Below are 144179 nucleotides of genomic sequence, written 5' to 3' on the forward strand. Positions count from 1 at the left end.
CTCATACAATAGCTACAGTAAAATATAATTTCTTCTGTTGGTTTCTCAGTTTAGACTTAAGTTTTAATAAGGATTTGAGTGAACTCCTGACATTATAAGATAAGTTCGGAAACTGGAAAGTAGCTATAATGTTCAATGCACTTTGTCATCTTGAGGTTCTGACAAAGCAGTTCAACGTTCATCTAAAAGGGGGAGATGTAGTGGCCGGCTATGGCCAGGTGAGGGCGCACTGATATATGATGTTGGGATATACGTGGGAGAAGAAGTACTAATAAAGTTGTCGAGTTGCATCCTGATGGTTGTGTCCTTGAGTACCGAGTATATAGGCACAATACAATGATGACTATATGTTTAGCTGATGTCACAGAGAGGCACACAAAGTGGACAAGGTGACTGAGGTCATTTATTTTAGTGTAACAGTGAAGAAACATTTACATCCAGCCGGGGCGGGATCAGCGGCGGCTTTGCGCGATTAATTTTGAGCCTGGACGCGGAGACGTGTGGGTCTCTCCTCTCTGCCGCTACTGCTGCGCGACTCGCTCGGCTCCTGTGAGTCTTTGTGACGGCGGAGGGGGCGGGGCTCATGATGGAGGGGGCGGGCTCATGGCGGAGGGGGCGGGCTCATGGCGGAGGGGGCTCACGGCAGCACCCGCTGCTCGCTGAGGACAGAACGATGCGTGCGGCGCTTTCTCGTCAGTCTCCAAGACACCAGGAAGTCTCCAATTACACACAAAAAAGTGTCGCTTTTCACAAAAAAATAGTCGCTTTTCACAAAAAAAAGTCTCCAAGAGGGTTTGGAAAGTCGGCAACACTGCTCTCACCTCATTCGCAGCGCTAATCGCAGACACGCTCATGTCCCGCCCACCCCCATAGGTAGCTAGGATGATTGACAGTTGTTTTTTTTACAGCTACACAGGTCATGAGACCTTCACTGACCTCCTATACTCAGTAATTGCAACAACCTATTTTAACTAGAACTTCTTCCTGTAAACACAATAACACTTTAACATAACAGGTTAATATTACACGTCACTCAGTTTGTTACAATATGTAAGGTTCCAGCTCAACTGCTGGACCACAGTGACTGTGTATTAATGAATGTATTAATTGTGTACAATTAACCTGTTATGTCGTAGTAATAAATATAAAGTATTAAATATAAAAATTAAATTGCTCTTTTTCTCCCAATTTGAGGAATTTAGAAGACAGTAAAGGGTTTTGTCATATTTAACCATGATTGACTAATTGACTGTGAAGAAGTTTGAATTCCAAAACTACAAACAAAAAAAGATTTTATAAAACTGTATAGATGTATGTTTGATTTAAGGTCACATTTGAGCTATACTTGTATTCAACATAGGTGCAGAGGTTTTTTGAACTGTCACAAAATGGAGGACCTAAGTGACTACTTAAGGTCACGACATGTGCCTGAGGGAGACACAGCGAATGGAACAGGAGAAGGTAGCTAATATAAGAAATGCTTAATTTTGACTTTTTGGAAGACTTTTAGAAGATCTTTGTAAATATCTGATGCAGCTTATGCAGGTTGTTCACTGTTATAATTGAATGCACTTGGCCTAAACTAATAGTCCAAACTAATAATAAAGTATTCCTTCATTGTAGATTGATTCCAGTGTCATACATCTTATGACAGATGACCAGCTTAAAGAGTACCTGCCATCCTACGGTGATCGACTGGCTGTTTTTGGATACTGCAGGCGGAAGGAAAAAGAACCCAGCTGTCGCAAGTCAAAGCTCTTTGAGCGACTTAGAGGAAAGCTCTCAAGAAACCAAGACGATCATGTGACTCAGAGAAAGCATCAAGCACCTCCAAAGAATGCTCAGAAGGATCAGAGAAAAATTGAGATTGGATGGATGAATTTTAGAGAAGGGGAATTTGTTCAGGTACGCACCAAAAAGGGTGGGGGCACCAGAAAAGAGAGTGTGCCGAAGGGCAGTATAAAACAGAACTTGATTGAAAAGGCTGCCCTGTTGTTTTTCCCAGGTGGAACAAATGCAGAGGGCAGCCTCACCGATTTTGACATTGATGTAACTGACTTTCAGCAGCATTCATTAGATAGTAGTATCACAGTCGGCGAACTGTATGAAAAGACAAAGTTACCTCTTTTACGTTTCTACTTAACCAAGAAAAAAGACCTTGTCAGTGACATACATCTTGAGGAGGAGAATAGGGATGCTACTGCGCAAGAAGGTGAAAAGACACATGACAGACCTGCTTTCCATTCTCCAGATACTTCTGCAACAGATGCTGTGGAGATAGATACTTCAGATATCATTTATTTTGGAAGTAGCACAGTATTTGCAAATGCAAGCAGTGAGAGCGTTACCCATCTTTACACCACAGACGACCCACTGGATGCATATAGTTTGCTAGAACTTGACACATTACATCATGTAGATGCTTTAAAGGATAGTGGCATTGTAACTTTCCACACAGAAAGCATATCTGGGATGGAGAACTCTGGTCTCGATGATACGTTGCTCTCTCTCAGGAACCATCTTTTGCATCAGCCTTGCCTCCTTCCATGGATGTGTTGCGGGAACAGGCCAATCAGAGAGAAAGAGTGAAGAAAATTATTGTTCTTCATCGTGGACAGATGCTTAGAGAACTTATTCAAGTTTTTTCAGAGGAATGTATCATGGAGGATGATGTCTACTTTCAAATTATTCTTCCTGATGGAAAGTTTGAAAAGGCTGTGGATGATGGTAGTGTTTTGAGGGATGTACTGTCAGAATTCTGGAAAGACTTTTATGAGCAGTGCACTATGGGGAATGACTTCAAAGTGCCGTTCTTACGTCATGATTTTGGGAAGGAAGAATGAGAAAGCATAGGACGAATAATCAGATTAGGCTGGCAAAAAGAGAAGTACCTTCCTATCAAACTTGCTCCTGTACTTCTGGAGCAAACTGTTTTGGGCTTTGTTGAGAGCGATCTTGTGGACTGCTTTTTCAAGTATGTATCAGAGTCTGAGCAAGTGATCTTGGAATCCTGCCGTTCTGATTTCGAAAGTGTTGACCTTGAAGAATTGTTGGAAATAATGGATACTCACAGCTGCCGGAGGGTTCCAACAGCAGACAGTATTGAGCAAATCTTGAGAGAGCTTGCTCACCAGAAGCTGATTCAGGAACCGGCTTTTGTTATTGAACGGTGGAGGAACATGCTTGCACCTGTTAAATCAGAGCTGAAAGGGATTGCAGCAGCCTACGAAGAGCTACAACCAACAGCAAGAAAGATCATGAGATCGATCACTTACCCCAGTACCCAGAATGCCCAGGACAAACTAATAGTCAAGTATGTAAGTGCATTCCTTAGAGAATCAGACAACCACCACCTCTCCCTTTTCCTTAGATTTTGCACTGGATCAGACTTGTTCACGGGAAAGAACATCACTGTCAGCTTCACACAACTTCAGGGATTTCAAAGAAGACCGGTTGCTCACACGTGTGGCTGTTACTTGGAGTTGCCGGTCAGTTATGACAACTACCCGGATTTTCGACATGAAATTAACAAAGTTCTAGAAAGCAACGTGTGGGTAATGGACATTGCCTAAGCTAAAGATTTTAGCCAACAGGAACTGGACTGCCATCAGAGACTAATGTTCAAACTTTGTAGGTTTCCAGATGTTTGCCTTATGGACATGGACGTACTACAACTATCTTGTTTACCTGATTAAGTGTCTTTAACATGCGGTCCACATTTTTCAGTTGCTTTTAGCCCAATTTATGTTGTTAAACATTGTTTTCAGTTTAAGAAAATGTGAGAAAAGAGAATGCATCTTGCTGTGGAAAATATACTAAGACTGTTTACATATATATTTGTTTTTATTTGTAAAAACTGGTATTTCATTACCTGATGTTCAGATAACTGTTGTTGCTCCAAAAGCACTATATCTGTTTCACTAGTTTGAAAACATCTAAGCAATATTTTTGTAATTTTCTTAGTGAAGCTAACTTCAGAAGAAGTTATTTCAGCACTTTGGTTTTACAATACCTTCATTTATATGTAAATATTTATTGTTCATATAACAAAACAAATCCAAGTCACACAGTCCAATCTTGTGTACATTTTCATTTTCCTTTCATTTGACATTGCAAGCACACTGCAAGCACTGTTTTATATTCAAGTGCTTTTATTATTTACCAAAATATAGCTTGTCATTGGCAATCAGCCATAAACCTATTGATGGGTTACTTTATAGTCTTCTTACTGTTGCAAGTTAAGCAAAATGCAGTTAAAATGAAAATATATGCAGTTGTGTATACTGTGATTGTTTAAATATCTGAATAAATAATTCAGTTAATAAATGTGTGGACTTTGCATTTTACTCAGTTTTTAAAAATAGTCAATAACAATGTACTTTGTGTGTAAATATATTAGCTACAATTATATTTGCATCTATCACAGCTGTAACGGTAATTTTGACAGTTTTCATTTCTCTCCTGGAATAAAACGGTAAAATAAAAGAACATTTCGGAAATATGAAATGAGACACAGGCCCAGAAAAGTTAATGATCTAGATTTAGTTAATTGTTTATCAGATGTCTGAGTTTGATATACAGGTTCACTGTTTCAAACACATCATTTGTTAATTATAGATTATACTCTGACATTTACACTGTCTGTCTCAGCTTGGTTCACTGACAAATGCAAAAGCCTCTGCATTTCAGCCATATGTCCATTTTCTGTTCCTAAATCAAGTCTGAGTCTGGCAGGGCATCCCTCAGCATTGATCACAGCATCCATAAAGTAGCCAGCGATGATCTTTGGATCATTGTTTGTTTTGTAAGCTTCAAGCCATATCATCTTTCTGGAAAACCCATCAATGCATCCACTGATTGCAATTCCAAATGGCTTAAGCTTGTCGTAGCCATCAATGTGCCAGACATAATTTAGACCACAGCTGTGGTAAACACGTCTTCGCAGTCTGTTTCTTGACCTCAGATCATCACCTTCACCATCCAATAACTTTAGCAATATTCTAACTGTTTCTCTGTCAGTCACAATTCCATGTAACCAACACTTTTGGTGTATCCATCTGTAACCGTGACACTGACCAGATGTTTCCAGTTGCTGTTCAATGAAGTTGGCCACCTCAGCCACATCGGTTTTATTCTTTCTACGCCAGAGCTGCTTCTTTCTTAAAATCCTTTTTAGGGTGCGTTTGCTTAGTTTAATCTCATGTGAATTAGCAAGCATTTGAAGTATTTCATCTGTTGTAAAGCCACGTTTAAAGTAGTCTTCAATGTACTCACAATCCATTTCTATGTCAAACAGAGGGTAACCTATGCAAAAGAGCTGCTTCTAACTGTTCTGGTTTTTATCTCATAATAATGACTTTTTATCTCATTATTATGACTTTTTATCTCATAATAATTACTTTTTATCTCATTATTATGACTTTTTATCTCATAATAATAACTTTTTATCTCATTATTATGACTTTTATCTCATAATTATGACTTTTTATCTCATAATTTCGACTTTATTATCTCATAGTTATGAGATATATATATATTTTTTTATCTCTTTTTTTTTTTGTGTGTGGCGGAAACGGGCTTCCACATATATTCCTAGTACATACGCGTACCGAAAAACAACGTTGACTTTTTAGACGTGGAGGCTGGTTTGACAGCAGCCATATTTCCGGTACCGGTGCGGTACCCTGCTGCCAACGTCTCGTTGTGTGCGTGATGACGTCAGGTCACGTGAACTCTTTACACGTCACTTTCTCGTGTTTTTGCAGTTGGCTCTGTCAGCGGAGCAGCGCTTGAACCGGAGTAACACGAAAGCAAAAAAGGCACCATGATGACCGACCGGGTGAGTTGGTTTAAAATTAAATACATCACCCCAAAATTACTGAAGCCTAACGTGTACTCTAAGGAAAAAAAGGTTATTTTTAGACACGTGAAGTGAGTTTGTGTGGCAGAATCAGAACTTGGTAAACAACCCGGAAGTGGAATAGAAGTATCTTATGACCACGTCGTTGTTCTGGATTTAAACTAATATGTGTAACAGGCACCGAGCAGCTAGAGCCACTCCATTATATAATTGTCAATAGCGTTATAGACTTGGATATATATATTGAAAAAAAAGTGTTTCTAAGGGCTGTGTTAGCTCCGATTTAAAAGCCTGAATGAATGATGGCAATGAAGGAAGTGCAGCTAAATTAAAGGGGAAGAAGAAGAGCAGTAAGATAAATGAAAGTACTGTTAAACTCTTAGTTAACTTCTTAACATCAGTTAAGTAGCTGAAGTTCAAATAAAGGGTTGTTTTCATGACTACACCATGCATCTGTTTACACCTACATTACATTGCATTTAGCTGACTCTTTTATCCAAAGCGACGTACAATAAGTGCCTTCAACCATGAGTACAAGGTCAGAACAACAAGAATCAAGATCGTACAATTTCTTCAAAAAAGCCAAACTACAAAGTGCTATCAGTAAGTGCCATTTAAGTGCTACTAAAGTGCTACTACGGTGCCACTTTTTTATTCAAGGTATAATCGAAAAATATGTGTTTTTAGTTTGCAGAGGAAGATGTAGAGACTTTCTGCTGTCCTGATGTCAATGGGGAGCTCATTCCACCATTGAGGAGCCAAGACAGCAAACATTTAAACTTTGTTGAGTGTTGAGCTCGCAGTGACGGTGCTACAAGCCGATTGGCTGAAGCCGAGCGGAGTGAACAAGCTGGTGTGTGAGGTTTGACCATGTCCTGGATTTCAATTGCATCCGATCTGTTCGCAGCACGGTACGCAAGTACCAATGTTTTGAAGCGGATGCGGCGACCACCGGTAACCAGCGAAGGGCGCGGAGTAGTGTGGGTGAATTTCGGGAGGTTAAAGACGAGTCGAGCTGCTGCATTCTGGATGAGCTGCAGAGGTCAGATGGCACTAGCAGGTAGACCTGCCAGGAGGGAGTTACAGTAGTCAAGGTGTGAGATGATCAGAGCCTGGACGAGAACCTGTGGCGCCTTCTGAGTGAGAAGAGGACGTATTCTCCTGATGTTGTACAGCATGAACCTACAGGAACGCGTTGTTGCGGTAATGTTGGCAGTCAGGGAGAGTTGACTGTCGAGTGTCACACCGAGATTCCTGGCAGTCAACACAGAGTTGTTAAAGGTAATAGTGAGGTCGTTGGTGGGAGAGCCTTTTCCTGAAAGGAAAAGTAGTTCAGTCTTGTCAGGGTGGTCAGGTGGTGTGCGGAGATCCACTGAGAGATGTCAGTCAGACAGGCAGAGATTCGTGCTGCTACCTGTGTTTCCGATTGGGGAAACGAGAGGATCAGTTGGGTGTCATCTGCATAGCTATGGTAGGAAAAGCCATGCGAGTGAATGACCGAGCAGAGAGAGTTTGTGTACAGAGAGAAGAGGAGAGAACCCAGGACGGAGCCTTGAGGGACCCCAGTAGTGAGAGGACAAGGTTCAGACACAGATCCTCTCCAAGTTACCTGGTAAGTGCAGCCGTTGAGGTAGGATGAGAAGAGGGAGAGCGCAGTGCCTGAGATACCAAGGTCCTTGAGGGAGGAAATAAGGACCTGGTGGTTCACTGTGTCAAAGGCAGCAGAAAGGCCTAGAAGGATAAGGACAGAGGAGAGAGAGGCTGCTCTAGCAGTGTGAAGTTGCTCAGAGACAGCAAGGTGGGCAGTCTCTGACGACACGCAGTTGTCAGTTTATTAGGTACACCTGATTAAGTCCTACCTTTTTATGGAAGATATTATGTCTGTATTAAATCATTTTTTCCTTCAGATTCAAATATTACTCAAATATTTAATTCAATATCACAGAAGGCTAATAAAGGCAGTGAATGTGTGTGTAAAAGATGCTGGAGCCAATCAATTCTCATTATTGTTTGCTTTAATAAAAAGAGAAGATGATTAACCATTATTAAAATAGGTGCAACTGCAATATTTTTTTGGTAAATTGACTAATTTGTGAATTATTTCAGTTCAGTTTTTGTTTAAACTAGTTTAGAGAGTTTGACAGAAATATAATCCTCACTCAATGTCCACCAGACAAACCACAACTCATCTTCCTCAGGTAATATAGTCGAGGATTGATGGTAGTAAGTTTACTTTTACCATCAACACTTATTAAAAGGTGGCGAATTTTTCCTTCAACTCGATACAGAAAACTTCTATGGAGGCCCGTTGTATTGGACTGCATTAGTTGTGGCTCAGTAATAAACTGGTAACTTATTAAACAATTGTTAAGTTTCATCCTTTTGTGTGTATTCAAAGCAACCGTTTTCCTTCCAGCATACGTTATAATGAGAGCCGCGCTTGTCTTTTAGATCCTTGGACTTTTCTGTGCCTTATTCACATTTTACATTTGAGCTGATTACGTGGAAACAATGCAAGGAATGTCCTTCACACAAGCGGCGGTGCACAGGAAAGACTGAAAGGAACGATTCAAGGGTCACGTTAGCACCAGGGAGTTAAAACATCGGCTGAATATTCGCCGCCATCCAGATTTCTATATTTTGCCGTCAGGGTGTGTGTCCGCTTTTAAGCCTGACAGGGAAACTACATGTAGAACAAAATACCGACTGCCTTCTGTTATTGTCACCACCACTTAATTACAGATTATTCTGGTGAACATAGTCGAAGGCTCTTCAGCTTTACAAGATTATATTCACGTTGTTATCGCTTGGTAATTCATGTTATTTGTAACGAGAGAGCAGGTTGACACTAAACCGTTCTTTGTGGGGTTTCTATGCTCATTAATTCAAACTGGTTGAAGTTTTCTATCTCGCAGACTGGGACAGACTTTCTGGTGGTCTTGTCGTCTCTTAGTCTTGCCGGATCAGGAGACCACAAACACTGTATCTACTTTAGTTAAGCTACTTTTACTTGCTCGATAACTGTTGAGGCCAAGTAAAGGCTTAATCTGAACCTTTTAGTACAGTTTTGTTCTCGTTGGCGGCACCTCTGGCGATGAGCCGTAACTGCAGGCGTGTTTGTGAGTCTCACGTCCCTGAGATCCAGTCAGTTGGCAGCCGGCCGCTTGGCCTCTTGGTTTTTACAATTGACTAAATCTGGAGTAGCAGCTTTAAATAATCCCTCATCATTCTAATGCTGAATCTATCTATACTACTTCCTCGATCCCTTTTTTCAGATAATGCAAGCGGCTCGATGCCCAACAGACGAACTCTCGTTGACCAACTGTGCCGTCATCAATGAGAAGGAGCTGCAGTTTGAACAGTAAGTGGGAGGATCGGTAACAATCTGCGGGTCCTACTAGTTCTGTCCCACACACTTAATAATTCTGTCTCTCTGCTTGGCCCCCGTCTCTGGACAGACATGTGACTGTGCGAAATTTAGCCCACACGTACGTGTTCACCTTAAAGAAGCATCCCAGCGTTAACCCCGGGACCATTGCCTTCAGCCTGCCGCAGGTACGTTTCTGTTGTTTTTTTGTGTTTTTGTTTTTTTTTTTGTTTTTTTTTAAGAGCAAAAATGTCGACCGCAATGATTGCTTTGTCACCTGTGCATCGCTGCTTAACAGTTTCCTGCAAGTTTCATCCAGAGGGATTGATTTCGTCACCAGTCGCTAACCGTTGTTCCTCAGTGCTTGATGTTCCTTACTGGGTCTGTATTTTCTGTCAAACTACATTTCTTAACAAAGCCCCGGTGAACACACAACGTCGGCATCTGTTTTTTTCTTCCTGCAAACTTTGTACTGTTTAAAAAGAAAATGGCGGTATGCGAGTTGATGCTCACTCAAGTCAAGATGTCCTCTGAGGCTCTTGGCACCGACCTCTTTGTTTGTCTCAATTTGTCTGTTACTGCTTTTCCCTCTTCTTTTCCCCCCGCCTGCTCTTCCTCCGTCTTTACGGCAGCTGCCACGGCACACAGGTACTACCGTAACCTCCCCGAGACCCTCGTATTTCACCACAGGAATTCATTCAATTCAATATTCTCCATTGTCATGTTTGACACGTCAAAGACAAAAAGGAACGAGTCGACTGACCCCTTAAAGATGTTTGAAGCGCTGATGTTTATGTATTTTAGTGTTGTGAAATACGACCGCGCTGCAGAGGAACGTTACACTGATGTCTGTGAAGCGTAGTGTGTAGCTGTCTTTTGTTCCAATAACTTAGCTCTTCTGGATAATGTCCTTATTGATAGTGAATGTGTCCTAATACAAAAGGAAATGATGACGAGTAGGAACTAAATCAATCGCTGTTCTTTTGTTTTTCTTCGCAGAGAAAATGGGCCGGCCTCTCAATCGGCCAAGAGGTCAAAGGTAAGAACCCATGTGTGAAGGAAAAATAATTGCAAATTTTCCAGATTTTTTTTCTTCTTCTTATCCTCAACAAATCCCACCAAAAGAGCGAAACCAACAACGATTTGATCTGACTAAAACGTGTCGTCTGTGTCTCCAACACCTGATATGTCTTGTTCCCCTCACGTTAAACACACGAGTCGGCATAGACGTAGTCACTGTTGCACTGGGGGACGTTTTCCCTCCATCAACACTCACTGTAGTTTATTTCGACTCAATCCCTTAAACACCGTCCTTCTGAAAGTTGTGGATTCATCCACTCCTGAAAATAATCCCTGACAGAAGCACCGTTTCTTCCTGCTCGAGTAACGTCTGCAAAAATTAACTATAGTGACTATATAACATATATATATATTTTTTATATAAAATAAAACTGTATATGTGTGACTTATTTCTTTTCACAAGTTACAAATGGATTCAGAGTAAAATGTCAAACTGGGTGGAAACATTTTGAGAAAAACTGAGCCATGATAAATTCATCTTTTTAATTTTTCAAGCTTTAGAATGAAAACAACAATCCATCGTGACGCCGTCATCTTTCTTGACATGGACTTGAAAAAGAAAACAGCAAAGCTCCATTTTTATTTTGATTATCTCCTTCTGTTTTAGAGCAACAGAATATCTGAACACAAGTGTATTTCCACGTATCGGGCGGAGCGTTTTGAGCGGGGTAATAACTGTGATATGAATATTGCAGCTGTGTAATTTTCCTAATTGCATGGCAGCGGTGGAAATATCCGCCCAACCTCAAGGAGAGCCATTAAACAGTTTTATTTCCATAATGAGGTGTTAGCAGCACTTTGAAGACATGCAGGCAATTTTGAATAGAGTCCTGAAAAAAACCGATGCCAGATCCAGGAACCGCCTTTTGTGTTGCTGATTTAGTTTCTCACATAAGTCGCTGTTCGATGCCTTCTAACAAAAGACGTTAATTGATTTGGTCTCTTGGAAGCTCACTAACTGTGTGTGTGTGTGTGTGTGTGTGTGTGCGTGTGCGTGTGTGTGTGTGTGTGTGCGCGCGTGTGTGCGTGCGTGCGTGTGTGCGCGCGCTCAGAAGGGATGGGGTTGACGCTTATTCACCGGTTTCTCTACGTCTTTGACTTTTAACAAATGGCGCCATCTACTGGCCGAAACCTGAGCATTGCATTTGTTTGGATGGATTAAAATGTGAGGACGAGAATGTTGCAATGAAACGCAGCAATACAAGTGGTTTTACTGCTTTAATTTATCCTTCTATAAAGCGTGTGTCATAAAAAAAAATGGTTCAATTTTAACCTGCAAGGAGACGCAGTGGGATTTGGAAAAATCATTGCGTCCCTAGGCTCCTTCGGAGAGCCACCTCTGACCAACAACAATTCCTAATCTTGAGCGGAAAATGAGACTGAAGCAGTTGTTGGATCACTTGCTGAGAAGAGAAGTGAGGAGTCTGCAGTCAAAGACGATATAAAACAAGTCAATTAAATCGATTTTTTTTAAAACATGGTGGGATCGGCAAGATTAATATAATAATAATATGATCTAATATTAATCTAATACGAGTAATCTAACCAGCATCGACCTCACCATTTCTGACCACCTGGCTATCACCCTGGACCACTGCTCTGGTCAATCACTATAATGATGCACTCTCCTTCACTCACTCCGCCCCCTGGTACACTGACCAACTTCGCCACCTCAAAGTGCAGGGCCGTCAACTGGAGCGTCTTACAAAGAAAACTGGACTCACGGTTCACCTTGATGCCTTCAAACTCCACCAACAACAATATAAAGATGCCCTCAACGCCGCCCGCTCCTCTCACTACTCCTCCATCATCCAATCTGGCTCCAACAACCCTAAAACGCTTTTCTCCACCATCAACAAACTCCTCAAGCCCATAGACACTATCTCCTCCTTCTTCACCACCAGCAAATGCAACTCATTTCTATCCTTCTTTAATGAGAAAATCATTACAATTCACAACCAGCTGGCTGCCTCCTCCCCCTCTACTACCTCACCCCCCAGCCCTCAACATGACCCTCCCCTAGTTCCAAGCCACTCACTCTCATCCTTCAGTTCAATCACTGAAATGGACCTCTCCTCCATAGTCTCCAGCATGAAGACCTCCACCTGTACCCTCGACCCTCTCCCCTCTTCCTTAGTCAAGGCCTGCCTCCCCTCACTCTCCCTTCTCATCACAAACATCATCAGCTCCTCACTGTCCTCTGGTCTCATACCCTCCCCACTAAAGCTTGCTGCTGTCACCCCTGTGTTGAAAAAACCTGGTCTTGACCCTGACGTCCCCAATAACTACCGGCCCATCCCTAACCTCCCCTACCTGTCCAAAGTCCTTGAGAGAGCTGTTGCATCACAACTCAAGTCCCACCTCAATCTCAACAATCTCTACGAACCCTTCCAATCCGGCTTCCATTCAAAACACAGCACAGAAACCGCCCTACTGAAAATCACAAACGATATACTTCTCTCTGCGGACTCTGGCTTCCTCACCATCCTCATCCTTCTTGACCTCAGTGCCGCCTTCGACACTATCAACCACTCCATCCTCCTCTCACGTCTCCAGCACTCCCTTGGTATAACTGGCACTGCCCTCTCCTGGTTCACCTCGTATCTCTCAGACCGACATCAATTCATTGCCATAAATAACTGCAAATCCTCCACCTCCCCAGTGGCCCACGGTGTCCCCCAAGGTTCCGTGCTTGGTCCCCTTCTCTTCATCATTTACATCCTCCCCCTTGGACAAATCATTCGTCGTCATGGTCTTGATTTCCATTGCTACGCTGACGACACCCAACTCTATTTCTCCTCTAAGACCATCACCTCAGTCACCCACTCCACTCTCACCTCCTGTCTCACTGATATAAAATCCTGGATGCAGCAGAATTTTCTTAAACTCAATTGCAATAAATCTGAAATGCTTATCATCGGCCCTAACTCCCTCACCCGCTCAGCCCAGACCTTCTCTCTGAACATTGATGGCTCCATCGTCACCCCCTCCACCCAGGTCCGCAATCTCGGCATCATTCTCGACCCCACCCTCTCTTTCCTACCCCACGCCAACCACATCACCAAAACTGCCTTCTTTCACCTCAGGAACATTGCTCGCCTCCGGCCCTCCTTGTCCTCTGCCACCACTGAAATTCTCATCCATGCCCTCATAGCATCTAGACTTGATTATTGCAACAGCATCCTCTACGGCTCCCCCAACAAAATCATCAACAAACTTCAGTATGTTCAGAACTCTGCCGCTCGACTGCTCACCTCTACCCGCCGCTATGACCACATCACCCCGGTCCTACGCAACCTCCACTGGCTCCCGGTCAAATACAGGATTGACTTTAAAATCTTACTCACCACTTACAAAGCCCTAAACAATCTGGCCCCTCCCTACCTTTCAGACCTCCTCCCCCTTCACGCCTCTACCCGTTGCCTCAGGTCTGCCAATTTGAACACTCTGAAGACCATCAAGACCAAGCGTCGGACCTGGGGTGACAGGGCCTTTTCAGCTGCTGCACCTCCCCTCTGGAACGCCCTTCCCATCCACATTCGTCAAGCTCCCACCCTATCGTCATTTAAGCAAGCCCTCAAAACACACCTCTTCAAACTCGCCTTCACCTGCTAACCCCTGCTCCCTACCCTCCACCTGTTAACCCCTGCTCCCTACCCTCCACCTGTTAACCCCTGCTCCCTACCCTTCACCTGCTATCCCCTGCTCTCTACCCTTCACCTGCTAACCCCTGCTCCCTACCCTTCACCTGCTATCCCCTGCTCTCTACCCTTCACCTGCTAACCCCTGCTCCTTACCCTCCACCTGTTAACCCCTGCTCCCTACCCTCCACCTGTTAACCCCTGCTCTCTACCCTTCACCTGTTAACCCCTGCTCCCTACCCTCCACCTGTTAACCCCTGCTCTCTACCCTTCACCTGTTAACCCCTGCTCCCTACCCTTCACCTGCTAACCCCTGCTCCCTACCCTTCACCTGCTAACCCCTGCTCTCTACCCTTCACCTGCTAACCCCTGCTCCCTACCCTTCACCTGCTAACCCCTGCTCCCTACCCTTCACCTGCTAACCCCTGCTCCCTACCCTCCACTGCAGGACTAATTCTGTTGCAGCTTCTCCAGTTTTTTTCTTATTTTATTTTTTGGGATTGTTTGTTTTGTTTCTATATTTTTTTGTTTTGTCTCTGTCAAGCGTCTTTGAGCATCTGGAAAAGCGCTGTATAAATTAAATGTAGTATTATTATTATAAGATGTCCTTGAGCAAACGGTCATAAATGTGCGCTCCAAATATTCGGCTGAGTCCAGAATAATGCGAGACTGACCGCATGAATGCCTGCCAGAGATAATAATCCAGAGCATGTTGTCTAATCGCTAAACCTCACCACCTGTTGTTGTTGTTGTTTACCTCTCTACAGTAACAAACTACAAGTTCGACAAATCCAAACAGTGCATCAGCACCATGACGGTGGAGATCGACTTCCTGCAGAAGAAGATCGTGGACAGCAACCCGTACGACTCCGACAACATGGCCACCGAGTTCCTGCAGCACTTCAACCACCAGGCCTTCTGCGTCGGCCAGCAGGTGCTTCAAGGGGTTAAATCACGGGTTTACAGGAGTGAAAGCACTTTGCATTAATGTTTCTTCATTTATTCAGGAATTTATTGCAATGATGTTTTATGCGACTACAACTTCGTTCCATATGTTTGTTTTTTCTGTCCTCATCTCTATTTTTTGTTTTTGTAGTTTGGGTTTAGTTTCTGTGATAAGCTGTTCGGCTTGGTGGTAAAAGAAATCGAGACCATGGACCCGAGCATCCTGAAGGGAGAACAATCCTCTGGCAAGAAACCCAAGGTACTTTATTATTATTATTATTATTATTATTATTATTATTATACGCAGCATGAAAGTCATTGATTTATTATTTTAATTTAAGATTATTTTAATTTATTTTTACACATGGTAGATAACGAATAAATATATATTTATAATAATTTATAAAAATATGTATTAACTGTATGACAATAATTCTCCTTTTATTTGTGTGCACACACGCACACACACACACACACACACACACACACACACACACACACACACACACACACACACACACATCCTTTCACACATTTTCAATCAGTCATTTAAATTAAACAAAGTGAAACCATGCGGAAAAATCTCAAAAGAACCTTTCAAATAATCTGTAGTAATCTACATTAATTGGTGATATATATTCAATCCGGTTTTCCCCAAATACAACTAAATTTGTCAAATTATAACCTAGAATCGAAAGTCAACATTTCCATTCTAAATGTTTTACATCAAACCAGTAGTCTACCGTAGGTGCCTAAAAATTGACATTTTGGAGTTCATTGATTTTAATAAACGCTACATTTGTCACCTTGATGGTTTCTTTCCTCAGATTCAGATCGGTTTGTTGCTGCCAGACAGCCAGGTGATTTTTGAGAAGTCTGAGTCCTCGTCCATGACTCTGATTGGTGAGTGTCAACAACAACAACAACAACAACAACAACAACCCGTTTCACCAGTTGGATAGATACGACTTCTGGTCTATTTTCCACCTCATAGCCGGCGCAAACGTTAAATAAAGCCGACATAAAAGTGCTTTTCAAGCGATTGTCCACTCAATCCACCAGGTGGCACACTTCCCTCATTTTGCTCGGTACGCTCATGATGATATATTCCACTTCTATAATTATTGCCATCATTTATTTAACCAAGGGTTCTTACAGTCATGTAAAACCTGGAAAAGTCATGGAATTGTAAATTGGTTAAATGGTCAAAAAAAAAGCAACATGCATGTGAAACGTTCCACATGCAAAAGACAAAACGGTTGTCGCAAACGATGTCCCAAAATGGTGATTTGTCGCCTTTTAACGGACTCATACATTGATATTAACACTCACACTAACATTTGTCATAAAGTGAGAGAATAGTTAATTTGTCAAGTATTTAATTCAAACGGGAGACTGTACAGAGAATGTAGTTATTTTGTGTAGACTATTTATTTATTTATTGAATTACCAGAAAACATGCTACATTGTTATCAACATCGAGATAGAAGGTTTTGATCACATCGCCCGGCCCGACTGGTCCCATACGAGTAGATAGAGGTGCTTCTCCTGTGACTAAAGTCTGTTTTTGGGTCTGCAGGGAAAGCCAAAACCAGAGAGTCTCGCCAGTCCATCATCAGCCCAGACTGGAATTTCGAGCGGATGGGCATCGGCGGCCTCGACAAGGAGTTTTCTGACATCTTCCGCAGAGCCTTCGCCTCGCGAGTCTTCCCTTCAGACATTGTGGAGCAGATGGGTGAGTCGCTTCTTTCATTCACCTTCTCAGACCGTCAATCAACTGTCGATTTTAATAAGACGTTTTCATCAATTACCGCACTAAGGAGTCTTCGCTAAACCCCTCAAAGTCTGAAGGTTGATGGCTGGAATGACCAGAAAACCCCACACAGTAGCACTTTCTATGACACCCGTGTCTATAATGCATTATAAACACACTTACAGTTTTTTATAATCTACTCATAGCAATGTATAATTATAGTTATAAGCACTCGTAAATATTCATAATCTTTTATCACAGGAATCATAATAATTAATTAATAAATTACTCTTCAGTAGTAAATAAAACATTTAGAGTAACTTTCTCATTGACTTCTATACAACCAGAGGGGTCACCCCTGGTGGTCTGTAGAGAGAATGCAGCTTCAACACATGAAGCATAGACTTCACTATTCAGACCGTGTATTATAATTCCCGTAGTTATAATACATTATGAAAATATCATAATGTATTATAACTACGGGAATTATAATACACTGATACCAAAAAAGTGAGTGAGCAAAAGTATTATTATACTTTTATTATTGTTGTAAAGCACTATAAATATGGATTAGTACTTCTAAATATAATTATACGGTGCTATATGCAGATTATAACATATCATAAGTACGGTTATATAACATTATATACATGGGTGTCGTAGAAAGTGCTCCCAAAAAAAAAACCCACAATGATGTTTTAAGAAACAACGTCATGTGCATCTTTCAGCATTCATCTGGTGGAAGGGATTAGTAATGGCTGGCAAAAAAAAAATAATCACTGTTTTCAGTTATTATATTTAGCTTGTGTTCAACCCCTTAAATCAACAATTTGACAAACGAGTAATTCCTGTGAGGAACGAATCGTCGACTGAATCTGAGATCCGAGAGATCGGGTCTTTTGTGTCACACACACACACACACACACACACACACACACACACACACACACACACACACTAATCCGTGCCCCCGGATCTCGTAGGCTTGTGAAAACCTGTTGCAAAAACAAAAGCAAACCCTCTGAGCTTGTCAAACGCACGCGTCACCTCGCTGGGGTCCAGCGGCGTGCGAGCTGACCTTTTCTAGCCGGCTGTGTGTGTGCGGCAGTCAGCCTTTTCTGCCGCGGCCAGCTGGCTGCCGTAATGAGATGCCGGGCCGCGATAGAGCGTCCCACTAAAGGTAAAAGCTGTAATTGGCAGGCGTGGGGACCCGCTGGAGCAGGTGCTGACAGTCGTGAAGCAAAAAGTCTGATGGTTTCACCTCGACTCCCCTTTGCTCCCCGAGAGGTGAAGCGGCACAGACGGACACTTCAGTGCTTTCTCTCCCAAACAACCACATGATGTTGTTTTTTCTGCGGCCTGGAGAAGCCCCGCCCCCTCCCTTATCTCCCATCCGACCCCCACCTGTCATCCCTCGGCCGGCCCAAATGGCAGCTCAGATGGTTATCACGGGCCTCTCAATTAGTCTGGGCTAAATGTCATTAAGCAGGTGCAAAAGGTCATTAAAAGACCGGCAGAGTAAACTGAGGATCCACACTTGATCTTTACGGAGAAGGAATAAAACAAACTAGTGAATGTCCACGTTGTGCTGCTTTGTAATTAATTCATGGGTGGTAATAATACGTTTTTAATAAGTAAGTAAGAGTTTTAAAAAAAAAAGTCTGAAACTTTACAACGGGATTGAAATAAAGAGACCTATTTAAAAAGATGATTTTTGTTTGAGAAAATGTAAATGCATCATGTAAGAAATACAAGCGTTTTGTGAGCGATGACGCTACTCGTTTCCATCGAGGTCCCAAATGTTCCTTCAGTCCATCCAACCATAAATATGACTGTACAAATACATACAATAATATGTTAGTATTTTACTTGATTTCAATGTGTTAAAATATTTTTATAATGAAATTGATGGAATTGTTAAAAACAACATCATAGATTACATTATTTATATATATGTTATTATTATTTTATAAAGAAAACAACAACAACAACATATATTTATATAAACAATAGTTTTCAACATTATATATATATATATATGTGTGTGTGTGTGTGTGTATATATATATATATATATATATATATATATATATATATATATATATATATATTTGTATTTAACACAAGCGTGTTGAAAAATAGTTTTCAACATTCAAAAACCTTTTTTATATATATATATATAAAAAATAGTTTTTGCAAATGCAGAACTTTTTTTTGTTACTTTTAATTTTTCTTTTTATATATATATATTTGAAAAAACTTTTTGAATGTTTTATATATATATATAATCAATGTTATTATTATTTTATTAAATAATTAATAATTGTATTGTTATACATACATATGTATGTATAACAATACAATTATTAGTTAATCAAATGAAACGCTGAAGGAGAACTTATAAAGAACAGAATTTCATTTTTGAACGCGGTTGGAGTCACGGTAAAAACTGGAATTAAAAATAATAAATAGGTATAATTAAAGCTCAACTAAAGGAATGCAAATACAGAACTCTTTTTATTTATATAATGCTCATAATGTTTCTATATTGAACTCTTTGATTTAACAATAATTCCTACAGTTAAAACATATTTTTACTGCAGCCGATAGTAAACCATTAAGGAAAAGAGGAATAAAAGGCTAAATGTGATTCTTCTCTCGAGTGTATGCTCTTCATAACTAGCAGCCTCATCCGTCTCTCCCGGTTGTGTGTGTCTCCAGGCTGTAAGCACGTGAAGGGCATCCTGCTGTTCGGGCCCCCCGGCTGCGGTAAGACGCTGATGGCGCGGCAGATCGGCAAGATGCTGAACGCCCGCGAGCCCAAGATCGTCAACGGCCCCGAGATCCTCAACAAGTACGTCGGCGAGTCCGAGGCCAACATCAGGAAGCTGTTTGCGGACGCAGAGGACGAGCAGAAGAGGGTGAGGGGAGGAGGCAGCTGCTCACACTTTCACTTTCAATATCTCCCATTAAAGGTCCCGGTCAGGGGTCGTTCTTTCCGAATGTGCAGGAACCACCGGGCTGCGGGGGTCAAAAATACAAAAAAAGAACTTGCGTTTTTCTTCGTTTGACCACTTTTAAAGTAAAGTTGAGCTTCGCTGCTCATCTTTATGGAAGCCCGTTTCCAACACAAAAAAAAAGAAGCTATTATTTGTTGAGCTAAAACGTTAACAGTTACGCTTGTATGTCGTTTGCATGGTTAGACCGGCGAGGGGATGAAGAGACTTGTGAAGACAGCGCAGATAGCAGGAAGGAGAGAAGCCAGCGTCACTGAAGCGCATGCGCACTTACTATCTCATAATTTCGACTTTATTATCTCATAATTATTTTTTTTTTTTTGTGGTGTAAACGGGCTTCCATACTCCTAGAGAAGACCGAGGAAAGAGAGAGTTATTTTCTGTCGGTTACGTTCTTAAGTAATAAATAAATAACCATCGAACACTCGACACCTCTGCTTTTCATTCGCTACATCCAACTTGCATCGCAGCAGTAAATTCAGTCGCAGAAAGAAAAAACCTTTTAGTTATTTATTTTTCAACGTGTTCTTTAGATTAAACACTGAACTGCGTTTATTACCCTGCGACACATTTTAGCGTCCTAAAAATGACCAGGAGCTTCTCAGCTTGGTCTTAAGTGAGCGTTCAAGAGGTGCAGAACTCTAGAAGAAGCAACGAGCCCACATGTTGATGAATGAGTCTTCATTACGACCTCCAGATCACGATACCTGCGACGCGTCGTCCATCAGATGAAAAGTCTCGTGAAGCGAAGATAAGCAGTTCATCTGTCTGAACAGAAGGAAAACTAATTTCTCCAGGAGTGGAGAGATCTGCCCTTTAGCCAGATGTAGCTGTAATAACTCTGGTGAAGTTCTGGTGTGTGTGAGTGTAAGTGTGTGTAAGTGTAAGTGTGTGTTTGTGTGTAGAGGGTTGTGCATTGAAACCCAGCAGTGATGGTCTGTTTGGATGGGAGACACTAGCGTCGAGCCTCACTCTTCACCACCTAATGAGGGGCTGGGCTGTCTTTGACCCTCTACACACACACACACACACACACACACACACACACACACACACACACACACACACACACACACACACACACACAGTGCGTAATAAGGACAGCTCCACACCTGCTTTAAATGCTACGGCTGAGACTGACGGGTCTGCAGATGGAGGGATAACCCCCCACCCTGCCACTCGCTCTTCTCTTTCTCCGTCTCTCAGTCGAGGGTCAGTGTCGGTTTTCGGGTCAGAATGAAAGTCTTTGTCATCTTTATGTCTCTGGAGGAAAATATTGACGTGATTTTTGTTTATTAATTAGAGGAAACAATTCATTACTTTGGGTCCAAGCTAAATCATCGTAAAAGGAATGAATTGTTTGGAGAGACGGTTCACGGTTTCCTCTGTTTCTCTCTCGCATGTGATCAATAACCAAACCTCTAAAATACTGTCATAACATTTTTTTTATTCAAAAGCCTAAAATCTTTTGAATTTCAATGCATTTTGTGGGGTGATATTCATATGAATCAAAATCTGTGGTTGTAATTTAATAACTTGACAAGACCCTAATTAATTCAGTTCTAGCTGTTTTATTTATTTATTTGCAATTTCAATAATTTTATTTAAAGTTTTTACAAGTTACACATTATCTCACATTACTAGACAACAAAAAACAACAACAAATGAGTCAAATAAAAAAATACATAAGCGCATAACAACGAACAATCAGACAAGGACAGAAAAACACAGACATAAATCATCATCCTCCATATTGAACCTACTATAACAATTGTATTTATCTCATTCTTACCACCTTAGTTATTTTATTTGCACTTCTAAAAGCTTAGTTTAGGAATACGTACAAATATATCTGTTTTCTACGAATAGATAACAAATGCATTTTTATGTATATATTTTCTATTGTAAAATGTTTAATTTTATCTCTGGACTTTCTTACTGTTACGCAACAAAACACAAATTCCTTTTTACATGCAAAACTACAACTTTCTGTTTCTGAAAATGTAAAATACAATTTCTACAGAGACTAATTCATCACAATTTCAGACTAAACGACTGAGTCCTTTTTTAATTTGATGCCCAAATAACTTTGGGAAACACTGGAAGTGCACAAGAAATGCATGTCGATATTGTGATTTGAGTAAAAAAACATATTTCCTTTATGCCCCTCTGCACAGCTCGGCGCGAACAGCGGCCTTCACATCATCATATTTGACGAGATTGACGCGATCTGCAAGCAGCGCGGCAGCATGGCCGGCAGCACGGGCGTGCACGACACCGTGGTCAACCAGCTGCTGTCCAAGATCGACGGCGTGGAGCAGCTCAACAACATCCTGGTCATAGGTGCTCGCACAAACGCACACGAACGCACACAAGCGCCGCCGAACGTCTGTACACTCTCCGCTCACAACGTCTTCGTTTCCCCTCAGGTATGACCAACCGGCCGGACCTGATCGACGACGCCCTGCTGAGGCCGGGGAGACTGGAGGTGAAGATGGAGATCGGTGAGGATCAGGGGTTTCACTCTGACGGTGGACATTTCAAAAAAAGCAATTTAGTTCGCGGTGAGTTTGAGGTAACGCTTCGGGTTCCCTCTCCTGCCTCCAGGGTTGCCGGACGAAAGGGGCCGCGTCCAAATCCTCCACATACACACAGCCAAGATGCGCCAGTACGAGCTGCTGACCCCCGACGTGGACATCAAGGAGCTGGCGGTGGAGACGAAGAACTACAGCGGCGCCGAGCTGGAGGGCCTGGTCAGGGCCGCGCAGTCCACCGCCATGAACCGGCACATCAAGGTGCTTATCTGGTGGGAGAAGAGGAGTTCTTTAGTGTGCTTCAGGTCGGAAAATATCAGCAATGAGTCTTTAGCGGCGCCGGGTTCGAATCCGATCTGCGGCCCTTGGCTTTCCTGTCTTTCTCCAGCTGCACTAACCAAAGAATAATCTTTTAAAGATAAAATATATCATAAAATGCCAATATATTCAAATTGTACATATTTAGTCAGAACAGTCTAAAACGCAAAGATATTGAAACAACGAATATGAAACAGAAAAATACCCACCTTCACATTTGAGAAACCACATTATGACTACGAGTTGTGTTAAATGCATTTCAAAAAACACTTTGAGACTAGAGATTCAATTTTGTTTCTGGGTTTTAGGCAGGCAAGATAAGCCAGAAGTGTCTTAAAGCGGCATTCTCCTCTGGTTGTATAGAAGTCTATGTAAGTGACTCTACTTCTCTCTTGATTTATTCCCTCAGTAAACATTGTAAACATGAGTTTATGACTCAATCTCTAGTTTCAAGTCTTCTTCAATACAGCATGATGCTCATTTAGTAAATTGTGGTAAAATCTTCTTATCTATAACTTATATCAAAGGTGCAGGCCACATACCTGACACGTATGGCAAAGTTTTATTATTATTGCCAGTTCAAGTATCCACCAAGGTGAGGAATGATAGAAGAGCTCAGGTGTGTGAGTGTATTTATATATTTATATGTGTATTTATATGCCCTCACTGGAGTGTTTTATCAGGTGCATATGCTCAAATCTACACAGCTCAGTAGGACACACAGATAAGGTGAAGTTCTCATCTGTTAAGTGTTACACACACACACACACACACACACACCGGCAGCAGCAGATATTGGAGGGTGATGATAAACGACAGACAAGGGCCTTACACATGTCTGATGGCTGTGACGTTTCTGTTCACTCCTCTAAACACTTCTTCTTCCCTCCTCCTCCTCCTCCTCCTCCTCTTCGTCTGACCTTTCTGCTCTGAGGGAGAACATTGTCTGCTGACACATTGTGCAATCTAAATGTGCAATACTTCATGTAATGGGTTTCATTAACGGGCGGTGTGGGGGGCATGGAGTTCATCGGGGAACGAAAGCAGCTCGTCACCCGCTCGTCGCTCACCTGGTGTGTGTGTGTGTGTGTGTGTGTGTGTGTGTGTGTGTGTGTGTGTGTGTGTGTGTGTGTGTGTGTGTTTTTGTTTGTTTCAGGCCAGCAACACGGTGGAGGTAAACGTCGAGACGGCAGAGAAGCTGCAGGTCAGCAGACTGGACTTCATGAGCTCCCTGAACAACGACATCAAACCTGTGAGTGTCACTCTTTGTGTCTCCTTCTGTTTCTGTGTCAAATATGTTTTAATTTAAAATAAAGTGGAACACAGAACACGTGACATTGAAGCTAGGGGAATGAAATTCTCTTTAAGTCCCGACAGCAATAAAAACATTTTTTTATCACTTTGTGACCTTTTGTCTGTATATAAATAAACCGTATTATTATTATTATTATTATTATTATTATTATTATTATTATTATTATTATTATTATCTGAATCTGGTATTTGCGGCTGATTGCCTGGCCAATCATTTCATTTGCCCCAAGTGACCTGCGAATTTTGTAGCTGCTCATTGGAAAAGGTTGGCAACACTGTGCTAGGTTTTTATTACACTATTAATAAAAACCTAGTTTCCCAAGATCATCAGCCTCATCTTTACGTTTATTCACATTAAAAGACGGGGAAACAAATCCACACTCAAACAAAAACTCTCCAAACTAAGCTCCCTCTCCTCCCGTCCAGGCGTTCGGCACCAACCAGGAGGATTACGCCAGCTACATCATGAACGGCATCATCCGGTGGGGCGACCCGGTGTCGGCGGTGCTGGAGGACGGGGAGCTGCTGGTGCAGCAGACGAAGAACAGCGAGCGCACGCCGCTGGTGTCCGTGCTGCTGGAGGGTTCGTGCAAAACAGTCGCCATGTAAACGGTTAAAGGCACGATTTAAAAACGGCTCGTGGGTGATCGATCCTCTCCCTCAGGTCCACCCAACAGCGGGAAAACGGCGCTGGCCGCGAAGATCTCGGAAGACTCCCAGTTCCCGTTCATCAAGATCTGCTCCCCCGACAAGATGATCGGACACTCGGAGATCGCCAAATGCCAAGCAATCAAAAAGGTAACGCTCACTTCACGGTCTTAAAGGTAGAACGTTTTGAATTATACAACATTTTACTTGGAATTCATTGGGATTTAAGTTGGGATTCAGGCGGCTAGTTTTCGTTAGAGTATAATCAGCTTAAACTAAGAATCGTTACAAACCGTCGCCTACAAAGGGAGCAGGTCCTCCATGTTTTCTACAGCAGCCCAGAAGGGACAAACCAAACTCCGACTCTGGAGACGCCTTAGTAGTTAGCGGAAATGTATTCAGTCGGTTGCAATCTGCAACCTCACCACTAGAGGCCCCAACATGAGGCTCATGGGAATGTAAATCCTACACACTGGGGTCTCCGTTTCGGTCCCTTTAGCGGCACCTAAACGATAATTGCAGGTGTGTGTTTTTGGATCTTGCGTCCCAGAGATCGCTCGTGTTGTATTACCTGTAATTACTCAAGAAATATGGGAGACTTTTGTTTATTGAAAACCACAATAACACAATTATTTTGAGTGTTTTCAGGTCTTGCTTAATAAAGCTGTGTGCCTGTTTCTGCTGCTCTGACCCCGTTGTGTATTTCTATTCCCTGCGATAGATATTTGAAGACGCCTACAAGTCCCAGCTGAGCTGCATTGTCGTGGACGACATCGAGCGTTTGTTAGGTGAGCTTGACGGCAATAATAAGGCATCTTTACTTGGATGGGCATTACATTGAAGTCGCTAATAGAGAACAATCCCTCTCTCCAGACTACGTCCCCATTGGCCCTCGTTTCTCTAACCTGGTGTTGCAAGCTCTGCTGGTGCTGCTGAAGAAACCTCCTCCAAAGGTAACGAGCGCTTCGTCTTCGTCGAGGTATTTATTTGCAGAAAGCTCCGCGTGCGGCTGCTAGTCCCGTGGTGGCAGAAAGAGGGCAGCAGATCTCACGGATGCCAGCGAACAAGTCTGTGAGGAATTGTTGGAGGTCTCTGGCTGTGGCCGGCATGTGTGTGTGAGCGACTGTGTGTGTGTGTGAGTGTGAGTGTATGGTTATTAACGAGTGTTTTGGTCCTGGCCCCGTTGTGCTCGCAGTGAATGGTGGTGGTAGGGACCCATTTCTCATGGTTTTTTTTGGTTGTAGTGTGTGTCTGTTGTTGACGGGTTTGTGAATGAGAGCACAGCCCCGCTATATGGCTGCATGTGCATGAGAAGTGGTCGCGGGGCCTGGCGCTGAATGCCTGGCTGCAGCGCTCCTCCGGGGTTGCAAAGCGCTGGGCCCAGCGGGGCGCCTGGGGCCGGGGGAGGCCGGGGGGACCGGCAGGAGAAAGGGCTCTGTGAGAGAGCCAGGACCTGGCAGCGCCGCCGCCTGTGTGGCACCTCATCTGCATGCAGCGTCGCAACCCCCGACGCCATGGGGGGGCAAGCCGGCAGCCATAATCCCCCTGTCTGCTCGCCGCTCCTCCTGGTCCTCCTCCAACTTGTCGGCTTAGCGGAGCTACATTTCTTTCGCTTCTCGTCTTTCTCCTCATCTGTTGTCTTCTGTTGTTGCCGTGCTCTGTTCTGTTTGTCCCGTTAGTTTCTGTGCTCTCGCCGTGACTTAAAGCCCCCCGCGCACCGTCCAAAACCCCAAAGTCGCACAGTCGTGGGAGAAATGCGGCAAAGCGGGCGCGTCACGTCCCCACCGGCCGACGCGACAAAATCTTCTATCGGGCTATCGGTCATTCCATATCTCGAAAACAATATACATCACTATGTACCATGTTCTCTGCTCGTATGAAATCACCACATGGTTTTGTATCCTCGAGCGTCAATCAAATATCTGACAAAGAAGAGTTTTCTCCATTTAATTAAGAACTTTATTTCCAAATGATCAGTATGTGCTTGATTCATGATAAAAGACTCCATGATGAAAGAAAAAAACTCATGACGGCGTCATGAATTTAGGACCAAATTCTCACGGTGTGACGGCTGCAACTAATCGTAATGGAAGCTGAAATAATACGGGAAACATTTGGAGAACATTGGAAGCATTTTTGGAGTAAAGGAAGAAAGAAACAACACTATCGCTAAAGACTTGTAGTTTTTATTCAACCCATTTCAGACAGCAGGATGGGCGACTATCTGGCAGGATGGGCATCTATCTTGCAGGATGGGCATCTATCTTGCAGGTGCACAAAAGAGTCCACAATCCAAATGCTGATAAGAGGAAAGCAGCTAAAGAATATGAACAAATGAAGGGTTTAATATTTAAAAAAAGATGTAAAATCTGAGGTCACGTCTGCTTCTCTTTCAGGGCCGTAAGCTACTGATCATCGGCACCACAAGTCGTAAAGACGTCCTCCAGGAAATGGAGATGTTGGATGCTTTCAGCACCACCATCCACATTCCCAACATCTCAAGGGGAGAGCAGCTGGTTGAGGCCCTGGAGGTAACGGACACACACACACACACACACACACACACACACACACACACACACACACACACACACACACACACACACATATACACACACACACACACACACATACACACACACTTGACATTCACTCCGTCAGCCACGGTGTAGAACATGCCTTAATGTAATACTTCTATGTGGACACGCTGTCGGCTGATATCTCCCAGTGTGAATAATAATCTCTCTCCTGTCTCCGGCTTGCACCTGCAGCTGCTCGGCAGCTTCCAGGATGTGGAGCGGGCCGGCATCGCTAAAGCTGTGAAGGGCAAGAATCTGTGGATCGGCATCAAGAAGCTGCTCATGCTGATTGAAATGGCCGTGCAGGTGAGGAAGAGCCGCACTGTACTGACCACTTTGGCCCAGACTGAGATATTTAGGGTTTTTGGTGATACCCTCGCTTTTCTTCTCGCACCTCCTTGCCTCACAGATGTGCTAGCCTCTGCTTTCCAACATCAATAATCAATAATATGCACATCCGTACTGTAATGCTGGTGCAGCTCCATGTGCCGTGTCTTTTTACATTTTCTTTCTTTCATTCTGAAATGCAAATAGTTTTTGACCTCGAGCAGCCTCTCCCTCCTCTTCATCGACACATCTGGCCTTCATTCTCAATAGTCAACAACTGTCTCCGCCACACACACACAAGAAAACTGTCATCTATTAGCTGGAATGAAAAATAAATAAAAAGCCAGCGTGGCTTCCTGATGATTTGTGGAGCAGGAGGATCCAGCTCGTCCCCGGACCCACCGGTTCGGAGCAGGAGGCGTCCCAGAGTTCACGCTCACATGTTCTGAATCAGAGGGAAGCGACTCATACCAACAGTCACGTGACACCTACAGGTTTTTGGGGCACCTACAATTTAGAACAAAATCAATAAAGATCAGTCGTCCAACACGTACGGCAGGTAAAAAAAAAAAAAAAAAAACCTGCACATTAAACTGTCCAACTGTGGGGGGAAAAATATAGAAACTTAGACCACCAACTCGCTGCGGATTCTTGGCGTCCGTTCAACTCGTCAGTGGTATGAATGGAGATGAGTCGAGAAGGTAAAAAGGCCACGCACCTTTTTTAAAGTAGTCTTTCGGGGGTTTTGTGGTTTGGCCGAGGAGACGCTGTTGACATTTATGTAGTTATTTCTGTTTGCCGTGTACTTGTGAACTCTCAAAGCACTCGGCTTCTAATCAATGCATTAGTTATGTAGAAAGATCCAACTTTTTAAACTTGTTTACATCATGGGTTTAACTTTATTTCATTAAGCTATCTTCAAATTTAAGTGACTCAATTTACCCCCTATATAAATAAGTTTTATTCTTGATTAATAAGCTTGACTATGCATTTCATGATTGTTTACTCATGCTTAACTAAAGCTAAATAGCGTGTAGTTATTGTGCTACCAACGTGTTTTTAATTCATGTGATTATTTATTTCGGTTAAAACTCGGATTTCCTTTTTTTTGCTGTAGTTTTGCTGAACTCTGATTAAATTAATACTCGTTGGTATAACACAAGTGATTTGAATTGTAGTCAACAGGACAAAAAATATTTTTTACTGAATTCTTAAAGATTCCTTTTTGCTTGAAAGGGCGTTTGATTTGTTTGGATTCAACCAAACGCAAACAAAGCACGTCCCCTCAAACAATGAGCATCTTTCTCATCTCGGGATGAATTACATGGGCATGTTAGCTGTTAGCATGTAAGCATGGTCCTAATTGTACATTTGGGGCCATAGTCCGGTTTGGATAAAAAGGGACGGAGCTACACTGTGTGTGTGTGTGTGTGTGTGTGGGTGTGTGGGTGTGTATTGTTTCCAAAGCCAGTGCAGACACCTAAATCTGACAGTTGGCTGGCGTTAATTTCTCCCCCTGACTGTGTCTGTGGTATGTTAAAGATGCGTACCGCCTGTTTGTGGAGGCTGAATGCGGTGTAATTGCTGTGGCACACACACACACACACACACACACACACACACACACACACACACACTAGCCTGAAGAAGTATGAATCTGTGTTTGCCGAGACATGCTGCACACACTGACTGCTCTCATGTCTTTACTCTAGTAGCTACAGGCTATTCCAGACACATTGTAATTTATTGCATTGGTTGCCATTCATTTTACTTCCTCCCCTCTTCTGTAATCCGTGTGTGTGTGTGTGTGTGTGTGTGTGTGTGTGTGTGTGTGTGTGTGTGTGTATGTGTGTACTGAAGCGTGAACTCCAGGACCCGCCACTGCTTTCATGTTTCAACACCTTGCTTCTGAATTTTTGTTTCAAACGAGATGCTTAGACCGAAAGAAAAGAAGACCTGTCGGTGCATATAATGTAATCAAAGTACATTAACTAAGAAGTATTCTGTCTGTTTGTGTGTTATTTCCTTCAGATGGAACCGGGCTACAGAGTTAGCAAGTTCCTGAGTCTACTGAAGGAACAAGGAGCGTAAGTATTCCTTTCCTGCAGCGACACTGAACTCTCCAACCGCGGACTCGTCTCCTCACCTTCAAGTGTAGTTTACATTTTTATCGTTGCTTAATAATGTGATTAATAATAGATATTTTTGTCTTTTTCTTCCCTCTGCAGACTGGGTTCCGATAAGTTTCTCTAGACTCGGTGGAGCCACGTAGTGAAACAGACGGTAAGACCACTTCCTGTCCGGGGTTGAAGGACACTGAACTGTATATATGTGTTTATTATTATTATTATTATTATTATTATTATTATTATTATTATACACAAGTCGTGTGGAGCAGAGGTCCGACCAGAGAGGGCTGAAGGCCGACTGTGAGCCTCATTGAAATAGAAGTAGAGCCATCGTCTATCGAACAATTAACTCTGCTGTTACCGCTCACCTTGTGGGTTATTGTATTCAACATTAATTTAAACCAAACATTTTGCATCAATCTAACATTTTGTAATGCAGATTCCACTATTTTATGTTGTTGTCTTAGCATTTTCTGCTTCAAAGTAGTTGTATTTTTCTCCCACAAAATTTCTATCGCCACAATTTTGTTTGAGAGGAACAGTTTGACATTTTAGGAGAGTGTTGGAGCTTAGCCACAAGTTAGCTTAGCTATGCTTAGCCACAAGTTAGCTTAGCTATGCTTAGCCACAAGTTAGCTTATCCACAAGTTAGCATAGCTTTGCTTAGCCACAAGTTAGCTTAGCTATGCTTAGCCACAAGTTAGCTTAGCTATGCTTAGTCACAGGTTAGCTTAGCTATGCTTAGTCACAGTTAGCTTTGCTATGCTTAGCCACAAGTTAGCTTAGCTAAGTTTAGCCAGCACACTAACGGCTCAGTCTAAATGTTTTTTTTTCATGCGGTTAATTTACACGTCAACTGTTGTTTTTGTTGAGTACTTTCATACAGAACGCTAAAGATTACTCAGCGGAAAAAAATCTTGGGAACGAGGTTGATTTTTATTTCTTTTTTGGCTTTTTGCATCAAATATAAAAGGCGTTGTGCGGAATGGGCGTCATCAAAACGTACACTATATTATACAACAACACAAGACCAGATCCCCTCCCTCTGTTCTTCCCTTTCACAATAAAAAACGTTGTGCAACTGTTTACAAGACAAATTATTCAGTTTTTATTTTATAGGAAAACTTAATTAAATATCTTACACCAGTCTAGACAAGCGTTTACCTGAACCTTTTTACCGTCTGTAAATGAGAGCTGCTTCTCATTTGACTTATCTGGTTAAATGAAGGGAGAGTGAAAGTGAGCTCTGGGGCGTGAGGGGGTTTCACGAAACAGGATTAGAAAGTCCTTCAGATAACCGTGACACTTGTCCTACATCCGCATGTTGAGAATGGCAAAGTTCCAGAAGGCCGCCCTCCTCTTCTTCTTCTTCTTCTTCTTCTTTTTTTAAAGTTATCTGGCTAATCCTGCTCAGTGAGGGGCCGGGGTGACGACGAGCAACAAAAACAACAAAACTCTGAGCAACTTTTTCAGCTCTCAGCCGGAGCTTTTGCTTCTCCTCATCTTCTCATCTCCGCCCTTAAGCGCGCTATCGTCAGCGAGCGGCGCCTAAAAATAGGTCGACTACACAACACAGGTGCTCTCTTGTGGCGGCATGTCTCTCTCTCTCTCTCTCTCACTTTTATTTGTCTCTGATCACTCCTCAGTTGCGGAGGAACGGAAGCTGGAGAGAAGCTGGCAGGAGGAGGAGACGAGTTCCCATCCTCCCTCTGCATCCTCTCCCTCACCTCCCCGAAGCTCCGTGCACTGCAGCGTTTCTGCAGCAGCAACCAACCAGGCGAACCTCCTCCTCTTCCGCACTGTGTGAACATGTAACACACACACACACGAGCAGTGTTTGTGGTTTCTGTGTATATTGCATTTTGCAGAAGACTAGTGCTGTAATCTCCATGTGATGCCCCAAGCGTGTCTTTGGGATTTATAAATATATATATATTTATATATATATATATATATATATATATATATATATATATATATATATATATATACACTAATCAACACTTTTTGTTTATATAGCCCTTATTTGTACTGTGTAATCTGATCATTGCTCTGTCTCTTAACGATCTCCCTTTGTTCTTAACACAAATTATGTACTCGCTCATGTCTGACCTTTTTTTTTTTTTTTTTAAATGAATAAATTAATTCTATTACGACGACTAACAAGAACATCTTTATTGTGTGACATGAATGCGGTTATAACGGCTGCTTTAAAGAGGTGTTTCTCTTGCTAAAGTACAGAAGAATATGAGATGTGAACCTGAATCGACCACCAGGGTTTTCCTGGCATGTTGAACTCTTCAGGACGCGTCTTTTTAATAACGATCTTGTTTAATTATCTCATAACTTGACATCTCGTGACGGGGTGAACCGCATCTGCAGTATGTTGCGCAAGACAAAAGCAGCTCCTGCAGAACGTCGGTCTCGTATGTTTTTGATGTCACTTCATCTGGATCATCACATCATAATGCAAATTTACAGCCTGTTATTTAATAATAATCCATATTTTAATGGCATTTTTTTCTTAGACAAATACCACATAAGACCCAAACCAACAATGTGTTTATTCTGCGGCGTATTAATCCACATTCCAGCTGCAGGTGTGTGTGTGTGTGTGTGTGTGTGTGTGTGTGTGTGTGTGTGTGTGTGTGTGTGTGTGTGTGTGTGTGTGTGTGTGTGTGTGTGTGTGTGTGTGTGTGTGTGAGAAACTGAACAGTGTGTGTGTTCATGGTAATAAAAGAGCATTATTTGTAATAGTTTTTGGACAACAATGGAGCTCTAAAGAAAAAAAAAAGATACGTTGTTGGTCCTTTTGATTGGATTTGTTCACAACAATGTCCTTTTACTAATTTTAAAATGAATGTGCAGTATTTATGATGCAAGCCGCTCCTGAACACACAACCTTTGACTACGAAGCAGAAAGAAAAAGGCACGAGACAGTTTTGTTCTTCAAATATATAATCTTAGTTCAGTCATACAGATATATACATCGTATAATAAATAATATTTATAAAAACATAACATTTACGATTATAAAATAAAAAGGGAATTATTCACTTTAAAACATTTGTACAAAACTTTGGATATAGCGGGAGAAGTGGAGGCGGAGCTGAACACGGGAGGGGAGGGGCCTCTGGAGGATGATGCTAAATGCTAAGCTACGTCACAGAGAGAGAGGGAGGTGGAGAGACTACACACTACTGGGTGTTTTGTTGTTGAATGTAATTAATGGGAAGCAGGCGAGACTGTCAGAACATGTTGTGGAAACCTCTCAGTTTGATCCATCGTCGTGAACACAAACATTCGGTTTTTCCATTCACTTGTTTGACACACACACACACACACACACACACACACACACACACACACACACACACACACACACACACACACACACACACACACACGCTCCTGATGAAGTTTCCCAACTTTCTTCTGCTTCATGTTCTCAGAATCTACACAAACTGGAATTCTTTTTTCTTTCCACCCCCAAAAAAATAAATTAAAAAAAATCACATCCCTTTATCTCAATGATCGGAAAATAATTTCATTTTCTTTTAAAAGGAATAAAAGAAAAAACTGGGCAGACATCAAATTACAGTATTGTTCTTCCAATATCTCAAACCACGAGGCAGGAGTGTTTTTTTTGGGTGTACTGATAAAAAGTACAAGTTCATAAATCAGACTACTCAAAAAGAGAGAGAGCGAGCGAGAGAGAATCAGAAGCTACTCCGTTCTCCACATGTCGTCACACGTCCCCCTTTCTTTTTCGTTGTACAGTGATAACAGATTTGCTCAGACGAAAGCCTCTACGATGGACCTGATGAGTGCATGAAGTGTTAGATTAAAAAAAAAAGATCTCCCTATAATCACTTTGCTCATAAGACCAGGATTAACATTAAGCATGCTGAAGCTTTTTTCTTCTTTTGATGCATACAAATCCACAAACAGCCATGAAGGATTTCTCCGCTCACATAATTTGAGCAGTCGTTTTTTTTTCCACCACCGCTGCCTCATCCCGAATGAAGCGCCGGAACGAGGTCGCTGTCGTCCCGCATAAAATCAATGCTTCAAAGTTTCACCATCTGGAGTGGGGGACTGGTGCACGCACACACACACACACACACACACACACACAGGTGGAATGAGCATGCTTGTTCACACACATGCCGCATACCTTCAGTCTCCGCCCGATGGTGATATTTCAGAAATGCGGGGCTATAAAAATCGAGAGTGTAGAACATTCGTCTTCTCCGGTCGCCCGGTGCGGAGACGAAGGAGGGTTTCATCAGCTCAGTAGTTTACAGAAGTGTGTGTGTGTGTGTGTGTGTGTGTGTGTGTGTGTGTGTGTGTTCAGCTCAGTAGTTACAAGGTGATGGTTTCCTGGAGGCCGCCGCCGACGGCATGGAGGTTGGTTTAGTTTTTAAAAAGAAAAGAAAAAAAAGGGTAAAAACAGCCAAAGACGGGCCGGAGAAGTGAGGTGTTAGTTAGGAGATGCTTTTTTTTTGTCTTTCTTTCTTTCTTTTTTATATATATATATATATATATATATATATATATATATATATATATATATATATATATATTCAAAAGCAAAGAGAGTCTGAAAGTCTTTTTTTTTTTTTACTGCATTAATCTCAACTGGTATAAAAGTGTTGCTGTACATGCAACACACGCATTGTGCTGGCATGGAGGCGGAGTGGGGGGGAAATAAATAAAGACGAAGTGGAAGAGGGTCCAATGCTGCAGGGAGAGGAAGGAGGGGATGTAGCACAACTAGCTTCTTGGACTCGAGGTCAGATATTATGAAAAAGTGGTTTGGAAGACGGATTCTAGGTAAGAAACAAACAAAAAGAAAGTATCCATAGCTGATGTGCCATTAGTGTGTGTGTGTGTGTGTGTGTAGGGAAGCAGGGGAGTCGTGCAGGAGGTGGTGGAGTCAAAGGGCGGGGTGCAGCACTTGTAGTCCAGCATTCCAGCTATCTCTCTCTCTCTTTCTCTCGCTCGCTCACTTGCACGTGTGTACGTCGTAGACGCGCACGCACTCCTGGCAGCTGACGTAGCAGCACCAGTGGAAGATGCAGTGGCACTTCTCCTTGCGCTTCTCAGTCCGCGTGTTGTGTCCGCGGCCGCAGCACAGCAGGTCGCAGCCCTCAATGCCGTGCGACGACACGTTGCAGGCGCGGTCGCGCGTCCCGAAGGAGCCGGTCTCCGGGTTGGGCTCGCAGAAGTTGGGCGAGCCCTCGTAGTAGACCAGGTCGCGCTCGGTGGGGTGCTTGAAGAAGTTGTACTTGACGCGCAGGGTCTCCACCCAGCCGCGGGACTCGCGGTGCTTCTCCACCACCATCTCCGAGGCGCTGTCGTACTTGTCCTTCAGGTAGTCGCCCAGCATGCGGAAGTCCGGCTGCGCCCACCAGCAGGTCTTCACCTCGCAGCTCCCCGACAGGCCGTGGCACTTGCAGCGCAGGTGCATGTGGTCGAGGATGGTCTGAGGGAGGGAAACGCACGGAGACACTTATTATGGGATGCTTTAAAGACCAGTAACTGTTTGCTAATTGGAGTGCAATAAGGATTCAAGGGTGCGAGAAGAGGATGCAACATGAGGCCCAAACAAAACAAAAACAGTCGTAAATTCCTGCAGTGCTTCTTTTATTTGCATCATAATTAATGTAAACAGATGCAACAAAAACTATTCTGTGCAAATAATGACATTAAAACATCGTCCATCGACTTTGACCTGAGCTCTCCGGAGCCGGCTGCCGTCAGTGGGTGGCCCAAAAATAAAAGTGTGTGTGTATATATATATATATATATGTATATATATGTATATGTATATATATATATATATATATATATATATATATGTATATATATATATATATATATATATATATATATATATATTTTTATATACTTGATATTTTATTTAGGTATTTTTACAGTTTAACAAGAAATACTACCTTCAAAAGTAAGAAAGAATATAAGAAATGAACTTTCTTATATTCTTACTTACTTTACTTTCTGGCCAATAGGGCCGTAAAGAAAGAAAACAAAAATAAAAAATGTTTAAGCAGGTAAAAGAGTAAAAGTAAGAAAACAAAACAACTATGCAACACTTCAACAGCATCGTCAGTCAATTGTGTGAACTGTAAATTCAGTCCAACGTACAGATATATAACCAAAAATATATTCGAAGAGTTCTATTCACATGGTTTCTTTAACTATTTGGTGGTATTTCATGTCTTGTCACTAGATGATCAAACTCTGAACGTCAAACATCGTGATACATACTCAAAAGTTTTACAAATAGTCGTTGAAAAAGAGAGCTGTCTTTTGGACGTCTTCGTCCAGTTTAACGTGTGCCCGTTAACTTGTAGTTAACCTGTAGTTAAGTAATTAACTAGTAGTTAACTTGTAGTGACACCGGCAGAACATGTCGGTTATAAAACAGCCTTCAATCAGTTTAAATACCTACTCATGTGTTGTTTATAATTACCATCTACGCCAACAATTAACCACGAACAACCACGAGGTCGGCTGAAAAGCAGCAGTTAGCACGGCCACTTAAACCAAAACACACACACACACACACACATATATATATATGTGTGTAAGTGTATATGTATGTTATCTATTTGTGCCTGGCAAGGATCCAACATGGAAGCTTTTGTAACTCATTTTTCCTGATCCCTTAAAGCAACACTCCGCTCGAAATATAACTTTAGAGTTATGAAGAGTCCCTTTGAAGGAGCTCCATTAGTTTAGATTCACGACGAATAGATACAGAAACTTCTTCAATGCACAGACCGCAGCGGATCCATATGTTCACTGTGCCCCCAAACTTCTTTCCCGGAGCCAAGAAAGCCCCTAAACGCTCCTCTTGGCAGAGCTTCTGCAGCCGCGGGGCGGTGAGAAGTTTCTACGGACGTTCTGACATTAGTTTGCCGCGTCGCTAAGTTGCCAGTGGAATCCGTCTGACTACGAGCGCTGCAGAGCCGCCTCCCAAGGCCTGCAGGCGGTGGGAATCTGATACTTAAAGAAGAAGAAACAGGTAGATTTCAGGTGGAGTATTCCTCTTTAGAAAGCGTAATTAAGTCAAAAGTGCTGGCTCTCAATGTGATAACTGACTCGGTCACTGACGATCTGTCGGAATTTTTATGGTCAGAAATTCACAGGAAATTAAGTAATGACTTAACGAAAAGACACGCCAAGAAAAACAACACGCCGCCGGCTGCAATTCATCTAAGTGTCGTGCAGCTGTGAAGTACAGAGGCTCGCCGCCGCCTCCCTCTGAAGGTGAGTGTGCCGCCGCGGGGCTTATTTCACCTTTTGTGTTTTGATTTTGTAGCTTTTTTTTAATTCTGCAGCTAAATTTAGCTACAGAATTCCCCCAGCTGGTGGCGGAAGGCAGGTGGCTGTGGCTGAAGGAAGGGGATATATAGTGAAGGAGGGGTAGTGACATCACTTTGTGAGTTTGTCATGCCAACATCAAGTCCCAGAGGGCCCCGGGGGGATAAATAATGGAGCGTGAGAGGGCCAGGTGGAGAGGAGAGGACTCTCCGCTGCTCACTTAGCTCCTGTGGTCTCCCCGGCTGCTCCTGTGCCTCACATCAAAGCTCCCTCTTGTTGCCGTGTGGTCCCTCCATTTGCCCCTCAGCGAGCAGCCGGGGAGCCATTCCTCTCCTGAGCGGTGACAGCAGCCACTGATGTTTTAAGTCTGCGCTGATTCCCTTATTTGACTGTCAGGGGATTTTGTTTTTCTATCGGGATGCAAAAGGCATGAAAGGCGTGTTGCTTAAGATGAGTGATTAACCAGTCGTTCAAAGTCAAGTGCTCGTTTCTCAGGTGCAAACTCGGACAAGTCAAAGGCTGAACCCTTCCCTCCAGTAATCCCCGAATCAGAGACGAATCCTTTCTGCACGACAGACGGTGATCAAACTGAGCAAAGAGTCCTCTTCTCACTATCAACCCCCTGCTGGTCAGTTTAGTCTTGTGGTAATCAATATGTTCACTATCTCTGTGCTCAGTGAAAGTGAAGGGGGAATCTTAAAAAAGGAGCCAAAATGTGATATTCGGAACATAACAATAAAGCATCAAACACCTATTATCCCTGTGAAGATGCAGTAATGTCTACCAGAGCAGAGAATGAAGTCACTCTCTCCCCATGTGTGTGTGTGTGTGTGTGTGTGTGTGTGTGTGTGTGTTGTAATCCGAGACGCACATGCACGTGAGTCACAATGTGCGGGGCCCCACTGGCTCGCTAATCGCCGCTACCGCCGCCGCTCAGTAGATCGCTACACTGCCGCTTGTTCAAGTCCGGACAGACCTCTCTGATGACGTCAGGCGGGCCCTCAGGCACCTGCCGAGGAGAAGTATAACTTTGGCTGAAAGCCGTGCCGACACACACACACACACACACACACAGCGCGTGGCCCTCGATCAATCGATGGATATGCTATGAATTCAGAATTTATACAATGATATTTTGGAAGATTTCTTTCGTCAATTATTTTGTCATGCTTTTTCCAAGAAACCTCTCTCTCGTGAACTCAAGATGTATGCGTTTATGTCTCCAGAAGATCGGAGGCTGTGACACTCTCCTCGCACGCCTCTTAAATGTGTTTTTACCGAGCGTCCCGCCTCGTTGTTGTGCCGGTTCATCGCCGAGCGGGCGTCCGGCCGGTTCTCCCTGGCGTCGGCGAACTCCCGGGACACCAGCACCCCGAACTCGGCGTCCTCGCTGCAGCCGCCCCACTTCCAGCCCTCGCCGGGCGGGCCCTTGTGGTGGGAGTCGCAGCCGCACATGGTGGACGTGCCCTCGGCGCAGGAGCGCGTCACGGCGAACGCCACGCCGGCCGAGGCGATGGCGTGGACGAACGCCGACTCTCTGGTGGCTGAATGAGAGAGAAGAAGAAAGAGAGTCAATCTTTTCTGCTGACAGAAGTATTGAACATATCATCTTTGAGAAAAGAAAACTTTAAACCCTCTATTATTCATTTATTTGATACAATATGTAAACATGGCTCACAGTATTTTTTTAATAATTCTAATTCTGTGATCACATTTTTGTGCAATACTGTTAATATATGTTGTGCCTTATTTGTATTAGTTTTTTACCTTAAGTTTACTGTAATTCTGTGTGTCATGCTGCGTTCACACCAAAAGGGTTGAGAATTTTCTCAACGCTTTTTCGCCTGACTTTACTCGGTCGACTTATGTGCAGGGTTCATACACATTCTGACCAATGGATTTCCATGACTTTTCTGTGACTTTAAACCAAATTTCCATGACCAAACATTTTGTGAAATCTCAGTGTAAACATGAAAAAGTGAGAAAATTTAGTATTTAAACTAACAATGAGAATTCCAAAGCATACAGTAAACCTTAAATGACATAAATGAATAAGAGACAATAGTTTGATTAAAAGAATAAACATTTATATAGATGCCTGTATGTATGCCTGCTTATATTTTGAGTGTCTTTCTTTTAAAAGCATATTCATTATTTCAAGTGCAGCGTAAATGAACGTCATAAACACATGAATATAACACATGAACACATGACTTTTCCAAAACTTTAGGGATTTTCTTTTTTCAAGGACTTTTCCAGGCCTAGAAATAACCATTTAAAAACTCCATGACTTTTCCAGGTTTTCCACGAGCGTAAGAACCTTGTATGTGGTTCATTTGTTTTTTTGCTTCGGCTTATCACCGTGGCTTTACTCCGTGAAAAAAAACAACGAATTTTTCGCAACACTTTTTCGCCTCATTCGCGAATTTTTTGCAATTCGCATTCGGGTCTGTGCATTGACTTTACATGTCATTTACTCGCACGAATATTTCGCAACTCTTTTGGTGTGAACGCGGCAAAATAAGCTTTTTCGTTGCACAGAGTAGCTGTCTTTTATCTGTGCATATGACAATAAAAATATCTTGAATCTTTTAGCACGTGATCGCCGACATCGGGCCATTGTGATCGTTGTCAGAGCGGCCCAACGCTCAGTGGGATCTCAGTGACCTCCTGTCATCCCTGAGGTGTGCTGCTTTGCATCTGGATAGTGTTTCAGGAATGTTGTCGTGGCCCCGGGGCCTTCTGGTGAAACCGAGCAGTGTGTCGGCCTTTTTAACACCGAGGGGATGGAGTTACGCCTCTTTTTGAAGGCAACAGCTTATTATGTAACCAGATACCATTGTTTCACAATCGCAGCACACTTAACGTGGCTCACCTATTACACTCCGCTATAACATACAAAACAGACACACACACACACACACACACAGAGGTGGAGGGGGGGTCTGAGTTAAACAACTGCTTGATCTGAGTTTTTAAAGTTGCACGGACACGACCAGATGATTAAACCCGTATTTTGCAGACCGCTAAAGCCAGAAATTCCTCAAGCTTTTCCGCTGCCAGTGAGGCTTTCAAGACTCGATCAGAATCAAGTTTACGAGCCACAAACACAGTTTACTGATGTTTGGCTAGAGGCCGGTCACGTCTCCCCGCCCTGAGAGTGTCTGCGAACAAAGTTACAAAAGAAGAAATACCTCTTTTTATGAGCCTGTCGGGCGACTACGACGCCAAGAGGATCAATAGGTGTGCTGTATGCATGCTAATAATGCTAATAATGAAGTTGTTTGCTGTTGTGAAAGTGTAATGCAGATGTTGAAACGGCTATATTCAGTAATATTACAAAAATAACACGACAAACTGAACCCTATATGTTCACAATATATTTGATCTGTTAATTTTGTCTGTGTTTTCACTGTTTTTCCCAGTAAAAAAGATACAGTTTTGCTCTAAATCCCCAGCGCGTGATTGGGTGACGCTCCGTCCTCAGGTCGGGCATCCCCGCTCGCCCTGGCAGGCCTGGCCGGGCCCTCCACAACGGGGGCCTGTGAGCCCGCGGGCCCCTGGAGCTCTGGCTGTTAGCCACGGCTAGCGCTGCTCCTGCTACCTGCTGGGCCCATCAATCCGCCTTTGTGTCCCTTGTGTCACACTGTATTACCGGCACAAAGGGCCCAGCGACTCGCGCCCCCACAGCCCCGCTCTGCCCGGAGCTGGCATTCCCTAAACTCCCTAACCCCCCCATCATCCAGTCTCTCTCTCTCTCTCTTTCTCCAGCAACCCCTCCGCCAACACCCTGAGCTGAAACCTCAAAAACCACCACGGGACCTCAACCCCCCACTTCCTCCCGGCATCCACCACCACCAACAGCAGCGCCGCGGCGACCAACGCGCAGCTTAAGACCGTGTTTTTTTTGTAGGTAGCGCAATAATTACCTAGCAAATATGCAGTATTATGCTACAATGTGACATTTCGTAACTTTTTTGGTTGTTTTTAATTGTAGAAAAAGGTTGAAAAACACGGCCTTAAGCTGCGCGTTGGATTCTCATTGTTAGTTTAAATTTTCTCCATACACCGAGATTTCACAAAATGTTTGGTCATGAAAATTTGGTTTAAAGTCATGGAAATCCATTGGTCAAAATTGATTGTAGTTGAGAATCACTGGCTTAAGGTGCACGGTTCGGCCTGCTGGTTGGTAGCTCCCAACTTTTCCATTCACCCTACCCAAAAGTGAGACTCTCTTCCTTCCTTTTCCTTCCTTCGCTTCCCCATCCCCATCCCAACGCGCGCACCCGGGCTTCGGGTTGGGGAGAGATCCCCTTTCAGCCTGTTTTCATGACAGAGTCAAAAGGGCGTGTGAATGGGGCGTCCGTGGGAGCCGGACTCTGTGAGGCGCTGGTCTTCATGCACAGTAGGGGTTGAGCGGAGCCCCCCGGGTCCTTTTCTATTGCCTGTAATCTCATTTGGCCTCCCCTCTCCCTTTTTTATTTGACTGAGGAGCTTGGACTGCTCACACTGCCCCGGATTCCTTCCCCTCTTGACACACAGGGTGATTCATTTCCAATCAGCAGCCTCGCGCTCCACACATAAACGTCTACCTTTTTATAATTAGGGACTGCGAGGCCTTAAGCGGAACACCTGTGCTTATTGTACCGCCAGGTTTAGTGGGATTCTCTAAACAGGAGATATCGTACAATTAGTATTCTGCTCGTGAAGCGCCTGACGGATGTCTCCAGTACATCAGCTGTGCCTGTCAGGTTCTGTTGATGGATTTTCACCGCGTTGACCCTCTTTCATGTACGAGAGAGGTAAACACGGTCGGGGGGGAACTCCGAAGACGAACGCGATACTGGCGGCAAAGATGGATGGAAGTTGAATAATGTGTCAGTGCATGTACCTGCGCCCACTTCTCACTGCAGAAGCGGGAAAGGTGTATATTATTGTAATTGCCCTGGTTAAGCGTTTGTCAGCAAAAAAGCCCAGAGAACAGGCCGAGCCTCAGGGGGAGCGTTCTGCCGCAGCTTGCAATAGCCGCAGTTTTCATACAGTCGTGCAGGTTATTGAGCCTCGGATACACATCAAATAGGTCGGTAAAGAGGCGAGCACACGCCGTTTACCTTTATCCAGCACGGGGCCGAAGATGGCCAGGTTGTCCTTGATGGTGGTGCAGTTCCACCGCCGGCCCCTGAACTGGTGCTGGCACTCCTGGATCCCCAGCTTGACCCCCTCTGCGACGCTGGGCATGATCTCAATGTAGTTGCGGCAGAAGCGCAGCTGCTTGGGCACCAGGCCGGGGATGGAGCCGCACAGGATGGGTTGGGAGCCCAGAGACGAGTACTGCTGCCCGAGGGCCAGGGACCTGTGTGGGGAGAGGGCGCTGAGTCAGGCGATAAGGGACTCGAACACACGTCCCTGCATCTGTGTGCTAAGCACCGCGGCGGACTGGGAACAGGGTTCAGACACACTTTGGCCAATGGGTTCATACCAATTTAACTTAAGTACAAGCACCACAAGAACTGTCAAGTAGTGAAACCTGACAGATTAGTATTAATTTTATACGATAAGATCATCTTTATTTATCCTGAGGGATGTACACTCTTTGTCCAGATAGTTCTTAAATCATAACATTTTGCCAATTTTGGATGATTTAATGTCGTCACACAATACGTTGTAGTTTAACGTTGTGAATACAAACAAAAGACATTTGTTTGCAAAGGTTTAGAAAAAACAACATGGTTAATAAGTATAGAAAACACGTCACAAAACATCACTAACGGACCTTAAAAAAATAACTCAACGGCGCTCCACATAGACGCTGAACGGGCTGTTTATTTCGGGCAAAGTCTCCTGCTGCTGCCGGTGTTCAGACAACATTCAACAGTCGTGACATTTTGCCTCTTTTGTGAATGGAAACACAAACAAACAAACGTGTGCAAACCTCTCAACGCGAGGTATCGGGAAGCGTGTTTTGCGTGGGTATCAGACGGCGAGCGGCGTGAGAAAGCGTTGACAGCGAGGCCTCCCTGAAAGGCAACCGGCTTTTCCAGAGGAGATCGCTTCTCTATTCGTTAATCTCGGGTTTACCTGTAAGCGTATACACAGCTCAGTGACAGTGATTTACAGCGGAGTGTTTTATTGACTTATCCGTTTAATGGAGTTTATACTGAGAGCTGCTGTTTATTTTTGTTTCTCTTTCCCAGCAGGAGGGGAGGGGTTAAAGGCCCACTTCAGGGCAGGGATACAAGCTATTAGTTCTGGCTCTTCAAGTGTTTCCACTTGTTAGTATACACAGATCTGCTGATCTAACGATAACACACAAGAACCTGTCTGCTTGGGAAAAGCCCCTCTCTCTCCCTCTCCCTCTCTCTCCTACAATAAAACACCTGCCTCTGCAGCTCCATCGCTCTGCAGCTGATTTTGATAAAGAGTGACAGAGCTCCCAGCCGCACAAAAAAAACCAAAAAAACAAACAGCGTATCTGAAGATACGACCTTCACCAGGAAGCTCGTGCAGATGTGCCATTGCAGAGGATTAATCACCCCGACGAGACAGCCGAGATCAGCCAGAAACCATTACAGTTTCATTCGGGTAATTCATTTTAATTGCTTTGTATTTCTCTTGAAATAAAAAGTCTGAGAGAAAACATGTTTTTGCCGCGTCCGTGTTTGAACACGCTCCTCGTTGACGACAAGCTCGAACAAAACGTTTGTGCGTCTACTGGAGGATCTTGGACTCAGATGTCTTGTTTATTTAGATTTCGGGCCTACGAGCGCGTCAACTGGAGACGCGTCTATGTCGAGGCGGCGGCTGCCGCTGCTGCCGCGTTCTCAAGGGGTCGACCACTCCACAATGGACGTGTCGGGCCGCGTCTCCGTGGGACGGACAGCGCGGCGCCGGAGGCCCAAGACAGGATCACGGGGAACAATTGACGCCGATCGGATCGGAGCGCCACTCGGGATGACCTCGGGACCCCCGCGGGGAGCAACCCGATCGCGGCGGCCTCCGACTCTGACGGATGAGCTCCACCCCGACACAAAAGTCAAGCCATTGAAGTCACAGGAGAAGACAAAAAAACTATAACCCCCTAACCCCCCACCCTTTCATAGGTTCTCAACTCATGGGCGCTTTTGCTTTTTACAAATGGCTACGACCAAAACAAACAAAAAACTGCCCCCGCCTTTTCTCCCAAACATGTTTTTGATCTCAGGTGAGAGTAGTTCACATGCAGGTATCACGGCCAGTTGTTTTCTTTCTACAGCTGTAATGGAATTTTATTCTATTGTAGATTTAATTGTAAATATTCATCCTCCCATTTCTTTCACTCAGTTTATTGTTTAATGTTATGCACCACCCGCCATGACAAATTCCTTGTATGTGAAAACATACATGGCAATAAATGCTCCTGATTATGATCTCATAATCGGCGAAAAGCCACTTGTGCTGTTGGCTTCCTCGCCGAAAAACAGCCACACAACAAACTATTCTTGCGTTCCAGTGTGTGTGTGTGTGTGTGTGTGTGTGTGTGTGTGTGTGTGTGTGTGTGTGTGTGTGTGTGTGTGTGTGTGTGTGTGTGTGTGTGTGTGTGTGTGGAGGTCCGAGTTACGTAAACTATTCGAAGCGCTCAAACACCGCCGCGCATGAAGGGGAACAAGTCTCTCGTTTCAAAATTCGACTCAATAATCCAAAAATGCTGTTTTGCCCAGTTTGATGTTCCCATGCGGTAATCCGATAGCGCTCATCAATCTCATTCGTGTTCTTGTCTCGGGTTTACCGAAGCGGAGGCGGCCACGTTAGCTCATCCGCCGGGGTCCCGATCCCCGCCGACATCACCGAGTTGGAGCGTTGCTGACTTCACTCCGTCTGGTGACTAAGGGCCCTTAATTACACCGTCTGCTCGCGTGGTTTCTGCCCATTAATCTCTCAGCTGTGGGGAGGACCCGAGTGGGCGAGTTTGAACCCCTGATGTCACATGATCTGCAGCATCATCGGTCAGTTTAACTCAAAAAAGGATTGAGATATCCCTGTGTTTAAAATCGCTGTGCCAGCCTCTGCTCCCTTTCGGGCCCCATTCGGGACAGCTAAACCGCTCACCCACCGCTCCGACATACCGGCTTTGCCAGCACTTTTTTTTTTGATGGAATCAATTAGCTAACCGCATGCGACTTAGTGGTGGACATCGCATGTTTAGACTACAGGCCGGGGATCTACCAGCCTATTTGTCTTTGTTTGCAAAGGATGTGCCTCACTTGATCCATACGGACAGATGAGATGAAAGGGGATATCTTTTTTTGGCTAGGTGCTAATGAGAGTCTTAACCCTGAGGGGTTATGAGGCGTATCGTGCAAACACACACACACACACACACACACACACACACACACACACACACACACACACACACACACACACACACACACACACACACACACACACACACAGACGCATGCAAGCAGGCCACATGTGAGCCACGCTGATCCTGCCTGCTTCGCCTCACTTCTGGGAAGCACGAGCAACGTGTCTCAACCGAGCGAGGGAGCAGCAGACGCGGAGACCTCCGCAGAGGCAGAATGCCGGGGGAATCTGCTGCAGGGGATGAGACGAGCAGCAGAGCAGCAGCGGAGCGGCAGGGCTTGGCAGGTGCGTGCCCAGGCAAGTCCTTATGGGGCCTCTACTGGCCTGGGGGGGGGCGGGCGGGTGGGTGGGTGGATGGAGTGTTTGCGGCTCGGTTGGGGGTTTTTCTCCATTTTTCTAGACTGAGCTGATGTGAAAATATGACGGGCCGCTGGAAACCACAGAAACGGAGCAGAGGAAACAAAAGGGATGCCACCACACACCTCGCTGAAACTCACACAATCAAGACTGTAACGCTGTCAACACACAAAACAAACTTCTGACTCAACCACTCCCAGTGCAATAAAATCACCTCTACAATCTGCAGCAGCGTCGGAGAAGTGAGGCGGCAGCATCCTGCAGTGTTTTTAATTTTTTTGGCCCGTGAGAAAGGAATCTTGTCCTGTCAGAAACGTGTTGCAGCTGTTATTGTGGGAGGTCTGACTGCATTACAGGGGTCGCTGTGTAGCGCATGTCTGTGCACAGATGGGCTTTTTTTTCTTTGTGTGACAGCCTCCTATGTCCAGAGGCACAAAATGTACCAGGTGACCCTCTGAACCTGTTGAGCAGAACATGACACCTGAACTGACTCCCTTTGGCCCGACACGGCCCACAGAAACAGTTTGAAGTTCAGGACCAGGGTACAAATATCCAGGAGGATGCCGGGTGCCTCATTTATCAAAGTCATTGCGATCAGATTCTACGATCATGTAATCCACAATATACCTCGTCAGAGTTGCTGTCCATTAAGTAAGGAGAATAAAGTTCTTTTATTCTATTATCCCTATTTTATTATTCTGTTTTGAGTCCCGGGCTTTACTTTGGTGTCATACATTTTGAGTACTGTACATTGCACAAGCATAACACACACTCGAACATCTTGACGGTCAAAACAGGTTATCACTTTATTTAATAAATTAATGCATTTTATCGTCATAAAAGTTGAGATGTTGCACATCTCATATTGTGTTTTTTTAAGTCACACTGCTAAGCCTTTACTCTCCTCCAAAATTATACATTTATATTGCTAGGAACAATTATCTATCATGTTAATGCTATTTACTATAATTTAATATTGTCATATAATACAATAATTATTAACCTTTCGCTTCAATTGGACAAAAAGAAAGAGGTCAGACGTCACTTCCGGTTTCCATCTTTGGTCGTTTTGTGGATAACCGGTTCTCTTATAGATTTTAATTTTAATTAGATAACGTCATAAGAGTCTTTGAGGAATCTGCACACGTCTTCAAAACACTGGTAAGAGTTCCTGAAACGTTTTTTTTTATCAACATATGACTTCAATCTTTTGTATGTAGCCTCAAGAAAGACGGAAAAAGAGTTAACGTTAGCTAGCATTAAACGTTAGCTGTGTGTTTTTAAATATCACGTTTTATCTTAAAAGATAATTAATGCGACATGACAGTCCGATTGAATAATGTCTAACATACCTTTTAATCATCCCGCATTCTTCATGTCGTGAAGTACTTTTTTATCGCAAGTAAAAACTTTGTTTTATATTATTGTCTTAACTCCTCTATGCGCTCGCGCACCCGGGTTACTAACGTAAGGTGACAGTAAATGTTACGTAAGTTACGTATATTACGCAAGTTACGTTAAATTCGATTCAGCTCTTTTGCTTAAGTACAAGTATGTCAGCAAGAAGTTGAAATATTTAATTACAAGTCATGCATTTAAGATTTTAAAGTACTTAACATAATGTACTTATTGTACTTCACTAGTATACATACCCATAGAGGCAGAATTGGTGATTGTTATTAAAAATAGATGAACATATATGCAGCATTTTCATGTTAAAGCTGGGTGCGGTGAAGCTAATAACGTACTGTTGGATAATGTAATTAAGATAAAATACACATTGTATAAGCTTTTGCATGCCATTGATGCCTGTGTTTTATGTTTTATTTATTTTTAAATCTCTTGTTTTAAATTAGAATGTCCTGTCTTAATGTTCTTGTACATGTTTTTACCTGTTACTGCTGTACTGACTGATGAGTCGCCAACTTAATTTCGTTGTATGTTTTTACAATAGCAATAAATATATTACCTTACTTTTGTGTGTTAAATCTTAACTTGCAAAGTAAATATAGCTGTTAAATAAATGTAGTGGAATGAAAAGACCAATATATCCTATGGCAGTAGAAGGAAAAGAAAATATTGTAAAGTATGATTATCTTCTAACTGGACTCAAGTAGAGTCCGCTCGTCTGTTTCCAGTACTGGTTTCAGCTGGTAAAGAACATTTGAAGCACATTTTCAGACTCATGTTGTTTTGACTGAAGCTTTTAGTGGCTCGTAGCTCAGAACAAATTGGATCGTTGAAGTGGCGACCAAAGTATGAGGAAGAGCGCGGGATCAGAGAGCCTGTCACAATCCATCCCTCCATGCATTATTCCTCAGGCGCTGTTGGAGGACTCATGGAAACCTGCATGCGTGTGTGAAGGCAGAGCGAACCGCACGGCTGTGTTGCTACTTGTACGTTCCAACCAGGTCATCACTTAGCGGCATACTGGCAAGAGGCGGGATGCCTTTGTTTGCGTTGCTCATTCTGGGCAAAAAAAATGTTAATTGCTAATACCGACATGCTAAAATACTGACGACACGTAATTATATAATTGAATGGAACACTCTCCAGGCTGTTACTCTCAGGTCAAGAGCAGACTTGGATCTGATGATGTATTCAATACGACTTTGTGTGCAAACATTTTGTTCAACTCTGATGCTGCAATGAATGAATCATCAACTTTTACATCTCTCTTTTATACAAAACATTTAGCTGAGTTCTTGAACTTTATTATATGTTATGTTGTATTTATTTGACAGCTCAATAGATTCAATATGGATTTTGAATTGATTCAGTCTTATGTTGTAGAAACTAGGAATTCTGTGTCTTTTCTTTGAGGTTTAGGTGCTATATTAATTAATGCGAAGGTCAAATTCAGAAACTGTGCTCGTCCCCGGCTGCAGGGATGCCATGAAGGCGGCGTTGCGTAAGAATCGGACCAATCAGAGCAGACTGGGAGACTTTTGGGAGGTGGTGGGGAAGGCTTCAAGTGCCTAAGATGGAGCGAGTCTGAATCCAGGTATATTCGTCCAGACGCAATGAGAAAAACAAAGAGTTTTCTGTCTTTAAATCGTGTCAACGTGTTGTCGTATAAACCCAATGTCTCCGTTTCAGTAACGCTATCGCATTCCGATGTATGTTTGCCGTCATCGCCGACGTGCGCCAGTCGCTCTCGGCGCCGTCTGAACAAGTTAACTTATTCCATTAAAGAGAAATTAATAAAGTTCTCGTATGCCGAGTTTGTGCCTGAAGCGCTGCGTCCTGAGTGCATTCTGTCACATCGTCTGTGAGTTGAAAAAAGAAAGAAAGAAGAAGAGCCAAACAGACTGCGAGAATATTGTTTGCATTAAACTCCAATCTACCTCTAATTTACCTCCATATATATGTTGACGCCGCAGCGCAACTTGTCAGATTTGCGAGGAGGCCCCTGGCAGAGAACATTGCCGTCAGAATCTAATTTATGAATCCCACAGCAGAGTCCGCGGGGAGACAAAGAGACACTCGGAAGAGAGTAAGTGGGCCAAGGAAAGTTGCCGGCTTCGCCCGAGGATGGGACTTTTCCTGGTGGAGGCTGGAATGCAAAAAGCTCCCTTCTGCGTTGTGTTGTCTTCCATTTTTTTTTGCTTTGGCACACTTTTGATTTGTAGTCCGACAGCTCCTGGCTGATCAGATAAAAAGATGACAGGACCCCCGGAAAAAATGTTCCAACCTGTTTCTTTCTTTCTTTCTTTCTACCTCCCCCTTCTCTCTCTCTCTGCAGACTGCTGCACACAGAGTGGAGTTGGGACAAGGAGCCCCTGCAGTCACAAGTATGCAGACGGAGAAGAAACTGAACAGGGTGTAAACTTGTGAACCTGCGCGTCAGAATAAAAAACAACCGAGAGCAGCAGAAGCTGACAAATGCACGGACTGAGAGCTCTAAGGTGGACACAACAGAGGCTGATCCGCTAGTCTTTGAAGGGACAGAGCCTGTTTGACTGTTTGAATGAAAGTCTTTGGGTGTGTGTGTGTGTGTGTGTGTGTGTGTGTGAACCACAACTCAAACAGTGCATTGTTCCCTGTCACCGCTCATCAGGGTTCAGCTTGTTGGCACTGCTGCTCAGATTGTCGGCGGTTAGTGCGTCGTATGCAAATCATAACTCTCTTGAATCTCCCGTTGTATGTCTGGAATGTCTCGGTGGCAATTTTTTTTATTAAACACGGTAGTTAAAACACCTAATTGACGTTGACGTTTGCGTGGTTGGGTAATTTGGAGAGGGGGAAGAGAGAAAGAAGCTGTGGTGCGATTGTCGGGGGTTGAACTCGGTCTGCAGATACGATTCACTCGTCCCGTCTTAAAGAAAACAAGTGTCATCAGGTTATTGTCTCCTTTTCCCCTCTGGGTCAACTGGCATCAACACTTTTTTGCTGAAATATACCGAACTTTAAAGGTGGCATCGAACATTTGGGCAGGTTTGCAATCTGGCTAATGTATTATTTGACCTGATTATTTATGATTTAGACAAAAAAAAAAAAAAAAAAAAAAAATATATATATATATATATATATATATATATATATATATATATATATATATATATATATATATTTTATTTAGGGAACTTTCTTGTACGGCTGCTAGTATCAATTTGGTATCAGTACCTCACTAGTATTGAAAAAGAAAAAGATATGTACCCCTATTGGGTTGCACAATTAAACAATCTTCCCACAATCAAATTAACATGTTTGTCTGTGATATTTATGTCGCGATTAGTAAACTCTGCAGCGTATCAAATCAAGCGCTTCCTAAACGAACAGCCAGCCACCAGGGGGCGATCAAGATTTTTTTGCGCGCAACTTTTCTTAATGTCGCGGCTGGAGTCCAGTGTGGAGGAGTATTAATATACTGTATGTTACTTGTTGCACCAAAAAAACAACTTTAAAAGTCTTATTTTATTTTGATTAGCAGGAAAGTAGCGGGGGGTGAAAGCTGTGTTCTGTTTATTTAAAGAGCAATAATCAATATGTTGTCTTCCAAAATCAATGCAAAGATTTGGTCAACAATCATGCAATCATTGTTATGTATGGAGAGGAAGTTTTGAATGACACCTTTCTCCCCAAAAAAAATATTTTTTCCCGTCCTCGCTGCCTCCTGATTGGCTGCCTGGTCGACCCGGTCAGTGACCCCGGGGGCTTTTGGCTGAAAACCGGCCGTACAGGTGCGAGCAACACCGACCCCCGCGTATCAGAGACTGGAACAAGCCATGCAGGTGAGATCCAGCCATGCAGGTGAGATCCAGCCAGGTGTGTGTGTGTGTGTGTGTGTGTGTGTGTGTGTGCGTGTGCGTGTGCGTGTGTGTCTTCACACGTGTCCCCCAGCGATCTCTTTGCCCTCGGGGGGCCGTTGCCGTTTTCCCTTTGAGGAACTGCCCCGGCCTGTGTTTTAGTGCAGCTAATAGCTGTGCACCGGGGGGACTTTGTCATTTCCTACAAGAGCTCACTGTCCTTTGATAGCGTTTGAAGATTAGAAACTCGCTCTCGCCGCTTTGAAATACCGCTCTTCTCCTTTGAACCCCTCCGCCTGTAGCGGTAACGACTGCAGCGCCGTGCGTTTGTCCTGTGAGTCAGCGCACGAGCTCATCGGCATTTTTTGGGGGCATTTAAAATCAGATCTGCATATTAAAATGCATCCGAGTCACGAGACAGTTCACGGAGAAGCGTTACGTTACGTAATCACACGTGTTTAAGAAAAAAGAAGAGTTTACTCCCTCCGTGTCACTTTCTGTGGAGACACTTCTCTTTTGGCTCGAGCCCCAAAAATTGGCCCCTCTACGGCGGCCCTCGGCCATTCATAACCCTAAAGTTTCATGTGAATGACATTCTTCTTCTGCTCTTTTCTCCACCTTGCTGAGAATAATAGCCGAACATCCTTGATCTTTTCACACAAGGCGGGCGGACGGAGGATTTTCCCCACAGTAAGAATCATTTAAGTGATCCCTTTTGCCAACGGTCGGGGTTTTTGGGGTTGGAGATTGAATTGGAGATTGGAGGGGAGGGGGTCACAGTCAGATAATGACATTCCTGAGACCCAGAGATGGACTAGAGCCCCATTTAAGCTGCTCAGGTTGAACTGGGAAAGTATGTGTGGAGACTGGGCAGTTTGGGGAAACCTAGACGGCTTCCAGAGGTGCACTGCTGATTTTTATTGGTTCCCAAAAAACCCCACAAGTAGTCCTTCAAAACGGCAGAACACAATATTAGTCAGGAAGCCGTATTTAGGGATTAAGCATGCGCCAAATTTGAATTAAAGGACGTTGAATGTGAACGACTGAACATTCAATGAGTATTTATATGTATAATACCTCTACAAGTGTTACTCTGCTCGGTTAAATGAAGTTTTTTTGTTCCTTATAACCCAAATCTGCGTTTGCTTTTGTCTCACCTGAGCGGAAGTGAACTAATTCAACGAAAGATTGATCGATCAGGACTGCATCGATCACTTTGCCGTGCAACAGCGTCCTTTCCTTCTCCGTCTCGGTTCCCTCTTTCACATCCACAGCAGTTAAGTAATCTCAAGCATTAAAAACATCTGAGCGGAAAAGTTAAGTCAATATGAGAATTCCTCCTTTTGAAATTGTGTACAGCGTCTCTGCCTCCTTGTGCAGACGTAACAGAGGAGCAGGAGAATAACACTTATTGAATTTGAGCCGTCTCGTGGCCGTGCGGCGTGATATGCCAGCGTTAAACCGCTAATCGCCGCCGGCGCTCGATGGCTCGCGTTGGAGCGAATTCATCGTCGCTAATTCCTCGCTGAAAGCGACTGTCATCATTCACTTACGGCCGCCCGCTGTTTACAGAGCAAAGCAAACAACCGCTCCGAATACCACGACCTCCGTGTCTGATAAGGTCGTGATGTCATCGCCCCGCGGCGTCAGGTTCTTGGCTATTCTTCGATTATTTAAACGCAGGTTACGCGGTGAAAAGGCACGGCAATAAGTCCAACAACAGATATTTTTTCATGCTCGCCGTTGGCAGATAATTGGACGGAGGCACCGTGGGACCCGCGGCGTCGCAGCGAAAGCCTTAAGCCGTCACAAATTCTTTCAAACTTTGTTTTTGCCCATGTTGTGCAAAATTGCTGTTTCCCCGCCTGACATTCTTGCATTTCCACCCACCCCCCCAAAAAACAAAACAAAAGGGCAATTCAGCGCTCCGTCTTCTCTCTCCAAACCCACCTCATTACTTTGCTATGTCTCTCCGCTTGCACCTCATCTTCGTCCGCGCACATGTGCATATCGCCGGAGTTATTTATGCCCCGTTTAGTTTTTCAACACCCCGTCTTGTAAAAGCGGGGCTGCCAGGCACAAAGCGGTCGAGAGCGGCTCTTCCCCTGCAGCCCGTCCCACCTTTTGGCTGCAGGATTTATGGCCGAAGTCAGAAGACGAGAGGAGCCCCCCACACCCCCCTAGGGGGCCCTCGCTGAAACTCTGCACCCTCCTTGTTTTGACGCAGCACCTCATTTTGTCTGCCTTTTTTTTTTTTTTTGGGACGTGTTCGACACCCCGGGGTGACGCCACTGACAGCGCGGTGGTTTGACACCCATTCCTCAGCACCTGCCCCGAGTCACCTGGAGACACGGCTCCGCTTTTCATCTCCCCCCAAATGCGCTACCCGAAAATCAAAGGTCGGTGCGCATTGTTGGGGTTCGAACATTATACCGGTGTCATGTAAGCTCCTTGAACAGAACAGCTGCAGGTAATACACACACACACACACACACACACACACACACACACACACACACACACACACACACACACACACACACACACACAGAGAGAGAATCCCAGGCTCTTTTGTCGCCCTTGTCTGATGGGTCTGGCTGAAGCCAGCAGTGGGTGTAAAGTCCTCTCTGCCATTAACACTTCAGCCCTGTGGCCCGGGCGCTTGGCAGCTGGCTGCTCGGTAAACGAAACCAGAAGATGCTCGTGGTTTGGACAGCGCCACGGTGGGACCACATGCTAGTCGGGCTACTAAAAGTGCAGTAGCTCTGACAAGTATTGTGTCGCGAGCCAAAAGAGCTTTGTCATACGCCTACGCGAAAAAAAAGAAGAAGAATATCTCCAAAATAGAAGCTTTATGTTACAAAAGGAGACCAGGAGCTATGAGGTCAGCTGCATGTAGCTGAATTTGTAATGAGATAAACCTCTAAATTTCAGTTGCCGGTGCCAAAAGCGATCTGGGATAATTTAACAAAGAATAAAAAAGAACCCTGCAGGGTTTGAACATATTGTCTCCTGACAAATCCGTAGAGGAAGGGGGGGATTGTGGTAGGATTGACAAAGCAAAATGATATGCTTAACTCTTTAAGAAAAGAGAAAAAAAACTGATTATTTTAATAGCAGCTGATACCCTGTGGCACACCGCAAATTTGCAATACAAAAAATTATAGTTGTGCACAAGTTTGTCGGTGGGAAAGCATGTCATACATCTACCCCCCAAAAAAAGAAATAAAAAGCCCAAAACAATTTGGATTCAGATTCACAGGCATGTTTTTTTTGGGAGCCGGCGGCGGGGCCTCGAATGTAGAAGCGGTGACGCACAATAGCAAACAAAATGACGCTGATCTGTATAAGTCATGATGGTTGCCTCCCTGAGGCACCCCTAAAATTACATGGTCGCACTTCAAGAAAGAAACTGATTACGGTGTCGAAGCAGGAGCTTCTTTTAAGGCTTTGTTGAGTTCTGCTGAGCTGCATCGGCGGTGTCATCGTCCATTTTTTTTTAAGCGATATACCCGCGACTTCCCCCCCAAATAATGACCGATCTCACTCACCTACACTGTTGTGACGCGCCGCTGTCTGACGAGTCGTATCAACATGGAAACCCTTTATTTTTAAATAAAAAAAAAGGGAAATAAACCATATTTTTTACTCATTCTGTGGTTTCCCAAACTGAAACCTCTTCGCATCACAACATGCGCCGGCCGATATGATAAATGGACCCGAGAGTGTGTGAGGAGGGGAAAAGAGCGCCGAGCCTTTTCCGTTACGCTAGTATTTGAGGTTAAGATTCTTTGGACTGGGCCGGAGAACATTTTTTCCACGCAGTCAACTGAAAGTGCAGAACTCTGCCCTCTCAGAAATGATAATTTGACCCAATAAATAAATTAAAAAAAACTCTCTCTCCCTCTCTGTACAGGGTCTGATGCTGAAACTGTGGATTTGTACTCACCACCAGATGGGATAGCCTCCAAGCACCCGCGAGCTGGACAGCCACACACACATCCAATATCCAATCAGATACAAATCCATGAGGTAAGCCTTGTGGTGTGAGTGTGAGTGTGAGTGTGTGAGTGTGAGTGTGTGAGTGTGAGTGTGTGAGTGTGTGAGTGTGAGTGTGAGTGTGTGTGTGTGTGTGTGTGTGTGTGAGGAGGTGAGGGAAAAAAAAAAAAACACGGATCAATACATATAACTTCCAAGCAGGCAGTGAAGAAGAGTTTCCAAGAAGAGACGCTTCAGGGCAGCTTGATTGTTGAATGAGGGGGGGAGATTAAGACGATATTGAGAGAAGAGGAGAAGAAAAAAAAAAGATTCTTCCTCCTGTTTTCCCCCCTTCTTTGAGTCGGGCCAGGAAAAGTGTGTCTGTCTCCTAGTAGTTAAGAGAATAAGTGTCTCTCGCACACATGCACACACGCTCCTACCCGTCCTCTCCTTCCCTCCCTCTCTCTGAGGTTCTTCCCTAAGGTAGATATCTTTTTCTCTCTCTCTCTCTCTCTCTCTCTCTCTCTCTCTCTCTCGCTCTCTCTCTCTCTCTACTTTTTTCTCCCTCAGGATGCCTCATCCACAGGCCCAATATTAAAGGGGGGGATGCAAGGAGGAGGAGGAGGAGGAGGAGGATGGGTGAGGTTTTGGAGATGTCAGCTGGCAAGCCAATCACAGAAGATGGCCTTAGGTTACGAAGAAAAAAATATATATATTATTCGTTCCCATCTGTCAATCACACGCCACCCCCTGGTAATGTGGAAAAGAAAGGAAAGAGTGAAAAGAGGGGAGGGAGGGAAATGAGAGAGGGAGGTATGGGGAGGGACACGCGAAGAAAAGGTAGAGTTGTTACTCAACTTGTTTCATGTGTGATCATTGAAGAAGAAGAAGAAGAAGAAGAAGGGGGAAAAAAAGGAAAAGTCCCGGGTTTAGGGAGGAAGGGATGAAAGCCGGCTTCAGAAGACTCGGGGAGGGGGGGTGTTTGGCTGACGTACATGTAGACACATTGATTTTTTAGGGGTTGTGCCCTGACTAATTGATCCGGATATACGTGATTACTGCACACACACACGTGTAGATACAGTGAATTTTCTAAATTGTCGTTCCCGCCCACCCCAACAGGGGAAGCGGGACATAAAAGGCGACACAATAAAGCCATAAAGCGCGGCAGCGGCGGCCGGGCACGCAGGCTTGTGTCGCCTCGGCGGCCCAGAGGCGACACATTTTTACACTATTGTCATTCTGATGGGGGGAGACGGAGAGCGAGAGAGAGAGAGAGAGAGAGAGGAGGAGGAGGAGGAGGAGGAGGAGGAGGAGGGTGGGACACTTGTGATGGACTTAGCCTGAAGTAAGCAGCGCGTTTGATTCTCACACACTCGGGGAAACTGATCAGGACGAATGCAAACGAGATACCCGGCCGGAGATCAAACAGATGCCGCCGGTTGTGATAGCCATCTTGTTTTCTAGGTTTGTTATCAGGCGCTCGGGGGGAAAAAAGCGGCCGCCGGTGGGACCAGTGCAGCAGACGCTTCTGAAACCAGTGAAGGGCTTCGAACTTCACAGAACTAGAAAAACGATGCTCTGAAGTTGTAGATTGTTGTCTCGTTTGTGATGTTAAATGAGCACAAATGTGTGTTTTTTATACATTATTCTTCCGTAAACGAGGGTTGAAGGCCTTTTTTATTTATTTAACATTTTCATTTTCTAAATTTGACTCCTCACTGAACACATTGGAAACATATTTAAAGCCGATGATGGACGACCTGATATATTCAGAGTGTGCTGCCATGTGGAAGACGGCCTTTAGGAGATCTGTTTCCAAGTGAGAACGCTCATAACAAGTTTTACTGATTTCATCCTGATTTGATATTGTAGCAACAAAAAAACTAAAGAAAACAGAATGGAAATGACTTTCGGGACCGAAACACAATTACAGACACTTGATGTTTGTTTAAGTCGTAGATTAGAGTCAAATAACTTTCACAAAGTTTCTCATCAAGTCAAATAGCACAAAAAACTATTTTGATGATGCTTATATTATTGATGCTTTTATTATAATTCTGTTTCCTGACTTTAAAGGCAGCCTTACAGTAAAATGATAAAATGTAGTTCACATTACTGATGAAAAACAATCAACTATAATACCGATATTAAGGTGTTAAAATGAAAATAAAATTACGTTTCTTTCTTTTTTCATTTTCCCACATCTTTTAGAGCTAACTGCCGCTCTTAATTGTGTGTGTGTGTGTGTGTGTGTGTGTGTGTGTGTGTGTGTGTGTGTGTGTGTGTGTGTGTGTGTGTGTGTGTGTGTGTGTGTGTGTGTGTGTGTGTGTGAGGGGTCTGGAAGGTCGCTCAGCAGGGGCTGGGAGCGGCTCTCTGCAGAGGAGACCCCGTTGCCCACTGCGGGGCGAGAGTGCGGCGACCACAGTCTGGAGGTCACTCGCGGAGCGCCCGCCCCTTCTGTGTTTTATTCCTCCTCCACAAAGAAGATGGGGAAACAGGCAACGACTGAGCGACACTCGACCTACCGCCCTGTTTGAGAGGAAGGAGAAAGAGGAGCGGGGGGGAGGGGTTCCTCCGAGCCCGTAAATGTGACAATAATTGATGGATATCTTTGTGAAATGTTACTCGCGCCCTCCCGCCGGTCGTGGTGGGGAGTCTTCTTCATTATACCAAACAAAAACAAAGATGGCTTTTCAGCAGCCTGGAGTCGAGTGTGTCGGGAGCGCGGGTCTGTTTTCCATCACCGACATTGCCGTGCGTCGCCAGAAATGTGCCGAGCTCGGCGACACGACGGTGGTCTTTAATTCACGAGTGCAGGCGAAAAGGAATCGGTCCTTGAAAACCACGTCTTCCCAGGTCGAGGCCGCAAGTGTGACACGAAAAAGGCGACGGCGATTTATTCTAATTTAAATTTTTTAAGGTTGAGAACTTTGGAGGCCGATCTTGAAACGAGTCGACGACGACACTTGTGGTGCAAAAAGGCAGGCCTCGGCACAGGGGAGGGAGTGTGTGTGTGTGTGTGTGTGTGGGGGGGGGTCCACACACACACACACACACACACACACACACACACACGCACACACAATCACACAGGGGTCCCCTACCGGGCCGGTTTCTACGGTGACCTGAGAAAGGCCGTAACCAGGTCCGGCTCCTTCTCAGGCCTAATCAGAGCATTACCACAAAGGAAGGACATGTGTTCGCACCCCCTCCCCTCCCCTCCTCCACCTCTCAACCCTCCCCACTCAATCCGACCAGCATGGCTGGACACAGGCAGCCAATAAAACCAGGATTAGGAGGGTATCTACACACACTGGGCTGTAGCGAAAAAAGTTCCTGAACACGCCCAATCCCGCCCGCCCTGCTTCTTTTCATCCCTCTCATGTCTCTCATTCCTTCCACCTTTCACTTCATTTCACTTGCTCCCGTGTTTATATCCTTCCCTTTGCCTCCTCCTTTCTTTTCAGAAGCCCTCGCACCGTAAGCTCTTCAGACAAAGGAGCGTCCAGGAATTACTCATTTTGCCGGAGCAGTTCAGGCAAATTCCCAGTGGCTCTGTGCCCGCCTGCCTCCTTTTTTATGCTTTTGGATCCTGTGATTTATTCTTTATTTTGCTTGTTATGATCACGTTAAATACATGTCCTCCATCACAATGACAAAGCTGTGCATGCGTCTGGCTGAATTTATCTGAATTCACGCTCCTCGCCAAAGTGCGAAAGAGCAGATTTGGGAAGTTTGGGAGTCCCGAGAGGCCCGCCGCCTCACCTCGCTAATGCGTCCTGGAAATGGGAGAGTGTCGGGGATAATATCACCGCCTTTGTCAGGACTTTTTAAGACGGGGGACAAAGACGACAAGGGCTCTTCTCTCACCCCCCACCCCCAAATAAACCTTTTTTTTTTTTTTTCATTAGAGCGGCAAACACTTCATCCCTCGGCTGTGTGAGGGAAGCTGTGTGAGCCGCTCGGCGAGGTCCCACAGGGGAGAGAGCCTAAAAACCCCTCGGCGGCCTTCAGCCGGACACTGAGGCGGCCTAATTAAAGGGCACTTAAGCCCCACAATGTGCGGCGGCGCAGGTTGGAGTCGGTGGGTGAAGGAGGGGGGGGGACAGAATTCATGGCACTCGTAAACAAGGGAAGTCCAGGACAGAGGAGGGCTATGCGCCGGAGACTTTGTTCACACAAGATGAAGAGTCAACAGCCTCCCCGTCCCTCAGCCCTCCTTAGCCATCCCCCCTAATAACCAGCTTCTTCAGAGGAGCTGCGAACACAATGCCGGCCCACTCCCCTCCTCTTGCTCTCAATCACTGTTGGGACAATGAGGGGAACCCCCCCCCCCCCAAAACCCAAAACCACCACCACCGTCCTCCTGCCCCTCCCCGTCCCCCAAACAGACACTTCTTTTATTGAAATTCTTTGGTGTTCTAATCCTCAGCTTCCTCCGGGGGCAATAATGGACTCCCTGCGTCAGCCTTTTCCAGCGGGGCTGTGATCCAAGTCTGCCTGGGTCACAAGTCCACCGCGCGGCCCCGGCTCGCATCCCGCTCCTCCACGGGCCCCTCAAGACCCACAAGACCCTCAAGACCCAACGCCGGGCTCATTAATAAGTATTTCTGTATTAGCGAGTAATATTCTCTCGAGCGGTGTTTCCCAAACTTATTTTCTGGGGACCCTCTTTTTAAAAATGATTATCCTAAAAGATGTTTGGAAAAGATATGTGTCTCTAGACTGATCAATAACAGGGGAAATCAGATGCCTTTCCCTTTTTAGATTTACACATATATACTCAATAATATTCATAAGCTTAGTTGAATTTGAACAGATCCCCTCTTTGGCTTCACTGCATGTGAATTCATCGATTGTGCTGGAATTTACAGTAAATTACAGCAGTTAATGTGAGTGAAAAGTACAATAAATGCTAAATATGATATGATTGCGACTGGAGTCGGATGTCGCTTCGTCTAATCCTTTTTAAGGTCTTATTGACCTGAATGGGATGGACAAAATAATAGAAATACCTCTCAGACGGTGTTTAGTAACGGCACCACAAACTGCAGCCTCCAAAAGGATCGTGAAGTTCTGCACATTTGAACTTGTAAGATGAGATAAATGTTAAATATGTTGTCATTGAGCTGGTTGTGCACACATCAGGACAGAAGCATTCACTTTGGTTGGTGAATTATCGTTATTCTTTATATGAAAAGACACGCGTCACTTCATAAACATCGACTTCACAGTAAGCAACGTAGATGCTTACTAATGTACAAGTAGAAACACAGATAGGATGAGCATCGCTGGAATATTTGACCTTTTAATCCGGACTAGACTTCATGCTGCTCGACTGCTGTTACAGTTCAAAGTGTGGAGGCACTGCCCCCTGCTGGTCAGAAGCTGGAGAGCAGGTCCATGTCTGAAATGCCTCGTAAGCAATGTGGCGTGACGACTCGAGCCGCAACTCACAAGATGTTTGTTTAATGTTCTCCATCAGTCAACAGAATGTCATCGCTTGAGACAAACGTCCGTCATAATTTAGCAGAATCCAAAAGGTTGAAGCTGTCCGCACACGTAGATCAATGCAGAGTGCACTTCATTTGATTTGATCTCTTTGACGCTTAGTTGAGATCAAGCCAGAAGAAAAAGCAAGAAAATCTTAAAAAAGGAGCAGATTGTGAAGCTTCTACGTCTATAAAACAGTGAATGTTGTGCGCTCTGCATTACTATTGTGTAATATTGTTAAATTAAAGTAACTTTCCACACACACACACACATCGCTGAAATCTTAAAACATTAAATTCTGCAGCCGAGAGCGTCACTCTATATTTTGCTTTCTCGACTACAACAAAGAATTAACAGCTGACAATGTTCCTCCAAATATTAACTATCAAGACGTCTGTCATTATGACTGATCCAGGCTGCATGTGCCCAAAAGTAAATATGTATCATTTCTGTCCATCACTTATAAAGACAACGCAAATTTAAATCTCTACTAAACCGTGAGCTACAACCAAAAACACTTAAATCACTTCAACTGGTGCAAGATAAATACATTTTATTCTGTCTGTATATATATTATTGCTATTGTCGATTCTTTACTGTTTTTATGACTCTTTTGTCTGCTGCTGTAATCCTGCAATTTCCCCACTGCGGGACTAATAAAGGAATATCTTATTTTAAGACATTTAATGCTGGTTATAAAGAAGCATTCAGTAAAATAAGGTCACAACCAGAAACATGCAAGTTCATCAATTAAAACTAAACGTATAGATTAAGCATCTCCAACATAAATGCATGTTCTTTACAGCATTAAAGTTGTAATTAATAATAATTAAATACGGGTTTGTGAATGATAAGAAACGCCTTTGTGTAAATTCTTTATACGTCACTAGCAAAGAATGTTTTTTCTTCTTCTTTCTTTGCCAGAACAGAGTTCAACATGAAATGCACCCGTCACTAAAAGCTTTCTTCACTGGCAGTGAGTCCCATCATCCGAATCACGTTACGTCTGAAAGGCCGAGCCGGTCGACAGAGGAGCGAATCTGAACATCTATTAAATAAATATGTGGCGGGGAGAAAACGGATACCACGAAGAGACTTTAAGGGTTTTATTTGATCATCGTCCACGGAAGCCAAACGTGTTCCTGCTCGGTGAGTGTGAATTAAAGAATTAAAGCATAAAAGAAACGCTGTTAAGTAATTAAGCAACTGATATAAAACAAACAATTCAGACTGCTTATTTTTTCAATTGTCTGTTTTTCAATTTTTCAACTACGACTTGTTGCCGCTTGTTTTACTTGATTTGAATTAAGTGTTTTTTTGGATGCTTTGCAGCCCATTGGTGTTTAGACATTCCATCACACAACAACAGCGGTAGACACACCTGGTATCTTTCTAGATACGTGTGAAGACGGTATTTGTCCTAAAAAAAAGATAACTGTCCCTTTTTTTTTTTTACCTTGCATTATGACGTCTTGTTGATGTGACATCTGGAGGCGTCAGAGTTTTATCAATGTCACGTACTCGGCCATTGTTCCAGTGCTAGGGATGATGATCTCACAGCTCTGTCATCCATAGCTGGCGTATGAACAGAGCTCTAGGTTTACACGGCTGACAGAGCTGTTAGCGCCCGAGGCCACGAGCGCACAGTACCGGCCGAACCTGCTTCATGCCACTCACCACAGGGGCACCCTTAGAAACAGTGGGTGTCGTGTAACATCACATGCCAGTAGAGCACAGTTGACCCCATTGGCCTCGGGCTACCGAGCGCCTAAATTAGGATTAGGGCTCGAGAACGTGACACTGTTGATCTTTGATTTTGGAGCCATGAGGGCTCCTCTTTACTTGGGTACGCTGGTACTTCAGGGACGTCGGAGCCAACGGCTGTTTTAGGAAACATAAATTACTATATAAATATATGCTTTTGTTGATGACCAAATACTTACAAACCTATTGGCTTTGCATACCTATAAGCTTCAGCTGTACTTTGTGTTAAATGCTGAACTTCACTGTGTTAGCATTGTGTTCACGTGAACATTTAGATATAACATTTAATGTACAGCTTCAGAGCTGCTAGCATGGCAGTGTGCTCTTTGGCTTGCCCTTTTCATATAATACATCGCAAGAATGCACAAGGTAAATTGCTTGCACTGCATAATATTGTATATGTTTGCTGTAAAAGTAAGAGAAAACTCATTGGATCATAATCATAGAACTTCTAAATATATTTGTTTTAAGCTTCTTTCGCTTTATATATAAATATATTTATATATATATTATTTATTGTATATATATTGTGTATATATATATATACTTACTAAATATATTTATATATATTATTTATATGTATTATTTATAAATATATATATATATATATATATATTTGATCTATATTTGATATATTTATATTTGATATATATATATATTTATATTTGATATATTTACTTATATATATATATATATATATATATATATATATACTTTCCTTCATTCTTAAAAAAGAATATATTATATTATTTGATATATATTTTATATTATTTGATATATTTCTATATACTTTCCTTCATTCTTTAAAAAAATCATATAGATAAGAAAACCAAAATAATTAAAAACAAAGTAAAAATGTTTTTCTTATCTTTGAAAAAGATATTTAATGTCACAGATTCTTTATAATGTTAAAGATTTAATTGAATTTTGCCGTTAACAAAGTGTCAATCAAGTCCGTTTCCTCTGACCCCGCCTCCGCTGTGACGTCGGCATAGCGTAGGGGTGGGGGTGAGGGGGGGCTCCACGCGCGCTTCACGTTCTTTAAAAACGCACTAAACTCCGATTGGCCATCCGCGGCCACGTGATACGCTGCAACCAATCACGGGGCCGGATGTGAAGCGTCCACTCTCTCTGCGTGCTGGGGCCGTGAAAACGAGCAGCGGTGACGTGACACCGCGAGCTGAGCTGTGTTGTCACCAGCTGTTGTCTGGAAGACAAGGGGGGAAAAGTGGATGTGTCGACACGAGCGCGCACACACACACACATACACATACACATATATAGCAGCACGGTACCGGAAGCCTGATGGAAACACCGGAGCCTCGAGTCCCCCGGTTCTCCCGGTGCTCGTCCCGGTCACACAGCTGAAGGCATCGGGGAGACTCGCGCTGTGATAACGGACCAGGTCCGAGTTGAAGCCATCTTTTTCCTCTGCTTGTGAGTATAAAGATTTATTTCCTCACTTATAATGAACACACACACGTGTATATGCGCGTGTACATATGTATATATAATGATGTGTTGCAGTGCCTCCAGCAGTGCTAGGTAGTCCACTTGTAGCTCTTTGTAGCCACGTTACGGATTAGTTACATTTTAGGCAACTTAAAAGACAGTGGAACGAGCAGCGCTACATTGTTTACTCTTGTCACAACACTTGTTGTTGTTGAGCAGGCAGATACTGACTAATATGCAGTTATTCTTTATTTTGTTTAATTGCGAACTAGTATCTTAATTTAGCCTTAGTTGGCTGGCAGCTTCCCGTGAAATTCCTCATCGATTTGTATTAATTATAACTTCATTCAGCTGCTTTGGGTTTGAATTAAAAGCGCATATGACCAATGTTATTACAAGTAATCATGTTAAAGAAGTTGTATTGATAACACAATTGAAGTTTGGTACAGTCGTGTACTGTTATTTATGTGTCAAAATAAAATTTGATATCATATAAGACAATCTCAATCGATCAAGGGTCATTTTTACTGAAATATTATACTACTTTTATTTATGTATATAATATAAGCTATTGTTACACAATGAATAGATTACTTTAACTGTACGACTTGAGTTAGGTTATATACTTTAGGATATACTTTATTCATCCCCAAGGGGATTTGGTTGTGGCAGCAGCAAGCAGAGTTACATAGAAGACATTTAAGAACATAAAATGTGCGTAGATATATAGTATATACAGTGACTAACTAAACAATAAGTATGTATAATTAAAAGCACACTCCAGGTAGTTGCCATGTCTCTTAATACTCACATAGTTTTCTTTCTGTTTATCTTACAGCGGATGTTTAGGTTCAAACCGCCGTCATGAACGTGGGCACGGCGCACAGCGAGGTGAACCCCAACACGCGGGTGATGAACAGCCGGGGCATGTGGCTGTCCTACATCCTGGGCATCGGCCTCCTGCACGTCATCCTGCTCAGCGTGCCCTTCGCCAGCGTCTCCGCGGTCTGGACCCTCACCAACCTCATTCACAACCTGGTCAGTGTGTGTGTGTGTGTGTGTGTGTGTGTGGGGGGGGGGGAGGGTTTGTGCAGTCAACATGAGTCAGAGGGTAACAAATGTCTGCGCTGAGGTTTAAGAAGAAAAGGAAGTGAACGTGCTGCATCACCGCTCTTAGTCATTTAATTTTAAGGGCCGAGGTGTGACTCAGTCCGGATCAGCTCAGACTGTCTGTGTGGCCCTGAAGCGTCGAGTATTAAAGGGTAACTCTGGTGTTTTTTAAATGGGTTCCGTATGGAGCAAGAACGTCATCGCTCGGGGCAATTATTCACTGTCAATGTACCTCCACTAAAAGCCGCTGACAAGGCTCAGATTGTTATTATAAGTGTCTGATAATATCACGGAATATATAACCAGAGTATAACCAGAGTATTTTAGACGATGCCAAGCGACACAACAAACTCTTACAACCGCCGTTGTCTTCCCATAAAAAGCCACATGACACGATAAGAAACGGACCGGCTCGGGCTGAAGGTTTTCATTTCTCTGTCTGCTTCTTTCCAGACACTTAGAATAACAATCTGAGGCTGTCGGAGTCCAAAGCCAGCCTGTTTAGCGGCCGTTGGCTGCAGCTTTCTCACTCAATACTCAACCAAATTTAGACACAATAACACAGGGTACAGTTGGGGTTAGGCATCTTTAAGTTACATTCAGTAAAGATTGGGTTCATGGCTGACAGAAAGGTGAATGTCGATTGCGGCTCTGTGACAGGATTCCTGACACGTTTACATTTCGGCCTCTTTATCTAATATATTGAATTGTCCATTGACTTCTGTGTCAGTTAGCAGAAATGCAGTTTTTAAGTTTTCTTGACTTTCTTGACCTGCTGTTTCTGGGTCTCTAAATCAAGAATACACTCGATGAATCCGTCACCAGGCCGACATCACGTGTTCCAACATGTTCTCTCCTTTCTGTCTCTCGCTGCAGTGCATGTACCTCCTCCTCCACGCGGTCAAGGGGACGCCCTTCGAGACCCCGGACCAGGGCAAGGCCCGCCTCATGACGTACTGGGAGCAGATGGACTACGGCGTGCAGTTCACCGCGTCGCGCAAGTTCCTCACCATCACGCCGATCGTCCTGTAAGTAGCCCCTCCCCTCCCCTCCCATCCCAACGCTCCGCCCTCCGGCGGGTGACGGGTGGAAGGAACAGATGTTTGTAAAGGACGGATGTAAATGTGAATATTTGAGTGTGGGGGTCTCTATCTGCCTTCTTCAGGGTGCTGCCTCTTCTGATTTTGTTTTTACCTTTTAGCTCAGAAAAAGTGGCACAAAGTTGTACCTTTTTTACTTTGAGGTACTTTACACTTTTAATTCCAAAATGTCCTCCTCTTGCATCTCTATTTTGGAGCGTTGATTGATCAGCAGTAGGGATCGCTAATCGGTCGCTAATCGGCGGCCCCCGGACCTCTGATCTACAACCGATTGATAATTGAGAATAATTCAATTTTTACGCAGTGCTTCCACTTTAACCGGCGCAGCTTTTCCAGCCTTTAGGCTCTCGTTCGGCCATCTATAATATGTGTATTATTCAAAGAAGTACGTTGGTCAAAACTTATTTGTCGTTCTCCAAAAAGAGGAATGTGGTGGACGAGACCAGAGCCTTTAACTAAGAATAGACATGTGTTCAAGACCAGAGCGTCTCACACGTTCAGAGACCGTGGGGATTTTTAAAAGCAGCGATGTGAAGCGCCGCTACGAGACAAAGCACAACTCCTCTAACCGGACGTACCCACTCGCATCCGAAAAGAAGTCGCACAAAATAAAAAAAAGAGATGAATATGATCAGAATCCAAACATAACATCTGTCCAACAACGATGTAAAGAGACAATAGAGCATTTTTCAAAGTTTAAGTACTTTATGTTTTAAAGGCTTTCTGTTATGTATTTAATTTGTTTTAATCCAGCCCTTATTCTAAAATGATTTATTATTCGATGTGTGTGTACATATTATTTAAAATTCATCCAGTTCAATTTGAAGGCTGACAATAAAATATTGTCCAATTGAACTTTCTTTAATTGATTTGTCGGTTGTTGACGACATAAAAACGTTTAAACAACTTCAATACATATGAAACTAAATCATAGATATTATTGTGATGTTCTGGACCTTTTAAGTTTTTATCTTACTGGCCTTCGCTGAATTTTATCTGAATATCACCGACTCATAGCCAAGCTCACAAGTTATTAAAGGTACATTGTGTAAAGCCTCCTCACCTGTTTAAAGTAATAAGAGGTGCATTTTTTACCTGAAACTGGGTTCATACAATCTAATTTAATCTAACTAACAGCAGGGCAATAACACGCCAAATTTGATCCACTGCTCTCCTGTTGTCTTGTGGCCCTCCGGGGGGTGACGGGTGGAGGGAACAGATGTTTGTAAAGGACGGATGTAAATGTGAATACACGCTGGGAATCAACTGGGCCTCCAGTTCACGTTAGCATCCGTCTGTTTGTTGTGACACTATTTTTTTTTAATCCTTTAATCCCGTAGACAAACTATGAAATCGTTCTGCAGCTGCAGCGACTCAGAGCTCTGCAGGTGCCGGTGGGCTAGCTGGCTAGCATGTTAATTTCAGTTCACATCTCTGCAACACAATACATCGTTCATCTTTTGACTATTTTTAAACAAAACGCACCGGCCACATCTTACTCATGGAACCCATTGTTTAAAGCACAGCCCGCTTTTCTGCTTCCGTCTCCTTTTCTGTCCGTCTCAAACAGCAGAGCTCAGTTTCCAGGAAGCACTCTGGCTCCCCGGGGTGGATTCGCCAGCTCAGCATGAACACTGTAGTGATAGCAGCTTTTTGCAAGTGCACACTCAAAGTCCTTTTAGGTTTACAATCCGGAGCCGGCAACAGGAGCACCGCTGGTCACTCTCTAGGCTCCAGATGGAAAAGCTGCACATCTGTGGAAGTCTTATTCTGAGCTCACAAAAGTCCCTGCTGTTGCATCAATATATATATATATATATATATATATATATATATATATATATATATATATATATCAGATCGGCGTAGCTCCTTATTGACTCTCGTGTTTCACACAGTCAGGGTTCACTCTCACTTCACAGCCTTTCTGAATGCTTCCCTGGTCTGAGCGGCGGATTTTGTTCCCATGAACTTGTCTCGCAATCCCCGTTGTTCAGCATGTTGAAACAGCCGAGTTATGAGTGAGGAAACATCTTCCTGTGATCCTCAGAGGACACCGAGTGAAAGATCACCGAAGATCACACAAACTAAAAGAGGAACAAAGATTAATATTATTCTGGAGACTGTAGAACAGGATGGAAGAAATGGCGCAACCGTCTGGTGTATGGAAACCGTATGAACCGCATGCACGTGGCAATTTTAACCAAACCACTCCGTCTCTTTCTGGATCTTTTCAATGTTAATAACCACGTACAATAAAAAGGAACCTGTGGCTGCAGCTCTCTGGCTGCTTTCATCTTTTGGTAGTTATTCTTTTGGCGAGTGCCGGCCACTGGAAACGAGGAAATCCGTGACAGGATTTTGACAACAGCCTCGGACTGTTCCCATCTAGGGGGAGATACTCAGATTCTAGTGAGGATGTCCTCTGGTCATGTTCTCTGATGGAGGCAGACCACGAGAAATAGTGACGGCGTGTTTATTAGTGTCGGAAATGCTTTTGAAATCCTAAACTCGTATTGATATCAACACTGGCAGGCAGCGACTGTGGGACAGTTAGACTCAAGTCTAACTTAAGTCGCTCATTATAAACTTGTCATTAGCTGGAGAGCCAATGTACTGATACACTAGCTGTGGTTGAATAATACGTTTTACATTATTAGTGCAGATGTAATAACATTAGCCTATATCCATTTTAAAGGCAAAATACTTTTAAAGGAAAGTTTTCATTGCATTGCAGTATCCTGTTTTAAAGTGATCACATACCAGCTAACTAATGCTATATGATAATGCTGTGTGCTCATAGATAGAGTGATGATGCAATCAGTACTTTTACACTAAAAAAGCGCTTTCATTTGAATCAGTTAATTCAATATATTCTTGACCTCGTTCTGTTCCTCCGGCTTGAGGGGACATGAATAAAGATAATCTGTTACTCCCTCCTCCTCCTCCAGGTACATACTCACCAGCTTCTACACCAAGTACGATCGGGCCCATTTCCTGGTCAACACGGTGTCCTTGCTCACGGTCCTCATCCCCAAGCTGCCCCAGCTGCACGGTGTGAGGATCTTTGGGATTAACAAGTACTGACGAGGCGGAAGAGGACACCTCCTCCTCCTCCTCGCTCCCCCGTGGACCCGCTGAGTGCACGCAGAGTATCAGGCCTCCGGTTTTTGGCCGAGGATCTGTAGGCTCTCTGGCTCCGGACTCTGCTGAGCGGCACTCTAAACGAAGCCCACCGGGTGGTACCGAGCCTCGAGGAACGGAGACGCAATACGGAGGGAAGGTGTGCTCGTTTGTGGCCGCTCTCCTTTTCTCAGAGACTATTATTATTATTATTATTATTATGATGTCCATTTCTGCAGAAAGTGTCAGAAATGACACGTTCCTGATGTGTCGGAGGGGCGAGGACAATGTGGTCGCACGCGTCACGCGCCATTTTGCACCCCGGCTGTAATCAAAAAGTTATTTTGTGTGTAATGATACACTCGCTGTATTTATTCAGCTGCACTTCCTCTTTCTGGTGCCCGGAGGAGAGAAACAATACTTTCATGACATGGTGAAGGCCGACCTGCGAAGCGCTGCAGAGGCGAGGCACGCAGAAGCCACAGGGCTCTATATTTAGGCGCTCTGCTCTGGGGGGAAGGCCCAGATTGCGAAGTACAGCAACTCTTTATTTTCGTCTGACCGTTTCCATATTTGGACTCCTGTTGTGCTGGTTTATGTCACAGGAAGCCGGCTGAGGAAAGAATGCGCAAGAGCTCTCGACTGATTCAACAAAAGGTCCTGTGGTACTAAGTTAAGAGAGGTTTCTCAACCATGTTATGTCTGCATCTCAGCTTGGAACCTGCAGGGAAATTGCACGCCGAGTTACCAGTTTATTAGGTACGCCTGGTGTAATCTGATCCGAAGTCGTAGCCCCTGGAGTGAATCCTGAAACACTAAAAAAGGTGTTTTTTCGAATGTTTTTTTTCCACACTCACTTACTTCAATGAATTTTACAGAATATTAGAGACGCCTCGAAGTGAACGCCCAGATTTTTTTTCTCAAGAGGATCAAGTTCTCCCTATTCAGCTGGTCAAAAGAAGCTGCAGCTGTACTGAAGCATGTGCTAAAGGGATTCCGAGTTATGTCACAAAGATGCATGTCCAAAAGGTAATATGTCACTGTGCGTATAAAAAAAATAATTTCTTTTTATTGCAAGTCTAATGCATGTGTATGATTTTTATTTTATTTTTTGCAGTGTCCATTTCACCAGTTTACAATGGCAGTACGTCATTTTCACGTTCATAAAGGTATTTGGGACGTCTGCTAGAACATGTTTACATGCTTTGATGTTCAGAAAACACTTTCTTTTTCTCACACGGTCTCTCTGAATATACCCTGTATCCATCCTCCGTTTTAGCGCCTGTCTCTTTAAGAGAAAGAGCTGCTCTGATTGGCTAGCAAGAAATATGGTGCATCTTTTTAGGTTCAGTGTTGTCAAAATGGAAGATGGGTTTTTAAAGAGACATGCAGAGATTGAATATGTTCTTTCCTTAATTGAAATTTTTTTTTTTCTTTTAAATATATCTAAACAGTGTTGGTCACACATCTTACAGCAGTAGTATTGGTAGTTGCCATAGTAGCATATATATTAATATTACTGACTGGTAGAAATAGTAGAAGTGACTATCAGTTTAATCTTTTAAGGGAGACAAAAGGACATTTTTTTATTATTTTGATTTTGTTTCATATTATCTTTTTAATTATTGCTGAACCCCAAAAAGTTGTATTATTTGATTTTTTTTTTCTCCACAGATTGATGTATTTAATTTGCATAATTTGACCAAAAGACAAAAAAAAACATGTACCAAAGAATTATGGTTTTGTAAATACGAGTTTCACGTATTCATCATGAAGAGATATCGTCTCCATAAAGGGCTTTATGTAATATTTCACAGCACAAAGTGATCATTTTTTTTTTTTTTTTTTTACTGGACCGTTTACTTTTTATGAAAGAAGGTTGAACTGAATGTTGATTAAAAAAAAGTAAAACAGTGGCTTCTGTTTGTCGATGGTGTGCTCGTGTGCTTTTTCAAAGGAGTTGTCAACATGTGATCTTCTGTCAGAGTGCTTCAACCAAAATACAGTATTTTTCAAGTATCGGCTCAAAATCCTTTATTTCTGCTTTTGTATTGTTTTATTTTTTTTTAACCTCTTAACATTCCTGTAAAATTTGACGAAAAACGCCTATCCAGGTATACCCAAAGTAAATTGGAAGCTGTACTTGAACTATTTGGAGTAAATGCATGGTCTTGGTCTCTTTTGAAAGGTAACACTCTGAAGCTTTTTTCCCTCAATAGTCAGAATCACTTTAAGTGCTGCTGACACTGAGTTATATGAGTTTGAACACACTAAAGTATAAGGTTTTTATTTCCGCCTGAACATTTCTTTGTCAATAGATGCCTGTAGATAAATGGGACTTATGGACTGGAAAACACAATGGGACCATAGCCTGAAGCCTTTTCTAGTCGAAGTAAAAAGCAGATAACAATATCACAGAAAATGAATATTTTTTTCTTCTTGAGATTGAAAATATTCCTGAGATATATATATATATATATGTATATATATATATATATAATTAAAAAGGCTTATAGTCTTGCAAACTTATAGAGGTACTACCAGTATTGCTGACACAGAGAAAATGAAGTATAAATGCATTTTTATGCTAATTCAATGACATACTGAGGATCTATGAGCAGAAGTCTGTTCTGGTGAAGCTGAAGCCTGTTGGGATCATCTCCACCCCCTCTTGTTTAGACTCGTTTTTTAGGAAATTTCATTGGCTGTACGAAACGCCTGTCATCTGAGCTGTACGACGTGACAGGCTTGAGCCACGTAAGAAAATAGAGGCTGAGCCTGAACTTCAACGTAGCTTCTGGTTGGGTAATGTAGCCTGTCAGTCAGGACATGAAGCTCCTATTTGTTCAAGTGGGGATCCAATACAAAGCTTAGATTTTGGTGGTCATTTTGATACAGAGTTTGTGCTCCCACGCAAACATGACTTTCTGCTAAAAGCAAAACTGCTTTCGTTCATATCTTCCAGCTGATATGATATTATGCAACGCCAGTTGGTGGATATTTATGGATGTAATCACGTGTTTTGGACTAAATCTTTTATGGGATTTATTTTTATTGGACCTTTACGACGTAACAACGCCGTTTTTGTTGGAATGTTATGGATTTATGGAGCAATATGAGGCGTCATCGGTGAGTTGCCTGGATTTTGATATCGTTTGTTTGTTTGTTGTTGTCTGACAAAAGTCTCGTTTGTAGCTGCTGTGGTGGTCTGATCTTGAAATGGGTTACATAGCTGGAATCACAAGAATCGTAGGTTTCCAGAAACATATGGCGCTCGTACCGGGGGTACAGTGTACACTAGAATCTACAGTAAAATGTTAACACAACGTACACTATATGTACAGTAAAACGTTAACAGGTTAATAAACACATGGCGAAATGCCTGTACCTTCGTGGAAATGTTTACGTTACATCGTTAACAGGTTGCGCATGAGCGCTTTGCCGATTGCATCTCCCAAAAAAAAATACAGATCTAAGCTCAACGTTAAGCATTTCAGTATGAATTCAGCATTGACCATTTTGTTACAATTTAGCTGAGGCGTGAACATGTTTCCTCCTCCAAAGTGGGGCGTGACAGAACAAGTTTGAGAACCACTGTCTTATACCATACAGTGCAGATAACAGGAAGGGGGTTAAACAAATTATTATCACCGCTACATTTTCATTTTGTTTTCTTTCACTGGCAGCAATTGGCTTCCATACTTTTTAAACCTGTAGGGTCCTCCTGCCCTTTTTTGTGGCTTTAATTATCAACTAGTCGGGAATATAGATATTAAGATCACATAGATGTTATTAATCTAAACTTCTCATCTTTTAAATTAGACTTGAAGTGTCATAAGAGTCCAGTTCAAGGGTGAAAACATATTTTTTTAACGACACATCTCAGGAAAGTCCACCAGAAAACCAGACTAATAAAAACAACCCGATGGTCCTGAACCCTCCAGCTTGAGCGCTCGGCTTCAAATCTAAAACTTAAGCCTCTCTTTATGCCGACGTTGCAAGCTGATACAGGCTCGCTCCGTCACACAACACCGGAGGCTTGTTAAACATTGATTAAGTGAAAGTAATGACGAGGTATTAGAGTGAATATCACGTCGGATTAACTGCTGGGGAAAGCAGAAGATCTCTCATGTAAAGAACAACAGCTGTCGTCTTTTCATTCTATGATTATGTTCATTTATAATTCGAGTTATTGAAACTTTTAAAGGTCGTTCTAGTTGGTTCTTGTTTAATTTTCCGGGTGAACAAGGCTGAAAGCATATAATTGCAATGTATATGAGACCAGGCAGATAAATAGAGCTCATCAATGCTCAATCTAGTGGAGGAAATGTCATTATTTTGTCTTCCACACTGCAGTCAGTGCTTCTTTAAAGATCTTATTGATACTGTAATGTCGGCCATGTTCATCCAGGAATGATGAATTCTTCAGTATTACAAGTGCAATAATGCAAAAAGGCCTTTTGCACTCAACATGAAAAGAACCGTGCACCTTTTAATCCTCATGATGAGGTAATTTGCATCGTTGCTGTTGGACGAGACAATTATTTATTATAAACTTTCAAGAAAGGAAAAACAAGTATCTAGGTTGTTTTTTGTGGTCGTTCTGGGGTGTTTCTTTGTGTGCCACATTTAAAAAAATCAGACCACAGTACAGTAAACATGTCACATTGGAGATTAAATGTATTTTAACTTCCACAAAAACATTGCTTTCCCCTGAAGCACGCTCATCTCTCAGAATGTCCATTTATACACTGAGCCTTCAGCGGCATGTTTGAGTTAATTATCTCTTTATTGAAGTACAATTTATAATTTAAATGATTTTAAGCCTGATTACTCTTCCCCTGCAGATGAGCGTGTACAGTCTTACATTTTCATATTCTTTATTTCTATATACATACATCATATGAGCTTCAGGAGACCGATCGCTTCGGGCCGATGTGGGTTTGTGAAAGAGAGTTCATGATCCAATTAAGTGAATTATATCCCACAATAACAGACGTGGAGAGTAAACGGCTGCATGCGGAATGGTAACTGCTATAAAAAGATTTAAAAAAAAGTGAAATATGAAGGATTAGGAGCTGATTCACTACTTTAGTAGTTTGTTTTTTAACACAGTAGTACTTCAAAAACAAACCAGCCCTCTCCAGCAGAGGGCAGCAGATGGCTGCCGTCGACCTTAATGTGAAGTGACATTCAGCCCCTATAAATAGGAGCGCCTCCAAGGAGAGATTATTTGTCTTTCATCTCTCTTGTCTTTTTGTCCGGAGGGTTTCTCTGCTCATTCACTCATTTACAGTCTCCTGCACATCACTGGAATAGTCCTCACTTTGACAAGAAACACACACACACACGATGAAACAATATTTATACACAAATATGATTGTGTAAAACTGAAAATGTGTTATAGTGTTCTGCTCCCCCGTGAAAAAAAGATATATACATGTTGACTTGTAACAGTTACTGGTAAAACACATCCACAGTGTGTTTTATGCAGGAAGAAGGCTGTATCTTTAATAAAAAATTTAAAAAAAACATTTCACTACTCATCACATTATTTATATATTTATATCTTATTTACTGTACAGTCTCTCTCCCTCCATTCACACTCTTGGCTCCGCCCCCGACATCCACATCAGTAAAATGCATGATTCATAATAATCTCATGAATAATAGTAACTGTCTGCATGAAATACTTGCTCATAATACTTTTTGTTAATAATGAAGTAATATGGACTTCTACTTGCAATTGAGTATTTTTAAGGAGTAGTACTTTTATACAAGAAAACAAACTAAACTTGTTTTTTTCTTTTGAAGGTAAATAAATACATTTATAAAATTAATTTTGACTTCTCTAGGGGTTTGAATGACCTTCACACGTATAGCAGAGTACTTCTTACATTGTTGTGTATTAGTACTTTTACTGAAGTACATGATCTTGCTCGGGTCATACAGCTGTGTGTATGTGATTGTTTACACGTTAAATGAAGTCAGAGGGAATCTAATATCATGAAGAATCATGAATATCTCATTCAATGTTTTTCTTTTTTTTTATCCTGACTCATCCTGTAACTAAACGTTCGTGTACAGCCGCATGTCTGCTGGAGTCACATGACCGCCACACACCCGACATCTTCATTCAATATGGATCCCCTCTCTCTCTTCTGCTGTGCATGGGGCGAGATAAAAACACACAACACATCATAGATTCCCTCTCGGTTCCTCCCGCTGTGACATTGACACGAAAGGACCAGATAACGAGTGTTTCATGTGGGAGGAAAGAAGGGAAGCGTTACAGTACGGTGCAGCTTCACTGTAAATAGAACCAAACCAGAGCCGGATCAATGAGCCATGAGCTCTGGGTGCCTCCCACCCCGTGGGGCCCTCTGAGGACTGTTTTTTAAGGTCATGGCTCTGCCAAACGCGGGGAATCCTCCGTGCCGAAGTGTCGTTAGAAGTAGAAATAGATGCACGAAGCAGACGGCGTTGATTATATTTGTCTCTAAGAAACAGAATCAGGCCTTTTATTCTATTTGGGAAATAACTTCATGGAGTTTCCTTATTGACATGGAGCAACCTGTCAATCACCTTGTAGCCCCGTCCCTAAAACGTCCCCTGCTTTATGGTCTGTTTGACTCTAAATGACCATAATTTACTAAGTGAACATCATGCTGTATTGAAGAAGGCTTGAAACTAGAGATTGAGACATAAACTCATGTTTACAATGTTTACTGAGGGAATAAATCAAGAGAAGTAGAGTCATTTATTTAGACTTCTATACAACCAGAGGAGTCGCCCCCTGGTGGTTAGGAGAGAGAATGAAGCTTTAACACATGAAGCATATACTTCTATACAACCAGAGGAGTCCCCCCCTGGTGGTCAGGAGAAAGAATGCAAGTTTTAAGACTCTTCAACTTCTGTGACACTTTATCAGAAAGAAAGAAAAAGAGAAAGAAAGGAAAAACCACCGCAACATTTTAAACAAACAAAAAGGCCTCCTCGTTTACTGGCAACGGGAACTGACGGTAAAAACCTGCGTTTACGTGCTAATTCTTGTTGAAGAAGAGTCAAAATATTATTTGATTTTGATTTAAATGCCTCCAAGTCTGATTGGTGGACGAATAATGTGACAACATTTTACCAAAGAAGCCCCGCCCACTTAAAACCATTGAGAGGAGCACATAAGCAAGAAAATAAAACCATGTCTCACGTGAAACAACCAAAACGCTTCAATCTTTGGCAGAAAACCTTTGACCGCCGCTCTCACAGTGAGACTTGGATTAGATAAACTGCTTTTCAGGGCCTCTGAGGGCCTTTTTGTGGCCCCCAAATCGCGTTTGTTACTCGACACTAAAGGAGTTACTTGTGTTACCCGCTTTCATAAACTAGAAACAAACAATTGAAAATGAGAAACTGTGTCACTTGAGCACCGCAGCTTCCCAGAGTGAACTCTCTGCAGGGGGGCGGAGCCAGGAGTCAACTCCCACCGCCTCACTGAGACCCATCACGTCGAGGCCTCATGAATATTCATTCGCTGCTCTTGTTTCACATTATTAACGGAGTCGTTCCACCTCGATGATAAGATTCATGATCGACGTCCGGAGTTTGAATCCGGCGGCGGTGTGATATCTTTTCACCGGACATTAAATTCAGTGGACGCTCCAGAAATGCAGTCATAAATAAAACACATCACGGCTAAAGAGACGGGCCTAATTAGCTTTCACTCTGCAGCTATTTAGCAGCGCATTGCCGGGTATTAAGCCATGACTAAATCTGAACACTCCTAATTAATTACCTAGGGCTTACTGAGCATTTAGTGCTGGCTTTGTGCTATTTTTTTGTTTTGTTTTATTCCCCTCCTCTTCAAGGACAGCCAGCTCTATTGTTTCCCAACACTGTTCGTCTGTGTGTGTGTGTGTGTGTGTGTGTGTGTGTGTGTGTGTGTGTGTGTGTGTGTGTGTGTGTGTGTGTGTGTGAGGAAGAAGAGGGAGGAAGAAGATGCTGAGAAGCAGAAGCAGTGGTCTGTAGTTTGAAGACTGATTCTGTTCTTTTATTTTATTTTTATGCAATATATTTAAAATTTCACTGTTTTTAGAGTCAAATAGACAGATAGATAGATAGATAGATAGATAGATAGATAGATAGATAGATAGATAGATAAGACAATTTTCACCACAGCAGCATTTATTTACACAAAAACATTTAATGATATTAAATTAACTAAACAATAGTGAAAAGATCTGACCAAACAAACACCAGTGTAATGGTGTTATAGTTCCAGTTGTTAAAGGTCAAATAGAATTGCTGTGTCTTTGATGTGTAGTTGAATGCTTCTTTGAGTCGGGTGACTCTGGGATCTGGATGAATGACATCATCGTCTTCTGGCTCCTGCAGGATCATTTCATCTGCTCCACAAACACAATTACTCTCCAGAGGAAGGCTCAGGCTGTGGAGACGTCTGGAGGTGTTGGGAAGACTCACGGCACACGGCCGTACATACGTCTCTCTGACTGACGCGCTGGTATCCGTCTGACCTTTTAGTCTCTTTTTAATCTCTGTAAGTGTTCCGGGTGGAGAACAACACATCCATCAGGTCTGAGCACGGAGGGATGCAATCTTGCAGTCTTTCACTCGCTGGTGAAACAAGAACTACTGCCGTGTAGAAACACTCAGTTACAGGTAAACGCCCTGCAGTCAACATGCTGCTGAATTAAAAGTACAAAAGGATTTTGCTTCATAGTATATTTGAAGTACTTTTTTTGCATTTTGGAACAATGTACACTGGATTATATTTATCAATGCTTTGCAGCTGGTAAAGATGGAGCTATTTAATATATGAATGTATATACTGCTGGGTAGCTTGTGAATTTCACCCAGGGGGAATTGTCTCATTGATATAATAATATCATTATTTAATTATGTTGTCAAATACATTTTTAAAAAGTACATTATTTCCCTCTGAGTTGTAGGGGAGTTGACGTATAATCTAGCCGCACATTTAAATACTCAAATACAAGTTTCTATAAATAACTGAGTTCTTTCCTCCACTGCTCCTCTACGTAAATGTGATCTATGCTCAAAGGAGAGCAGGAAGATAAAAAAACACCACTTTGTACACTAAATAGTTATTAATGATACACTTCTTCTTTTTTTTTTTTTTTTTTACCCATGTGTCCAAAGACAAGACAAGATGAGATGAGATGAGATGAGATGAGACAAGAGGAGACAAGATGAGACGAGATGAGATGAGGCAAGATGAGATGAGACAAGATGAGACAAGATGAGACAAGATGAGACGAGATGAGATGAGATGAGGCAAGATGAGATAAGATGAGTTGAGATGAGATGTGATAAGATGAGATGAGATGAGATTAGATAAGACAAGATGAGATGAGATGAGACAAGATGAGACAAGATGAGACGAGATGAGACAAGATGAGACGAGATGAGATGAGATAAGATGAGATGTGATGAGATGAGACAAGATGAGATAAGATGAGATGAGATGTGATAAGATGAGACAAGATGAGATAAGATGAGATGAGATGAGACAAGATGAGACAAGATGAGACAAGATGAGACGAGATGAGATGAGACAAGATGAGACAAGATGAGATGAGATGAGACAAGATGAGACAAGATGAGACAAGATGAGACGAGATGAGATGAGACAAGATGAGATAAGATGAGATGAGATGTGATAAGATGAGATGAGACAAGATGAGATAAGATGAGTTGAGATGAGATGAGATAAGATAAGATGAGATAAGATAAGATGAGATAAGATGAGATAAGATCAGATCAGATGAGATAAGATCAGATGAGATCAGATGAGATAAGATGAGATGAGATAAGATGAGATAAGATCAGATCAGATGAGATAAGATAAGATGAGATAAGATAAGATGAGATAAGATGAGATAAGATCAGATCAGATGAGATAAGATCAGATGAGATAAGATGAGATAAGATAAGATGAGATAAGATGAGATAAGATCAGATCAGATGAGATAAGATAAGATGAGATAAGATGGCCTCAGTTGTTCTGCAAGATGCCGTCTTTGCACCGGTTCAAGATAACGTGTGACTCATCTTCTCTCTCTCTCTCTCTCTCCCTCTCTCTCCCCCTCTCTCACCCCTCCCTCCCTCTCTGTCTCCTCTGTCTCCCTCTCTCTCCCCTCCCTCCCTCTCTGTCTCCTCTCTCCCCGTCTCCCCCTCTCCCTCTCTCTCCCTCTCTCCCCTTCTCTCTCTTTCTCCCTCTCTCCCTTTCTCTCTCTCCCTCCCTCTCCTGTATAAAAACAGGCGAGGTTGGCAGCCCTGAATGTAAATCATTGAACTTAAATCCCTCTATAACATTATATGTATATGTATATATATATTGCTGTTGCAAAGTTAATCTCGCTTTGCATCGAGTGACAAAAGTTCAGAGCTTCCCTGGTGAAGAACATCCTCTCCAACGGGGTGAATATGTTGGATATTAATAATTGAATCCATACTGTACTGTCTGTCCTTTTTCAATCAAGCCGCTCAACCGTTGGAGACCTTCAACGTCAAATTGAATGCGTCTTACCAGAGTCTCATTGACAGCTGCTGCCTGAGGCCATGAGTCCTGGAAATGATTAGAGGAGATGCTTCTACTTTGAACTTTGGACAATTGTTGCATTCAAACTTTAAAAAAGAGGCTTTTATTGAATACGATCATGAGAACAAGTGATATCTCTTCTTCTGAGTAAGATAACACAAAGTATTGTATTTATTTCTGACTGCAGCCTTCTGTGAAAACCATACAATCAGGTGTATTCTCTCGAGAAAAGGCCCTCTGAGCGGTTTATTTTGCTGAAGGAACCCGGAGAAGTGGTGAAAAAATCTGGCGATCCATTTTGACGTCCTCTCTCTCTCTCTCTCTCTCTCTCTCTCTCTCTCTCTCTCTCTCTCTCTCTCTCTCTCTCTGTGTTCATGGATTAAAAACAGTTGTACAAAAAGTGTTTTTCTTCTTCTTTGAAAACAGGTGAAAAAATAAATCAAAATGTTTGTTGTTGTAATTCTTATTTCGGCCACAAGAGGCCTTTAGCGTTAGCCAATCACTTGAAGGGCCATCGCCATTAAAGGCTTCATAAATACTAAGACACCGATTCCACGTCTGTCACGCAACTTTTTAATGCAAGATGCAATGAGCAGTTGGATGTCACTGCTTTTAATGATGCTTAATTGGCTTCCTGGTGGAGGCATGTGGTTTTTATTCAGAGCTCACTGTGTTGAACAGATGTTACATCGTGAACCGCTGCCACACAATCTCCACAGTCTCAGTGGGACTGAAACTACAGTGGGAATTAAGGAATAGTCCTTTTTGTTATTGATTAATGGAAAATAATATATCAAGTAAAAACCGGTAGCACCTTAAAATAACTCACACTATTTAACATTAGTAAAGCATGAATAAACACTTCATTTATAAAGCATAGATCGTCCTCACTTTAGATGTCACAGAACATACTTAACTAATACTTAACTAACGAGTAGTAACTACCTGAATTAATCATGTTAATTAAAACATGTTTATAAAGTGCATATCTAAATCATTATATGTATAAATAAATGCATGAATAAATGACTATTTCATGATTTAAATATTTGTTTTAATAATTTACTAACACTTTATAAATGATGATTAGTCAGTCTATAAGTTAATATTTCATTTACAAATAGGTAATCCATCATTTATAAAGTATGAAAACCCAATCATGAAACGCATAATAGTCAAGCTTATTAATCAAGAATGAAACATGTATAACAGTGTTTATGAATTGCATACTAATGAGTGTTCATGTTGGAACAATGCTTTATAAATGATGAATGAAGTTGTTATTCATGCTTTCCTAATGCTAAATAGCGTGTAGTTATTATCAGAGGTGTCAAAAGTATTCACATTCATTTCTCAAGTAGAAGTATAGATACTAGGGTTTAAAAATACTTCTGTAAAAGTTGAAGTATCAACTCAAGCTTTTTACTTAAGTAAAAGTGTAAAAGTACTGGTTTAAAAACTACTTAAAAGTATAAAAGTAAGAGTAATGTAAGGGGAATGTTTTTTTTCCATTAAGGACAAACTTGTATGCCGCCTCTCAGGGGTCTATAGTGCACTACCCCACCTCCCCCAAAACAATCATTTTTATAAAGGCCATAATGACTATAATGTTTTAAAATGTTATGTTGAAAAATGTGGGATGCACTAGGCTACCCGTTTCAGCTGCATATATGCCCATTTAAAATGATCACATTTTATTACAATGCAAATACATTACCATATGTGTACTACTGAGCATTAACATGCGTTTCATGGAGCGGAAGACATGATAACTAGTTGCCTATAAGTATTGTAATAGTGCAAAATAGGCGGCGGCGGCGACTCCGACACAAACACTTAAAGCTGTGGTTCTCAAACTTTTTCTGTAAATAACATAATTGTGTGACTCATCTGTGCTTTTATAAATAACAGAATAAAGAAAATTGCAATCACTTTCAAGTAAATCAGATTGCCCCATCAGACAATGTTTTGTGTAAGTTCTATCTGTGCAAAAAATAACTCATATTTAGTGGAAAACAATAAGCTTTTAATTTTTTTTGCCAAACAAAACAGAATGAGTGCAGATATGTGAGCCATCACGTTGTATCAGTATTAGTGGCTGCAGTGAGCTGCTTTCCTCGACACATATGTTATAAACGGGGTTGTAGATTTGATACGGCCTCTCTCAATTCATGCTGCTGTGTGCTCAGCGCTCACCTGTGTGCGCGCACCTATCTGTGGGCAACGGGGCGGAGAGGTTTTTTGTGTGTGTTTTTGAACGATGACAAGCCGGAGTGAAAACAAACCAAAATGAAATAGTAACGAGGCTATTTTTAAAATGTAGGGAGTAGAAAGTACAGATATTTGCGTGAAAATGTAAGAAGTAGAAGTAAAAAGTCGTCTGAAAAATAAATACTCCAGGAAAGTATAGATACCCAACATTTCTACTTAAGTAAGGTAACGAAGTATTTGTACTTCGTTACTTGACACCTCTGGTTATTATAAAGTGCTAAAAACCTTTTGATCCTGTGTGCATATCATTAAACTCTGTTAAGTAAGACCCCAAAATAGTTGCAATACTATTAAATGTGTTCACTGCAACATCAATCTGGTATTCAGTTACTGGAAAGCAGCCAGGGATGTTTTTTTGTTTTTTTTATGACTAGCATCCATTAACAGCAATGCATTTTAATGTTTTATACAGCAGATGGCCAACAGGAACATTTCAAAGCACTGGGTTGAGATTGTGCTCAGCAACAAGAACCAGAATATATGTCACATGCTGAAGTGAGATTAGATCGTCTCACACCTGGATCTAGTTTATAATAACAACATGCTGCATCCACAGATCTTCATGAAATGTACTTTATATGGCCTGCAGCATAAGTTATGTGTGCACGGCAGAAGTATATATATATATATATTTAGAACAATGCTAACAATACCTTATGTGGACTGTTTGCGCTCCAGCGCTCGCTAGATTTCAGGCTTTTCTCCGGCTGATGAGAATGTTTGGAGAGAAACTGACTGGGAGCCGGACAGCGATATGTAAAGACACTCTATCAGTTGTTGTTGTTGTTGGTAATATGGCGGTGATTTGAATGCTTATTTATTCATGCATTTACATTTGTGGACAGATGAATGGAAGCTGCTTTGGACCAGCAATGTGGATCAAAGTCAGTTCAGTAGGGAATGTTTTGTTAAATTATAACATTCATCTTTTCTAATAATGCGGGAAGTTTAATTCATTACTGTGACGGTTTTATTTGTTTTGTTGGGGATGTGAGATTTAATGGCTTTATTACAGCACCAGTTTAGAGATGATATATATATATATATATATATATATATATATATATATATATATATATATATATATATATATATATATATATATATATAGATATAGAGAGAGAGAGGGAGAGATGAGAGAGAGAAAGAGAGAGAAGAGACATAAGAGAGAGAGAGAAGAGAGCTGGTTCATTGTTGTCTTCTCTCTCCTTCATATAGGGCTCGCTGTCATTAAGAGCGTAATCACTGAACCTCATTAAGAAGCCATTAGCAACAACATGACCTCAGATCTCGTCGTTCTTTCCTTCCTCATCGAGTCTCCATCTCTCAGATCACTCAGCTCCAGTGTTGGTGTTATGAGCACACAGTTATGTTATGATTCAATACCTGTAATCTGCTCATCAGTGCCGTGTGTGTGTGTGTGTGTGTGTGTGTGTCAGTCAGTGCAGCCATGTTCTCATTCACCGTTCGTACTAATAATGCACCTTAATTCATAAATAGCCTGAGTCATTGTGAGCGTATATCGTGATATCTATCTATCTATCTATCTATCTATCTATCTATCTATCTATCTATCTATCTATCTATCTATCTATCTATCTATCTATCAACTACACACTGGCCCTTTAACTAACGCCACGTACAAGTCGAGTGACAAATGTGATTATTTTCACCCAAACACGATCTTTCCCTAAACACAAGTAACTTGTGATTGACCTCTAATTTAACGTTTCCTCTCAGGGAGCTCCTCCCCTTTACTTTATGGATTATCAGACCCCACAAGTCATTATTTTAATAATTCATAGGCGACGGCATGTAAATGATGATCTCTGCAAGTCACCCTGATGATGAATAATGTAGACGGGACTGCAGCAGGATTCCAGGACAGCGGACACAGCTCTTTACTCTGACTTCATGCATCGTCACGCTCCTCTTCCTCTTTGTCTCAGATCTTATTTGCTCTCCGTCTCGATATCATCCATTTCAACTTTTCCCTACATCTCAGTCGTCCTCTTCTTCTAGCTTCTTCTTCCTCCTCTCCCCTGACCCCTCCCCACGTCCCTCTTTCTTCCACTGTGAAAGCATTAAGAAATTATTCACAGTGATTTTTTTTTTTCTGAGTGCTTGTGCTGATTCGAGAGGAGCAGCCGGGTCAGTCTGCAGTGAGTACCTCTCCCATTACCTCCTCCAGCACATACGTCCATGGAGGAACGATTACCTGCAGCTCACGGCCTGGAGAAAACGCCTGGCATCAAACTTTAAATCCTGCGCTGTACAGTTCAGTTGTTGGTTTTCATAACTCCCACTCCTTTATGACGAAGGTGCAATGAGATGAAGTAACTGTTAAATAAAGTCCAAGTTTATTGTCATATATATACATATATATATGTGGAAAAATAGACATAGTGGCTTTCTGACCTGCCAATTGCAGAATCAATAACTATAATTTGGCATTCAAATAGTTTGAATATCACAACATGCTCTCAGAGCTCTACTGAGACATATCTATATATTAGATATATATCTCTATATATGTATATATATATATATATATATATATATATATATATATATATATATATATATATATCTGTTTATATAATAGAGATATATCAACACCATCTCCCCTCCACCTCCTGCTTGACCTCCTTGTCCGTCCCTGTCTCTCTCTCGCTCTCTCTCTCTCTCTCTCTCTCTTTGTTGTGTGTCTTTATTATGTCACTCCATCTCCCTTTCATTCCCCATAAAGCCTGCTTCATAACTCATGTGACGTATGAATAAAATAACTCAACCGCCTCTCTCCGTCTTCCCGCCCCGCTCCGCGGATTCTGAGCCAACTGGCGGGTTTTAGTCTCAGATCAAAGAAATCTGTCAAAGACACACAAATTGGGACGAAAAGTCTTGTAATCCGCACTTCAGGGGGGTCACAAAATACATCTGAGGGGGTCACACGATGATTAACATGATAGGATACATTTATCCTGCACGAAATTAGATTTATTTGTTCAGCTCTTCCTCTCATGTTTGTTTATGTTCATGTTTTCTCACATCCCTCCATGACCTTTGATTCCTCCTATCAAGGATTTCCGATAGTTGTGCGTGCACAAAATCCTGAGCACTAAATAATAATAGCAGCGCTAGCTACCGTTAGCATTTAACAGCCTGGCTAAGTAACACAGCTAACAGCCAACAGCTAACAGCCAACAGCCAACATCTAACGCTGACGCTAACGGAGGTCGCATAGAGTTGTATTGAGATGTGTTCAAGCGTTATAATCAGTAAAATCAGTTATGGGTGATGTTGTTGAAGGAGATGTTTTTAGAGCAATATGAAATAGATATTAAAGAGGGAATTATGACCTGTTTAACTTTCAAACGCAAAACAAACACCAAAGTAATAGGGTATAAAAACTATTACATTTTTTAAATATGTTTAATAAAACAAAAATTCCGATACCATACTTAATGAAATATAAATTCATAGTTTCTTAGTTAAAACAAATGCAAATTGTGTTTTTTAAATCAAAGAATTAGTACATGACAGTTTTAAAACCGTTATGCTACAAACACATTTTGTCTGGTACCAACACAGCATTGAGCTACAACACCTGGGTTTAATAATAATGATTCATAAATAAGATAGTTCATAACGGTCATTTTCCAGTTAGTTAAAGCCCATATTATTATGTAGGTTTTACTTTAATAACTCGACGAGAATATTGCTGATTTGTTCCAAAGATTAACCAATGTTGCATTTGTGTACTAAGGGAGAAACAAATATATATATTACTCCTCTCCATGATTGATTGGGCTGATCTTATCTGCATCTTTTCAATATATTGAGGGAAGATATCATCAGTAGAGACAGAGCAGGCGTTTTCTTTTTTCCCTCTTTGGTTTCTTTTAATATATTACTTCAGCAGAATGGAATATTGCCGGGACTATTAAAGTTAATAAACTGTACGAGGCTATCCAAAAGCAGATGATCTATAGTTGTGGGCAGAGTGTGTGTGGAAACAAATTGCTGGCGCTGCTAGTGCTGCTGGTGCCTCAAAGGGGCCATACGTTGGATTATGAATGTATGTGCATAACCATAACTGCAACACTTAACCATAACCGCAGCACTCGCACCATCCCCTATGGGAAGGTAGATGGAGGAGAGAGGCTGAGGGGGAAATGTATGTATTATGGCATTGAGGCGTGCTGATTAGCTGACAACGAGAGGATGAGGGGCCCGTCCATCTGCACCCAGCAGACGGGCCCATTAGGGAATCGGGCCTCCGTCACATTTCTGGGATCCTGTGCTGAGCAGATCAATGAGACGAGATGGACTCGCCGGCCACTTGTGTCTGAGTGGGATGCTCTCCGTGTCCGTCCTGCAGCGAGCCCTGCCTCAGCACTTTGAGGGGCGAGGAGGAGGAGGAGGAGGAGGAGGGTGAGAGCCCTGGCGATGAGTCACTTCCACAAGTTGTTTATCGACCGGCCCGCAGGGGGGAGGGCATCATATATATCTCGGTGCTCGTTAAGTGCTCCGTCTGCCCGTCTGCTCGGCGTTTCTTGCATGCAATGATGATCTTTGAGATCTTTACGAGTAGTCCATGCACCGCTGTCGGCCTGTAGCTCATGTAGCCTGTAGCTCATGTAGCTCATGTAGCTCATATAGCCTGTAGTTCATGTAACTCATGTAGCCTATAGTTCATGTAGCTCATGTAGCCTGTAGCTCATGTAGCCTGTAGCTCATGTAGCTCATGTAGCTCATGTAGCCTGTAGTTCATGTAGGCTGTAGTTCATGTAGCTCATGTAGCCTGTAGCTCATGTAGCCTGTAGCTCATGTAGCTCATGTAGCCTGTAGTTCATGTAACTCATGTAGCCTATAGTTCATGTAGCTCATGTAGCCTGTAGTTCATGTAACTCATGTAGCCTGTAGTTCATGTAGCTCATGTAGCCTGTATTTCATGTAGCTCATGTAGCCTGTAGCTCATGTAGCTCATGTAGCCTGTAGTTCATGTAGCTCGTGTAGCCTGTAGCTCATGTAGCCTGTAGCTCATGTAGCTCATGTAGCCTGTAGTTCATGTAGCTCATGTAGCCTGTAGCTCATGTAGCTGTTGCTTGTGTAGCTCACGTAGCCTGTAGCTCATGTAGCCTGTAGCTCATGTAGCTCATGTAGTTCATGTAGCTGTTGCTCATGTAGCCTGTAGCCCATGTAGCTGTTGCTCGTGTAGCTCATGTAGCCTGTAGCTCATGTAGCTCATGTAGCTCATGGAGTTCATGTAGCTGTTGCTCATGTAGCCTGTAGCTCATATAGCCTTTAGCTCATGTAGCTCATGCAGCTCATGTAGCCTGTAGCTCATGTAGCTCATCGGGAGAGTGGTCGTTCTGAACCCACAAGGTAGCCGCTTCGATCCCTGGTCTCCCCACAGTTTACATGTCAAAGTGCCCTTGAGCAAGACGCCTCACGCCAGCACACTGTTCATTAATACTAAGGATGGGTTAAATGCATAGACCAATTTCCCCAAGAGGATTAAATAATACTTTTGTTCTTCATCGTGGTGTCAAAAAGAAAGAAGTGAAGCATATACTGTACATGACGAGGGTTCAGAGGTCATAGTGCGGGTCAATTGGGGCAGGTTCATAATTTGTTCTATTCAAAATTATTTTTTCTTCGTTGGAGATGACAGCTTCCTCCTGACAGATGCGGGAAAGTGAATTAGTTTCAAGCAGCGCAGAGAGAGAGATTGATTTTGTTCCAATAAATATGTGTGTGTGTGCAGAAGTGTGTGTGTGCTTCTTGCCTCTTAACATTCCACACGAACAGCCGCCCACTGCACCGCTATCGCAATCTGCTCAGTCTCACTTTGTGCCATTTGCACATTTCCTCGAGAGATTAGCCGTTTGTTTGAAAGGCAAATCTCTGGAGGAGAATGAGAGGGAACGTGTGCAAAAAAAATTTAAAAGCTTGTCTTTATGAGACAAACAACACCAAAGAAAATCCTAATAAACACATGTTTTGTAAAGTAGAAAAGGTCTCACGTTATGTGTAAACACAAGCAGCCGTACAGTAACTTTGCCTCAATAAAAATGGTCTAAAATGGGCTTTCGAGCATTTATCTCCGTTCCGCATGTGACTCCTGGAGCGGACAGAGTTCAAAGGTCGTAGTGAGGCTGGCAGGAAGTGGGTGATGCTCAGTCATCTGCACCAGGGTAGAGCGTCTCAACACGTGGCTTCTTTTTTTAACGCTTTGCTTCCTGCTCATCTTTTTTTTTTTTTTTTTATTTCCCTGAGAGACTTCTACAATGTGTCGAGGTGACAGGCGATTGTAACCGAGCTTCGGCGCTGCATGTGTCCTGCAGCTTATAGCGACGCCGGGATCCCCGTCGGCAGAACGCAGGCATATAGATGTTGGTATTTTTCTTCACATTAATACAGCAAAGATTGACGTAGCTTTGGAGCTCACTCTTAGATGTAAGCATCAGCTTTTGGTAGCAGAAAAATTAAAACATGGCTGCCTTATATTTTGACTTATCAACATGCTAGACAGCAACATTTAAATAACAATAATGCAACAAATATTGAATAATAATTTATTTCGGGGTGCATCGTTTCACTGTTTGCTGTGTCTATTTTTCATATGTTGAAAGTGGTTAAAAGAATTTCTCCAAACGGTTGGCAACTGTTCCTGGCGAACTGTTTATTGTACCAGATTTGACGGGTTATAGTATAAATAGAAAACCGCATATTTAAGTCCATTATTATTCATTTTCTTAATGGTTTTCTATCATTTTGTAGCCTCACAGTGGTGTTCTTTGTGTTTTAAAAGCCGGACATTAACATTGGGTTTTTCTGTGTTCCGGTTTCATTCTGAAGTCCTGTCTCGTGTGTCCTGTTCCCCTGCACTTTCTGTCTGTTGATTGTCTGCTGATTGTTTCCTCCTGTGTCTAATCACCCACACCTTCCCCGTGTACTTAAATCCTGTGTTTCTTCTGTTCCCTTGGCTGATCGTACTGTGTGTTCCTCCGTGTTCCTCCTTTCAGTTAGATTATAGAGGTTTTTTTAAGCCTTGTTTTGTGTTTTGTTTAGAATAATTATTTTTTTTTTCACTGCATCTCTGCATTTGGGTCCTCTCTCCGAGCCTCGGCGCGACAACATCAGCATCATGGTCGCCCTCAAAGGGCCGGTTTAACGTACAGTGGCAGGTCGTGGATTTTCTACCTGCGCGTTCAGTGGATCAGCTGTTCGGTGCGCTTGCCCCCTGTGAGATAAAAATTCAAATTTCTCTGTTACTATGACATAAATCCATTTAATTTAGGGTTAAGAAACCCACATTCCTCTATCAAAGATCATACTTAAAACGGATGAAAAAAACAAAAACAAGCTTTTTTGTCACAGTTGAGAAGGACATAACATGCATGTGGTCTGGTGCAGTGGTTCAACTGGTCTGGCTGCAGGACCCTCCATCACCCCTGAATGACAAGCCTAGATCCAAAGCGAGGAACATTTTCAACTTCTCAATTTGATTTAATAAAAATATGGTACAGTTTGAACCTGAGATAGTATCACAGTATGCCAAACACAGAAATATTCCCTTTTACACTCAATTAAAAAACAAAAAGTACATCTTAAGTACACAAGGTAATACAACACACATAATAATTGTATAACTTCAGCCTTTTTTAACATAACATAAATAAATGAAAAGGTTGGGAATGAAGCGAACTATCATAAATAGTAAAGTGTGTTGTGAACGCAGCATTGAGGAGGGTGTGAATATTCAATTCAAGTTATTTTATATAGCCCAAAATCACAAATAAAAATTTGCAATCTGTAACATAACATCCTATCCCGGGGCCTCACATCAGATCAGGAAAAACTCCCCAAATAAAGATAGTAAAAACCCTTTCACAGGGAAAACAGGAAGAACCCTTCAGGAGAGCAACAGAGGAGGATCCCTCACCCCGGATGGACAGAAGAATATACTGTATGTCATGTGACTAGAATGAACAACGTAACATAGTTACAGTACATTCAATGAATATGACAGGAAATAAATAAACAGCACTCTGCTGCATTAAATATTCCCTTCAAAATAAAAGCACACGATTTATTTTTTTTGCCCATGCAAAGGCCCGTGACCGCGAACGACTGAAAACGGCTACGCGAACGACTGAAAACGGCTCCGCGATTTCATGGCTTTCAAGCCGTCGCGGGCCACATAAAATGACGTGGCGGGCCGGGTTCGGCCCGCGGGTTGAGTTTGACACCAGTGGTCTAAAGTAAGTGTTTCTGTGCCCCTTTCCACAGCACTACATTCCTTCTCCTCCGTGTGTCAGCTCCGTAACCTACATAACTGCATCTGGGCAACGGCTGAGTGGGCTTTGCCATTTGAAAAACCCTCCTGAAAAACACGCGGATGGAGTCGACCTTTAATGAAAAGTGCCAACATGTCTGCCTAGACTTCACTGTGAGACGCCTGCGCTCGGAGCTTAAACACTCCGGTTTGATTCAGAGCCAGTTTCTCAGTCATTAATGTGCATCTGAGGAGAAATGGAGTGTTAAGAACTGATTTATTGCAGTGTAGGCTGGCAAGAAGGTGCTACTTTGCCAAGTGTTATTATCTGTACGCGGTATCAAGTGTTTTATTGGCCGTGTAGGTCGAGACGGGACGGTCTGAATCCTCTTCTGGCTCCATTTAGGGGAAGACTTTGAAATGCGGCGTTATGTGTTCTATTTAGGAGTCTGATTCCACTCAGCGCTCTGATGACGTCAGCAAAGCCGTCCCCGGCTCAGCTTTCTGTGATTCATTACAGTTTAATTAAGCACGAACGCAAGTTCTGAACTAGAACTGTGGCGGAATTAAATTAATTTCAACACAAAAGCCGCAGCACAAGGGGAATAAATAAATAAATAAACACAAACAAATAAGGCCATGAGACAAACACGCCTTGGAGATAAAGAGGGAGAAGTGTGTGTGTGTGTGTGTGTGTGTGTGTGTGTGTGTGTGTGTGTGTGTGTGTGTGTGTGTGTGAAACAGAGAGAGAAGAGAAATCCTGATTGCATGTGACCTGTTTATGTATCGTGGAGACAAATTCAGCAGTGAATTGTGTCTCTTCTTTGTTGTTGTGTACGTTATCCGCCTAGAAAAAAAGTGCTGAAGTGAGGAGTGTATTTAGTGATTAGTTAATTGACAGAAACGTGATCTAGTATAAAACAAAAAGGCTAAATATTTCCATGTTTCTAGCTCCCTTAACGTCTTTTCATATCACTGTCAATAAAATATCTCTCAGTTTTGGACTGTTGCTCAGATAGAACAAGTAATTTAAAAAAAATGCTATTTTGTGTATTTATTAAAGGGCAACTCCACCCATTCTTCACATAAAGGTCAGATATGTCACGTAGGATGCTTACGATAATGTGAAAACACTTGTATGGAGGACGTTGGTCAATCAGAGACAACCAGTTATTTATATTAATATGAAGTGAAAGTAGGATCCAGTGTTTCTTGAGCTTAACTTTTACTAGATTCTCGGCCTCTGCTGCTTCGGTTTTGACCACTTATTGTCGACTCTCTCGCTGGGCTCCGACTGTATGTAAGTGCCGAGTCTCTCGAGTACCATTTTAATCAAAAGATAGCAGGAAGCTAATCGAAAAATAATGAAAATAATCATTAGTAGCATTCCGACGAGAGCTCCTTTTCTTCTCGCTCTCCTTTCAGCACTTTCCCTCCCTTCCCCCGTCCTTCACCATCTATTCCTCCTCTCAGACCCCTTATGTTATTATTTTTTTCACGCCCCTGTCGTCTCCATCTTTCATATTAAAGGGCTTTAACCCAGAGCGCTGACACTAACGCAGAGCGAGCCTGGCAGCCCGCATGTACTGGGAACCTTTAAGCGTGCTGCCGGCTCCGTCCGCCTCTATGTGTGTGCGTTGTGTGCGCTGTGTGTGCGTTGTGAACGTCCGACCTCGTGTTAATGAAAGTGTGATTCAGTAGGAATGTTTGTGTAAGTCCATGTCCGGCAGGCAGTGTGTCTGGTTGAGATAAATGTCTGGTCGAGGGGCGTGTGTGTTGGACTTTCTGTGTGCGTGTGTGTGTGTGTGTGTGTTTGTGTGTGAGAGAGAGTTATCAGTGAATGCTTGAAGCTGAAGCGTACACACAGTTTCATACAGACTGTCACACTTACATCAGGCTGAATAAATACATGCTTCTAGTGCTTATTATCACTAGAGAAAGCTAAGCCCCTCCCCCTTTTGGTAGACCACCATCGGACCTTATTTCCAGAAAACCATGAACCAGTATCTGTAGTGGTGCGACGGTTCATAAAACTCAAAATAAATATTGTCTTTCATTGACGAACCTACATATATTGTTTCTTGAAAATCCGAAGGGGTGGGACTTCACCTCTCTATTAGCGGATAATCATTGGAACCAATTTATTTTTTAACATTCTTTCTTTACTTCTTATGCAGATTACCATCTAATTGAAATGTATTTAGTACATGAATACAAATGAATGAAACCAGACTTCAACCTGCATTCTCTCTAATGGCCATCAGGGGGCGACTCCTCTGGTTTAGAAATACGTTCTGTACATCATCTGATCTCCTACTTATTTCATGGGTATAATTGAGTTGCGTATGATGATTACAGAAAAGTGAATAGAGATCCAGTCGTCCATTTTGTTCACTGGGAAAAGTCAACAAATATAGACCAAAAGATGCAAAACACTTCATGGGGAGCGACCGGCAGCAGCAGACATGTGTCATGTGACACTGCTGTTGATGTGAGCCGCCGACTTCCTCCTTTCTGGCTCATCCACTAATTAATATACAGCCCCTGTGAGGACTTCTGCCTCTCACTTAAAATTCTTTACGCGCTTTGAGACTTTCTGCTTTGTTTTCCACGGAACCAGAGCAACAGCTGCGCTTAGCTCAGTTTAACTTAGCTTAGCCCATGCTAGGCAGCCAATTAGCCTGTTTTCACTGCCAAGGAATACCCCATTAATGGAAAACGAAAGTTTCCAGGAGTGCAAAATATTTGTTTGAAGCGAGCTACAGTTCCCTTATTCTATAAATAATACATATGTATGATGATATTTAATATAATATAGAAATATTTGAAGCTTCGACATGGGTCTGTCATACTTTCCTCAAACTTGCAGTCATTATACTGTACGGTTTCTATTATTAAAGAGAGGAGGAACAAAATCATTCATCTTCTATTGAAATGAAAACTGTGACAAAATGTGCAATAATCACATCAAATAAATTACAGCGTATGCATATATGTAGATCTATAAACACATGAATAAGGCAAGAGATCCGTAAGTAGGGGGGCGGGAAGAGGGGAAGGATCACTCGTTTCAATATTATTATTAACTTTAAATGTGTAAAAAATCAATGAATCATTTTCAGTTAGACTTTAAGTCATGACGGACAAGCAGCCGCACTGCAGGAGCTTTTTAATGTAGCTTTTAATCGATTAAAAAAAGTAGCAAAATGTTTGTCCCCTAGCAGCTTGTTTACAACCAATCTGCTGTTTATATTAATGAGGTAATTGATTAAAAGGCTGACGCATGTATTCATAATATTATGATTGCTAATGAGAATTTATGAGGCTGAATTGAATGCCAGATTTCACACTCAAAGGCATTTATTGTCATTGAAGGAGCTGCAGAGTCTATTTTGATTAATATTATCGTTGAAAGCTCAATCTCGGAAGAAGTATTCAATATCACTTGTGTATTTGTATGTCCTAAATAATAGATATAGATTAAAGTGAAGCTCGTACATGAACCCTGTTGGTTTATGGAAGACTATCTTCCACAGAAAATGAATTCTGCTCCAGTAGTAAACTGTGCAGGAGATTTCAGGATGACCAAATAAATCACATAACATAAGTTACGTGTGCAATTAAACAAAAATGATACAAAAACACACATCCTGTCAGGGAGAAATGTGTTCGAGGAAAAAGGGCGAGAGCCTTTATTCCTAAGAATGGGAAGAGCTTTTCATAATAAGAACCCAGAGGGTTTACATCAAGTCCAGAGAAGAAAGTAGTCGTTGAGAGTTTAAAAAAGAGAAGTTTCAGCGAGAGCCAGCTGCCTCTTCGTATGGATTCAGAGCGCAGCTCTTTGATGGGGTTTGCATTTTTTAAGAAGCTCTCAATCAGAGGGGCTTCTGAATCCATCCCAAGGTTTTCCTTTTTGCTGCTGTATAAAATATTAGCCCAGGAGAGCCCAGTTTCGCCAGAAAAATGTCCTTTAAAGTTAAAGAGGCAGAGGGCGGGCGGGCGGGCGGGCACTGAGCTGTGGATGAATATATACATGGACACACACACATACACACGCACACACACACGCACACACACACACACACATGCACACACGTGCTCCCTCTCTGTTACGTAGATTGCATTTCTCATTCCCTTTCTGCGGCTGTCCTCGTGTGTCTCCTCCAGCTGTTACTTTGATATTAGCTTCATGAAATCCGTGTGAACACCACGGACGCAAGTAATCTGCCGCCGCCACCGAGAGGCCTCCGCTCTGAGAGTCTCTCTCATTCTCTTCTCATCTTCTCGCGTCCTCCTCCATCTTTAATCCTCCCACCCTTGACAGAATACAAGAACTTTCAGTCATCACTCTTTTCTTTTTTTTGTTCTTTTTTTTCATGTCTTAGGTTGGGTGAAAAGGATGTAATGTTTTTTTTCCATCATTTTATTGCGGACATCTGACTGCGGAGCTTTGATGTTTTTTTCTTCATTCTTTTCTTCCAGGTGTTCTGATAGGCAGCTTCAATGTTTTGTCCTCTGCTTGCTCCTTTAGCACCGAGGCTTGTTGGGGATTTAAAAAAAAAACTCCAGCGCCGTAATAAGAAGCCCATCAGCCAGCGTGGATCCTAAACTGACCTTGAGCCAATCAGCATAAAAGAAAAAAATGTCATATTAACTTTTTCATAATATTAACTCTCATTTTAAATCAAATCAGCCTGAAGGCATCCGTTCCCAACTCGGATTGAATGCCCTCTGGTTCCTTTTAATCTCCTGCATGTAACATTTTCAATCAATTAATAATTAGATGTGCTCTGAAAATTTGTGTCAGTTGGACCTGAGGTTCTGAACCCCGATACTCAATAAATGTGCCTGTAGCCGTACTGAAAGGTGCTCATCTCGTTTACTTCTTCTTTGATCGGATATTTCTAGATGTATTTCCTTTTCCTCTTTGTCGGACTGTAATTAAATCAAGCAATTATCATTTCGTTGTGACTTCGCCGTTGCAGCATTCGCATCAACGCTATAGTGCAGAAAAAATGTAAAACATTGCACTGGCAGAGGGTGACTCTGAGAGTATGATAATTAGTGATGCACTTCTGTTAGCTGCACCAAAGGTTGTATTTTCAGAGCAATGAACCTTCAGAACAATTGCCGTTGTTTTTGTTTGGGGGGTAGCGGTTATATTTATTGGACAAATGTTTTTTTGGTTCAATGGGATCTTTTTTGGCCTTGGTTTCAGAATAATTGTCCGTCAGACTAATGGCACCCAATACATACAAAGCCCTAATAACAGTGAGATTATGCATATGTGTATACGGCTGCACAGCTTTAATGCGTTCCCTTTTTATTGTCCAGTGACGGAAAGCAGTGAACATTTGCCAAAGCTATTCAAATTGACCATTTTAATAATTTCAGTAATTGACATCGATACAACAGCTGCATGCTAACAGCTGCATGCTAACAGCTGCATGCTAACATCTACATGTTAACAGCCGCATGCTAACAGCTGCATGCTAGCAGCCACCTGCTAACAGCCGCATGCTAACAGCCGCATGCTAACAGCCGCATGCTAACAGCCACCTGCTAACAGCTACATGCTAACAGCCGCATACTAACAACCACATGCAAACAGCCGCATGCTAACAGTTGCATGCTAACAGCCGCATGCTAACAGCCGCATGCTAACAGCCGCATGCTAACACATGCACAATCACCAAAATTGAACACGCTCAAAAAGAGATTGATCCCTGGAGCTAACGGCGCTAACGTGGCTACCAATACACGGTTGCTTCGGACCCCATTACGCCATTGACCACCAGCTGGGAGTCCGTTCTGCCCGGCTGGAGGAGAGACGATGAGGCTCACGCAGCCTCCGCTCGATAAGCCGAGGCAAACAGAGCATGTTGACTCGAGTCGGTGGGGACTACAGATCATTGTTATTGATCGGGTCTTGGTCTGCTTGTGGTGTCTAATTGATTTCATTTAACTTGAAGAAATGATTTATGCCGCCGGTGGAACGGCACAGCCCTCGTTTTTGGGTGATTTAGATGAACCGGGCTGCACGTCAAAGTATCTCCGGGTTCCGCTTTTGCGAATTTCAATCCGCCGCCGATGTGACTGAGATGAAAGTGAAGTGATTTAAAACCCTGAGACACAGCGTGACTAGACATTTCATTTGAGGCTCTGCGGAGACCTCAGCAGACGCGTTCACGATCCCCGCACACGTAATAGTCGCATTCACAGGCGATACATCTAAAATGTCATTAATCCAAAGAGATGAGTCACATTTGTTCCTCGTGAATGTATTGAATGAGTCCATGTGATTATCCGGCTGTCAAGGATGATCACCGGGCATCATCATTAATTTGAGGCTTTATCATCTGTATGGGAATTTATATTTAATGTTTTCGAAGATCTGTTCTTGCAAGAAACTATAGTTCCCATTTTCTTTATTTGAAGGCATTTATTCCTGCAGCAGAGCGCTGTCAGGAAGACACACGAGAGCCCTGACTCTAACTAATGGAGTCTACGACGGTGGATTAGCGTATTCCTCTGTTTAAAATCCCGTCGTTTGTCTCTTTCAGACGTAGTATTTCTGTGAGAGGACTAATGTTGATTGCAGGAACACGTCTGTAGGCTTTGCTTCATTTATTTAAAGTCACAGTGAGGAACTCAATTCAACACTGATGCCTTTATGAGCTTTAGTAAAGAGATTGGCTATTTCTATAAACTAGAGATGGGGACTCTCACACAGTTACTTGAGGCTCAACTGGATCGATAAAGGAGTGATGATACAGGATAGGTTTTAAATTCCTTTAGATATAACGCTCATTATGACCATAAGAGACTTGAGATTTGAGCCCAACTTGTGACCAAAAGACTTGAGACTTGACTTAGCTATAGCAGAGTTGTGCAATGTTTATTTTAATGTCCTTTAATGACCATATGTTGGATAATATAACCGGTACTACAGGATTTGCTGGACAGGTTTCTTTGCAAAGGCACTTTGAGAAGTTAAATCTTTCACATGTACATATGTTTTACACAAGCTTTAAACAGAGTAATATGGATACGTCTGTTACTGTCAGTGGTCTTTGTTGTGTTCATGGTGTTGAGAGGACTCTTTGAGTATTAGAAAATGCAAACAAAGTCATGGGATTAGGTTTAAGTTATGATGAAGTGCTCACTTTGACTAAATATGACATAAAAAAACCCTGCTCTTGAAAAGTTGCAGACTAGTTGCAGGACGTGTTTCATTGCACTCAGCATCCCATGTACCGTTTGCATAATTAGAGCTACTCTGATAATGTATTGCAGAAAGGGGAAGTGAGAATAACACAAAGAGCAACAAGACGGCCTCTTAGCGCTCTCAACTCTCAACTCCACGAGAATGCTGACGAGCATCATAACGATGAGCGTTTAAAGACCATCTAAAGACCGACCGGTGCATCTGTCTCTCCTGAGCTGCTGGTAATGGTGAGAACAACACGAGGCGCGCGAGTCAACATCGCTGGTATTTCTTCTTTGAAGCAGCGTGAGCTTTTCCTCCGGCTGCTTTCATTCCTTCACGCCCACGTGCTCCTCGCTGTGCATCCATCTCCACTCCGTATGTTCTCCCGTGAACTAACAGACAGCATTTGATGTGAACATTTCCTGTTATGTATGAAGACTCGTGTCGGAAGCGTGGCTCGGATTAAAAGAGTGTGTTGGGATGGAGGTGGGCATGTGAGCCCTGAAGGCCGCACCGTTCTGTTGGAGGAGGTCTGAGTCAGAAAAGGCACATTTTTTGTCAACTGCGTGTAAACCCATATCTGGAAATGTCTTCCAGGAAATTGCACTTAAACAGAAGACGGAGCGGTAAACACCACGCCGGGCAAGTTCCCAGGAAACACATCAGTATAGTGTGAAGTTATCTGTTTCCATTGGCTGGATTAATCGACTGATGGATGCTTATCGCAAATATATATCGAATCAAGAAGAAACTGCAGTAGAGAAAAGCCTAATTTATGTTTGAGTTAGATCAGAAACAGTGACACCATTGCATAATGTTTATTCTTCAACTAAAAATGTAATGTTTTAGTCATGATACCAGTAATAGATGGCCTTAAACCAGTATTATACTGACTTAAACTAGTATTATACTGACTTAAACCAGTATTATACTGACTTAAACTAGTATTAAACTGACTTAAACCAGTATTATACTGACTTAAACCAGTATTATACTGACTTAAACCAGTATTATACTGACTTAAACCAGTATTATTCTGACTTAAACTAGTATTATACTGACTTAAACCAGTATTATTCTGACTTAAACTAGTATTATACTGACTTAAACCAGTATTAAACTGACTTAAACCAGTATTAAACTAAGATTGCCTAAACCAGTATTAAACTGACTTAAATCAGTATTAAATTGACTCAAACCAGTATTAGTCTTAAATCTAAAGGGCAAGATGGCATCCTCAAATATCTTTTTGTTATCCAAAACTCAAAGATATTCAGTTTACTGTCATAGATGAGCAAAGAAACTATTTACATTATTTACTATTTAATTAGGTGGAAGGAAGGAAGGAAAAGTACATCGATGGCTCGATATTATGAGTCAGTGAAGAATGTTGGCACTCCAGGAGGTACGTGAGATATCAAAAAATCATATGTCAAGTGTAAATTCATAAAGTGAGTATTCTATATTCTATAATAAATCAGACACTGATGGCACAGCGCTGTGTGTTGCATCTTTGTTTCAACCAGGAATGCTTTGCGCTGGTTAGGCTGAAATAATATTTCCCAGTGGGTTAAACATCACTGGAAAAAGATTGAGAACCACTGGTCTAGATTATGGTGCACGGAGAAATGATCCTGCGCCGGCCTGAAGATGTCCCCTCACGGAGAGAAGCTCGTTCTGGAGCTCCGGCACCATCTGCAGAATCACGATTTAAATCAGATGCTCGTCTACACCTGGACCGCCGGCTGAATCCACATGAAGAGACGGTAGAATAAGACAACCAGCAGCAGCCGAGGGTCAATTACCAGACACTTAACCCTCCGTGAACGACTCATCAGTCTGCGAGATGGAGGACTGGAAAGGACGATTCAGGTTAATTGAGTGCAGGCAAACCCTGTTGTGGTAATGAGCCTCTTGACTGACAGCGGCCACATCTGAAGCGCTCACGGAGACGCCGTCGTGGCCTCATGTGTCCCGTAAACAGAGCTGACCTTCTCTCGCCGCCATGATGCAAAGGCCCGCCACACTGTGAAGGACGCCGGAGCCACGGACCCTGAAAGACGGAGCTTAACGTCCTCATCCCGTATTCACGCTGCGGGGCGATTCAGCCACGTTCTGATCTGCTTCCTCCCGTTTACCCTTCGAGGTTCAGTTGTCGTCCCGTCCTCCGTTAATCAGCTCTCCACCGCAAAAAGGAATTAACGTCGCAAATTGTTTCCGACACTTTAATCAGCTCGCTTACCGGCGAGTGTAATCAATCAGCTTAAAGATGTATCAGTTATTTTGATTAAGAATGGTTGAGAGACATTGTTAAAATATATTTTTACGCAGTTATTTTATTGTATTTAAATAATAATTTAAATACAGAATAATTGTATTTTTCATTGTATGTTTCTGTAACACCGCAGATACGCTAAATGTTTCTGAACCGTTTTTTACATCAACCTTACATCAAAAACGCACAATGACACTCGGATTATTAGGTTTCGGCAACAAAACTACCGGGTTAAAATTTTTTTTTAAACATGGTGGTTTGTGTTAAAATAATAACGTAACAACGTAACTCGTCTGCACGAATCACTGTCTGACTTACTTAATGCTACCCAACTGGGTTAAAGTCAACAGACACAGACAGTGGTATCCAGGGTTAAAGTCCTGTATTTGTTGGCAGAAACAGTTGTTTTTTTTTACTACTTTTACTGTTATCATCGCTTCGAAATCAGCTTTTATTTTTCTTTCTACATTTTCATAATTTTCGATTGTCTCGCATGCATCGGTCTCCGGTTGTTGAATCGTTTTCGTCGTTGCTGTTGTTTTTCAGTCATCTGTGAAGCACTTTGACCTGCAGTAAACTATGTTTGATTCATTTAATCAAGTCTTTTCAAGGCTTGAATTTGGTTCTCCTGGAATACTGAGTTCTAGACATAAATGCTATTCACAAACTTAGAGAAGATATACAACTCATATATGCAGCAGTAGATCTATTACAACACTTTTTTTCAATGAATAGTGGCAATGTAGAGATGAAAATTCTGTTTTAGAATTCAATAGATGTATACAGGTTTTACTGGTTAAAAGAAGAAGAAGAAGAAGAAGAAGAAGAAGAAGACACTGAACGAGTTGAAGCTTCGGGGTCTGTCTGGAACGGGTTTACCTCGTCGTTTTTAATTTTACTCAAATCTGTGTTAGTCTTTTAATTCTGCATGTTGAAACTCTGTGTTGCTGCTATTCTTTGTCAGTTCTCCCTCGTGACAAAGGCGGGACTAGATGTAGGATAAACAAACAAAAAAGATAAATTCTGTATAATAAAATTAAAAAAAATGGAATTCAGGTTTTCAACCTTAGAGTTACTGCTAATCCAAGATAGCTAATGTTCTGCTTTACATGAAGTAACTGGTGAATCGTGAGGTGTTTTTTATTTTAAAGCTGCCACAGGAAATTGTACAGTGTATTTACCACTTAGTGGTGACTTAGTGGTTAGTGGTCACATGACAGAACAAAAAAGACATATGGGAATCTTTTAAAAAAAAATATTACAGGGAGGAATGTGACAAGAAGAAACGACCGCAGAGGATGAAAAACAGACAAACAGGCGCCGACTGCGTTTCACAAGCTGTGACACATCACCAAGGTGAACCACGGCTTCAACTACTGGTCTGCAGGCACAGCGGGGGTCTGCACGGGTCTGCAGGCACAGCGGGGGTCTGCATGCACGTCTTTGCATGGGCAAATATTGCAAGATTTGTTTTTTTGCATTTCCTTGTTCCAAAAGTCAAAACTTGTTCTTTCTTATTAAATTTCTTAAAGTTGATATGTTCTGCTCTGCTATTGTATGTATTGGTTATTTTCCATACTTAATATTTGTATGTCTCCTATGTAACTTTGATTGCACCTACTGCATAGAACAATATACAGATATATACGTTTTTTACTTTTATTTAGCGAGGATATTCACAAGAGGGGTCCTGGCTAAGATGATGACATAACAAGTCTACGTTAGCGCCGCATAAAACACAAACAACAGACTTGGAAAAACAAAACATGCAAAAAAGTTAAAATTGACGTAAAAACATAAAAAAGAAGAATGAACATTAAAGTTACAACAAACTTAAAACAAACCATCAAATTGCATCAACTAAAATGGGTTAATAATCCTGTTTTTGAAATATTGCATGCTCACAAAGTAATCTATTTTAAAATGTCTCTCACACCGAGATGAGATTGCACACTGACTTTACTACTCAGACAGATAAGGAGCAGTTGATGGGATATGGCCTTCATAAAGAAAAAGTGCCTGTGTTTAAATCTGCAGCTGTATGAAGTAACCAATCAAATGTTCTCATGTAAACTGCAGTGATGTGAATTAACGCAGCATTTTATACTGGATGTAGCCTTTTTTTTAAAGCAGTTGAACTCACATATATAAAATACCACCATAATGAATTGGCGACTTGAATTGTTTCCTTGCAGGAAAAGAAAAACAGCTTTTGTTTGAGTTATTTTTTATTTACTTTTCGATAAAACACTCATATGATGTTTAAAAGACGGATAAGCATCACATCATTCTTTTCATAAAAAACAGTATAGGCAATGTACCGCATTTCTACAAAAGAAACTTCTCAACACTGAAGATGAAGCGGTTTCTAAACATAGATCCTAATGATACACATTGTGTTTTCAGTCTCTCGGCACCTCGTAAAACCCCTGCTTCCTGTGTGGGATTCATGATTAAAGTGTTTTGTGTGTCGGGCTTGTCGACTTTGCATTTTTCCATCAATCCGTCACTCCGTCTCTGATTAATCAATTCAAACAGAGCGGTTTGATGTGCTCCTAAAGTGATTTCTCTTCTTCATATCAGAGGAGTCGCTTTGCAGCAGCTCTCGAGCCTCGTCCCGCGTGTCAACTCCCCTCAAACAGTGAGCGAAAATCAGCAGCATCTGAAATAGCTGGAAAAATGAAGCGGCCGTCAATCAGAAGGTCCTCTTAAAGGACGGCTCAGAAAAAAAAAGATACCGGAGACAGGAAGATACCGGAGAAGGGAGAATGTTTTTTAAGTTCACATTAAGTCAAGGAAAGTCGACCGAGTCTTCTACGGCTAAAGCTCCGTCTCCAGGAGACGGCTATCCGTCATCAAATAAGTCATTAAATACCAAATCCTGCATGTGGAGGCTTTAAGAGCAGATGGAAATCAAGTTTTCATCCTGAGGGTTTTCAATCTCCCCTGAATGTTAGAAATAGATGGGGAGGGAGTGATAGGGACAAAAGTGTATATAACTATGATGTCTTGCTTTTCGTCGTCTAGTAGAAATCTGTTGACATCACGCAGACATGCAGACTGTGTCTCTAATCGATTAATAACCAACAAAAAAGATTATAATGAAAACAGCACTGTAACCATTGAATGTCTGATCCGATTCGACACCAGCTCCACAGGTGACGGACACACATTAAAAGTTGGTCTTTTCAAATCAAAGTGCAAATGTGCAAATGCAATCTGAGAGCCGAGTCCACAACTAAAGATAAAAACAGCAAAAAGCACCATGTCTTCAAACTTCAGTGTAAAACCGTAAAAATAGTTGTTTGCTGCTATATTAATGATCTGAATCTGGTATATTGCATCTTTAAGTGAGTTATTTGGAAGAGAAAAACCAACAGTAAATGTAATGTAAGACAAACCTTTTATAAATAAAGTGGATGCTTGCAGCACTACAAGGACAGCGAGAGTAAATAAAGTAAAATAAATACATAAGAGGAGGTATATAAAGGACTAAACTAAAATAGGAATGGAATAAAAAGAAAAGAGCGTATGGAGACAAACATGCAAGGTGCAAAGTGTTGGTGGAGGTTAATATCAGCAGATTCAGCCTCATTGACCAAACATCTCATGTCAGACTACCTCCTTTAAATTTAAATTCAGAAACACCCAAATTGTAATAAACTATAATGATCTTTTGCGTTTAAGGCCTTAACCCTTCTCTGGTTGTATAGAAGTATATGATTCATGTGTTAAAGCTGCATTATCTCTACTGACCACCAGGGGGCGACTCCTCCGGTTGTATAGAAGTATATATAAATGACTATACTTCTTCAAAACAGCATGCTGTTCATTTAGTCAGACTTTAGGGAGGGGCTACAAGGTGATTGACAGGTCGCTACCGCTACCAGAGACGTATACAGCGTCTCTCACTCCTCCTCAGTCCTGATGTGGTCACTTCTGTTCATTGTTTGGACAAAAAAACAAGATGGCGACGACCAAAAGGCTGAACTCAACAACAACCGATGGGCAATGCCACGAAACATGTCTCCTGAGAGTGGATGACTTTCTGCCTCACAGCCTGTTCAGTGGTCCCACATGAGGCAGTGGGTCACATTTCTGGTCTGGAGAGGATTATTCTCTCGTGTTTAACAATCTAAGACCGCGCTCTTCAAAAAAGATGCTAATGTGCACATCTGTAAATGTTATTGAATGGTAATTCGGTGAAACTTACAATAAACAAGTAGAGCTTTGAATTAACTGTCACCCAAATCCTCTGTTGGACGTAACTCCTCTGTCTCTGTGAGAAAGTACAGACGGAGCAGAACGGTGACACGACTCCTTGGGTTTTGGAGTCATCGTTGTTGTTTACAAAAATATGAGCTTCTTTATCTCCGCGGTTCTTTTGCGGGATGTGATTTGTCTGTTTGCAATTTCAGAGGAGTCGGAGGGGAAAGATGTATATATATATATATATATATATATATATATATATATATATATATATATATATATATATATATATATATATATATTTGTTTATGTTGTGTTGAATGTATACATTAAAAAAGACATCCAGAAGCTTGGGTCTGTAGATGCCATGACAAGTATTATTATTGATGTTAAAAATGTCAGATCCTAGCAAACTTTCTGCGTCATAATAAATAACTTTCATACACTTTAATGAATAATGCTGCTAAACCAACTTGAAGAGAAATACAGATATTGAACTCCTCCTGGCTATAGTTGGATTTTTTTTCTTCTTTTTATGGTTTTATGGTTAATTTTAGTAGTAATGTAGTTAACGTTCGGTAAAGATCGCCATCTTGGTTAAATATTGAAAAACAGTTACCTAAAGGAAGATGTTTCCTTTTTAAAATATTTAACCAAAACCTTAATCGTTCCCAAACTTTAAGTATTTGATCAACTAAACTCTAACATGGGTAACAGGATGCAGAGCTCAGGTAGTCCTGTGCTTCCTGTTTTAATGATCAACTTTAGCCTTTTCATCTAATACTTAAGGTTCAGGGCAAATTAAATGAAGGTACTTAGTGTAGATCATTATTCTCTCCGGGGACGTCCAGGAGAACCCCCCCAAAAAGAAGAAAAAGTCCAAATTGTTTTACTTTTGGACAGTGAGGGTTTGTTATATTGTTGAAGTGTTTTTTGTTCTGTATGATGATCGAGGGAGATTCCCATTTATGATGAATACTAATAATTTGCCCTCATTCCACACTTTGTCTCTATCCGGCCTTGTAACATCATTTTTGTCGTCCTTTTATTGGACAACACACAACACATGTCGATACATATGGAAATATTGCTTGTTCACAAACCAAAAACCTCATAAATACAGTGAAGAGACCAGCGGTGAGCAACAAAACATGGCCGCTCAATTTAATCCAAGCAACTGTCATGTCAACCCTGTCTCCTAAAAATTACGTTCTGATATAAAAATACTAACTGATATGAATGTGTTCAGAACATTTCTGACCACATCCAAACATCTTTACTGTACTGGTCTTACATGAATGTTGTAATATGTCAAACACAACGTACTGTCACTGGCCGGCTGTCACCGGCCTCACCCCGCCCCTCTTTTCTTTTTTCTCCGGAGAGTCAAAAAATTAAAATATGCTTAAATAAAGCAAGAAAACAAAAACACAAACACACGATTATAAACGTATTTGCAATACATCAAACACAAACATAAAAACAATAAAACAAAAATACGTGTATAATCAACATACGTGTTTAATCAACGTAAGTGTAATACGTCAAACACAAACACAATCAGGGAGGAGATACGTTTCTGATCAAACATAATTGGGAATGCGTATTAGTTCTGGGGGAACGTAATTTTTAGGAGACAGGGTTGGTCATGTTTCCCCCTCAAAATGTCTTTGAAAGCAAATCATCGCATTTGAGTGCTGTGAAAATATTCAACATCTGTATTAGAAATGGCACTAAACTGTACATCTAGACTTAATCTGATTAATAACCCTTCAACTGCATTAGATTAATTTCTTTATATGTAAACATCCACCACAAACCGTCTCACAACCTCCCGTATTATAAAGAGCTAAATGGTGGACTTTAACATACCTGTGTGTGCGAGCCGACCTGAAAACATTCCCCGCCTGTGATCTCCCCGTACGCCGTATATATTCTAAATTGGGAGCAGGCCGGCAGCAGAGACGTGACCCTGTATACCTCCTACTCCCCCTCCTCATTACCGCCTGACGAGAGCAGAAACATCCCTTCAGGGCTCCGGCAGTGTGCACTAATAGCTGCTGTCTGGTGACGGAGAGGTCTGCTGGAGACGCCGAGCTCTCACCACTCAGTCATTCAGCCAGAACAGATTGACCCCAGTAGCACCGGCACCTCCTGACAGCACAAGTGGTTGTGGTGCAGGAGGAAAAATAAATAAAACATGTATAAATAATCATTAAAGTATAAGAAGACATGGATGTTATAGCAGATAGCTTGCATGTTTGCTTCCTTTATTCCCCTTGAGGAATTAAAGGCATGTTCAGGATTTCTGTGTGTGTGTGTGTGTGTGTGTGTGTGTGTGTGTGTGTGTGTGTGTGTGTGTGTGTGTGTGTGTGTGTGTGTGTGGATTCTCTATTTCGACGCTATGTAAAGGCTGTGCAGATCCACATTGGTGTGTTTTGAGTTATTCTGGCTAATTGGCTCATGTTACAGTAGGCGGAGAATTTGGTGCCTTAATTAAACTTTATACACTCTGAAAAACAACAGGGGGGAGCTGCCCATCATGCTTGTGCATGCACGCTATCATTAAGATGTTTTACTGCAATGTAGAAATATAAATAGATACAGCAATTAAATATTGTCACCAGGTGGCAACCTCTATTTCTGAAGAGTGAAGCCAATGTTTCAGCTTGTTAAAGCTCCATTTTCTCAAATAGTCACCAGGGGGTGACTCCTCTGGTTGTATAGAAGTCTATATAAACGACTCTCCTTCTCTCTTGATTTATTCCCTCAGTAAACATTGTAAACATGAGTTTATCTCTCAATCGCTAGTTTCAAGTCTTCTTCAATACAGCATGATGTTCACAATGTTAAAGCAGGGTATGCTTTAGGGCGGGGCTACCTGGTGATTGACAGGTACAGCATCTCTACGTCACTACTATATGGTCTGTCTATTGGTTGCAAAAAATGCCAGTTTTTTACCATGTAAAGTGCCGTTGAGTACCTTTTTAAAGCGCTATACAAATACAATATCATATCATATCACAGTGAAAAAGAGGCTCATAAGGAACCAATCCAAACGCTGACATTATTCTATGACCATAACGTTGTGCAATCAAAGCTTACTTCATAATGATAAGTTAAAGTGAAAAACTTGTCTATTGACACAATAATAAACAATGCATATGTTTCGATAGCGGTCATACTTATGTTGCGGAGTAAAAAGTATCGTATTCCTTTTTGTATTTTAGTGGAGCAGAAGTAGAAAACAGAGCTAATACATCAAAGTTGTATATAAGTACAGTGCTGAGAAGAGTAAATCAGGCTTTACAAAGGTTTGATTTACAGCCGGACGGTGCAGCTGTCTAATAAACTGGTGCCGCAGAGCATCGTTAACTTTGTCTCTGCTGTTCTTGAGCAGTTAATCACGATGCAGCAGCTACTGTGTAAATATATATAAATATAAGAGGAGCTGCAACAGACAGAGTTATGATTTAACTCCGAGACAGCAACAGAGTCTGGGTGAGATCAGGGATTAATGAATACAGATTACACTGGTTAGAGATGGCTTGTTAAATGAATCGAGGATGTGTAATAATTAGTGGATTGCTCAACGCTAATAAAATGAGTCTGTTTTCTTAGTTTTTTTCTCATTCCCGTCATTTGTTATCATGTTTATTCAGCCATATAACGTGCTGATAGCAAAGCAGGGAACAGTTGCCAAGTTCCCACAATGCAATGTGCCATCTGGGTGACAGGTTTCCCTGCATTTGTTGACACGGCGAATAAATGCTGCTTGTTTCCAGGTAATCGCTTCCTGATATTTACATTGCTTCGAGCAGAAGGCATTACAGGAGCTCTTCCTTGTAATGGGGACGTCAAGGTCACGTGAATTCTTTTTGTTGTTGGACATAAACAGGCGGCCGTGTCTCCATCGTGAGTCCATCGTGATTGCAAACCTGTTTGATTTCCTCATCGGGCAAAGACAGAGGAAATAAAAGATAAGAAATAAAGACAAATACGATGCATTTATTAGGTTGCATGACTAAACAGATATTCGATATAAATGACATATTAGCAGTCATTCAAAGCCCCTAGTACAGTGGTTCTCAAACTGTGGGGCGTGCCACTCTAGTGGGGCGCAAAGGTATTACAGGTAGGGGGGAAATGCAGATTTTCTTTTTTTTACAATCCTTTAATTGCAGTAAAAGTCGGGTTACAAGCGCTACTGCGTTCGGTGGGTGTCCACACTGCGATAGCTGTAGCCAGCTACCGCTGCTGCTAGTTCCCCGCTAACTTCCGCTAGCTCTCCGCTAGCTCTCCGCTAGCTCTCGCTAGTTCCTCGACAACCACTGAAGGTAGCGGGACCAGCCCCGGGCAGAGGGGACGCGGGCAGTAGCAGCAGCAGCAGCGCTAGCTAGCAGCAGCAGTGGGGGAGCTAGCATCAGCGCTAGCTTGCTACAGCGGGGACAACCACCAAAGGTAGTACCCGGCTTTTACGGTATTATCTTAAAAAGATGTTCAGTGCAAAACAGGTTAATTGCAGCCACAATAAGCATTTATTTTGCCCAATATTTTTTTTTAGTTTTTGTTTGCATTGTTCTAACAAAGTGATTGCACATTTTATTTGTTTTTGTCTGATGGAGCGATCCGGTTTACTTAAAAGTACATTTCTATTATTTGAAAAAGCATGGATGGAGAATAACAAGAAGTTACCACTGCCCTAGTAATACATTTAGTCTATGTTTCCTTTATTTTCCATCTTGCCGTGGATGTTTTTCACTTGGGCCCAGAATCAGATCGTTTAGTGTATTTATTTACAAGTGAGTGACGACCAACATGAAAGCAAACACCCAGGAAATAGGATGACGTGGTCATGTGATATTTCCATTGATCGTTCCCCCACGCTGCAGTGGATTATGGGATGCTGAGGGGCTGCAAAAGGACACACCAGCTCTGCCGTCCTCCTCAAAAGTTTCCTTCAGATGCATTGAGAGGAGCTTTCTGAAATGAGGAGCGTTCGTTTGAATGTATTCAGTGTTTCACGAGGATCCTGAACAAGCTGACTTTTCTGTGAAAACAATAAAAAATAAAAACTCATCTGCACAGTCAGCTGCTGTGAATGCTAATTGGAATGTACAGCGCAGTCCTGTACATTGTGTTCATTGTCTCCTAACAAATACGCCCACACTCAAACCTCCTGGTGCACAACCCAATTTACAGGAAAGAAAACACACACACACATGCACACACACACATGCACACACACGCACACACACGCACACACACGCACACACACGCACAACACAGCTGAGCTCATTTAGGGAGCTGCTGAGAAGAAGAGCAGCCATTACTGCAGAGCTTGCTTCCAACATCCAGGAGCACGGTTCATCTTCATGACATGCACATGGAAGCAGAAGAAAATCTCCTTTGAATTAATTTGAGACTTGAAACTGCTGGGATTTGGGAAGACCAACACAGTTTTTTTAATGGCATGTTGCCTTTATTTGATAGTGACAGTAGAGATACAGACAGGAAGTGGATTGCAGTTGGATAATAACCACAAGACCACTCCGAAGCCAACCAGACATTTAAAACATTAGTCACTGGTAATATTACCCCCCTCTCCGTTATACTGAGCAGCCATGATGGTTTACAGACAAACTTCCTGGTCAAAATGGGACACACTGTACACGGTGGAAACAAGTGATGAGGAGAAGTTAAATTAAGGCCAAAGGTATGAAAGATAAGACCCAAGCCGTGGTAAACCATGTTTTTTTCAGTTACAGTTCTTTTTATGCGTCACAGTTTGTAATACTGGTACTATAATACAACACAGAGAATTCTAGAGAATTAAACCCATTAACCTTCTCTGCATGTGGCGGAAAAATGCACTTTTACAAAGTCTATTTTCCGGGAACAATTCAAATATCGATTTCAATAATAATGTGAAGGTTTTTGATTTTCAAAGCTGCCTTTTCTTCCTGCCAGCTTGATCTTTTTTCTCCGGCGGGCCCAGTGGTGTTCAGCACAGGTGATTGAAGCTGCCAAGTTACCGACAATACACCTTACAATTACCTGAATGACAGACTTATGATTACATCCAAGTTCTGCAGTGTTTTTCTAAAATACAGTAACTTGAATAAAAACGTGACTTAGTCAGTGTGTGTTTGTATTAGATTGCAGCCTTTAAAAAAAAAAAGTTAATTGATGATTGATGAATCATTTTGTCTGTCGCCATCTTGGATTACGGCCGTCGCCATCTTGGCTTTTTGCAACCAGCGAACGGAAATTACCTTATTTGTAATGTGGAGGAGCGACGTAGAGACGCCGTATACGTCTCTGGTAACGACCTGTCGACCCTGCTTTATGGTCTGTTTGACTTTAAATGACCATAATTTACTAAATGAACATCATGCTGTATTGAAGAAGACTTGAAACTAGAGATTGAGACATAAACTCATGTTTACAATGTTTACTGAGGGAATACATCAAGAGAGAAGTAGAGTCATTTATATAGACTTCTATACAACCAGAGGAGTCACCCCTTGGTGGTCAGGAGAGAGAATGCAGCTTTAACACATGAAGCATAGATTTCTATACAACCAGAGGAGTCGCCCCCTGGTGGTCAGGAGAGAATGCAGCTTTAACACATGAAGCATAGACTTCTATACAACCAGAGGAGTCTCCCCCACATGGCCAGTACAGAGAATGCAGGTCTAAAACACTACCGCATTGGCTTCACTCTTTAGACACTTTTTGTACACACTGTATAGTGTATTGAGAAGGGACCCCTGTTAATTGTTACACCGCCGAACGGCATTCTGGGTACGGCTCGCTCTCTGTTGCTCTCAATGATATTTTCTGTCAACCTAGAGCCGGTTGCTGCGTCGGAATACATTACAATAATACTCAGTAATCTTGTTTTTATAATCGCTGGAAGCCAACATGGTAGTTTGACCGTCTCTCCTCCAAGAACTTCCCCTTCTTTAATATCCCTCTTTTGTTGCTTTTTGTGCTGTTTGGATTTCCATGTCTGGAATCTGAGCCATTATCTGTGTGACCTTTAAACGCTGAATTCAGACTGAGTAGGCGGACATAAATGATGCACTACATAAGTATACATCAGCCGTCTAATCGATGCCCACTTAGAATGCTGCACACCGTGTTCGGTCGGTGGCTCTGGCTGTAAAACTGTTGAGGGATTTCCCTCACGTTAATGTGATATTAGATATTCATGAGAAACAGATGCATCTGATGCCACATTAAAATGGATGTCTACACGCCGGAAACTATAGGGAACAGACACTATAGCGGGTCCTGGGGGTTCCCGAATGGATGTGATCAGTGCCTGATGGTAATTCAACACACCTCATAGGCAAACAGCCTTATTTGTGCTCCAATAGGTTAAACGATTGTCACGAATTCTCCATAAACGCTTCAGTGAGTTGAGGACGAGATTCTTTTTCAAATGGAGCATTGACACCTTTCACAATACATTACCTCTGCTCCCTAACACAGGCATGATGCATCGTATTGGCAGCCATGATCCGCCGTCCGTTCCTGTAATTTGTCCAAATTTTTGTCTTCGCTTGACAATAATGTGGATGGATGTTTAATATTTAATTTGCAGGGGAAGAGGGAGTAATGTAGCCGTCGGCCCCCAGAGCCAAACCTCTTTCCTCTTTCCTGTGCTTGCTGCTGACTTGGCAGGATGTCTTCAGCCACTTAGCCACTCAATTACCACTAAACAGCTATCACGGCCCGTTTTCTTTCAAGGGATGCACACAAACACAGCGGTCAAGTTCACATGCGTACATGTCGTGCATTAGAAACGGGGCAGATGGGAAGATAGGAACACATTGGTGCACAGCTCCTCTTCATTTATTTCTCTAATGAGACACCTTTGGTGATGAACAGTTTAATCGGGTTTACATTCAATTTTCAGACAACTTTTAAGCGACCTTTTTGGAATGTGGCAAAAAAAAATAAAAAATGATGCTTGGAGCAGATAAACTGGGCGACAGCGTAGTTTGGTCCGACGTTGCACGGCTGCAATCAGCAGAGGAAAGGAAGTAGAGGGTACTAACTGGAAGCAAAAGAAGTTATAAAACATAAAACAAAATGTTTTAATACTTTCATGCTGTGCGGAGACGAATACCAGCGTTTTCTTTTTGGAGCAATTGAGAACGTTTTACGCCGTTTTGTTATGCAATATTTAAATAATGTGCATTTCTATAGACCTGAATGCAAACACGGCTAAGGCTGTAATCCTTTTGACCCCACAGCCTCTCCTTGGCAATAGAGCAATAAAGTGGGAGAAGGGTCACTGGCGATCGGACGGGCGATAAACTCTGAGTGCCGAAGGTGAGCGACCGCTTCAGGTGCAACTCACCCCTGCATCGTGGTACAGTGTATGCTTCCCTTCAGTAATTACACACTGCACGCGTCACACGGACGGCACAGCTGATGTGCGTTGACGCTGAAGTGCAGGACAATGGCATAAACCCTGACTGGGGCTCCTGATAGTTGTTTGTATCCAACCAGACTGACAGGTAAAAGCATGATTCCTCAGATTTACGGTTGAAAGACTTTTTCCCGGCTTCCCTCTGATCCCTTCCTCACAGCCTTTGCATGCGCAGGTGACCCCGGCATCTGACAAGGGTCACTGTGTGATATCAGGCAATACAAAAAAAATCTTCTGTTTGAAGCTGCAGATCAGCGAGGCTTTTATTTTCTCACGTTGCCCTTCCTGGAATCATCCGCAGAGCCCCATAGTGCCAACAAAACCAATAAAAAAGTCAGCTGGAAATATCAGTGTGGGCTTTGGAGAGGAGAGATATTGAAGAGAATAACACCGCTTTTAATGAATTGTCAGATTTATTCCGCTGTAGCAGCGGTGTCGAGGCTCTGGAGCAAAATGTCTTTGATTTTTTTTTTTGACCAGCTGGCGTTTCCTATCACTGTGTCTGGTTTGGGCCTTGCTGGTATTTGGTGTGTGAGGGGCTTTATCTCAGGGCAGTAGCAGTGAGCATGCATACAAATGTCCGTTTTCTTAACGACACACACACACACACACACACACACACACACACACACAGCACATGTAGTCTCACCGTTCATTTGAAAACTGTCAACCAGGACGCTGCAGCAAATAATTTGAGGAATATTTCTTGTCTCTAAACAGTTAAATAATGTGTTTCTGTGTTTACTGAGGGGCAGCACGGGAGGGTTGCAGCAGTATAATTATAGTAGTAGTGTGTTCTGTCTCCTGCGTGTATTTTAAAATGTCCTGTTGAGAACAAAACAAAACAAAAAAACAGGAGAACATGAACGCCTGAACCAAATTGTATGACGATCCATCCAATAGTTGTGGAAACATTTGACTCAAAACCACAGAATTGGTCCTCTGGGCATCATGACTGGGAATTCATTTCATATTTGTTCATGTGTGAGGAGGGAATGGAAATTAGTACAGATAACCACAGATGGATTTATTACGGTGTCTGAAATTTAAAGAGCATTGATGTACAAGTGTACGTCATGACATCACTGCTGGGCCACGGCCACGCCCACATGTGATTTAGGGCAACGCTCTCTATGTCATTTTGAGGGACAGGGTTGTAAAAAGACGGCCTTCAAATTCTTGCATCATTCTTTCAAAAAAGTTCCCGTCAATGACTTGGTTAAGGCCGCCTTGATCGTAGGCGAAGCGTTTAACCGGAGAGGTCGTGAAGTGTTTGCTTTGTATTGACCTCTATTGTTTTATCGAGGGAGAGAGAGACAGTTAGCGATGTTCAACCTTGTTCTGTCTCTCTCGGAAGGCTAAAAGTTCGGACAGGGACAACACTTCAGTGTCAACGGCTAAATTAAAAGACGAAGACAAAAGAGCAGCAATGCACCGGCGGTTCTTTCCCTCATGGATATGTGTTGTTCCTCTCTGTTGTTGGTTCACAGCCGGTCCCGTTTAATGTGATGGGATTACATGGTTAGGAGGTTTTGATCAGTTTAAAGCACTTACGTTGTCAAAGGAATTTAAAAGTTTAAAAGACCGACTGAAAAATCTCCCCTATTGTTTTTTCTTCTTCATAACAGCAGGTCTTCACAGATGTTTTTTGTCTTTTCTTATTGAGTCAAATTAGGCAATAACATTCTTTCTTCCTTACGTTTAAAGCAAAGTCTTCCACTTGAAGGGATAATGAACAAACAAAGTCCCGAGTGTTTTCTCCTTGAACAATACTCCAGGATTTCACATTCAGCAGCAGAGAAAGCTGTATTTTACACCTCAGTGTTTTCCAGACGTGGACACAGACACGGATATGGACATGGATTCAGATATGGACATGGATTCACATATGGACATGGATTCAGATATGGACATGGATTCACATATGGACATGGACAGGGACATGGACACGTATATGGACATGGATATGGACACGGATATGGACATAGACAGATAGACAGACGTGGGCACGGGCACGGATATGGACATGGACATGGATTCAGACATGGACATGGACACAGACATGGACACGGACATGTATATTTGACACAGACAGGGACATGGACACGTATGGACATGGACACGGACATGTATATGGACACAGACACGTATATGGACATATATATGGACACCTATACGGACACATATATGGAAACATATATGGATGCGGACATGTATATGGACACCTATATGGACACGGACACGTATAAGGACAAGGACACAGACACCTATATGGACACATATGGAGACGGACACAACTCAGGTCTTTAACAGATCAAATCAGATGAGCTCACTTTCATGTGTCGTCTTTTAAAAAAAGCAAAATCTTGCGGTGCAAAGATCTTGCGTCTGAAATCTAATCTGCAGTAAACATCTCCCTTTTCCTCTTCCCTCATCAGCTCCTTTCTGTTTGACCTTCTCTCTCTCTCCTCCAGTTGATTTACACTCGGACATTAGTCAGCCACAGGGACGCTCCCGGTCCCTCCTCTCTTCACCGGCTGGACCGGCTCCAGATCAACGGGCCGCATGCTGCCAGCCTTTTAAAAGGTCTGCATTCCTGGAGGAACTGGTGAGGGAGAAATGGATAGATGTGAGGGAAGTGGATTTACAGTATGTGTGAGCGGAAAAAACTCTTTTTTTCTTCTTCTTCTTCTTCTCCTTCTTCTTCTTTTTTTCCCTTTTTGGCAGACCGACATTTAATTGGTGTGATTGGAGACAGATGCAGCAGCAAGGGTTGGGGAAGATGCCAAGAATGGGAGCTTTAGACAGTGTGATGGAGCTCAAAGTGTGCCAAGAGCATATGCAGCGTACTGTATAATATATATATTCATCTAACAGACACAGAGTGGAAAGAATCTTACCTGAGGTAATATATACAATGGAATTTTTGAGACGTCAGTTTTCCAGTCTTCGCAATCCCTTTTAATATCTCCAGTGCTGCTAAGTTATTGTGGTCAGTGCACAAATTAATGGACTTGACGGCTTTATTGGATTTACGTGATTTTCTTGCATGGAGTGCCATGATTCTTTTAGGCATTTAGAAGAAAAAAAGATACTTAGAGTATAAATGTACAGAAAGTCACACTATATCTTATATATGTCAATATTATGAAATGTAGTAATACTTTATCGTCAGACAAAACATTTATTATTTCTCATGCTAGAAAGAAGATACAGGCCGAGGCCACACTTCTCTTTCCTGAGCGCCTTTCGTCATCCGATCACGGCGGGATGCATTAAGCTGTCAAGTCCATATGCTCTGAGATTGGATTTTGTTTTGGGAGATCGGCAGAGACCCCGTGTCGAGGTGGCCTGGTTCCAGTTAACTCTGGGGCTCGGGGAGGTGTGGCCGGCATAGCGGGCGTAACCCAGACAATTCATCAAACGGACACCTGCATCGTCTCCCTGATGGAAAAAAAAACAAGATTTCCCGCTGTCGCTGCTTAAAAAAAAAGCTTTTCAAATACATAAAGAACAAGTTACTTTTATCGTGAACAATGTATCGGGAAACGTTTTTCCATCGTCGATTTTGGCAGTTTTGGTTAGCAAGCGTATAAATAAACTGCAATGCATAGTGCACTTTAAACGCTAAGCAATACTTTATTTTACAATACTGTCATCACATTTTTGTGCAATACTATTACTATATTTTGTGCCTTATTTTGATTTATCTTTTACCCTTTTTATTTTAATTTCTGTGTGTTAGGATGACCCAGCAAAATAAGCTTTTCATTGTACAGAGTGACTGTCTGCTATCTGTGCATATGACATTACAAATATCTTGAAATTTGAATCTTGAGTAGAATGGAGGCATTTTATTGCGAAGCATTTAGAGGAAATAAAATGTGTTCAGACGCAGTTTTATAGCCGCGACTACGACCACGACGTCCGATCGATATCGGATCAGGAAGGCCGCACATCAGCAAACCGCTGAGATCCAATCTGAGGCATTCGATCACAAAAAATTGCATCGAAGAGACGACTGTAGCTGTGAAAAATAAGCACAATTTAGTCTGAAGTGATACCTTTTATATCAAGGGCTCTGAATGGAAAATGCTATTCTTGGAGGGAGGAAAAAAGGTTTCCAGATAAAGGAAAGGTGAGAGAGAGCAGAGATGGAAGAGAGGGAGTAAGCCGGTTTAGAAGAAGAAGAAGAAGAAGAAGAAGAAGAAGAAGAAGAAGAAGAAGAAGAAGAAGAAGAAGAAGAAGAAGGGGAAATGCTCGAGTGAGCAAAAGGCTGTTAGACTGAGTCTCTCGCTGTGCACACGCGTGACCCGTTAACACACGGGGCCTCGATCTGCTCCGCGCTGCTGACCCTTAAGTCCTGGGGGAGGATCCCACCGTGGGTTCTTCCTCAGAGGACGGTTCAATGTCACCAAACAGGAACATGTCAGTGAAGACTATATATGCTGCCCAAAGTGGGGCCCGCGGGCCAAAAGCTGGCCCACCAAAAGGTTTGAATTGGCCCGCCAGATGTTTCTAGCAAGAAAAAAGGAATTACAACAACAACAAAATGCAGGGTATGAATCGTTGTTTATGCCGTTCTATATCCATGAGTTTAAAATGCTCTTTGAATATGTAGGATTACTAATTGTTCGAGGGAGGTAACGGAGGCAGAGACGGTGGTACGAGGACGAAATGCATTCACTTCAGTTTGAGCATCCCAGCTTTATCCTGTATAATATATATATATATATATATATATATATATATATATATATATATATATATATATATATATATACATCGCAAACTGGGATTTAATCAGCGCAACAGCAACCCTGGGGTTCCTTTTAATAATCAATGTGCAAGAATCGTGTGCAAATATGGAATCAATCAGCACGTTGTCCTCATGCACATTCATAAACAAACAAACCGGCGTGTGTTTTGCACGGTGGTTTCGGCGTTTCTTGCGTTTGTCGCTCTCCCTACTACTGTATGTTTATATATTTTTGCGCCCGTATTGTTCATTACTCAATGCATTTGAAGATAATAAATTAAATCTCAGTGGGACTGCGCTGAGAGCAAAACAAGGGGAATGCTTCCCGACTACAAAGGCGTTTGCTTTGGCAACAGCGCGCATGAGAAATGGGAGCTGGCTTTCTTCCTGCTCGCATACTTCCCCTCCCCCGCCTCTCGCTTGCATGTGTCTTGTTTTCTCAGGCTGGTGTGGAAGAAGACACATCTGTGGAGAAGCCAGTGCACCTCGCCATGGAGCGGCATGAGGCTCCGGGTCCCGGGTGAGCTTTCAGCTCAAAGGGTTCAGGACTGAATCTCGTGAGGAAGACGGGTCGAAGGAGACGAAGAGCGGACGAGTGGGTTCGGGGTGTGTTGTGGGTTTTGAAGCGGGATCACAGCCTTCTGTTGCATCACATCTCCTCTCCCCCTCCAGGGGCTTATATTTGAAGGTTATTTCAACTTTGTTTCGACGTGAAACCTGTTGGAAGAAAAAAGGTGAAAGCGACATGTGAGAGGAGCTCCCTGCTAGAATACAACCACAGAGATTGAAGTATTATACACGATAAAGTACGCGTCTCAGAGCAAGAACAATATTTGAGAGAGTAAAATGCAAAGTAAAAGTACAAAGTAAGTGTTTCCACTTGTTCCACCTTCGATCAAGCAACACGCATGTTTTACTTTGATTAATAATAAAAGTGTTTTTATTGTGTATTAAAAGCTGCCAAGAGCTAGTCTTAGGAAGTCTGATATCTATTTCATATTGTATGTATATATAAATATATAGATATATATGTCACCATTATGGTCAATATATCATGACACACCATTGACCATAATGGTGACATAAAAAGAAATAAATACAAACTTAGTTTGTTGTCTCACTAAAGCACAGTTAAAGATGAATTTGACTGATTATATATTGTAATTACTACATACATTTAGTATAATATTCACTGATCCACTAATTGCGTGATTCATCTTCACCTGCAGGACAATCTAAGTCCCAAAAAGAATGGCGGGCCGCAGTGTGCACACAGGTTTTTTTTGTATTATTATCATTTTGCAGTTGCTCCACTGCCTATCGTCGGCTGTCAACACTGACAGATGATTTACTCTTCGGACCGAACGAGGAATAATGCTTCAGGCAGCAGAAAAACACTTTTCAATCACGGCCACTCCGGCACCCCATCTTCTCCCTCGGCCTCTTTCATGTCCGACTCGCAGGTCCTCAGCAATCACCAAGCCGGCAGATCTTCCATTAACCTCCACACAAAGGCCCGATGAGGCCTTCAATTGGTTGAGAGCTCGGGCTTTTCTCTGAATGAGGTGACTGTGTCTTCACGTTTTTTGGGTGGAGAGTTAAAAAAAACGTGCAAAGTGGTGTTTGGAGCTCACAGCTAATGTTGCGGCCGTTGTTCATCGGCACTCTGGCGGTAACGAGTGCATTTCACCTGCACCCACACACTCCCACAAAGTACAGGAAATGTTTATCCGAATCACCCTCGTGTGGAAGGAGGAGACGCGTTTGTGTCCTTGAGTGTTGCTGTTCACACCGTGTGGCGGTGGATGATTATCCACCATCACTAAGAGCTTCTGTACTATCCCACTCTTCTGGGATTTTCATTTTTTTATTCCAGTATTGTTTGCTTTTAAAGTTCCTTCTGAACTTCTGCATATCACATATGCATGTTATATATTATTTGATAATGCATAATAGGAAAAAAAACTATGTCAGACGTACATATCAGGACGTTTAATGTAAATAATCATCATTATTATTATTATTATTATTTCCATAAAAGTCTTGATAGTTTTTTTTTATGGAAACTTGGAATTAACGCTTTTTTCCGATTGTATTATTGAGTAATTTGTTTTTATTTCATCCCAAGCAGCTGTCTCAACAGCAGTCATGCAGTCAAATTAAATGAAGTTCTGTTAGAAAACATCTGGATCCACTTTGTGTCTTCTGTTAAGTGAAACTGTTACTCACAACAATATTTCCCCTGTGTATCATTTCTACTTGTGTTTATTGCTACAACATGATGGGACAACAGTTATACTTTGAGGTTCTTGAACTGCAGTGTCCTTCATGTCACAGGGAACTGTTTCCCCACACGGGACTATAATCTGTACTTTGAGTATTTTAATGTAGTTTGGACTTCAGAATATGAATACTGTGCGTTTTCTACCTCTGTATACCACAGTATATCGATAAGTTCATGTTAAAAGATGCTAATATACACTATATATATATATGTGTGTGTGTAGATGTGTATATACCGTATATGTGTGTGTGTATATATAGATACATGTGTGTGTATATGTGTATATACTGTATGTGTGTGTGTATATATAGATATTTGTGTGCATATATATATATATGTGAATATAGATATATGTATATATACATATATATATATATTTATAAAAACGTTATAGTTGTGATATTCTGACTTTTTTTGCTCAAAATATTTAATCTTTAGATTTTTCCAGTTGTCCAACCCCGTTGGGTTCCACCAGCATATTAACGAGCTGAGCCATCATTATAACCAGAACTTCAAACTCGTCATCCTCAAAAAATCTTCAAGAACTTTGCATAATGAGAATATTTTTTATATATTTTTTAAACCTGTCATGAAGACAAACTTCTTAAGGATTCCCCGCTAGAGCCCATTAGCCTGCAGTGCATAAACACGAGCACCAGGGCGGCTTAGTGGGCCGAGGCGGGAGGATTCTTCTGACTCATATCGCGGCCGCTGTGAACACAGAGGCGCTAAGTCCTTTTTGGAGGACGCGTACTCATTTTGTTCTCCTTCCGCATGAATACTGAGCAGGACTTATCGGGCTCCTCGCCGCGGTAAATCCTCTGCACCTGCAGCGCCAGCCTCAAAGACTCTGATGGAGCGGCGCTTTGATGTGCCATCGAACCAGCGACCTTGTTTCTACTTCTGCCGCTGTAAATATAATGAGCGACTTACAGTTAGCGTGTGTGTGAGGGGGCACTCTCAGCTTTGTGTACTGTTTGTACCGTGAATATGAAAACAGTAAACACTCCACCACAGAGAGCTGTCTCTGTGAACATTATGTGTGTGTGTGTGTGCGTGTGTGTGTGTGTGTGTGTGTGTGGACAGAGACATCACAAACAAGTGTGCCGGGATGTTTAAGGTCAGCGTCAAAGCAAAAAACAAAATATACGTTCCTTGTAGTAACTTTAATCGTTATATATAATATACAAATGTACCTTTTATTCTGCTTCCAAAGAGGAGCATGACCAAATTAATTGATCATCATAATTGTCCATAGCCTAAGTTAATAATAATTATAATAATAATAATAATAATAATAATAATTAGAGCCGCAGATCGTAACGACACGACACGATGGAAACACTACGTATTTCTCCACAGGGGCGCCAAAGCCAACACAAAATATATAACCCTTGTAGTAACTTTAATCGTTTATAAAAATATACCTTTTATTCTGCTTCCAAGGAGGAGCATGACAAAACAATTGCCCATCACAATTTTCCACAGCCTAAGTTAATAATAATAATAACAATTAGAGCCGCAGGTCGTAACGGCACGAGGCGCACCGCTCGTGGGGAACACTACCGTGTTTGTCCACAGGGGGCGCCAAAGCCAACATCAGATATATGTTCCTTGTAGAAACTTCAATCGTTTATAAAATACAAATGTACCTTTTAAAAGAGGAGCATGACAAAATAAATTCTCATCTCAATTTTTCAACGCCTAAGTTAATAATAATAATAATAATAATTAGAGCCGCAGATCGTAACGACACGATGGAAACACTACCGTGTTTGTCCACAGGGGGCGCCAACAGTGACACAAAATAGACGTTCCTGGTAGAAACTTCAATCGTTTATACAAAATAAAAGGCATTTTTCTGCTTCCAAAGAGGAGAATGCCAAAATAAATTGTTTTACCAGTTGATGCATCGTCAAATTTATATAATTCCCTCTGGTTTAATCACTTGAGCTCGTGCTCCTTCTCCTCAGCAGTGCGGTGTGTTTCCCCGGCTGCACGTCTCTGTGTGCATTCCCTCGTGGGCGCAGCACAGCTACACAGAGAAAAGATCTCCCTATAGCGAGCTGCTACCAAGCCAACACTCTTTGTGTGTGTGTGTGTGTGTGTGTGTGTGTGTGTGTGTGTGTGTGTGTGTGTCTCTCCATCTCTCACATACACACACCCACATGGACCCAAAATATTCAGAATTTTCTTCACATCCATGCCAGCTCCCAGGCAGAATGGCTGGCATGTGTTCGTGGCACGGTTTCTTTCTCTTTTTGTTGTTGTTGTCTTGCACAACACACAGGCCGTGCACGTTGCTGCCAGGAGCCGGGTATGCATGTGGCATCCTGACGCATTGCAGTCTTGGACATGCCTCACACACACACACACATTGTAGCTACACACACACTACGAAGGCGCACGCTCCTGTTTTCAGGCTCGCTCTCCCCCCCCACATGTCAGTCACACACTCAGTCCGTGTATTCGATGGCGCCTCTGCTTGGCAGCAGAAGAAAGGTGATAGCGGCGGGCCCCCGGGGGCCGAGCGTTGTATCAAACAGCAGCATTAGTATGCAGAGGAGCCCACCGGGAGCCCAAACACGGGCGATCAAGACACTTCCATGCGCTGCTGGAAGAACAGACGAGGCCCACTTAAGGTACAAAGGGACGCGGCCCCCGAGTGTCCTTTGGGCCCGCTCCACGCCAGGCACACGTTTGACGCGTCAGGTCAAGTTTGTCCAACAGCTGTGAATATATATATATATTTTTAATAAAGTCCAGCAGCTCTGGGACGAGGCAAACTGTTGCCGTGCAAAGCAGTTAACTCTTAACTCGGCTTCGGGTGACGCCCAGAATGATGAGCTGGAAACATTTCCCACAATCCAAATATACAATTTTGTTGTCTTGTTTTTGAGATTGCACGCGTTGAACCCTCTTAAAGCAAAGCAGGCTGGCTCCACAGCCCCAGCTTACAGAGTATTCCCACCCCGAGGCGTCGCGCTCAACTGACAGAGGAGTCGCGTAGATTTTAAACAGTGTAGTGACAATACATCAAAATAACTCCGCTGTCATTGTCGGTGCCAACTCATCCATCAACGTTCAAAAAGAGAGACTTTTAGCTATAATTCAAATCTGAAAAAGCCTGTATCTTTTTTTTTCACTGCATGGTCCAAATGGTTATTTCATCCGCTGTTGTTCAGACGACCTTCTGCCGACCTTGTCTAGCGAAAACTTTCTCGAACAAAACCAAAAAAACATGCTATTATTCTGAGTGTTTGCCCAACAACGGCCTCCCTGAAGAACGGTGTAAACGCTGTTTACCTCTGGAGGTATTATCTGGTGACTGGTTCTCCACCAGGAGAATGATGCACTCTGCTTGCTCCTCAGTGAGGCGGGATAACTGGCGGACTAGTTATTGCAATTTGCTATTTGTATGCATAGCTTCACGCGACTGCATCGCTAAACGATGCAGCTGGATCCTCTAATATCGGCCGTTGAGATCTTTTGTTCCCGCCGCTGTATATCAAGGTGTCACTTCTTTTTCTTCTTCTGCTCTCCCTCTCAGACAGCGGTCTTGATTCTGGACAGATGCGGATTGAAATATTATCTTCAGAGATGCAATTCTTTACAACTTTTCAATTATGGTTCCATTACATGCTTTGTGTCGACACATGAATTACTGCCGTTGCCCCGTGAGAGGCTACTGAAACGCGTTGAGAGAAATCTGAGGCCGACTCTGCTCTCTATCCATCATTTCCAATACGGGATAACGACAGCGGCGAGGCCTCGAGAGCTCTCGCTCTTCTATTTAAGAATGCGCTGGCAACAATAACGTCTCTGTGGTGATGCATATCGATGACCTCCGATCTGCAATATGATCCAGGAAAAGTGGCGGGAACGTCCTATCTGCACTTTGTGTGTGTTTTTGTGGGGTTTTAAAAAAAACATTTTGGAACGTTTTTTTTTAAAGATTTTTGGCGTAGTTATTGATATACTTATTTATTTTCTCATTTGTAATTTGTTTCTTCTTTTTAATTTTGTAATTATTTATTTTATCAAATTGCTTTTCTTATTTTTTCTTCTTCACTTTATATATATATATATATATATATATATATATATATATATATATATATATATATATATATATATATACATATACATATATTTATTTCATTTTATTATGTATTGGGTATCCTTAACAAATAGCATTCTGCAAGAAATTTACAAAAAAGCAAATTTTTCAGAGAGGAGGTTTTGCTCTTCGGCCATCGACATGTGCATGTCTTTTGTCGGAGTTATTGATAGGGTTGCAAAATTCCGGGAATATTCAAAGTTGGAAACTTTCCACGGGAATTAACGGGAATATACGGGAATTAACAGGAATTAACAGGAATAAACTGGAAATGTTGGGATAATTTAGCTGTATTTACCTTGTCATAAGCAGACATGCATGCAAACATTGATATTATCTGTCTGCAATACCGCTCTTGGCCTCTACGCAACTCGGCGCTCTCACACTTGCCAGCATAGGGCTGAAACGTTCAGACGCAACACTGATGACAAAGACGTTAAAAAACAACAGAGCGTTTTATGTTTACGTTCATGTTTCTGGCAGACAATGTTCCCAACCAGCTGCATTCAGGGTCCAGCTGAGCTAGGCATGCATAGTATTGTTCTCAACTACATTTAAGTTCCCTGTTATATGCTTTTGCAAAAAACTTTTTTTTAAAGATTCCCCAAATTCCTAAGCCAAAATTCCCGTGGAAACTTTCCGGAAATTTACCGGAAGATTTCTGCCCCTTTGCAACTCTAGTTATTGATATACTTATTTAAATATAATTTATAATTGTTTTCTTCTTTTTAATTTTGTAATTATTTATTTTATCAAATTGCTTTTCTTCTTTAATTTTTTATAGCATTCTGCAAGAAATTTTCTTTATTTCACAGAGAGGAGGTTTTGTTCTTCGGCCATGGACATGTTCCTGTGTGTGAGAGCTGCTCGTTAGAAAACGCAGGTAATAGGTAATGTGGTGGAAAAGTCACGGCAGCACATTCATGCAGGAAACAGGGATATCTGTGCAAAATGTCCGTCAATAGTTATTATCTATAATTCAGCCACATCCATATTCAGCCTTATTTATATATTTATGTTGTGTGTTCAGTATTTAAATTCAGAGATGAGACTTATTTAGACTATTGGCAGGTAACATGTTGAACATATTCCACCATCGCTCTTCCTCATAAGCTCCTTTAATACAAAGATCCCATGATGCCGCTGGAAAGGAGACTGTAAATACGAACGAAAACAAGTTGCAGACGTGCCCCATAATAGTAATAAATCTAGTAATAATAAATTGTATTAGACTTAGACTTTTCAAGAAACTCAAAGGCACTTTACAAAGGAGGAAAAATAGCACAAAAAATATTTAAAAATATTTAAAAACATGCATTGAAGTCATTTCTGTTGGGCGGTTAGAAAGAATAATGTAAACGTGATGGATCCAGTCAGAGTTAGTATTCACGGCCAGGTTGTTGTGTTGAGGCGTGAGTGAACTGCGTTTTCCTGAGAAACCGGCATTTCAGTCAAATATTTAGGTTGTTCACTCATTTTATCACTTGAATGGGAAAAAATGGGAATTATGTTACGCTCGAAATAATTTACGTCTCCGAAAGAAAACCGAAAGCTGGCATGTGGAGACATACATTAAAAATAATAGCAGCAGTGCTGCCTGTGAGGACCCCACGGCGTGTGTGTGTGTGTGTGTGTGAGTGAGTGAGTGTGTGTGAGTGAGTGTGTGTACGGTATTGCAGCATCCAGTGCATGCTGTATTGACCCAGAAAGATGAGGATTTTATATCTCCAATGGACTACATTTCCCAACACTGATTGGACATCCACATACAATGTGTCATTTTTTTCTCTCTTTTAACACTCAGATATGAGCGTGGTACTGATCTTCTTCACAACACACTGTAAAAAACAACAACAACACACTGTAGTAATCTCCATTCAGAGATTTGAGAAAACACAAGAAGACACTCCCAACACAGGAGCTCTTGTCGAACACGCTCGTGCATTATTGCATTATGATCTATTTCCAGGGGGAAAGCTGAAGAAAAAGGGTCAACAGCTCTTCAAAAGCTCTTCTTGCTGCAACATCAGGTCCGGAGCACTTGGTCACGTGTTTAAATCCCACTTTAAAGCCGCCGCCGCCGCCGCGCACTCATCTGTCCGGCGAGGGTTTTAAAAAAAGGCGAGTTGGTCAGTAAAAGACATTTCATCCTCTTTTTTTTTGCTCTTAAGCTGTACTTAATAATTGAGTGGCTATTTTCCAGATGTATCGGAGCAGACGCACCGAGAGGAAAACAATGCACATGCGTCCTCCAGCCGGAGGTTCTCTGTACTGTACACAAAGCTCATTAAGGTTGAGGAATATCAGCTCAAAGCCCAGACCAGGACTCCTGTTCAGTCTCACTGCCAACATCACTTTAAAACAATGCATTCCTCTTGAAACATTACACTAGAAGACCCTCTCTGTGCTTTTACTTCCTCCCCAGAAACAAGTCTTTTCATTCCTTTGTTTGTTTATTTTCCCAGAAGCCCGCTCCACTCCGTTTAGTGTTTCCTACACATCTTCTCTTTCCGATTGTGTCCCTTTGCTTCTCATCTTCCTCTGTAGTCCCTGAGTTGCTTGCTTGCGTGCGTATGTGTGCTTGCGTGTGTGTGTGTGTATTTGTGTGTGTGTGTATCTCAGTGCACGGCCATGTGACCTTGGTGCACATGTTGACGCTGCTTCCTGAAAACCCACCGCAGCGCCTCGGTGCAAATCATCTTGTCAGTCAGAAGGGAGCGGGGTCGATCAACACTGGGATTGTGTCCGGACCAGAATCTATCCAATGTAAACTTTATGTGTGTGTGTCTGAGATTGGGTGCTGCACAATAGATGGAAAAGGGACACGTGGTGCACACACACACACACACACGCTCAGGCTTAGTGTTTGTGTGAAATGGAGAAAGAAAGAGAGCACACATAAACGGATATTCTGTTTGGAGAGGATTCACAGAGGGGGTGAGAGCCGAGGCCCATTATTTGGCAGCCTTGCTTTTCATTACACTAACGTCTCTCCTCTCTTCCCTCACTCGCGTCTTGGCTTGCGAGCTTTCTTAAAACGTCTGTATGAAGTCGCCAAAAAAGCCATTCATCTGCTCCGTGTGTGTTGACGTGAAAGGTGACAGCAGAGTTGGTGTCGTGTCTCTCTCCGTATAAATACACAATCTATTAGCTTGTTCTGTGTATTTATGGTTTTGGAAAAAACACGCAAAGCACCGCCAGCGCCTGTGTGTGTGTCAGCGAATGCTCATTCTATCATTCACGGTGGACTCTGCTGGATCCAGGTCTAGTCCACGGTGGACTGGTCTCTGCTGGAGTCTGAGCTGAAGGAGGTTCTGGTGAACCCGCGTTTCACCAGAATCCGACCCGGCGGCTCGGATGACGAGCGTAAAGAAGAACTCTATAGACCCCAGACCATCTTCTCTCTGACGGTTTACTGATGTAGGTCATATAGAGGATCAGGATTAAACTGAGACCGGCTAAAAGGAAGTGAAAAATCCACATTTTAGTTTTTTCTTCACTGGAAGATCCACGATGGCGAGATTTTTTTCGCAGGAAGCACAAGTTAGCGTCGCCAAGAAGCGCCCACGTCGATGAACGGAGTGCGTTCTCACCGGTTAAAATGCGGCAGCGCTGAATAAACATTTGCTCTCGAGGCTCTCGGGGGCAGCAGCAGCTCGACTGCATCTCCAAACCTCTCGCGGTCCGGCCGCTCTCTCTCTCCTCCGCGTGTTTACTCGTCCACGTGTTGCTTGTTGAAAGGTTGCTGGCGCTCTCGCCCGCTCCATGTTCCCGATCGGCGGTTTTTCTTCTTCTTTTGGCAGCTGTAGGGTGGATACAAACACGCCGTACCGATGCAGACATCTGAACACAACACGGACTCTCTTGCCAAAGTCGGATCCCTCCAGCAGTAGAGAGTTTATCTCTGCAATCATTCCTCCATTTGACACACGCTGTGTAATTACCGCTGCTGTCAGACGCCAACTGATTGCCGTGAATAATGGGGCTGATGAATGAAAAATTGTATGTAATGATACAGTGTACGTAATAATACTTGGTATGTATATATATAATTTGAGTTTGTAACCGGCAAGCCAATTTACAAGCGCATTTAAGTGGAAGAAACATGCCGGTTAATTATTGATGGATTCTAATCTGCAGCCGGTGTCGACCTCAGACAATAATGTCTTGTCTCTGGGTTCACACCTCAGGCCTGAAGTTCCCAACTAAGTGTCTCTTCTCGAAATCCACGAAGCTAAGAGCAACATTTCCTAAGGAATAATCCTGTTGGGCGAACAGGAAAAGTACATGTTCTACAGCAGCCCTGGAGAAAAGAGTTTTTATTGGATTGTTTTTATTTGTTTCTGACCCAATTTGTATCCTTATTAACTCCCCTGTCAAATACCTGCCAAACCAATACCTTTTTCAAGAGTTCTTCAGGATGATTTTCCATAAGCCTTTGTGTTTTGGAAAATCATCCTGAAGAACTCCTGAAAAAGGTATTGGAACTCCGGTTGCTCATCACAGGAGAGCTGCTGTTGCCATCTTTACCCTGGGAGCGTTTAAAACGCAGATATAGCGGTCTGCTTTACACGCGACATATTTTTCGACGCTCTCTGTCCGCTGGTGTGTGTGCTCAGCGCTCACCTGTGTGCGCGCACGTATCTGTGGGCAACGGGGCGGAGAGGTTTTTTTTGTGTGTTTTTGAACGATGACAAGCCGGAATAAAAACAAACCAAAATGAAATAGTAACGAGGCTAATTTTAAAATGTAGGGAGTAGAATGTACAGATATTTGCGTGAAAATGTAAGGAGTAGAAGTAAAAAGTCGTCTGAAAAATAAATACTCCAGTAAAGTATAGATACGCAACATTTCTACTTAAGTAAAGTAACAAAGTATTTGTACTTCGTTACTTGACACCTCTGATGATGACATAAAAAACTGTATAAACAGGGTGACAGTATGGGGAATTATGCTTCTACGTATATGTATTAGGTCGTCTGGGACGGGTCTACTTTCTGTTCCAAGAGTCAGAACTAAGCATGAAGCAGCGGTCAGCTTTTCTGCTCCAAGCTGCAGGTCTGCTGAGACCCTCAGCTCCTTTAAATCCAGATTGAAGACTTTTCTGTTACCTTTAATTGAACCAGAGTCAAGGATATTTTTACATTTCTGCATTTTATTTCTTTAACTGCACTGCAACCTTACTTGATTTTTTGCTTCTTAACCGTTTTTAATGTTTTAATGAAAGTTTTTAATTGTTTTTAAATCTTCTTTTCTTTTGCATTATGTTTTGATGCTTTTAATGGTTTTATGTGAAGCACTTTGAATCACCTTGTTGTTGAAATGTGCTATACAAATACATTTGCCTTGCCTTGCCTATATGTGTGTGTGTGCGTTTGCACGTGTCACGTAACTGACTTGAGCTGACGTCTCCGTCTCCCTGTCACACTGGGTCTCGCTAATGAACACTAAACAAGGTGATGGAGCCGGGCTCTTGGCGCTGTGCGTTTCAAAGAGTTCCCCTCGCGACCGGCCACATCCATTTGGGTTTTGCTCCACGGGGATTTCGCTCTCCCTCAGTTCTTTCCCCCACCACTGCGAAAAAAACCAAGAGGAAATCAGTCTTTGCCGGTGCTGAGCCCCAGTCATAATGAGATTTGAGGGACATCAAAGTGCCTCTCTCTTGAGGAGGGAGAAATAGATCGGATGAAAAATAGGCCCCCAAATGCAAATGTCCCACTGCGATGATGAACATGAGTCAGCTTCCTCGGGAGCGTGGCACAAAGGGCCGAGGCGAGTTTGGACGGCTGGAAAATGAGTTAGTGGATGAGTTTCAATGATAAGCAGTTTTTGTCTAAATCCGTATATAAATCATGTTGTGATGAAAGGCTGCATTGGCGGGGGCTCCAGTCGAAAGAGTGACACCCACGACTATGAATCTGTTGGTGAACATAAAATCAAACAGGCGTGAAACCAAATACTTTAAAAAACAGACCAGCAGCGTCAAGAATGGCTTCTAGTTTATCACTGACCTCACTTTCTCCTCAAGCTGGATTAGAGGGTTCATCAGCGATCTTTGAGGTCAACCTCATCACCTGAGCTCTGTTGCCATGTTAACAGGGGGAATATAATTCGGGTGCATACCGTAACAGTCGGGTTACAAGCCACTTCTACATCGGAGGGTCTCCCCGCTGTAGCAAGCTAGCAGCAGCGCAAGCTAGCTCTGCTGCTAGCTCCCCGCTGCTGCTGCTACTGCCCGCGTCCCCTCTGCCTGAGTCGGGTGTCAAGCCGGGGCTGGTCCCGCTACCTTCGGTGGTTGTCGGAGAGCTAGCGGAGAACTAGCGGAGCGCTAGCAGGAGCGCAAGCTGGCTACAGCGGGGAGCTAACGGGGACACTGACCGAAGGTAGTAGCGGCTTGTAACCCGACTTTTACGGTACTTTTACGAACAGTAGTTTCGCAAGGACAAGGAATACGTTGCTTTTTATGATAATCAGGTATGATATTTATTATAATAGATGATCTCCAAAGGAACCACGAATATTGGTATTAAATTCTGTCCCATTGTATCTAAAATGTCCCTGTGTCATTGGAGAGTTTGACCTGCTAGTTGCACTCTATGAAAAGTGAGGGGAAAGTCCTTAGGATTGGTCCTCTGGGAACCTTGAATATCTGCACAAATGTCACCGCAATCCAACTGATAAATACTGACACATTTAGCTCAGAAGAGGACATCATCTTGGAAACAAGAACGTCTGACCAACATCTCAGGGCAGTCCAATATTTACGGATAGTTATATATATTTCAGACCGGACCAAAGCTGATTCACCATTGGTCAGTTGGCATCGCCGCTCAATGGTTAGCACCCGGTTGACCTTTGACTTTGAAAAGTGGCGCCAATGCGGACGTGGCTTGCATTTTCGTTCTTTCTAAATGGTCGTGGTTAACTTTGGTTGCCTGAAGATGTCTTCTATCAGCATTTGGTTGCACCTCAACCAAACTGTGTCACTGCTGGTTCCAGAAGTCCAAACTGGCCAACGGCAAAAACTAAACCAAGGCCTTCAAAACGGCAGTCCACAAACCAATGGGATGTTATTCATGAATGATTCTTCATTTAATTACGGTGAAATTATGGGCAGCAAAAAAAAAAAAAAAAAGATTATATCTAAAATGTTTTTCACATAAATGTGTAATGTGCAATATGAGAAGTAAATATTCAGACAGTGGAGTATCGCACAGTGTGAGGCAACGCAGCCTGCAGGCGAGTCTGGAGAGTCGGTCGGGGTTAAATCATTTGGACTTCTTTACAGTCCTGGTCTTGGCAAACTCTTGCTCTTTTCCCTGGAAGCTCTCAGTATCAGAAAGAATGATCAGACTTTTTTTATCTCCCCCCTCAAACCATCAAATGCAACGATGATAAAGGAAGGGGCATCGAAACAATAACCGATTGTATCAGCGAGATGAAACAAATGCCAAAGGGAATGGTAAAAAACATCAACACAGCTACTCCTTCAAGAGATGTCGAAGACAATAAATGAAGTCAGCCATTGAAAAACATGTCGGAGATGGAGGAATTCATAACGAGCGGTGATTTTCAAATGATCGGCCCTGCAGGGCAATTTAGCAGCTTGTTATGAAATCACAGAAATAGACATATGGTCATGCAGGTTTGAATATTGTGAAACGATTGTTGAAATGATTACTGAAAACAGCAGTCAAGCCACCTGAACAATGCTGTTTCAGTTACATAATCTGTAAATACTTTTAGTTTGTTCAGAACAGGAACTAAACAGCAGGTCTCTTTGCTTACTGCTGTGGACATAAATGGAACTTTACATAAAAATGAAGGATCTTAAAAAGACGCAAACTGTGCTGAAATAGAACGTGCTTACTTCTTTCATAAAGCCCCCTGCTGTGCGTCTCATCAGAACCCTGTTTTGTCGTGGTGAGTTAAGTGCTCGTTAATATTGTGTGTGGGTGTGTCTTCGCTTTACTCTGGAGTTCTCAAATTGACAATCATAATTTCCGCAAAGTTTGTTGCCTGGCTGGAGATGCAGTTCTTTGTCAAACGGCTTCCTGCGATTTTTAAAGCTGACCCGCTGTCAAGAAAATATGCAGGAAAGTATTGTCTTGTTTTGACCAATACATCACATTTCCTGTGACTGCTTCACAATTAATTTTTAAATAAAGCAGACCATAAAGCAGAGAATGCTTAAAGGCGGGGCTTACTGTGATTGACAGGCCGCTGCCACTTTCAGAGACGTACACAGCCGTCTCTACGTCGTTCCAAATATGGTCACTTCTATTCATTGCCTACAAAAAAAACAAAGCGAGGCCCGTAAACCAAGATGGCGGCGGCAAAATCGCCAAACTGATGGCTTCAAAACAGCAGTCGACAAACCAAATGTGTGACGTCACGACGACTACGTCCTGGTCTTATACACAGTCTGTGACATACTCCCACGGTCACAAACAACGGCAACCACAGCCGTGTCCCAAAGTGTGTTGTCAAATCGGTTCAGATGGATTTCTTAATTTTCGTGTGTTTCGTCTATCTGCTGCACGTTTTTTTCTAAAGCCGCGGCGCATTGACCTCAATTAGAATTCGCGAATTAACGCTTCACCGGAACAAGATTACTAAACGTCCGCCTTGACAACTGGGAGATTAGAAACATCAACAAAAAGTCCCAGTTAGTATTACAGTCGATTAACAATGAATCGCCTCTAACACAGTGGTGTCCGCATAAGCCACAGAAACGACACGTTAACTTCAATCAACAGAGAACATAATCGTGGGCGAGATTAGGTGCCGGTGCCATTGAGGCAGAGGACAAGCTGCAGACAGTGATCCATTATTCAGAGCAGAACCTCTCCAGTATCAGGCTTTGACGGCCATTTGTTAGATTAACTCTCAGTTGTTTGCATTTGGACAAAGGGGGTATCACGCTGAAAGACGTATGGGCTAATGGGAAAATGTTACATGTCGAACAGTACACATAAAGCTCCTTTAGAGGTTTAGTTTAATGCTGCTCGGCCGATACGTCCATATTCAAAAGGGGCTTAGACGACGTATTTGTAGTTTTTCATTTGGGAGGATCGGCTGGTAAAAAGTCACAGGTCCACCATTAGAGGCCCTTTTGTTGTTATACCAAGAAAGTAGCACGCGCTCAGAGGAATGGTTGAGAATACAAGGGGGGCATTAACCCTAGAACACTAATGTCGGCTGATTTTTACCTGTGCGATTGTGGTTACGTATTTTTCATTGTGTTGCTTTTGTCTTTGCCTGAGTTGTGTGGGTCTTTGTGTAGCTTCAGGGTGCTCATTGAAGTTATCCAAGGTCTTTTTTCACCCATTTTTTTTTTACGGGTGATTTTTATCTTGATAGAGGGTAAAAGAAATTCGGGTGGACATTTACCATTGAAGGGAGACTGTTTCTTCACCGGACAAGGCTCACATGTCCGAAAAACGGGTGTCCCGAAGAACAAGTTCATAGTTCCATTATTTATGTTTTCAATCATGTTTTATTGACGATTCTCGCATTTTTCACGCATTTTTCACGCATTTTTTCAAGGATGGAGTACTTCCATTTGCCTTGTATTTTGATGAGAAGTATTTTTTATCAGGTACATTATATTGGGTAAAATATACCCGACGTATTTGTAACGTTAGTGTTCTAGGGTTAAAGACCAGAGTCCCCAAACGACCCTCTGAATGTCTGAAGTCGGATTTGATTTCATCTCCTTTTCAGGTATTGGTTTTCAGAAGTCTTTCCATTACATTTCTGATTTGGAAGTTGTCATAAAAATGATAATGAATGAACACACGTGACTCCACCAGCACACTCCGGATGATTTATTATCGCTTGTGTTTTAGGGAAGATGCCAACTACAAACTATACTAACTGTGCTTGGAAATCCAGATTCTCCTAAGCAAGGAAATATATTACATCCATTCAGCGGCATATATGACATCCATATTTACATAATCGTTTACCATTTGGAGAACAGAACTATTAGCAGGTGGGCTACAAAAAAAGAAGAAAAAAATCCTATTCAGTTTTGGCTAAAGAAAGAAAAAGAACGGAGAATTCCTCCCGAGGAGAACGGCAACATCGCTCATCTTAGTAATCATGACAAAGGAGGGAGTCAGTGAAGTTATTAAAGATCGACAAAGTCCACGTGGTTGTGGTCCACGTTGTAACCATGACCATGAAGGTCATTTTAACCCTCTAACGGAGTACTAAAACCAGGCACAAGGATTCTGTGTTGCTCGGCCAAGAACGCATATATCATTGAATCTGAAAGTCTCAATGAATGAACGCTAGCAGCCAAACGCTTTGACTCCTTAATAGATAAAGCATGTATCGGCCACCTTACATATAGGGAATTGCACTCAAGCAGACGGTTTTGAATCCTGTTCAATTCTCACATCTATAATTTGAGACAATGTGATGACGAAGCAGTAATTACTCTCTCTCTCTCTTTCCTCACAGGACAATGAATAATCTGCGGTCCACGTCGCTGCGGTCCATCAGTGTGACTCACAAGCTTTAACTGTGTGCATCGGAGAATGCTCATGAACTAATACGGCATTAATACTCTAAGTGTAATCTAAGCTAATGATGCACACCGCTGCGGAGGAATGTACAAGAGGCTGGGAGAGCTAGCAAAACAAAAAGGGCAGCGCTGTGCGATCGGAGCTGCTGGAAGTAAAGCGGTTAAAATCCGGTTCATCACACACAGCTTGTGTTTTCATTGTGTTTTGATCCCATGTGTAAATCCCGCTGTCCAAATGGAAGCGAATGTCTTCCAACACACACACACTGCGGTGTCGAGTGCAACCGCTGAACGACAATGACGAAAGGAGCGTTCGGTCCACGCTTTCTCTCGCGTGTGCTTCAGCCAATGCCAAGGCTGTTTTTTTTGGGACATTTTTACAAACTAAAAGTTACGTTAAATGCAAATGCCCGCGGGGTGTTAAAGATTTTAAAGCGTTCCATGTGTTGTGCTTGTGTGCGTTCAGCGCGTTGGTCTGATTTCAAGGTGTTTGTGAATGCTTTTACAGCCTGACAATGATTTACAACCCTCCCATTAGAGCAGAAGTTTATTTATATAACACGTTTCATTCCAAGGGTAATGCGCCGCTTCAGAGGGAGGCAGACACCATTAGCGGTAGGAGCCGCGTATATACGATGGCACACATGCTGCACTAACAAACACTTAAACAATTGCATGCAAATTAAACACACAACCGCAATGACACATGACAAATTAAAAGCACGGGAGAAAAGTCGGTTTCGCCGGATTGCAGGATACTTGTTTTTTCTTTTCTTTTCTTCTCCCCACCAAATGTATTGTCAAACAAAACAAAAATATACAATGATGAATACCAAATCAAGAAATCAAGACACTGGGGACCGATTTTGGCCGTACAAATAGTCCCCCTTGACCAAATTTGAATTTCGTGGCTTTAATAATGGCGGAGAGCGGTGTGGTAATTGCACGGTAAATCACGGCTCCAGAGATCCCAGATGCCGCATGCATATTTTTCCACAGCCTGAAGTGGGAATACATTTATAAAGAAGGCTATTATCCATCTGCCCATCCATGCGCTCATTAACTTAGACGTCTACTCTGCTGCCCAATCTCTGTAGGAACGATGCTCATTTGGACGTTTCTTGCGTCCAACTGCCAACGCATGGGAAATGGAGCGCCATTTGTAAAACGCGGCCAAAAGTGAGGTTGAGGTGGGGGATGGGTGTTTTTTTTTTTTGCTGCACCAGTGTTGGCTTATGTGAAAAAAAAATAAACGTAATCATGTCGATTATGTCATCCTAACCACGTTCTAGTTACCTAACTTTAAACAATTTGTCGCCCCATGGTGTGGCCTCGGGGATGGAAAAGTCGGCTAGAAATTCATGGTTTGCAGAAGATTCAATTATCTTAAATCGCTCCAATATTGTCTCTTAAGCCAAAAAAATAACGTGCACTGAACCGTCCCAATCTGCTCTTGCCCAGGTGTGCAGAATGATGAATCCCATTTGATCATAAATTGGAGTCGCGTGTACAAGAAGTGTTTATTATCAGCACAGGTAACAACCCCTAAACACTATATACTGTATATATAACGCCAGGTGTCGTGTGCAAAAAACTATATAATGTAAGATATGCCACCAAAAAGGCGAAGGCTTAATTCATTGACAAGTCACAAGTCACAGCTGCATGCTGGGAGATGTAGTGCCTTCAGCCTGCTCTGGATCTGACCTGAAACTCTGCAATGTATTCTTGCATTATGACGACCAGTGGGGGGTCTGGTATTGACGTGCCTTTGTAATCGGTTATCCTTCACAACAACTGAAACGAATGACGTCTGCACACAAGCACACAACCTTGTGTGCCGCGCACACAACGCACACAACGCACAGCACTTTAAAAGACCCAAACCAACACACTCAAACGCAGAGTCGGTCGCTTGTGACAGTGGAACTTATTTATCTGCTTTGTTCTATACGGAGGAGGCTTTAACAGCACGCAATCAAGTAGCAACTTCCTGTTTCGTCACTCTCACACACTCTCACACACACACACAGACGTACACAGAGGAAAAAAAGATTCTTTCATTTGTGTGTTGCACAATGTGCAGCTCCATTCTCAAGCTCTCCGCCCTCCCCGCTCCTCTCTAGTCTGTGCAATTTAAAAAGCATCAAATGTAAATGTCACACTTCTCACTCCTGGCCGTGCAGCGCTCGGAGATTGTGTCACTTTCACAGCTGGGGGTTTCCTGAGTATTTGTCCGCCAGATTAGTGGGACAGACGTATCTGACTGTTTGAAGGCTACAGTCAGCATACATTGGCTCGGCACACAGGCTGAAGAAAGGATGGAGAAATCCTTTGAAACACGGCTGAGGTCTTCGCATTGAACTGTGTTTCATAAGCCTGCACTATGCTTTTATTCAATAGTTGGACTTCATTTAAAAAACAACTGATGTGACACTGACGTCAGGATCTTCTCAGGATGCCGTCGACAGCGTACACTACACATATTTGGAGTCCATTATCTTCTGTTTGCACTTTACGTCAGTCCATCCGTAGATTATTAAATGAGTGTACGATGCACAGGAAGTCATGAAACGTAAAAAGAAAAAGCATCCTGAATATTTTATTCAGAAAAATTGGTCCACTGTCACAAAATGAATTTAGCAAACTAACTAGCCAGCTGCTACCTGAGCTGTGCTGAGATTGTAGCGCTACACAACTAATCATTTTAAAACGATCAGCGCTGTGGGGCGAGAGGCGATCAAGGTGCTGTGATTAGAGGGCGTCAACGGTCTTTTATTCCATGACGTAGATTCCTTCCCAAACGGTCGATTTAGAACTGGACTCGCAAGATTAGGACCAATTTAAAACAGTAGATGGCTTTTTGAGCTATTTTCAACCATGAAATGCCAATTTCTATTGTACATTTGCCAATAATGTCAATAATAACACCAGTATTGATGTGTTTTTTAATACAGTTATATAATTGACTTTATAGCTAAAAACATGTTTAAGTATGCAGTTACTATTTAACTGTCTGTCAATTGGCCATTCATTGATTAATTGGCTCATTTCAATACTAATAATGTTTTAATTGATTAATAATCATGAATTATTTAACTTGAATGAAATATATTGATATATGAAATTATTATAATCACATTTGATTATTCTATAAAATCATTTTTATTTGGTCAATAATCATAAATTATTTTATTTAAAGAAAAAACAAGTTTTTTGACAAAATATATATTATATATTATTACAACCATATCATATGATGCTATATAATACTTTTTAGTTGGTCAATAACCCCCAGTTATAAATAAATAAATAATCATGCTTTTTAAATTAAAAATAATAACATAGTATATAATTAATTGATCTAATCATATAGTATGATTATATCATCTAATCATTTGTATTTGGTCAATATTCATGAATTATTTATTTTGTAACAAAAATGAATTATTTTTGATGAAATCATAAATAATAATATTAAATATGATTATAGTCATATAATATTTGTATCAATAGTCATGATTACTTTTTGATCAAATAAAATTAACGATAATATAATATAATATATAAACCCTATCTCTTTTGCTACTTATTAAGGTGGACTAATCTAACCTCCCCTTAGGGAGGAGGAGGAGGAGGAAGAGGAGGAAGGAGGGCGCTTCCGCACAGCGATGATGATGATGAAGCCAATAAATAAGGGAAACAGAGCGGCTCAAGGCAGGAGGATGATCCGCATTCCCGTCCCTCCGCCCGGGCTCCAGTGAGCGAGCAGCCCGGCCTTTACAGCGGTGGTCCTGCAGAGAGCGGTAGATAGTTTGAATAAGTGGAGCTCCCCTCTACTGTACAGCACGCAGGCGGAGGGAGGAGCGAGCGTGTAGTATTTTTGCTGTTGTGCGTGTGCGTGTGTGTGTGTGTGTGTGTGTGTGTGTGTGTGTTGTGTGTGCGTGTGTGTTGTGTGTGCGCTTCGGCTCTCTCCTGTCGGTGCAGCCGCAGCCATACGCTACTGGAAGGCAACAAAAAGACAACAAGGGGGGGGGGGGGGAGAAACAAACTGTTCATTTCACGCAACGACAACACCACGCACACACACACACACACACACACACACGCACAAAAAGAAGCTTTTTGTAGGAAGGAAGGAGGACCGAGGAGGACCGAGGAGGGAGCTGTAGTTCTGGCAGTGCGAGGCGCAGCAGCTTGAGCGGAGGACCCGGGCTCCGGAGAGAGAGAGAGAGAGAGAGAGAGAGAGAGAGAGAGAGAGAGAGAGAGGTGGTGGTGGTGGTGGTGGGGGGACGTGGATCCCTGCAACACACACACACACACACACACACACACACACGCCGCTGCACTTGAAGCCGAAAAACCCCGGAGGAGCCCCGCTGACTTTTTCCCGCTTCATTTCCACCAAACGCTCTAAAAGGAAAACAGAAAAAGAGAATCCAACCCCGACCCGAACCTGGTGTCCGAGACCGCGTGTGTGGAGCGCGAGCGCGAGGGGGAGAAACCGACGGTAAGTGTCGCCGCCGCCACAGCGTGCTTCTCTGCGCGTGTGTGTGTTTGCGTGCAGTTGTTTGGCACCGGTCGCCAGGATATTTTTGACAGACCGGATCAGCGGCGGAGGTAACGTCGCGCACGGCGCGTACAGTAAAGGGAGGCAGGGTCTAGCCGCGCAGCCATTCCGCCATAACTGTTGACGTGCGCGTCAGCTCGGCTGTCATTGAGGAGCGGGCACGCTGCCGGGTGCACCGGGACCCGCGCGCTGCCTCCATGCCTCAAAACGTTGCACATGTATGTGTGTCGTTTATGTGCCGGCTGGACCGCGCGCCGCATGCAGGGCCGCGAACTTGGATTCCTGCCTGCAGCTGCGCGCGCGCGCACGGTCCTATCACATGCGCACGCACGGAGAGAGGACCGGGATCGATACGAGATCATCAGCGATGATACAGCTGGAATGTATAGGATGTAAGGGGAGGAGGAGGCGGATGGGAGGGGGCTTTTCAGTTCAGCTGCTTGACCCTAATTCTGTTGTCCCTGTTTCCTCCTTGAGGTGGAGGAGGATATTAATGATCATAGCAATATTTGTGTTTACAATATGTAGTATTGATCTGCTGTGAGGGTGCAATGAGAGTGAAACCCACCCAGAAGTCAAGTGGTCTAAAAATACACTCTTCTTGACCAAAGTGGGTGTGTGAGAATTGATTTCATGAGCGTTCATAATAGTTTCTGATTGTGTGCGATGGTCCAAGTGATGCTCACATTTAGATGCATTTCTTGTTATTGTTGCTGCCTGCTTTGCTGTTGTTGTGGTGTTGCCGCCCTCATGTCCTAGATAATCATTGTCCGAGCTTATCAGTTGATGCGTATCACAAATTGCCAATATCAGAACAAAGCGTTCCACAGAGGCACCCAATGTGCACTGCATTACAACTGTATTACATTACCACAGACGCTCTGACTCCGTTGTACAGCTGTGTGTGTGTGTGTGTGTGTGTGTGTGTGTGTGTGTGTGTGTGTGCGTGTGTGTTTTAGGTAAACATGCCCTCAAAATACAATACAATAGGGTGGGCTTTCTGCAACAACATTGCCCAGGAAGTTGCCTCGACTCCACCGCACTGATTATGAAGCCTTAAGTTGGCAAGGAACCCGTTCACTAATCCCACCGCTGCGACTGACAGGCAGCACTCGCACTTAATCAGTCACTCTGGACATGAAACAAACCCAAACCCATCTCAGCAGATCACGAGTGTGATGGCGACGCTTTGGCCCTCGTCACAACATCCCAGCAGCGCTGCAATCATTAGCCCCCCTCCTTTCCTTTCCTTTCACAGTGGGGTATAGAACCATAAAGGCTCGGTTATTCCTCCAAAAGGGGCTCAAGTGCGAAGGCGCCTCGAGTATAGAGCAGAGTGCACACGCCTTCATTCATAAACAATGCTCCCGTCGTCGTTATGTAAATGCATGAGGCGCCGAACCCCCTCCAGAGTCCCAGGACTTCTCACAGAAGCCGACTGAAACAAAGGTAATTTATGTCGGATCAGCTGGTTTCGGGCCCCCAGGTGCCCGCTGTTCATTAATCATTAGCCCTCTCCGTTTTAAACCGCAGTGTTCTCTCTCCCCGGGTTGATTATTAGCCCTGGACGAATCCAGCGGTGGAGTATAAACATTATTCCCCTCTCCACGGATAGGATTTTAAATAGACCGAGCGGCTGCAACCTGTGCAAACAACTCCTGCATCAGAAAAGAAATAGACACACTTCAGAGAAACATTCAGGTGATGTTCTTTTGGGTGTTTTTCCTCCTCTCCTCTCACGCGTTGTCCTCCCCCTCCTCCCCCTCCTCCCCTCCTCCTCCTTGATGGTAAATGTTTTCCGTGCGTAGAGGGAATGCAAGTGGGACATACAGAGTGATGTAACAGGGCTGTACATGCGAGGACACAGACGGTGGATGGGTGTAGCCCCATGTGACCTGGTCTTCCCTTTTCTCCCCCCTTCCTCTCCCTCTCCCTTCTTTTCTCCCGTCTAACTGTTGGCTGGGGCTCCTTTAGGGGGATCAGAGGTGACCTCCTTCAGTCTCTCCCAGCAGCGAGCGCCCCATCGGGCCTCTCTTTTTGTGACCCTGCCTTTCTTCCTGGCCTCCTTCTCTCCGTCTCTCCCTCTCTCTCTCTCTCTCTCCCCTCTCCTCTGCTTCCATCCCCTCCTATTCCCCATGGCAGCAGCGCTTAATGCTCAGACACATAGAGCCTTTCACTTATATAACCTTGGTCGGTGCAGCTGATGTCCTGGCCTGTATCTGCTGTATAATGATGTCAGAGCTGTCTGGAGAGGCAGAGGGCATGCTGGGTAGGCCAATATGTCAAAGAGCTATTCCTGAACAGAGTCTGGTGAGCGGGGGTTGATTCTGGGATTTGATTCCCCCTCCCCTCATCTCCCCCCATCGTATACGTTTGATTTTTTCGCCCCCTTTTCTTTTGGAAGCTAAATGGAGATGCAGTTGATTAGATTAGTTTTTATGTGCCAGTTTTAATGAAACGCGCATGAGGAATGTCCTCGATGTGGCTTTAATTGTCCCCGGGAGGTCATTGTTTTGCCCGTATGTCAAGCCGGATGCCTCCGGACGTGGCTAACCCCTGGTTGTGGATGTTTCCGGCATTTTTACATTACATTGGATTACATTTAGCTGACGCTTTTATCCAAAGCGACTTAGATTTTTGCTCTATACACCGTAGACACAGCAAGGGGGAGCAATTCAGGGTTAAGTGTCTTGCTCAAGGACGCAACGACAAGGGGTAGACCCTCTGACTGAAAGACGGGCATGCTAACCATTGAGCCACAGTCGCCCACAGTCCAAAAACGCGAGGCGGACGAAGGCGGCGCTCCTGTAGCTGATTAGCGGCGGTTAGCGTCCCAACGCCGCCTTGTCCCCCTCCTGTTTCTGTCTTACCTTCTACGTTCCGCTTGACCTCAGTTGGCCGTTGCTCATCCGACGGAGGGCGCCGGGCCTCGCCACGTCGTCTGTGTTCTCGCCTATGACTAATCAGATCACAGCACGCCCGTATGATATAAAGACTTGTAGGTTTGCTCGGCGGGCTCGGTTCAGCCGGGGCGAATGCAGCCGACCACGAGAAGTCATCTGATCATCACGGGTTTCTGCGCTGTGGATTCTGTGCAGAGAGTATAGCCGGTGTTCGCCAACACGCTGCATTTAGACGCACACAAAGCCGTCTTTTTATCAGAGGGACACTCATAGAAGGGTTTGATTCAGTTTGCTTTTTTTTATTTTATTTGAGCAAATAAATCGGCCTCTTTTTTGCATCAAGCAGTCGCTCACATGACCGGCAAACATCAGATAAACATCGGGAAGCCTTTGATGGATGCCTCTATATGTCTTTGTGCATTCCGATGAATAGAGTTTAATCGCTCACAAACACAACAGTTCACAAACATCCTTTTGTTCCACCAAATCCAGTGCTGATGGGACATCTACAGGATGTGAAACTTGTTGCTTTCAGTGTTTTTAATCCTTTTAAAACGACACTTTGACGTGAACCGGCTCTATTTTCTCTCTCAGGACTTCCACTTTCACCGTTTGATCCGTCAGACGCTCCAACTGTGTCGACCAGATAGAGGCCGACTGGGTCGGCACGCATGTGCATAACAGGTCAAAGGTCATACTGTCCACAGAATAATATACTTTTTCGGTCCTGATTCTGGTGATAAAAAGTTTAATATCCCGGGATTTTATTGATCTCACTACTCTTATCGGTTCTTTTAGATTATTTTGTGAGAAAAGAAAAAGGCAATTAATTACAAAATAATCGACATTGCTTTTTTGTTCTTCTGTAAACAAACATTCTTGAGCAGCGACAGTAGCAATGTTTGTATTGTAGATTACACTATTTCCATGCCAACAACTGAAAAGGGCCAAATAAAGTTCAACACAGCTGCCCCGCTTATTAATAACTTTGTTTTAAACAACTCAATACACCGACTGGCTTATTAGTAAGACGTGCAATCGCATGAAATCTATTGAGGTAAAAATTATAAAATTCTTCAAAAAGTAGGCCAAGGCAGCATGCATATTAAAAGGGGGCTCTGGGGGTCCTTCCCCTGGACACCTTTGAGCGTCACAAACTTCATTTCCTGCATTATTTATGGTAGAAATGTATTTATTTATGTACAGGAAAAAGCAAATTGTAAGTCCCAGGTGACAATTCTAAATATAATGGAGGATAACGAGTATATTCTGTATCGCTTTCACACATTTATTCTCCTGTAGACCAACTCTTCCTCATTTATCGTCATCTCAGCTGAGTCAACACACACACGTGGGCATGATTTACTCTTCCCTCCTCTTTCGTGTCTTTCTTTGGAGGAAGTAACTGGATAAACGTCCATGTGGCACCTGCTCACATCGTCAATGACGCATTCATTCATTTTAAATTCATTTATGAACCCCTGGACTTAAAGAGCTCATATCGGTGTCCTCCAAGAAGGAGTAATATCGTGAGGATAAAGAAACTATTTAAAAAGAGAGATGGAGGAGAGCTGAGCAATGGTTTCTGCCGGTGTACGGCAACACCACTAGTTCAAACCGCACGCAGCGCTGCAGCACACCCATAACACTAGAACTAGTAGTAATAATAATGGCAATTCATCACGATTATTAATGACTATGATTGCATTTGCTATTCATCATTTCTGCTACTAATATCTGGCACGCAGAGTAATGAGCGTGTCCTCACCGGCAATTTCCAACCTCATTATCTGAGAAGGATGAGGCGGACCTTCCAGTGCGACGTGGCGGCGGGTCTGCGGCGCTCGCGGAGGCCCGTTGAGCTGATAAGCACGCTTTGTCATGGTGCGTAGGACGAGATGTTATCAGTGCACTCTGCACCGGTCTTCACACAGACCAACCCCCCACCCCCACACACACACAAACACACACAGCACATGGCGTCCAATGTCAGCCAGCATGCTCTCAAGTTCGTGGGTTACTTTGGCCACGCCCCCTCTTCTCCTTCTTCTCTCACTCGGTAAGGTTGTGGTTTCCATACTCTCCTTTTTTCCGTTTCTGCTCCTCCGTGGCTCTCCGAGCCAGCATCCAGATTACCAGGGGGAAAATGATCATTTGTAAAATAGCCTCCGTCGGCCAGAGAGAGAGTAGCGGAGGCTTTTTTACACGGCCGCACTCCTTTCTTATTAAACCCCAGTCAGCTTGGCTCTGCTCGGGTACAACTGGAGCCACTCACAACTGGCTTTTCATCAACGGGAACACTTGGCACGGGGGCCCGAGAGGTTTATTTTTGCCATGGTGAAGCGGAGCACTTTACGAGGACATCCGACTTTTGCTGGCATCTCTCTCTCTCTCTCTGAGCTGCCTCAATTTATGTGGTGGAATAGAAATTAAGTCATTACGCATTTGCAGACGTATTAAACAACCAGTTCCCAAGACAATGAAGTGGCTACTTTTTTTCTCCCCCTCCTCTGTCATAAACACTGAGACGTTGAGCCGTACGGAGGGATTCCCTTCATGTGGATTCGAGATTAAACTGGCAATAACAATTTCAGCATCTGTGCCCCCGGGCCACAAGATAATCAGTTTATAATCAGAGTTCCCAAGAGGAATTAGTGTGTGTGATTATGAGTTAGTCTGTATGTGGGCAGAAGTGACAAGAGTTGAAAGTAATAGAAAATAATTAAAGGTTTGTTCTTTTGTTTTGGTGGATGCAGTATTTTTCTTTTTTTTTTATATACCTGTACTTAGACATAGATATCAATACTACTATGGCTGAAGCTAATGATTATTTTCACTTCCAAAAAGCATAGATTTATTTGTTTATTTGTTTAAAAAAATGGACAAAACAAGGTCG

The 144179-nt window shown here is 42.6% G+C and overlaps 3 protein-coding genes across 3 annotated transcripts; 2 read left to right on the forward strand and 1 right to left on the reverse strand.

Annotated features, from left to right (window-relative positions):
• The first annotated feature begins 5794 nt into the window (after nt 1-5794).
• LOC306732999 (vesicle-fusing ATPase-like) lies at nt 5795-31396 on the forward strand. Its single transcript, XM_079214181.1, has 22 exons — nt 5795-5839; nt 9136-9221; nt 9319-9415; nt 10227-10266; nt 14716-14882; nt 15045-15152; nt 15721-15796; nt 16473-16628; nt 19367-19566; nt 21840-22005; nt 22092-22166; nt 22270-22457; nt 23671-23766; nt 24255-24411; nt 24493-24626; nt 25198-25264; nt 25350-25429; nt 26873-27007; nt 27248-27361; nt 29414-29469; nt 29611-29665; nt 31158-31396. The coding sequence occupies exons 1-21, from the start codon at nt 5825-5827 to the stop codon at nt 29633-29635; spliced, it is 2238 nt and encodes a 745-aa protein (XP_079070307.1). The 5' UTR covers nt 5795-5824; the 3' UTR covers nt 29636-29665; nt 31158-31396.
• A 3123-nt stretch (nt 31397-34519) lies between these two features.
• On the reverse strand, nt 34520-54842 carry wnt3 (wingless-type MMTV integration site family, member 3; the record flags this gene model as incomplete). Its single annotated transcript, XM_079233987.1, has 4 exons — nt 34520-34999; nt 38140-38405; nt 41973-42214; nt 54763-54842. The coding sequence occupies 4 exons, from the start codon at nt 54840-54842 to the stop codon at nt 34520-34522; spliced, it is 1068 nt and encodes a 355-aa protein (XP_079090113.1).
• An 8533-nt stretch (nt 54843-63375) lies between these two features.
• Nucleotides 63376-70708, forward strand: ormdl3 (ORMDL sphingolipid biosynthesis regulator 3). The gene is made up of 4 exons (XM_079234831.1): nt 63376-63488; nt 64342-64541; nt 65490-65641; nt 68665-70708. Exons 2-4 carry the CDS (start codon nt 64368-64370, stop codon nt 68798-68800), a joined length of 462 nt encoding a protein of 153 aa, XP_079090957.1. The 5' UTR covers nt 63376-63488; nt 64342-64367; the 3' UTR covers nt 68801-70708.
• Nucleotides 70709-144179: the final 73471 nt, after the last annotated feature.

The sequence above is a fragment of the Taurulus bubalis genome (genome assembly GCF_910589615.1).
Source record: "Taurulus bubalis genome assembly, chromosome: 2".
In the NCBI taxonomy this organism is placed as follows: Eukaryota; Metazoa; Chordata; class Actinopteri; order Perciformes; family Cottidae; genus Taurulus; species Taurulus bubalis.

Bases quoted from the DNA above. Each gene is read 5' to 3' on its own strand.
- LOC306732999 (XM_079214181.1), top strand. The intron at 9,416-10,226 runs GTACGTTTCTGT...TTTTCTTCGCAG, and splicing joins TTGCCTTCAGCCTGCCGCAG to AGAAAATGGGCCGGCCTCTC. The intron at 15,797-16,472 runs GTGAGTGTCAAC...TTGGGTCTGCAG, and splicing joins CTCGTCCATGACTCTGATTG to GGAAAGCCAAAACCAGAGAG.
- ormdl3 (XM_079234831.1), top strand. From the start codon at position 64,368: ATGAACGTGGGCACGGCGCACAGCGAGGTGAACCCCAACACGCGGGTG. The intron at 64,542-65,489 runs GTCAGTGTGTGT...CTCTCGCTGCAG, and splicing joins CCAACCTCATTCACAACCTG to TGCATGTACCTCCTCCTCCA. The intron at 65,642-68,664 runs GTAAGTAGCCCC...CTCCTCCTCCAG, and splicing joins ACCATCACGCCGATCGTCCT to GTACATACTCACCAGCTTCT.